The sequence below is a fragment of the Coregonus lavaretus genome (assembly GCF_964263955.1).
Source record: "Coregonus lavaretus genome assembly, contig: HAP1_SCAFFOLD_1330, whole genome shotgun sequence".
NCBI classification, from domain to species: Eukaryota; Metazoa; Chordata; class Actinopteri; order Salmoniformes; family Salmonidae; genus Coregonus; species Coregonus lavaretus.
In genome coordinates, this window is record NW_028158271.1 from 1 (window position 1) to 134,756 (window position 134,756).

At 43.7% G+C, this 134,756-nt stretch overlaps 7 protein-coding genes, 4 long non-coding RNA genes and 1 pseudogene across 13 annotated transcripts; 8 read left to right on the forward strand and 4 right to left on the reverse strand.

Annotated features, from left to right (window-relative positions):
- Window positions 1-10: 10 nt before the first annotated feature.
- Window positions 11-4,407, forward strand: LOC311124224. The gene is made up of 2 exons (XR_014612734.1): window positions 11-448; window positions 2,133-4,407. It is a non-coding gene; the product is annotated as an uncharacterized lncRNA (long non-coding RNA).
- A 107-nt stretch (window positions 4,408-4,514) lies between these two features.
- Window positions 4,515-6,921, reverse strand: LOC311124223 (uncharacterized protein). Its single transcript, XM_084198408.1, has 4 exons — window positions 6,205-6,921; window positions 5,903-6,032; window positions 5,444-5,518; window positions 4,515-5,141 (listed from the first exon to the last, which is right to left on the reverse strand). Exons 1-4 carry the CDS (start codon window positions 6,765-6,767, stop codon window positions 5,001-5,003), a joined length of 909 nt encoding a protein of 302 aa, XP_084054534.1. The 5' UTR covers window positions 6,768-6,921; the 3' UTR covers window positions 4,515-5,000.
- Window positions 6,922-7,061: 140 nt separating this feature from the next.
- LOC311124218 (beta-galactosidase-like) lies at window positions 7,062-15,446 on the forward strand. The gene is made up of 16 exons (XM_084198405.1): window positions 7,062-7,134; window positions 8,181-8,350; window positions 9,022-9,172; window positions 9,378-9,438; window positions 9,533-9,627; window positions 9,828-10,008; window positions 10,448-10,506; window positions 10,713-10,834; window positions 11,224-11,264; window positions 11,599-11,711; window positions 11,927-12,001; window positions 12,539-12,628; window positions 12,749-12,862; window positions 13,222-13,353; window positions 13,692-13,931; window positions 14,345-15,446. Exons 1-16 carry the CDS (start codon window positions 7,081-7,083, stop codon window positions 14,597-14,599), a joined length of 1,953 nt encoding a protein of 650 aa, XP_084054531.1. The 5' UTR covers window positions 7,062-7,080; the 3' UTR covers window positions 14,600-15,446.
- An 83-nt stretch (window positions 15,447-15,529) lies between these two features.
- LOC311124217 (E3 ISG15--protein ligase HERC5-like) lies at window positions 15,530-24,999 on the reverse strand (the record flags this gene model as incomplete). Its single annotated transcript, XM_084198404.1, has 23 exons — window positions 15,530-15,811; window positions 15,926-16,028; window positions 17,725-17,908; window positions 18,175-18,245; window positions 18,716-18,779; window positions 19,056-19,222; window positions 19,546-19,686; window positions 19,790-19,957; window positions 20,326-20,424; window positions 20,734-20,856; window positions 21,114-21,268; window positions 21,570-21,762; window positions 21,926-22,031; window positions 22,152-22,211; window positions 22,403-22,530; window positions 22,639-22,715; window positions 22,814-22,938; window positions 23,101-23,231; window positions 23,443-23,534; window positions 23,928-24,149; window positions 24,283-24,359; window positions 24,577-24,688; window positions 24,768-24,999. The coding sequence occupies 23 exons, from the start codon at window positions 24,997-24,999 to the stop codon at window positions 15,600-15,602; spliced, it is 3,042 nt and encodes a 1,013-aa protein (XP_084054530.1). The 3' UTR covers window positions 15,530-15,599.
- A 1,279-nt stretch (window positions 25,000-26,278) lies between these two features.
- LOC311124215 lies at window positions 26,279-30,220 on the forward strand. Its single transcript, XR_014612731.1, has 3 exons — window positions 26,279-26,343; window positions 28,407-28,773; window positions 29,082-30,220. It is a non-coding gene; the product is annotated as an uncharacterized lncRNA (long non-coding RNA).
- Window positions 30,221-30,929: 709 nt separating this feature from the next.
- Window positions 30,930-41,384, forward strand: LOC311124216 (T-cell ecto-ADP-ribosyltransferase 2-like). Its single transcript, XM_084198403.1, has 4 exons — window positions 30,930-30,939; window positions 31,790-31,872; window positions 37,157-37,866; window positions 38,015-41,384. Exons 2-4 carry the CDS (start codon window positions 31,813-31,815, stop codon window positions 38,145-38,147), a joined length of 903 nt encoding a protein of 300 aa, XP_084054529.1. The 5' UTR covers window positions 30,930-30,939; window positions 31,790-31,812; the 3' UTR covers window positions 38,148-41,384.
- Window positions 41,385-43,945: 2,561 nt separating this feature from the next.
- On the forward strand, window positions 43,946-45,229 carry LOC311124219. The gene is made up of 4 exons (XR_014612732.1): window positions 43,946-44,046; window positions 44,262-44,336; window positions 44,968-45,057; window positions 45,178-45,229. It is a non-coding gene; the product is annotated as an uncharacterized lncRNA (long non-coding RNA).
- Window positions 45,230-50,951: 5,722 nt separating this feature from the next.
- LOC311124221 (putative E3 ubiquitin-protein ligase HERC3) lies at window positions 50,952-66,894 on the reverse strand (annotated as a pseudogene). The gene is made up of 19 exons: window positions 66,663-66,894; window positions 66,472-66,583; window positions 66,190-66,266; window positions 65,844-66,056; window positions 65,371-65,462; window positions 65,029-65,159; window positions 64,742-64,866; window positions 64,567-64,643; window positions 64,331-64,458; window positions 64,080-64,139; window positions 63,854-63,959; window positions 63,498-63,690; window positions 63,042-63,196; window positions 54,529-54,651; window positions 54,128-54,226; window positions 53,590-53,757; window positions 53,343-53,486; window positions 51,305-51,471; window positions 50,952-51,048 (listed from the first exon to the last, which is right to left on the reverse strand). The product of its transcript is annotated as a putative E3 ubiquitin-protein ligase HERC3 (transcript).
- Window positions 66,895-83,535: 16,641 nt separating this feature from the next.
- On the forward strand, window positions 83,536-104,478 carry LOC311124213 (beta-galactosidase-like; the record flags this gene model as incomplete). The annotated part of the gene is made up of 19 exons (XM_084198401.1): window positions 83,536-84,054; window positions 90,635-90,805; window positions 91,757-91,838; window positions 95,376-95,470; window positions 96,666-96,835; window positions 97,506-97,656; window positions 97,862-97,922; window positions 98,018-98,112; window positions 98,321-98,501; window positions 98,941-98,999; window positions 99,171-99,292; window positions 99,719-99,759; window positions 100,094-100,206; window positions 100,422-100,496; window positions 101,122-101,211; window positions 101,332-101,445; window positions 101,805-101,936; window positions 102,727-102,966; window positions 103,378-104,478. The coding sequence occupies 19 exons, from the start codon at window positions 83,536-83,538 to the stop codon at window positions 103,630-103,632; spliced, it is 2,766 nt and encodes a 921-aa protein (XP_084054527.1). The 3' UTR covers window positions 103,633-104,478.
- Window positions 104,473-112,785, reverse strand: LOC311124214 (putative E3 ubiquitin-protein ligase HERC3; the record flags this gene model as incomplete). The annotated part of the gene is made up of 18 exons (XM_084198402.1): window positions 104,473-104,843; window positions 104,958-105,060; window positions 105,363-105,546; window positions 105,813-105,883; window positions 106,359-106,422; window positions 106,687-106,856; window positions 107,180-107,320; window positions 107,424-107,591; window positions 107,962-108,060; window positions 108,362-108,484; window positions 108,742-108,896; window positions 109,144-109,336; window positions 109,500-109,605; window positions 109,726-109,785; window positions 109,977-110,104; window positions 110,213-110,289; window positions 110,388-110,512; window positions 112,706-112,785. 18 exons carry the CDS (start codon window positions 112,783-112,785, stop codon window positions 104,632-104,634), a joined length of 2,259 nt encoding a protein of 752 aa, XP_084054528.1. The 3' UTR covers window positions 104,473-104,631.
- A 4,000-nt stretch (window positions 112,786-116,785) lies between these two features.
- LOC311124220 lies at window positions 116,786-119,424 on the forward strand. Its single transcript, XR_014612733.1, has 3 exons — window positions 116,786-116,866; window positions 117,607-117,975; window positions 118,284-119,424. It is a non-coding gene; the product is annotated as an uncharacterized lncRNA (long non-coding RNA).
- Window positions 119,425-120,035: 611 nt separating this feature from the next.
- LOC311124222 (T-cell ecto-ADP-ribosyltransferase 2-like) lies at window positions 120,036-122,238 on the forward strand. Of its 2 annotated transcripts, none has more exons than XM_084198406.1 (4): window positions 120,036-120,099; window positions 120,517-120,604; window positions 120,967-121,676; window positions 121,825-122,238. In XM_084198406.1, exons 2-4 carry the CDS (start codon window positions 120,545-120,547, stop codon window positions 121,955-121,957), a joined length of 903 nt encoding a protein of 300 aa, XP_084054532.1. In that variant the 5' UTR covers window positions 120,036-120,099; window positions 120,517-120,544; the 3' UTR covers window positions 121,958-122,238. The 2 variants fall into 2 exon arrangements, with proteins under 2 accessions (XP_084054532.1, XP_084054533.1); XM_084198407.1 differs by having other exon boundaries at window positions 120,090-120,099; window positions 120,522-120,604.
- The last annotated feature ends 12,518 nt before the right edge of the window (window positions 122,239-134,756 follow it).

Here is a 134,756-nt window from a genome sequence, read left to right on the forward strand (position 1 = left end):
GGCACTGAGTTTGAAGGTAGGCCTTGAAATACATTCACAGGTACACCTCCAATTGACGTCAATTAGCCTATCAGAAGATTCTAAAGCCATGACATCATTTTCTGGAATTTTCCAAGCTGTTTAAAGGCACAGTCAACTTAGTGTATGTACATTTCTGACCCACTGGAAATGTGATACAGTGAAATAATCTGTCTGTAAACAATTGTTGGAAAAAGTACTTGTGTTATGCACAGAGTTAGATGTCTTAACCGACTTGCCAAAACTATAGTTTGTTAACAAGAAATGTGTGGAGTGGTTGAAAAACGTTTTAATGACTCCAACCTAAGTGTATGTAAACTTCTGACTTCAACTGTATATGTCTGTCTGTCTGTCTTTCACACGTTTGTCTGTCTCTCTGTCCCCCAAGCTGTCATTGAGGACTCTTTCATCACTGACTCGCCTTTGAAAAGCAAGTACTCCTCTCTTCCTCGTCTTTTCTCCCTATTGTCTCACTCTACCTTTACTCTCTCTCTCACACAAACGATCCAATCCACTTTTCACAAGGTAGGTGTATTTAATACCTCTGACTATCCATCACCTCATCTCATAATTTCCCGCTTTCTTTGTTCATCCATCCTTGGTTTGTGCTGTGTTCAGCCGATGCAGTGGAGATTGGTACGGAAGCGAGCCATGCTTCAGATGAAAGCAAGTACCACTAACTCCCCCCTTTCCTCTGTCCATCTTCCTCGCTTTCTCCACCGTTTCGCTCTCTTATTCCCTCCCTTTCTGACACTTGATCCGTCTATCACTTTCCGTTTAGATTGTGTGTGTGTGTGTGTGTGTGTGTGTATATAGACAAAGGTAGTTAGACAAATACTAGCTAGCTAGCTTTCTTGTGATGCAAATATGCTAGTCAATCAAAACCAGGGTCGTATTCATTAGTGCACACTGTAGCAAAATGTTTAGCAACAAAAACAAGAGTTTCTTATTGGACAAGTTCAGGAAGTCCCCTCCCTGTTTCGGGACGTTTTTCTACCTACGCTGTCTATTGAATACAACCCAGATTTCCAGGCTATGCCTAGAAACGACTTGTTCTTGTGCTGTGAAATGCACATTTGAATTCTAATACTCAATAGAGGAATGTTTAAAGTATGTTTTGAAAACTATTTTTGATATGCAGCAATGTCCAGTGGTGGCAAACAGCTCAGTAGCGTAGTAAAAGTAGGCTAGCTTTTAATTTTGCACATCACACCAGTAAGTATCATCGTATATTAAATACATTTATTTGGTTAGGTTGTAGGTTCTTTTTTTATGGACAGTCTTCTTTCCCCTCTTCTTTTCATAATTTTATTCCTTTCTTGTCCATTTTTCATGTTCCTCTCTCCCCCTTCAGCGGACCCAGATGATTCTCCACCTCACACTCCAAGCAAGTAGCCCTCTACTCTCTTCCTCTCTATACCACTGTCTATTTCTATCCACACACTCACATACTCATCTGTCAGTCTTCCCTTTTGCAGCCCCACGTGGTCCGCCCCTCTCAGAGTATCAAAGCAAGTATTAATAGTTTGGGACACACACACATGATTTCATTCTCACACCTATTTAGATGCATTTTCCACATCAACCATCATATCTTTACATCTTGTTCCCCCCCCCCAGTGGATGACATGGAAGGTCATTATGGAGCTGCGGTCAAAAGCAAGTAACGCCAGTGTTGTTCTTTCTCTCAGTCTCCTCCTCTGTTGTTATTTGTCTGTAGTTTGTGTCTCCTTCCTATTAGAAGCTCTAGTAGTTGCAGTATCACTTGTTTGAGAAATACTAGTTCCCAAAGTCTCACGGCGTTCGTATGTGTGAAATCTTGTAGCACTAGAAATGAACTCTGGGAACTATTGTAGCTAGACACCACCATACTGCAGCAATGTTGTCCTTGTCACCGTATTGTTCTAATGTTCCGGTTCTCCAGGATCATACCAAAGAGGGATGAGCCAATACTGTCATAATCATTGCTCAAGCAGTGACAGAAAACTCCTGATCTCATCCTTCTTTTATATGGTCTTGATGCAGAAGTTCCTTTCCCAAAGCTTCCATGGCTGGTCCTCAACATCTATTCTTTCAATAGATTAACTCATTCTTTTTCTTGTTATTTCCGTCAGGCGTCCACCAGGACAACTATGAGGCGATGTGGTTCGAGCGGACCGAGGACGCCGTCACGGGAGAGTCCATGCACGTCTACAAGGGGGGCTACTGGGAGGCGAAGGACCTCGGCAACTGGGACATGTGCCCCGATATATATTGATCCCCCCCCATCAGCAAATTGTACTAACCCAGGCATTTGGAACATGGAAGGCCAAGCCACCCTTTTTCCCCAATTGAAGAAGGGGCAAACTGGGTATCGACACTGTTTAACCCCAACCCTCCCTCTTTCAGGATAGATTTTGGGTTGTAATGGTACCTCTCCCCTATCACTCTCTGTGAGGATGGTGTGCATAGGGGCTGTGAGACCCTGCAGGACAGTAGGAAAGTGCAACCGGACAGGGGGACAGACCTGCCTTCATCTTCCGTGTAGGGTCAAGTTGCCCCTAGATGCTGATCTGGGATCAGTTTTGCATTTCCCCCACTAATGTTTAAGGTTAGGATTGGAGGAGCCAAAGCTGATCCTAGATCTGTAGCTAGGGAAAGCTTCATCTTCACTTCGATGATTTGATATCTCCCTTTAGAGCCACTGGCTAGACCTTTGTCTTTCTGTTTCTTCCTTTGCCCCTCTCTTTCTCTCACCCTCTCTTTATCTCACCCTTGCTATGTTAGCCGTAGAAAAGACTGGGGGCAGAAAGGTGTAGTCTGGTTGTTAGATTCTAGCGATTTAACACTAACAGAGACCCTTCAAATGTCAAACACTAACTCTACCTTGCTCCTCTTCCAAAGGATATGGACTAAATGCATATGAACATGGCATAAACGCATATCGACATGAACAGTTTGTGTGAGAGAATATGTCTGTGTGGGGGGGGGTTATTATAACAATGGGTTGGTGCTTATGTCCGCTTTGGGTCTGCCAGATTTTCAAAGCTTCACAAATGCTGTTTAAGAGGTGTGTTTGAGAGAAAGGGGGTGAGCAACAAATGCATGAGCCCGCGTGTGTGCGCTTGCATGTGAGAGTGAGAAAATGAATGCGTGTGTTTGAGAATGAGTGTCCTTCTCTAGAACTTGGTGACATCACATTAGCTTCTCTGCTGTGGCTGTTTTGCACAAGGATAGTTTGGGCTTGGAGCCTGTTATCCCTCTCGAAGCAGCGGAATCGGCTAAATGAAGGATGTATCGTCATAAAATACTATTTAAACAGTTCCTACAACGCCCTACATCCCAAAGATGGCTTCCACCACCTCTTCAACAGCAAAACAATCTAGCGTAGCCTTATAGTTTTTATTAGGGTCAAGTTTGTGAGGCAGACTCGACCAAAACATATTGGAATAGTGGCCTAGTAATTTAGTGGGTGTGTGGATGCTTCCTAAATGGCACACTATTCCCTATATAGTACACTTCTTTTGACCAGACCCCTATTGGCCCTGGTCAAAAGTAGTGCACTATAAAATAATAGGGATGCAGGGGAGATTACTCTTAATCTACATGAACTAAAGTGTGTGTGTGCACTTGTACAGAATGTGAGCTTGAGTGCGAGGTTTGTGAGTTCCAAAAATAAGATAAATCCCATTTTATTTTCAAGTGTACTTAAATGTGTTTGAGATCGAGGAAAAAAGGAATACAAAGCGAAACAGAACATTGCTAATATTTGTGTATATATCAAATGAAGTAATAATTAGTGCTATTAATAATATTGATAATTATAGTTAGATCTAAGTATGGTGATTGTGTTAAGGTCAGAGAGAACTCCCAGTTTTTCTGAAATAGAACATTACTGTTTTTCTCCTAGAACTGGATTGTCCATTAATTGTAAGTCAACTGTAACTTGTTTGATCACTTCTGCATTGTCTCCTACTCCCTGGCCCTGTACAACTGATGTACAATACATTTGACTGAACAGTTGTGATCCAACAGTTTGTTTGCACAACAAAAGTTACTGCTGTGAAGACGCCACACAATTGTTGTGCTTTTTTTCTTCAAATACAAACGGTTGCTTCACAATATCAGTACATCAGTTGTCAAACCAGAGTTTGTACCCGTCTAAGAGTTGAATGTTCATCATTATTGTACTGCCATATTGTTTATATGGTCTGTGAGTTTAGTTTCTTTCACTCTTTTTTATTAATCTGTTTTTATTCATTTTTTCAATAATTACATCTTGTTTCTCCATTCGTCGTAGTGTCCTATCTTTTTATGCCCATTCATTCTCTGTTATGGATCTTGGTCAGTGCGCTGAGTATAACAGCTTTGCAGGGTGATGTAATAAAGCCTGACTGGAGAAGAAGTGCACACTTGCTGTATAACGTCATCATTCCTCTAATGCAACACACTAAAGGGGGCAAAAAGCTTGCAATGGTGATGTAGTGGACCACAAAGAAAAAGGTTGGGAGACCCACTTGTATAAATGTATAGAACAATTGTTTGTTTAATGGAATATTGCATTACGCTCCAGTAAAACATAGTTCAAGTAAAGATAAGAATTCTTCCAGCCCACGTTTGGATTTCCGCAGAATAGAGGTAGGAGGCACTTTTTGCATCTGCAATGCGCCACAGGTGGTAATTTGTTTTGAAAGGGTTTGCTGCCCATGCGCTCCAGTTCCAACAGCCTCACAGTGAGCATCGATAGCCATATCGGCCCTCCCTAGGCACTGTGTAGATCTGAAAGGATTGGATAGATTTGAAGCAATGGTGAAAATTCCACCTAGCCTATCGATGGAAAGCTCAATCGCCTTTTTATCCCGGGGGAACTGCAATACCGGGTCAATGCGTGGAGCAAGCTCCTTTTCTGACTGGTTCTTTCATATCTACATGAAGTGCCTAGGGGGTGCTTCTCAACAGGGCTCTAGATCTGAACGTCACATCAGTCAACCTGTGCACTCCCTCTACTTGTCCCCTTTGCCACCTTTCCGTGCAGCTTTTGGGTTCCTGGGCTGTGATTTCTGCAGCATGGCGAGTGTGTCCCTCTTCTCGATCTTCCTCAGCTGTTTCTTCTTCATCCTCTTGATCTTCGTTGTGTTCCGGATCTGGGATGGAAAATTCAGACAGGGAAAGATACAAAATTATGTAGTGCTTAGCCTGGGACCATATGTATCAAGCGTCAGAGTAGGAGAGCTGATTTAGTATCAGTATTGCCTTTTAGATCACAAATGAACAAGATAACATGGACATGGGGGAACCTGATAGAACAGCACTTCTACTCTGAGACAATTGATACATACGGCCCCTGAAGTCAGCAATAGAGATCTGCCTGGCTCATGTAGGTTACAGTGAGAAACAAAGACTCCATCTCATTTGGGATCACGTGGGGCTGTGTGTGTTGCCTTACCACTTGCACAACCTCCGCCTTCCTCTCGTTCTCAGCTCGCCTTTTTAAGTTCTCCTCATGCCGCTTCCTCTTTTCCTGTAAGGGATGAAAGATACCCGCAAACAATTACATCATGAGGGGACGCCTAAACAATCACAGTTGCACTGCCAACCTCTAATGATGTGTGTTCAATAACACTGGGAACTCTGAAAAATACGAGGTCAAATCACGACGTTAGTGAGCTTCAGGTCGGAGCTCTAAAAAGAGGCCTGAGTTCAAAACGATTTCCCCCAGTCAGAGCTCGTTTTTTTCCGCCAGAGTTCCCAGTTGTTTTGAACGCACTGGTCTGAGATTTCCGAGTTTCCAGTTGTTTTGAACGCACTGGTCTGAGATTTCCGAGTTTCCAGTTGTTTTGAACGCAGTCTAAGCACTACTTTTTAAGATGTTAGAGCACTAATGTGAACAGGTGACGACACAGACCTCTTTCTCCCTGGCCTTGTCCTCCTTCAGTTGCACTGAATATTTCTTCACCAGCTCCTTCTCTCGCTTGGCCTCCATCTTCTTCTCCCAGGAGGAGCACAGTGGCTTATCTCTTACAAGAGCCGAGAACCTGAAAAACAAAGTCATTCTATAGAGGTACATTTCATATACAATTTCTGGACACCATAGGCACAGTGTTTGCATGGGCTGGGCTTACTATTAATAGTTTGCATATGCATGCAGTTAATACATTGTAGGCTATTGCAACTTGCCCCTATATGACCCATTATGCCACTACTGACCTTTGCTTGTTGCGGTCTTTCCATACCCGTCCGGATTTCGGTTTCCCCAAAGGTATCAGGCCAAGTTTCTCATTTGACTCTGAACGAGTCCTCTTTTTGGCCGATTTATTTGGGCGGTCCGGAAAGGTCTCCATTGGTACGGGACCAGCCTTGTTTTTCTTCTCGTTACAATGATGTGACACGGCTGGAATAACTGTACCTAATGATTTCTCTACATGCGTGTCTGATTTTACTGGTTCTGGACATGCCTCAGCTGTTGCCAATGCATTTGATTTGGACTCGCTGCTTGGAAGTTTTTTCTCACGAGCCTTGTCGGCAACGGGTCCCACGACTACAACCTCTGGTTCGGGTTCCGTCTGGTTCTCTGCATTCTCATTCGGTAACTCTTGAATTACAGATTTCCTTGTTCGGCGTGTTGGAGTCTTCGGTACTTCAGAGTCAAGATAGACAGCTGGGGTCCGTACTCTGCGCCCGCTACGAGTCCGAGTCACAACGGGAGGAGGCAACTCGTCCTCTTCGGCCTCCAGTCCTTCGTTTGGTGTTATTTTCTCACTTGTCGACATGTTGTCACAATTATATAAAGTTGTGACCACCAATAATCAATACATATGTTGTTATTTACAGACCTTTAGAAGCGACAAACTGAGCAGAGATCAGAAGCCCACGTGTGTGTTTATGTTGCGAACCACCACCGAGGGAGAAGAGATGACAGGAAGTACGAGAATACACTTTGTGCCTTGGGCATTCCGTGAGACTGCCGCCTACCGGTATGGCGTCGGTACTTCCATAACAGACATCGTCACATGACAATATCCAACTTCCGCATCTCATCTGTTGACGTTCAGTCATTCAGTCAGTGCATCACGAGATTCAAACATGGCTTGCTCAAGGGTTGGAGTTGTGCTACTGTGTTCCCTCTTTGCAAGTACAGTAAGTACTCTTACATAGATCATTTCGTAATAGCTTAGACTGAATTAGTGGGGAAAGAAAACAGACAGATGGCAAGCTACCTAGTCAGAATTCAAGCCTCCTTTTGGAATGCATTTAACATTTGAATGACGTTTAGATTAGCCTATCATTTCAACTAATCGCAGGTTCCTTGAACCATTTACCCGTTAGTGCACTGACTTTGCATATCTGGGTTGATTGCTTTCAAAGTAGCTAGCAAGCAACATTTCAAACTCTGCTTAGCTGACATTAACTATCACAGTTGATCTACTGCATGCCATAGAAATTAAAAACGTAAATGTACATTAGAATGACCTCTTTTCCCCTGTGTATTCATTTTAATCGAGAAGTAGACCTTTTCAACTTTGGCAAAGCGTCAAATCAATGCACTGTATTCGTAACATATTCTAGTTTTGTGAACAGAAAAAGATAAGTTGAATGTCGGCACAGTTTCACATAGTTTCATCCCCTTACGCTACCCCAGACTGGACTTCCTCTCACTACCATATATTTTGTGGTGAGAACGTTCTAAACGGATGCTTCAGCGTTATAGCCCCTGTGAAGTGTCAGGGTTACCCCTTCTGTCTGTGGTTGATCTAGCCATATAAATTAATAAATTAAGTCATATAAATTATATAAATTAAGCCATATAAATTAATAACGTAAATGTGCATTAGAATGTCCTCTTCTGCTCTCTGTATTCATTTTCATCGCGATGTAGGCCTTTTCATTTTATACACCCAGCAACATCACTTGACTAGAGGACAAAGATTGGCAGTCACGTTGTTGCCAACCTTGTGCCATCACCTGATAAATCACCCCTTCACCATAAAAAGCTGAAACTGTAACAGAACAGTTACATGACTGCAATGAAATTATACCAATTGCTCTCAAGATGCGTTCCCTTAGACAACTATTACTCTAAAGTCACTTTGATGTAGCCATAAAAAAACAGCACATTGACTGCATGGCTCCCCCGGATTTAAAACTACTATATGTGACCCTTACTTTGTTTAAATCTCTGTCAGCTTGGAGTGCCGCAGACCTTCAGTGTGGACTACAAGAACGACTGCTTCCGTAAGGATGGGGAAGAGTTCCGCTACATCTCCGGTAGCATCCACTACAACAGGATCCCCAGGGCCTACTGGAAAGACAGGCTACTCAAGATGTATATGGCCGGACTGAACGCCATTCAGACGTATGTAGACTTAGCCTGACGACTCACACTAAGTTATTTCGCTGCTCTGTCGTTCGCTACATACTTTAGTCTGAGACTGTCATCATTGAAGTTGTTTGTGGTGAAGAGGGGCGTTGTACAAAACAATGTCATCAGCGATTGGATCGTCTCTAACCAATCAGAGTATCAATTCGCCTCTTTACTCACGTGTGTTCTGGTTCTGGCCCAACCCATTGGTTTCTGGACCAATCAGACGGCCCAGAATGTGTTCTCATTCGGTGAACGGTCGGGAGGTATACTCAGATCCAGACTCATTGTGGAGAAGAAACTTACGTCCGTAGGCTTGGAGTAGCGTTTAGCCGGAGCAAGGAGTCTGGGTAGCCAGACAAATGTAGACTGGCCACTATGTCATAAATACACTGAATGCCAACCAGTTAGATGAGTGTCTTAAATGTTCCTTCTAGTTTTCAGTTAGTCATTTCAGTGGCCAATTGGTACATAGAATTGATGTTGATCAAGTAATTCAAAGACAGAGCTATTTAGTCACATCACCTCCAAATGTTGATAACCCAACAGAATTCCTTTGTTGGGTCGTAAACCTCAGACAGAGCTATGATTTACCATCCGGTGGTATGGACTTAAATAGTACTTAATTATCCATTTTGGTTGAAAAATGACATTTGACATTCCAGGTACGTCCCCTGGAATTTCCACGAGCCCTCCTCGGATCAGTACAACTTCAGTGGGGACAGGGATCTAGAACACTTCCTGCAGTTGGCCCAAGACATTGGTCTGCTGGTTGTACTGAGGCCTGGGCCCTACATCTGTGGAGAGTGGGATATGGTGAGAGAATGACTGTAAACAATTGTTTTATGATAAATATACAAGTTGATGATATGATGTGTAATAATGTTGGCAAATTGTGCCTGTATTTCAAGTTGTTTACGGAAGACGATCAGTCACAATGTAGTAACGGCACTTCTACATCAGCCGTGTATTTCTTGACGGACTGTGTGATAATTTGCCAATTTCATGACCTGGTCTTTAGGGGGGCTTGCCTGCCTGGCTGCTCCACAAGAAAGACATTGTCCTACGTTCCTCAGATACAGGTGTGTATTGACCGTCAGATGAGAATGCAATGCATTCTATTAGTATACAATATAAGAATTGTGTTTTTATGACACCTAAATCCGTTTGTTTCAGATTACATTGCGGCTGTTGATAAGTGGATGGCCAAGCTACTGCCAATGATAAAACCGTTCCTTTATCAGAACGGTGGACCCATCATCACTGTTCAGGTGAGTCATGTTGATATTCAATGATTAATCCAAAATTAATTGGGGAATCAATAGCAAAAGTTCAGATAACTTCATATAGTGCCTTAAATCTCTACAATTCAATAGAAGACTGTTTGTCAAACATTGCCTCTCATCTCCTCAACAAGAGCCCATCTCTCTCTCTCTCCTCTCCCTCCCCCTCCTCCCCTTCTCTCTCTCAGGTGGAGAATGAGTACGGCAGCTACTTTGCCTGTGACTACAACTACCTGCGTCACCTGACCAGTCTGTTCCGCTCCCATTTGGGGAATGACGTGGTGCTGTTCACCACAGATGGGGCTGGGGTCGGGTACCTCAAGTGTGGCTCTCTGCAGGGCCTCTACGCCACTGTGGATTTTGGCCCAGGTAGGCTTCTGAGGCAAATATCTAGGATCAGATTATATTTCCCAAATCACTACCATACTGATAATAGGGGAAATGGCAAGACTTACCTTAGATCAGTGTCAAGGGGGAACTGATTCAAGTCAAAATATACACAACAAAGGTCAATGGTGATAATTTTTCAGTGAAATGCCTGGGATACTTGGTTAATGGAACAGGTATGATTTGAAGAAGCATAGGGGTGTTCAGTTGGTATGGTATCTATCTGTCTTAGATCTGACCGTGCTGTTGGGTGGTTGTTGATCATGTGACGTCTAACCTAGCCTATTTCCTTTGTTTGCCAAAACAGACGTGTTGACTCATTGCGCCTTAGAAATCTATGACTCATGTGTTATACCATCTCATCCAGCATTGTTCAATAACTGTCTCTGTCTGTCTGTATACGTCTGTATTTGTTTAACAGGTGGGAATGTGTCTGCTGCATTTGATGCCCAGAGACAGGCAGAGCCCCATGGACCCTTGGTAAGCGTCTCTGTCATTAGATGTTTATTTTTTATATTATTTTGTATAATTTTTTTCTCCACTCCAGATACAAACTTATACGAACAACAACTTACAGACGCACACAAACAATAACTACATGTCGTTAGATGTTAGTGGTTAAAGTCCATCACATTTCTGTCCTCTCTAGCATGGCCAGATAGTGCTGACTGTATCCTGTGTTGCAGGTGAACTCTGAGTTCTACACCGGCTGGCTGGACCACTGGGGAGAGCATCACTCTACAGTGTCCACCGCCATCGTGGCCAAGTCCCTCAACGAGATCCTCGCCATCGGAGCCAGCGTTAATCTGTGAGTCATGGGTATAGACAGCGAGATGGATTGATTGATTTGATAGATTCGAATGACAGACCTTTAAATTGACATTTTAGTCATTTAGCAGACGCTCTTATCCAGAGCGACTTACAGGAGCAATTAGGGTTAAGTGCCTTGCTTAAGGGCACATCGACAGATTTTTCACCTAGTCGGCTCGGGGATTAGAACCAGCAACCTTTCGGTTACTGGCACTAAGCTACCTGCCGCCCCGCCTAAATGGTAGATAAAGTAATAATTAGATCACCAACCAACAATGATTGATAGGAATATGTGTTGACATCATCACACATGAAACATTTAACATCAAAAAGGCACAGATGATTTTTCAGCTGTTGACAACTAGTTATAAACCTCTCTCTCTGCAGATACATGTTTATTGGAGGAACCAATTTTGGATACTGGAATGGTGAGTCAAATTGTTCAATGATCGCATATTCTCTAGCGCTCTATTGCAGAACCCAATCTATTTCACTTTATTTGTGTTTGGCCATGATGTGAAGATTAGTTTATTTAAGTGAAATTGCCCAAGAAGCCGGTGTTTGGAGGATATATTGGCACGGGTGTTGTTAGGCCCGAGACGTTAGTCCAGTCAGATGGAACAGAGTAAATAGGCATTTTAACGTCATAGATTTAGCCGGTGGTAACTTGTGGAATAGACACCTGCTGGAATGCGGTTTTAACTAATTCAGGATTAGACCCACCCGTTGTATAAAATCACGTTTGTCTCTTCATACTCTCAGGTGCCAATAGCCCCTATGCCCCCCAGCCTAGTAGTTATGACTATGACGCTCCGCTCACTGAGGCAGGAGACCTCACTGACAAATATTTTGCCATCCAGGATGTCATCAAAATGGTTGGTGACAGAGATATCACACTACATGTCATACATACAATATGTTTGATTAGATTATGCTTTCTCGTGACTTTTATAGCAAAAGTTTCTATGGTCAGCATTTTAGTACCCTGACTTCTTATAAGCTTGAAATGGGTAGTAATTAAAGGTAAATCGGTCAGTTTTACAAATGATTACCTAATGATGTCATATCCACCTGTATTTTCCCTCAACAGTATCGGAAGATACCAGAGGGACCCGTGCCTCCATCAACACCTAAATATGCCTACGGAGCTGTGCCAATGAAGAAGGTAGATCATCTTCAGACATTAAACATTTGAGTTAACATTTTTATCAACGTTTATTTGTCATATGCACGGATTAAAGAGAAGTGTACACAGTACAATGAAATGCAAGAAAAGGCACTGCTGAGATTCGAACTCAGGATCTCCTGTTTACTAGACAGGCGCTTTAACCAACTAAGACACAGCACCGGATAGAAATGTCTTTACCTTTACCTGACTTTGTTGACACATTGCACACAGTGTGGAGAAGTGTTGCAATATTTACATTTACATTTTTTTGTCATTTAGCAGACACTCTTATCCAGAGCAACTTACAGTTAGTGCATTCATCTTAAGACAGCTAGGTGGGACAACCACATATCAAAGGCATAGAAAGTAATTGTATTATTAAAAAATACATTGTATCATAGGCATATCATAATACTCTAAAAGCAAATGGATCTTTTCTCTTTTTCCTCTTGTGTTGATTGAGCATGGAGTGTACACCGTGTAGAATATAATCCAGTATATTCCAACAGAATGTGTTTCTTTCTGCCTCCTCAGCTTCACACAGTAGTCGATGCTCTAGACATACTCTCCTTCTCCGGTCCGGTGAAAAGCCTCTACCCGTTGACCTTCATTGAGATGAACCAAGTACGTCCACAAGCTCAATGTCGGTCTGTCCTTTTCTACACTAAGTGTAAGCAGCTATGGTTGTTATGATCCAAAATGGCTGAGAGGCTTTGCTCGCTTTATTTGTTTTCTCTCCAAAAGCCGTTTGGGTTCGTCCTCTATCGGACCAAGCTGCCTGTGGACTGCAGTAAGCCCACCCCTCTCTCCTCACCACTGAATGGAGTCCATGATCGGGCATATGTATCAGTCGACGGGGTGAGTTAGTCATCAAAACTTCCCCTGCAATTCATTTGGTTTGCTGCAAGTTAACATGTTGGTGCTCAATAATGGTCAATGGTCACAAATTCTTGTCCAAGGAGGACGGGTTCTTGTCCCGGGCTCAGCACTAGAACACCCAATTTAGACCTTGATTAGTGAAATCTGTGTTGTAGTGCTGGACTGGAACCAAGACCTGCACAGCATGTAGGTCTCAAGAACCAGTTGGTGATCACTGTCATTCATACGATGTCAGACTGAGGCACTGATTATTATCTCAAAAGAGGAAGAGAGAAAAGTCTTCAGGTTCTTCAAAAAAAGGAAAATGTCTGTCGTAATTCAATATGGTCTGTCATCAGGTTGCTGCTGGGATCCTAGAGAGGGACAAGGCCCTGACCATTAATGTGACTGGGAAGGCTGGGAGTCAGGTGGACATACTGGTGGAGAATATGGGCCGAGTCAACTATGGGAAAGACATCAATGACTTTAAGGCAAGATGTTCTTTTCAACAGTTATTTAAAGCTGGCTCTCCTGAGTAACCACCATTAATACAGCACCCTTCCATTAGCTACTTAATTCTACAGAACCTTATTCGGTCCCACTGAACATTATGAGCTGGTTGCTTGGAAATAGATTAAGCAAAGTTCTGGACTAAGAAGCACTTTGTAGAATTTGAATTGAACCTGCTTTTTAGCCCACCATTAGTATTATTTTGAGTCTGGGAATCCAACCCTAAGTGTCCTATGCACACATACATGACTATGATGTTTTGACTCCCTCCTTCCCTCTCTCTGTCTCTCTCTCTCTCTTTCTCTTTCTCTCTCTACAGGGCCTGGTGTCTAACCTGACATTGGGGGCCGACATCCTCACCGGCTGGGCCGTCTACAGCCTCAGCATCGACCAGGCTGTTAGCCAGGGTCTTCTCTGGGAGATGGGCTCTAGGGAGGCTGGTCCTCCACCACCCTCACCCCTCTCCGTCCCCTCCTTCTATGGGGGCACTTTCGTCATCCCCGGTGGCATCCCAGATCTGCCCCAGGACACCTACATCCAGTTCCCTGACTGGAGAAAGGTGGGGTTTTACCTTTTTAAGTAGATTTTAATTGTTTGTTGAATGGCTCTATTGTATGTTGTTCCTGAGCAGGGACCACAACTGCAAATGACCTTATAGATAATGTGACTGACTAGTCAACTGCAAATGGCCTTATAGCTAATGTAACTGACCTGTGTCATCTGTGCGCTGACAAGACTGTTGTGTTAGCCCTCTGAGCTAAAGCCTAGGCATTAGCCTTAGACACACCTCTTCATATCTCAGGCAAGGTTACTCATCACGTAAGCGTGGTTTGCTGAACCACGTTAGTTTCACATACCCTGGTGCAATATACAACTTGTTCATGGTCCCTGACACTACTGAATCCCGAACACGTACATTATTTCTAGTATTTTTTTTTATGCTATTCCTTTATGTTTTGTTTTTATCACTAGGGCCAGGTGTGGATCAACGGTTTCAACCTGGGCCGCTACTGGCCCGCTCGCGGCCCACAAATCACCTTGTACGTGCCCGCTAGCATCCTGAGCACGGCCGCGCCCAACAACGTGACCGTCCTGGAGCTGGAGGGGGACCCATGCACCCCCGGGCCCTGTACCGTGGAGTTCGCCAACACCCCGGTCCTGAACGCCACCGTTAAGTCTGACCACAAACACCAGAGGGCGCTGTTCCATAAAGAGGATCTCTTATGATGAGCACTGATCAAAAATGCACTTACTGTATGTATCTGGAAGTGATCTATTTTGCACTGATCATTTTAAATGTTTGTAATTTAATCACGGGTGGCTGTACCTCTAATATTACCTCTATTTGACAATTCAGTGTCTTAAAACCCTACATGACTTTGTTTACACTAGCATCTGTATTCAAAGGGAATTAAGTATGCCTCATTTGAACAGTATGTTTGTCTGGAAATGTACTCAAGTTCACTAAGGAAAATGAGTCATTTAGAAGTGCTATGAACTTGAGTAGTACTCTAAATGTAAGTTGAGATCAGTGGTGCTCAAATCATGAGCCTGGAGGTCCCTAGTACTGCTGGTTTTCTTTTTATGTCAGTGCACTATGCAGCTGACAATACGCCTTTTAAAGGCATGTTCACAGAGATCACATTCATGGTAAACGCTGGCATGTCTGCTCAAGTGTAAATTACCTTTAAAAGTCTCTTATAGTGCACTGTGCTATAGCGCACCTTGAATTAAATCCTGCCCTATGTTGTGAATTGGGGAATCATGGTTGGGAAGGACGTGTGCCAAATGATCTGTGCCTTATTGTGTGCCACCTAACTGCAGGGATATTATGTTTTCATTGATTTCTGTAATGAACCATTGGGTGCGTCTTGTAAATGAAGTTATTGTGTTCAGCTGGAACCCTGGTATGCTTCTTTTGCACAATTTGATGATTTCAAATACTTTGGGATTTCCTTGTATTTTGGTTGTTATCATTTTTGTTAATTTGAATGTGTTTAATGTCCAGGCACAAACCATGCTGTACTTTTTGATTTATAAATGTTTTAATAAAATGTGGTGAATGCAATAATGATTACACACAAATGGCATAGTACCGCACAGATCTCAAGTTAGGATTTGAAATACAACCCTATATTAAAACAATCCAAATCTTAAACCCAACTATAGAACAATGAAAAGATGAACACAGGAGAGGAGTATATACAGCAGCAACACTATACACTCATTATTCATTCCAGAAGCCTCTGTTGTGGCCGACTGCTTCTATAAGCCTGCTCTGTAGTGTTTCTTTTGAGGGGTATATGGGCAGCTGCAACAGAGAGTGACATGTCAGCGCCTCTGGGAAATGCTTTTCGGAGGAGTTGAGAAGGATTTGGACCCTCATCCTGATCTGGTTCATACCCAGGATGGGCACACGGTCACAGCCAGTCAGGAACACTGAAGGGGCAAAGGTGGGAGGGGAGGGAGGGCAGTGAATGACAGAATATAACTTTATTCTCAGTAGCCTACGTTATTTGTTCATCTGTTACAATGAAAACGTTCCATACTTACGCAGGAAAGCTTTCTTTTGATCCTCTGTCAGTTCCTCAAACACCTCCCAGAATGTGACGATGTTGGGATGTCCAGTATGGTACTCTCCTTCATACACAGTGTTCTAGTTTGGGGGACAATGTCCTCAATGAATATGGTGAGGCAATAGAGACTTGACACCATTCAAACCATTTGTCAAATCAATGTATCAAAACAACATTTTAGCTAGGTTCCAGAACATGTTACATACAGTGGGGAAAAAAAGTATTTAGTCAGCCACCAATTGTGCAAGTTCTCCCACTTAAAAAGATGAGAGAGGCCTGTAATTTTCATCATAGGTACATGTCAACTATGACAGACAAAATGAGATTTTTTCTCTCCAGAAAATCACATTGTAGGATTTTTTATGAATTTATTTGCAAATTATGGTGGAAAATAAGTATTTGGTCAATAACAAAAGTTTCTCAATACTTTGTTATATACCCTTTGTTGGCAATGACACAGGTCAAACGTTTTCTGTAAGTCTTCACAAGGTTTTCACACACTGTTGCTGGTATTTTGGCCCATTCCTCCATGCAGATCTCCTCTAGAGCAGTGATGTTTTGGGGCTGTCGCTGGGCAACACGGACTTTCAACTCCCTCCAAAGATTTTCTATGGGGTTGAGATCTGGAGACTGGCTAGGCCACTCCAGGACCTTGAAATGCTTCTTACGAAGCCACTCCTTCGTTGCCCGGGCGGTGTGTTTGGGATCATTGTCATGCTGAAAGACCCAGCCACGTTTCATCTTCAATGCCCTTGCTGATGGAAGGAGGTTTTCAGTCAAAATCTCACGATACATGGCCCCATTCATTCTTTCCTTTACACGGATCAGTCGTCCTGGTCCCTTTGCAGAAAAACAGCCCCAAAGCATGATGTTTCCACCCCCATGCTTCACAGTAGGTATGGTGTTCTTTGGATGCAACTCAGCATTCTTTGTCCTCCAAACACGACGAGTTGAGTTTTTACCAAAAAGTTATATTTTGGTTTCATCTGACCATATGACATTCTCCCAATTCTCTTCTGGATCATCCAAATGCACTCTAGCAAACTTCAGACGGGCCTGGACATGTACTGGCTTAAGCAGGGGGACACGTCTGGCACTGCAGGATTTGAGTCCCTGGCGGCGTAGTGTGTTACTGATGGTAGGCTTTGTTACTTTGGTCCCAGCTCTCTGCAGGTCATTCACTAGGTCCCCCCGTGTAGTTCTGGGATTTTTGCTCACCGTTCATAGCCATAGTGGAGTTTGGAGTGTGACTGTTGGAGGTTGTGGACAGGTGTCTTTTATACTGATAACAAGTTCAAACAGGTGCCATTAATACAGGTAACGAGTGGAGGACAGAGGAGCCTCTTAAAGAAGAAGTTACAGGTCTGTGAGAGCCAGAAATCTTGCTTGTTTGTAGGTGACCAAATACTTATTTTCCACCATAATTTGCAAATAAATTCATTAACAATCCTACAATGTGATTTTCTGGAATTTTTTTCCTCAATTTGTCTGTCATAGTTGACGTGTACCTATGATGAAAATTACAGGCCTCTCTCATCTTTTTAAGTGGGAGAACTTGCACAATTGGTGGCTGACTAAATACTTTTTTCCCCCACTGTACCATCAATCCCAAATCAACCCCTAGAACACTTGTTTTTTGCCCTCTGATAGGCTAGGTGAAATCTTCGTCATATATTATATGTTTTTACTTGTCTAATGCTCTCAGATGTAGACAATTAGCTAGGGGTAGATTTAGGATTGAGCTTCAGTCATGTAGTAACAAAACATGGTTCTGACCTGTTTCAGCGTTTCCCAGTCGAAGTTCTCCTTCCCCACCATCACCCCCCTCAGTTCCTCTGGCTGGAAGAACTCCACCACGTCCATGTCACACACCTTGAAGAAGCCTTTCCTGAACTCTTCAAACACCTTCTGTACTGACTGGTTGAAGATGTAGTTCACATAGGTGTCAACAAACTCCTTCCTGTCAAAAGAATGACATACAGAGTCAGATATCCATTGAGTTGAAGCTAGTATAGGTTGGTGTCGATTCCAGTTGGTGTCAATTCAAGGAATGAGAAGCGCCATTTACTTTCAATTATGATTTTTCCATTCATACAATTACATTTCAGTATGAGATGATATTGCCGAAATGGAATTGACCCCAACCCTGGTAGCTGTAGCAATGGGAAAATGTGTCATACTGTACACCTTGTATTTTGTCAGTTGTAAATATTGCAATAATCTTACTTGTTAGCACTTGTGACGAGTTTTCCAATTTCTTTGGGATCAAGTTCCACCGCTACGTCATCCCATACCACCTATTATAGTGAGTAATGAAAATAGTGAGGTAAATGAACAATGACAACACTGCAGACTGAGGGTATAGACAAATAGATGGGAGTGATCTGGGAGAGACATACACACTGATATAATATAATGTATCTTATGTTAAGTCATTCATACAGCTTCACTTCAATTAACTAGTAGGATCTTAATTTGAGCCAATTTAATACAGCAGGAAATGTGAATTATTATGTGTATTACAATTATTGGACATTTTTTGTAGGGGTTGATACATTTTTCGTAAGGGCAAATCAAATCTGTCATTTTAAAGTGGAAATTACTAACTTTAGAAGCTTTTTAAAACCTTGAATACACTACAACTTTGCATTTCCTGCTGTGCGGGAAAATTGTCAGCAACAAAAGAGTGATAAAATTAAGATCCTACATCTGTATTAGGTTACATTTGATTTGTTCATCGATCAAACTGTTTGAAAGCAATACATACTGAGAAAGTAATGTCCATGTTTTCGACATCATCATCAGGGTAATCCAAGATGTACTGCAAACTCCTTCAAAAGCATTGAAAATAATATGTGACAATAGATGTGACAATTATAAATTGGCAATCAATAAATCATGATGCATTAATCAATAAATAACTATTTATCCAAATAATTCATAATTGCTTATCCACACAGAGCAAGTGCCCTGCTCCGGAGATGCAATTAAATGCCTTGAGATGCAATTTCTTAATATGTCCTTGGTGTCCTTATAACAAACACAACAGCCTGTACCATAATACATTACTGACAAAGGGATAACAATATATTACGGTATGAATTTACCCTGCTTCAATGGGGCTAAACTCTCTCAGGTCCTCTAAAGAGGGATTGATGTTCACCAGCTTCTTGAAGAAGGCCATGGGGAAGGGGAGGTGCACCATGTTGTTGTTGTACAGGGCCATCCCACACAGAACCCCAAACAGGAAATAACGCTTCTCCTCCACTCTAGGCTGTTAGTGAGGATGGGTTGGACAAGAGACAAGAAATACACCGTGAGTGAAAGTATAGGACATGCTGTTGATAACCTGTGAAAAATGATAGATTAATATACAGTAAAGGGAAGGTACTGCGGTTTCTAGAATACAGTAGTAGGCTAGTAATATAGTAGTAATACTGTAGTAGTTCCTCTCTAGGAACATATCATTAGTGTTTCACTACCAGCACATTTGAAGCCATTTGAAAATATAATGATTATCGATGTAGAAATAAAGAAATATGGTGAGGTGGTGGAAAACCTCATAATCCATGTGTGATTTCCCTAAACGTACCTTACCTTTGCAGGGAACCAGGCTAGCGTCTTGTTGTCGTTGTACATGAACATCCCAGACTCGGGTACAAACAGCTTATCAAACAAATGGATGAAGAAGTCCCTTTTGTAGACGTCTGTTAGCTTCGCATCCTCGTCGAAATACACCTGAGAGAGGTAAGCACTACATTTTGGCATAGCCCTTCTCTGTTCAAAACATTGTCTCGTCATTGGAAAGCTATCATTCCTAAATGTAAAAATATGGATTTACCACAAGGGGCCTCTTGAAGGTACTGGGTCTTTCTACACTCAGTTGTTGGAAAGTGTCTTCGATGAGTGATGCTCGCTTCAGCCTCAGCTCAAAGAACACAGCAGGGGCCGCCACGGGTAACATGTTAAAAGGCCACATGCCAGTCCTTTGGCGATTGTTAGGGGGATTCTGCAATGCATACAGTACAATATTAAGTCTTCAGTTAGTGCTTTTCTAGTACAAAACAAGTATTTATTTCAACCAGTTTTTCCCATCAAAAAGGTTCATAAATATGGTTGGTTTCTTCAGTAGTGATGGTCAACATTCTAGAGCTACTTGGAATGCAGGCTTTTGCTCCAGCCCTGTTCTAACACACCTGATTTAGCTAATCAAGGTCCTGGTGAGCAGCTGATTAGTAGAACCAGGTGTGTTAGAGCAGGGCAAGAGCAAAATATTGCATACACAGTCAGTTAGTCTAGTAGGGAGTTTACCCACCCCTGATTTATAGTATCTGCTGTATATTATAATACTATATATTGAGACGAAAGTGTCATTACCTGTGTGAGTGCGGCGTTGATGTTAAAAACAATTATCTTGCTCTGCAGATTCATCAAGAATGGGTAATGACAAAAGATGGCAGGTGTCTGATCCACATCCTGAAAGTGGTGTAAAAATAAAAATATTTACAATGCATCTCAATTAAGGAGCTCCTTTGTCTAATTATGTTATTCTGCACTGATAAGAATTAACTTAAGAAGGTGAGAAAGATTCTCTAGTAGGAAAACAAAATGTTTCCTTTACTCTCTCTTTCCAGATAATTTCAGGTAGAGGAAATCTAAAGCCTCTATTGAGATGCAGCCTATGACACTATCTAAGACCCAAACAACAAACATCAAAACACCTCAAGACTGACAGCAACTAGCATGTTTAGCAATCAGTGACTGAGACAAAATAACGTTTCTTACCTGCTTTGACCATAAACGCCAAAGCTTTACATCCTCCGCTAGAAATATGGGATTGAAGTGAACCTCCTCCATACAAAAGGTACTGTCTGGAACTGTCTGGGTCTCTCCAGATTTTTGGTTTGCCTTTGAAATAATATAGAAAAGTAAAATACATTTTGACAATATTTATTTATTAGCAAGTATTAGCTAAATATTTTCCATGTGTGTCAGAAAAATATTATTTAATCAAATCTCAGTTATGGTCTCATCGATTCTAAATAGGTTGCATTGAAATAACTGGCACCCTGGCACCAGATTGGTCCCAGAAGATGACTGGTCAAAATGGGAAAACAGCTTTATAAATGGATTGACAGTACAAGCAGAGAAGCATGGACACTGACTCTGTGGAGATGGCCGAGGACATGGAGCAGGTGTTTGACCCCATGGTCACGGGTGCGTAGAATATGTTCACTTGTCAGAATCACCGATAGGGCCTTCTTCCACATCCCAATGTGCTTGGTCATGACAGAGGGCTTCAATGAGGACCAGCAGTCACCTACAGGACATGATAACACAAAGATTACATGATCAAACCATTTTGTGGGGGCATAGAATTTGCTCTACTTCACAATCATTCCAGGGGTACCCCCAAAGTGCACACATTTTGTTTTAGCCCAGCACTACCACACTCGATTCAAATAATCACTGGTTTTGTACATTTTTCCTAGTCTAAATCTGCCAGACAGCGAATGAACAAGGACAAAATAAGTTGGTTACAGCACAAACAGATTTACGACCATGTTATTGTTGATTAGTTTAATTTGGGGTGAAACATTTTAAATGGACGGCAACATTACCAAGGACCTGCAGCTTGTCGGGGTGCAGTCTGAGGATAGCAGCAGCAAGGGCTTCAGTGAGATCTGTCCTTCTGTGCCGTTTGTGAAGGACCCTCAGGAGCTCAGGGAGAACCAGGTAGACCCTCAAGCTCTCCACTCCAATCGGCTCCTCATACAGGGAGGGAAGTAGTGTGTGCTGGACAACAGCTTCAACCTAGTGCAATGAAAGAGGTGTGTGAATCGCCCCTCATTCAAATGATAATAACAACAATTTAGAAGTATTTCAGCAATTCAATGTGCAATCAAAGACACATGTCAGAATACATAGGAATAGGAATACGATTACATATCAATTCATAAATGTATTCACAAAATACCTCAGTCAAAACTTTGTCCTTTTTTGCCAGCTTCCGGAATGCGCCTTGGACGAGTGACAAATCCAGGCCAGACTGTTTTGGTGAGGTTTGGTAATGTTTGTCACAACTAATAAAACCAATAAATAATTGTCAATATCTATGCCATATTTAAACCAGTATTCTTCGATAATGTAATATTTCAAACATAAGTCAATCATGTATTTGAACCAATATTAAAAACTGTTACCTTTTATCAAGAAAGCTCCCATTTAAACATGACGCAGAAGAAAACGTTTTTGTGATTTCCCTGCAAATACAAGTTTGAGTAATTATTCAGTTCAGTATGTGACCGTACATAAACAAAATAAGGAAACAGCAACAACGGTAAATGATAGTTACTTATATCAAATGAAAAATGTATGCACTCACTAACTGTAAGTCGCTCTGGATAAGAGCGTCAGCTAAATGACTAAAATGTCAAAATGTCATCATACTTACTTCTGTACTTTTTTCCATGATTTTGAATCACATTCTGAGATCCATTTGTCAATGATTTCTTCATCTAATGCTTGTTGTGTCACTTTGCCCACACTTGACCTGAGATTGTTTGACCTTTCTTCAGACTCCTGTGAAGATGACAATGTGATACAATGTATCACAGCAATGTTAAGTACAAAGGACAAACTATGTTCTGTTTTGCTAACTAAATGTTTCAAACCGAATTGTGTCCATACCTGACCAAGAGTGCACAATGCAAAGGAATGGTTTCCTCCAGCAAAAATGTGTTCAATTTTCTGGTCATCAATCTGGTCTGAAATGTTGACAAAAATAGTTCATGATCGAGTTAATGTTATTTCATGTTTACTTCATGTTATTTTAGTTGAGTATTGAAATAAATGAATGTTTTACCTGGCAGTTGTACTGGGAGGGGCACAGACTGATCAATCTTTACTCCATTTCCCAGCTGCCCTTGCTCTCCGCGCCCAAATGAGTAGATCTCATTAGATGGCCCCACAAATGCTAATGTGTGGTGTCTAATGTGGCAAACGGACAGAGAAAACATTTCTCAAATCAACAATGAATTCTAAAAAGGTATTATGCTAAGATGAACATAACCAAACAGATCCTACATCACAATTTGTGTACTGTCAAAATATTTGGTCAAATCCAGATCATGTCTAGTAAGTGTAGCCTACCTTCCACAGGCTATCTGGGTCACCTTTAACCCCCAGAGTTGCCCCACCACTCTAGGTCGTAGTTCATCTCGGAGAGAGTTGTGTCCAAGCTGTCCATAGCGGCCTGAGCCAAATGTGAACACCACACCTCCCTAGAACAAAATCCACCCAGACAGTTATCATACAGTGTTTTCCTCTCGTTAATGAGGACGTTTCAATACGAATTTCCAGGGAACTAAAAACTACAACATTGAGACATCCATATAAATAAATATACATAACATGTAGACATATTGTATGGTCCAAACAACATTTAGTTCAAATAATAGGGAAAAGTGTTATTGTGTCAGACAGATATACAACCTTTGTCAGAACGGCAGTATGTTCTCCTCCACATGAAATTAAAACAGTCTTCTTCAGATTCAGGCAATCAACAGGAGCTGGAGCATGTCTGTCTACAGAAAATTGGGTTCATTTTATTGTTATTATTATATATTATTTTTTACAGTCATTTATTTACAACACAACACATACAACATATCACCCTCAAACACGATGCAATATTGTTCCATCTCATCCTGGTCAAAATAGTTTTTAGACAGATAAAGGCACATTTCTATACTTTTCTTTATTTTTTCAACATAATTTCAACCACAACAAAATGTGGTTCATATTAGATATATCAGGGGTCTCCAGCTACAGCCTGAGAGAGCTACTGGGTGTGCAGGCTTTTGTTTAAGCCCAACACTAACACCTGCTTCAAATAATGTACTGCTCATGGACCTTGATTATTTAAATATATTTAACAACAGACAACATACACATATATTGTGTAATGTATACTGTACTTGTTGTGTCCCCTAGTCCCAGTTGCCCGGCGGTGTTCTTGCCCCAGCCGAACACAGCTCCAGAAAGGGACAGAGCGAAGCTGTGGTCTCCCCCCGCAGTGATCTGAACCAGGGGGATCCCTGATAGAGACTTCAGGGGCTTGGGGGACATGGCGCTTGGCTCGCCCCATCCTAAACCCAGCTGACCGCTGGTGTTCTGACCCCACGTGAACACCTGACCGTCTGAACAGAAATCATAAGTTAGCAACCATACGATGAGAACATTGTACAGGATTACAGTTTTGAAAGTTTAGACTGTTTTGGTTAAGATGTATTGTGAAACTGTGCTATTAGTGGTGTGTTAATGGTCATTTACCCTGTGTTAGTGAAATTGAATGCTGGTCTCCACATGCAACCTGAGTTACCTGTCGGTTACATAGGTTATCCAATGGTCTGATAGAAAAATAAAAAAACAAACAGATGAATAAGATTAGAGTTGGCTCATTTGAATTAAATGACAAACAACAAATTGTTTTTATACTTTAGCTATTTGAATGTGGGGGTGACTAAAACGTCAATCAAAACACTGACACTGAATTACTATAAGGCATTGCTTACATTTTTTGAGGGTAAGCTACATATACATTTATCATTATGGAATGGAACCCACCTGGGAATATTGTCTTTGTCCAAGCAGAGAACCCGGCCCTCTTCAGACAGTAAAACCGCATGAGAATCTCCACAACTCACAGCCCGAATATTCTCCTTACAGTTCACAATCTCTAAAGCACATAAAACATATGATTCCGCAACTCAGGAATATATATTATAAATATTGATTCGAAAAAAGATTAGACCTACTCAGTTTCCCTGTGATTCTTCTCCCATCTTGGTCCTCTTGAATCCGTGCGACTGACACTTGTCTCACATTATTTCTGATAAAGGCGACCACACTGTTACCTGCGGACAGGTCCTGAATTTTAGATTTCAGGTGTATAAAATTAACGCAATTTATATCCGTTTTTGTCGTATCTAAACCATTCGCCTTCACTAAACCAAAGCCATTACGACTATCCTCTCCCCATGAAAACATTGTTGTGTTATATTCCTGAACTAGTCCATACAGAGAACACTTGAAGGAGAGCACCTGCCGATGCTCCGACTCAATGATGGGTTTATATGACCGCAACCGACCCTATGACATACAGAAAGCCTCATCATCAACAAAGCATGAAACGAAAATGAATCTTGAATGAGTCGCCCGAACAGAAACTTAGGCCATCGTATGGATGTTTATAAAGTAGCCCTGTGGGCCCAATACATAATCTGCATGGGTATTTCTTGAGGGCATAAAAGAAAACACGCCTACAAACAAACATAATTTATAGTTTGGATTAGGCTACTTGTTGACTCAAGGCCGAAAACGAAAGTGAACATCTACTGACAATAGCAGCCCAGCTTTCTGGGAAGTAGCCTACAATATACTGACGCATTTTAACACACATGATAATTCTTTAAACGTTACCACCCAGTCGACACCTACGTAGACGCATTTCAGTGGAACTGGCTGCTACGTCTACTTTATGCTGTGTCATCCATGACAGCTAACGTTAAATGCTGAAGTGAAAATTGTTTCAGAGTTTGAAAAGACCCATGCTTCAGTCGCATCCCTCAGATTTGCCCTGTTTTTTTTTAGATGTGCTAAACTCCTAAGGCATAAAAGTTATTAAAGAATCAATGTGCATCATTAATTAAAATGACAATTGAACAGGTAAAGAGGTGCAGTTGAAGTCAGAAGTTTACATACACTTAGGTTGGAGTCACTAAAACTAGTTCAAGCACTCCACAAATTTCTATTTAACAAACTGTACTTTTGGCAAGTCGGTTAAAACATACTGGGTGATCTGAAAAGTCATAGTCAATCTATCAATAACATAATAATACTATTAGCAAAAATGTTTATTTTCAATTCACAATCTGTAGAAACAATGAGAATAGAAAGGTTCAGAACATCACAGTACAGTTGAAATATATATGGCAAATAGAAATCCTATATGGATGGTGTTAAAAGATAGATGGGAGGTGTTGAATGGAATTGAAGGATGGGACTAATAACAACTAACAACAAACAATAACAAGATAACTAATAATGTAGGCACGCTGTGTCCATAATAAGTGTATGGGTTGTAGGTCGGATATTCAAATAACCAAGCACATCCCTAACAGAAAAATGTATACATTTTTTACATAGAATTAGGCATAATGATTAAGGCTCTAGATTGCAGGAAAAGGTGTGTGTGTGCGCGTGTGTGAGCGCGTGTGTGTGTGTGTGAGAGATTACAGTATATAATAACGAGTAAGAGGAAGTGTTTACTCTGAAGCTACAGACCTCTGAGGGATTGAAACAATTCAACGGACTGTTAAACAAGTTCAGAAGGTGAGATTGAAAATCTAACAAATAATTATTTGGATATTCAATTTGTTATGGTTATTTCCAAATCGATGCAATAGTGCAAAGTTCTCTGTATCGAGCATAGCAACAGCTATCTCAAACATGGAAATGAAAAAGGCTAGTGGAAACTTAAGTAACAATACTCATGTCATGCAATCAAGGTATGCACTTAAGGAAATATACCTCTAAAGTATCTGCTGACAAATTAACAATATGTTTGCAGTGTAAATTATTATAGCATAATTAATCGCACAGCAACATGATCATTAAGAAACCTTTGACCAGAAATAAGAAGCAGGAAGTCAACCTCTAGATGGGGGGAGACTACAGTAAAGACGAACTATAATGTTTCAGGAACTTGGGTGGTTTTCATAACCTGATTTGAGTTGATTCTAGTGACTTCCTGCTTCTTATACCTTCCCAAGTTCTCTCACGTCACCCCGCTCCTCCGCACTCTCCACTGGCTTCCAGTTAAAAACTAACAAAAAGAAATACAAAAAAGAAATAAATAAAAAAGAAATAAAATAAACAAAACAAATTAATATTTGTAAAGTGGTTAGCCCACTGGCTATAGGGTGATGGCACCAATTTGTAAGTCACTCTTTTTTTATTTTTTTTATTTCACCTTTATTTAACCAGGTAAGCCAGTTGAGAACAGGTTCTCATTTACAACTGCGACCTGGCCAAGATAAAGCAAAGTAGTGCAATAAAAACAACACAGAGTTACATATGGGGTAAAAAAAAAAACATAAAGTCAGAAATACAACAGAAAATATATATACAGTGTGTGCAAATGTAGCAAGTTATGGAGGTAAGGCAATAAATAGGCTATAGTGCAGAATAATTACAATAGTATTAACACTGGAATGCTAGATGTGCAAGAGATTATGTGCAAATAGAGATACTGGGGTGCAAAATAGCAAATTAAATAACAATATAGGGATGAGGTAGTTGGGTGGGCTAATTTCAGATGGGCTGTGTACAGGTGCAGTGATCGGTAAGGTGCTCTGACAACTGATGCTTAAAGTTATTGAGGGAGATAAGAGTCTCCAGCTTCAGAGATTTGTGCAATTCGTTCCAGTCATTGGCAGCAGAGAACTGGAAGGAATGGCGGCCAAAGGAGGTGTTGGCTTTGGGAATGACCAGTGAGATATACCTGCTGGAGCGCAGACTACGGGTGGGTGCTGCTATGGTGACCAATGAGCTAAGATAAGGCGTGGATTTGCCTAGCAGTGATTTATAGATGGCCTGGAGCCAGTGGGTTTGACGACGAACATGTAGTGAGGACCAGCCAACAAGAGCGTACAGGTCACAGTGGTGGGTAGTGTATGGGGCTTTGGAGACAAAACGGATGGCACTGTGATAGACTACATCCAATTTGCTGAGTAGAGTGTTGGAGGCTATTTTGTGAATGACATCGCCGAAGTCAAGGATCGGTAGGATAGTCAGTTTTACGAGGGCATGTTTGGCAGCATGAGTGAAGGAGGCTTTGTTGCGAAATAGGAAGCCGATTCTAGATTTAACTTTGGATTGGAGATTCTTTATGTGAGTCTGGAAGTTGAGTTTACAGTCTAACCAGACACCTAGATATTTGTAGTTGTCCACATACTCTAGGTCAGACCCGTCGAGAGTGGTGATTCTAGTCGGGTGGGCGGGTGCTAGCAGCGTTCGATTGAAAAGCATGCATTTAGTTTTACTAGTGTTTAAGAGCAGTTGAAGGCTACTGAAGGATTGTTGTATGGCATTGAAGCTCGTTTGGAGGTTTGTTAACACAGTGTCCAATGAAGGGCCAGATGTATACAAAATGGTGTCGTCTGCGTAGAGGTGGATCTGAGAGTCACCAGCAGCAAGAGCGACATCATTGATATACACGGAGAAAAGTGTCGGCCCAAAAATTGAACCCTGTGGCACCCCATAGCAGACGCTCTGGATAAGAGCGTCTGCTAAATGACGTAAATGTAAATGTAAATGTAAATTATTACCTTATACAGTCATAATGTAAAGGTATCATTGCAATATATGTTCATCTGTGATGTTTTTCTCCACAGGGGCACATCATGGTGACTGTCCCTCTTGTCCCTCTCTCTGCTCTCCTTGTTGGGCGTCAGAGGGGAAGTGGCTTCAAATTTCGACAACTGCAAAGGTTCTTTCTTCAAAAATACACCAGTGTCGGGTCTGAATATAGCTCTCCCCACTCCGCTCGAACCAAACACACAGGGGTTAGAGAATCCTGCGCAATGTCTCTCTGCTTACAATGCTGCCTCTCCTGCATACATCTGTCAGAGAAACGGTAACCACTATTACTTTGCCACTCTGTATGACCGAGCCAGGAGGATCCCTCTGTACTCTGCCTATGAAATGGATATCAATGGGGTCCCCAAAAGAGAGGGGTCCATAGTTTATTATGAACCACAGGTTTGCATTTTAAATATGTATTATCACCATTTCAATGTCCTGTAAATTCAGTGCAGAAGCCATTTCATGTGATTTGCACAACTACAGAATGATGCAACACCTCAGTGTAATATTTGCAGTAGAACAGGACATTAGCTGTAGAGCAGGTTTGAAAACGATTGTATTTATGCAATAAGCACTAGAAGGTACAATTTCGTACATTGTAATTTCAGACTAACTACCAGTAGCCTAGAATAAAAGTAATATAATAATGAGTTGTATAAAGCTTGAAGTGGAGTGGCTAATTTATAAATATTTGTATTTTTCAGCTTGTGCATCCTGACCTAATATCGCAGCAAATGGATAAGAAAGGATCCTTGAGTGAGATCAAGAAATACAACCAAAACAATGGCTGCAATGAACGCTCTCCACAATACCGACAGAACTACAAGCTGGGCTGGAGTCAGGCTCTCGATGACAACTTTGGCTCGTACGACCGCGGGCACCTCAACCCCGCAGGACACCATGGTAATCAAGATGCCGCCAAAGCCACCATGACCCATACCAACGTAGCTCCGCAAGACAGGACGATGAACAACGGGCCATGGAACCAGTACGAGACGAAGCTGAAGAATGTTTTGAGTGAAGGCTGTAGTAAGATGTATGTGGTGACAGGGGTGGTCCCAAGCGGCACGTGGGTAGACCAGAACCAGCGAGTCAATGTTCCGAGTCACTACTGGAATGCCTACTGCTGCACCAACAACAACGGCAACCCTCTCAAGTCTGGAGGTGCCTTGGGTCCTAACACAGCTCAGGATGTTGTTACAGAGTATAACTCTGTTACAAACCTTGAGACTGTGCTTAGAGGGCTACTGAGTGTTGGCAACAATTTCAACATTTTTAATGGCTGTTAGTCTAACAGATGTGGAAGTGTCTAATATATCTGGTATGATTGTTTTTGGATTTAGAATTCATGCTTAGGCTATTACGTTTGTTGTTACTATTTAGTATAGGCCAACTGTATAATGATTATATAATTATGTTTGTGAACCTATAAATGATATTGATGTAGGCCAGTGGCTCTCAAACCTCTCCTTGGGGACCCCCAGATGTTTCACCATTTTGCTCACCTGATTCACCCATTCAAGGGCTTGATTATTAGTTGAATCAGGTGTGCTAACTGTGGAATAGTTCAAATACAAGAAATGGATGGGGGTCCCTGAGGAGAGGTTTGAAAACCCCTGATTTAGGCTACATCAATATTCTAAACAAATCCCTGACCATAAATATTATCCTATTGATTAAATATGTGGATAATATGTATTACAATTTCAAAATGTATCCTTTGTAGTAATTATTCATAAAGCGTATGTTTGCTTGTTTGGTCACACACAGAGTTGTGCAATCACCTCTTTGTCAATGCTTGTTGCAATGAATCTGTAACCCAATAAAGCTTGTTTTGCTAAGTAAATTGTGTAAGGAGGAAATGTATCCATCGACATGAATACAGAACTATTTTTCACATACTGTTCGTGAACCTGTTGGTACTTCATGTCAAAAAACATCGGATGAAGGCTGCATTACTGTGGGTGGAGATTTGGTCACTGTACCCTCTAGTGGTCGATAAAGTGCAAAACTGGGAAGGAGTATAACAGGGTTTCCTATACTCGGTCCTGGGGCCACCCCTAGGACTACCCAGCACTACCCAGCTGATTAAAAACATCAAAGCTTAATGATTCATTGGTTATTTGAACCAGCTGTGTTGTGCTAGGGCAAAACCAAAATGTGCACCCAGGGGGGACCCCAGGTCCGAGTTTTGGAAACCCTGGAGTATAAAAGTGCTAAATACTATATATATTATTATTATTATTATTATAAATACCACTCAAAACACTAAAACCACAAATCAACCATTGCACGGCTTGGTAAAACTGCACTTGGCCCATTGCCAACCCAAACTATGGTATGAGGGGAAAAAAGGATGCGAAAAAATATGTTATTTCCTCCTATGGTCAGGAGGAAGGAAAAGGAGTTGCTCTGAAAAGATAAGTGCCTCGGTTTCTTTCCATTTTTGGTAATCAGGGAGTGAGTGGAAAATATGTGCAAACGCCCCGGAAGAGAGGCACACTGATATTATCTCATTCTGTGATTTATCCTACCCAAGGAGAGCACCCCACTACTCTGAAGGTATATTTCCAATTCTTATCGTTCATGTATTCTTTTGATTGTCCCATGTTATGCTTAGGTTTTAGGGCCTTTTATAAAAGTGAATTGTAGGCCTATAGTTTGAGTGATTAATAGTAGAACTTACTTAATTAAAACAGCTGTAGGCTACTTACACTTGTCACGGTTTCGGCCGAGGCTGCTCCTCCTCCTTGCTCGGGCAGGCTTCGGCGGTCGTCGTCCCCAGAGTACTAGCTGCCACCGTTGTATGTTTCATGTTCGTTTGGTTTTGTCTTGATGTTGTACACCTGTTTCCAGTTAGTGTTCATTAGTGTCCTATTTAGTTCTCGTTGTGTGTGTCAGGTGTTGTGTGTGATTGCGCTTCTGTTTGGTGTTCTGTGCTACGTGTTTCCCTCCGTTGTTTTGGAGAGGGTTTTTCGCACATGTTAGTGCGCCTTTTGTTTGACGCCTTTGTGCGCCTTTATTTCGCCTCCGGGCTTGTTGAGCTCGTGTACTACGTGAATATTTCACTAAAGTCTTTTGGACTTAGTTTCTGCGTCCTGCGCTTGATTCCTGCACCACACCCACCTTCAGCACCCTTGACAACACTTGAGTCTACGAACATACCACACTGAAAATATCTGTGTAGTAGATACTTAAACTTTCAGAATAATACCTGTGAGCAGGGGCAGTAGTTGTGTAGTTAAACATTACTTGGACATTTTCTGATGAAAGACAAACAGTAAATGTGTGTCTGTGTGTATGTTTAAGATTATTTTCTATTCTATGTAATTTACTCTTGATTGCATTTCATTTCTCATCTCTGATCTGTCTGATCTCCTCTCAATCCCTCATTCATTGACCACCAGAACAGACGAGGGAGCCATTGCTGGGAAAATGCAGGGCCAGAGAGAGAAGATATTCATATTGATCCTCGTTGCTGCGCTCTCTCACATGGTAAGAGTTTTGACCAAACACATTAAAAGATGTATACATTTGCCATAATATTTAATTGATTGAACAATCATACTGTGTAGATAGACTTCTGGGCCAGTTTCCCAGAACTAGAGCGAGCCTTTTCCTGGACTCTCCATTGAGCATGTTTTTAGTGAAGGAGTAAGCTTACTCTGGGTCTGGGAAACTGGCCTTAATGTCCTAAATTTGGGTCAGAGTTGGCTAATTTGGCCAATGCTTGAATTTGAACTTGGCTAATTGGAATGTTACTGTCATAACTTGTTGAGTGCCTATACAGTGGGGGAAAAAAGTATTTATTCAGCCACCAATTGTGCAAGTTCTCCCACTTAAAAAGATGAGAGAGGCCTGTAATTTTCATCATAGGTACACGTCAACTATGACAGACAAATTGAGAAAAATAAATCCAGAAAATGACATTGTAGGATGTTTTATGAATTTATTTGCAAATTATGGTGGAAAATAAGTATTTGGTCACCTACAAACAAGCAAGATTTCTGGCTCTCACAGACCTGTAACTTTTTCTTTAAGAGGCTCCTCTGTCCTCCACTCGTTACCTGTATTAATGGCACCTGTTTGAACTTGTTATCAGCATAAAAGACACCTGTCCACAACCTCAAACAGTCACACTCCAAACTCCACTATGGCCAAGACCAAAGAGCTGTCAAAGGACACCAGAAACAAAATTGTAGACCTGCACCAGGCTGGGAAGACTGAATCTGCAATAGGTAAGCAGCTTGGTTTGAAGAAATCAACTGTGGGAGCAATTATTAGGAAATGGAAGACATACAAGATCACTGATAATCTCCCTCGATCTGGGGCTCCACGCAAGATCTCACCCCGTGGGGTCAAAATGATCACAAGAACGGTGAGCAAAAATCCCAGAACCACACGGGGGGACCTAGTGAATGACCTGCAGAGAGCTGGGACCAAAGTAACAAAGCCTACCATCAGTAACACACTACGCCGCCAGGGACTCAAATCCTGCAGTGCCAGACGTGTCCCCCCTGCTTAAGCCAGTACATGTACAGGCCCGTCTGAAGTTTGCTAGAGTGCATTTGGATGATCCAGAAGAGGATTGGGAGAATGTCATATGGTCAGATGAAACCAAAATATAACTTTTTGGTAAAAACTCAACTCGTCGTGTTTGGAGGACAAAGAATGCTGAGTTGCATCTAAAGAACACCATACCTACTGTGAAGCATGGGGGTGGAAACATCATGCTTTGGGGCTGTTTTTCTGCAAAGGGACCAGGACGACTGATCCGTGTAAAGGAAAGAATGAATGGGGCCATGTATCGTGAGATTTTGAGTGAAAACCTCCTTCCATCAGCAAGGGCATTGTATATGAAACGTGGCTGGGTCTTTCAGCATGACAATGATCCCAAACACACCGCCCGGGCAACCAAGGAGTGGCTTCGTAAGAAGCATTTCAAGGTCCTGGAGTGGCCTAGCCAGTCTCCAGATCTCAACCCCATAGAAAATCTTTGGAGGGAGTTGAAAGTCTGTGTTGCCCAGCGACAGCCCCAAAACATCACTGCTCTAGAGGAGATCTGCATGGAGGAATGGGCCAAAATACCAGCAACAGTGTGTGAAAACCTTGTGAATACTTACAGAAAACGTTTGACCTGTGTCATTGCCAACAAAGGGTATATAACAAAGTATTGAGAAACTTTTGTTATTGACCAAATACTTATTTTCCACCATTATTTGCAAATAAATTCATTTAAAAATCCTACAATGTGATTTTCTGGAGAAAAAAATTCTCATTTTGTCTGTCATAGTTGACGTTTACCTATGATGAAAATTACAGGCCTCTCTCATATTTTTAAGTGGGAGAACTTGCACAATTGGTACCCTTATGTAAACAGCGCCGGAGAAGATGGCTGCCATTTTACAGCCCTCTAACCATTTGTACTATTATGTGTGTTTTTCCGCGTTATTTGTAATTTATTTTGTACATAATGTTTCTGCCATCGTCTCTTATAACCAAAAAGAGCTTCTGGATATCAGGACAGCGATTACTCACCTCGTATTGGACAAAGATTTTTTCTTCAACGAGGCGGCCGCGAAGGATATCATGCAGACACCCGACAAGGCCCAAATCCCCGTCATTCGCGTGAGGAAGAGACGGAGATATCGTGGACGTAGATCGGGGTGCCTTGTAAGGCGAGCGAGTAAACTGCCTCTTCCATCAATCCTATTAGCCAATCTTCAATCACTGGATAACAAATTGGATGACCTAAGATTATGGTTATCCTACCAACGGGACATTAAAAACTGTAATATCCTATGTTTCACCAAGTCGTGGCTGAACGACGACAATGATAACATACAGCTAGCGGGCTATACCTTACATCGGCAGGATAGAACGGCTGACTCCGGTAAGACAAGGGGTGGCGGTCTGTGTATATTTGTAAACAACAGCTGGTGCACAAAATCAAATACTAAGGAAGTCTCGAGGTTTTGCTCGCCTGAGGTAGAGTATCTTATGATAAGCTGTAGACCACACTATTTACCAAGAGAGTTTATCTATATTTTTCATAGCTGTCTATTTACCACCACAAACCAATGCTGGCATTAAGATTGCACTGAATGAGTTGTACAAGGCCATAAATCAACAGGAAAAAGCTCATCCAGATGCAGCGCTCCTAGTGGCCGGGGACTTTAATACAGGGAAACTTAAATCCGTTCTACCTAATTTCTACCAGCATGTTAAATGTGCAACCAGAGGAAAAAAAACTCTAGACCACCTTTACTCCACACACAGAGACGCATACAAAGCTCTCCCTCACCCTCCATTTGGCAAATCTGACCATAACTCTATCCTCCTGATTCCTGCTTATAAGCAAAAACTAAAGCAGGAAGCACCAGTGACTCGGTTAATAAAAAAGTGGTCAGATGACGCAGATGCTAAGCTACAGGACTGTTTTGCTAGCACAGACTGGAACATGTTCCGGGATTCTTCAGACAGCATTGAGGAGTACACCACATCAGTCACTGGCTTCATCAATAAGTGCATCGATGATGTCGTCCCCACAGTGACCGTACGTACATACCCCAACCAGAAGCCATGGATTACAGGAAACATCCGCACTGAGCTAAAGGGTAGAGCTGCCGCCTTCAAGGAACGGTACTCTAACCCGGACGCTTATAAGAAATCCCGCTATGCCCTCCGACGAACCATCAAACAGGCAAAGAGTCAATACAGGGCTAAGATTGAATCGTACTACACTGGCACTGACGCTCGTCGGATGTGGCAGGGCTTGAAAACTATTACAGACTACAAAGGGAAGCACAGCCGCGAGCTGCCCAGTGACACAAGCCTACCAGATGAGCTAAACCACTTCTATGCTCGCTTCGAGGCAAGCAACACTGAAGCATGCATGAGAGCACCAGCTGTTCCGGATGACTATGTGATCACGCTCTCCGTAGCCGATGTGAGTAAGACTTTTAAGCAGGTCAACATTCACAAGGCCGCAGGGCCAGACGGATTACCAGGACGGGTACTCCGAGCATGTGCTGACCAACTGGCAAGTGTCTTCACTGACATTTTCAACATGTCCCTGACTGAGTCTGTAATACCAACATGTTTCAAGCAGACCACCATAGTCCCCGTGCCCAAGGACTCTAAGATAACCTGCCTAAATGACTACCGACCCGTAGCACTGACGTCTGTAGCCATGAAGTGCTTTGAAAGCGTGGTCATGTCTCACATCAACAGCATTATCCCAGAAACCCTAGACCCACTCCAATTTGCATACCGCCCCAACAGATTCACAGATGATGCAATCTCTATTGCACTCCACACTGCCCTTTCCCACCTGGACAAGAGGAACACCTATGTGAGAATGCTATTCATTGACTACAGCTCAGCATTCAACACCATAGTGCCCTCTAGCTCATCACTAAGCTAAGGATCCTGGGACTAAACACCTCCCTCTGCAACTGGATCCTGGACTTCCTGACGGGCCGCCCCCAGGTGGTAAGGGTAGGTAACAACACATCTGCCACACTGATCCTCAACACGGGGGCCCCTCAGGGGTGCGTGCTCAGTCCCCTCCTGTACTCTCTGTTCACCCATGACTGCATGGCCAGGCACGACTCCAACACCATCATTAAGTTTGCAGACGACACAACAGTGGTAGGCCTGATCACCGACAACGATGAGACAGCCTATAGGGAGGAGGTCAGAGACCTGGCCGTGTGGTGCCAGGACAACAACCTCTCCCTCAACGTGACCAAGACAAAGGAGATGATTGTGGACTACAGGAAAAAAAAGAGGACTGAGCACGCCCCAATTCTCATCGACGGGGCTGTAGTGGAACAGGTTGAGAGCTTCAAGTTCCTTGGTGTCCACATCACCAACGAACTATCATGGTCCAAACACACCAAGACAGTCGTGAAGAGGGCACGACAAAGCCTATTCCCCCTCAGGAGATTGAAAAGATTTGGCATGGGTCCTCAGATCCTCAAAAAATTCTACAGCTGCACCATTGAGAGCATCCTGACTGGTTGCATCACCGCCTGGTATGGCAACTGCTTGGCCTCCGACCGCAAGGCACTACAGAGGGTAGTGCGTACGGCCCAGTACATCACTGGGGCCAAGCTTCCTGCCATCCAGGACCTCTATACCAGGCGGTGTCAGAGGAAGGCCCTCAACATTGTCAAAGACTCCAGCCACCCTAGTCATAGACTGTTCTCCCTGCTACCGCACGGCAAGCGGTACCGGAGTGCCAAGTCTAGGTCCAAAAGACTTCTCAACAGCTTTTACCCCCAAGCCATAAGACTCCTGAACAGCTAATCATCGCTACCCGGACTATTTGCACTGCCCCCCCACCCCATCCTTTTTACGCTGCTGCTACTCTGTTAATTATTTATGCATAGTCACTTTAACTCTACCCACATGTACATATTACTTCAACTACCTCAACTAGCCGGTGCCCCCGCACATTGACTCTGCACCGGTACCCCCCTGTATATATAGCCTCCCTACTGTTATTTTATTTTACTTCTGCTCTTTTTTTCTCAACACTTTTTTTGTTGTTGTTTTATTTTTACTTTTTTGTTAAAATAAATGCACTGTTGGTTAAGGGCTGTAAGTAAGCATTTCGCTGTAATGTCTGCACCTGTTGTATTCGGCGCATGTGACCAATAAAATTTGATTTGATTTGACTAAATAATTTTTTTCCCCACTGTATGTAAGATACATTGTTACACTGTGATATTACCTGTATTGCAAAAGGTAACAATTCTCTGTACTATTACAGGTGACTCCTCTGCCAAAGCAATTGGACATGGCTCCTAATGCCGTGGATGAGCAGTACACTCACTGTCGGGAGCAGATGCTGGAGAAGGTTTTGGAAGGGGGTCTGCTGAAAGAAGAACTGAACAGCAGTCCAGAGTATAGTGCTGCCTGGGGGGTAAAGCAGTGTACAAAGTTAATCCCGGGAGGCGTCAAGGAACACACGACTGCATTGGTGGCTTACGGACATGGGGGAAATGCGTTCAGAAAGAATTTCAACAATGCAGTGGAGAATCAAGGTGGGAATGTCAATGTCTATAATGGCAACTTCCAGTTCAAATCCCTTCACTTCCTGCTGATGGATGCCATGAGGCTTTTGAAGCCAAATAACTGCCAAACTGTGTTTCGTGGCTCAAGCAAAATGTATGAGGCACAAGTAGGGTCAGAAGTGCGATTTGGGAGGTTTACCTCAACCAAGGCCAAACGTTCCGACTCGGAGGAAGTTGCTACAGACAATGGGAGCCTTTTCAACATCACTTCTTGCACTGTAGTCAACGTGGAGGACTACACTTGCTTCTCAGAAAGCATTGATCAGCTGATATCCCCAGCAGAGGTCTTTAGGGTGGCTGAAGTAAAGAATGTAATCAATAAAGATCACGAGTACAGAGAGATCGTTTTGACAAGTTCAAGGACTCACAGCATTGACAGCGTCCGCGACTGTTACCTCTTCCCCAGGTGAGGCCAGGCTATGTAACCGTTCGAAAAGATATAACAACATTAGACTACCAAATAGGTGTAGACGACACAAGAGTCAAGTGGTTTTAAAATGTCTACCTTATTCTTTGGAGAATTAAAGTCTGTCTTTGTCTGTTTGTCTCACCAGATCTCCTACAAGTATGAGTCCTCCATCAATCATCCCCACAGGCTCCTCTACTCAATGGCTTGGCAGTAGTCTGTCTGTTCTTGTGGCTGTATCTCTCTCTATCTCCCTGATCACCAGGACTGATCATCTCTGATACACAAGTTTTGAATGCTAATAGATGCGGTAAAGAAGTCAATGGAACGGAGACCGTGGGGGATAGAAGAAGGACGGCAGATTAGCGCACATTGAACAAATCGGATTTAACAAAATAGATATTTGTCAAATTGTAATTTGTTATTTATTATAACATGCCCACAATGTGGTTACTAAGTCTGATTTGGATATATTTTTCTGTTTTCGCTGCATAACATTTAGAAGTAGTCCCTTTTCAGGTTTAGAAGAAGTGACTGCTAAAGGCTAACTCACATTCGTATGAACTGGTACCATAGATAGCATAGAGAAATCGATGGTGGTAGTCAAAGTCGTTTTTAACTGTAATGCAGTTTCTTGGTGATGACGACATGAACATGTATTGGGGTTGACATCAATACTAGCATTATACTCTGATTTTTACCTCAACATAGTGTGATATAAACAATAACCTAAATGTAGGCTGATTTTGCTGGTGGGCAATGAGGAGATTCTGGATCTTTCCCCAACAGCATCTTTCCCCCCATGCGTTTCGATGGCATTTCCATTGTTTTGGTCGAGTTTCATTGACCTCTTTACCACGTCTATTGAAAAGGACAAACACACTCACACACACCAACATGTACACTACCAGTCAAAAGTTTGGACACACCTACTCATTCAAGGGTTTTTCTTCATTTTAACAATTTTTTACAGTGTAGAATAATAGTGAAGACATCAAAACTATGAAATACAGACACATATGGAATGTGTCATGTAGTAACCAAAAAAGTGTTAAACACATATTTTATATTTGAGCATCTTCAAATATCCACCCTTTGCCTTGATGACAGCTTTGCACACTCTTGGCATTCTCTCAACCAGCTTCATGAGGTAGTCACCTGGAATGCATTTCAATTAACAGGTGTGCCTTCTTAAAAGTTAATTTGTGGAATTTTTTTCCTTCTTAATGTGTTTGAGCCAATCAGTTGTGTCGTGACAAGGTATACAGAAGAAAGCCCTATTTGGTAAAAGACCAAGTCCATATTATGGCAAGAACAGCTCAAATAAGCAAAGGGAAATGACAGTCCATGAAGGTCAGTCAATACGGAAAATGTCCAGAACTTTGAAAATTTCTTCAAGCGCAGTTGCAAAAACCATCAAGCGCTATGATGAAACGGGCTCTCACGAGGACCGCCACAGGAATGGAAGACCCAGGTTTACCTCTGCTGCAGAGGATAAGTTCATTAGAGTTACAAGCGTCAGAAATTGCAGCCCAAAAAAATGCTTCACAGAGTTCAAGTCACAGACACATCTCAACATCAACTGTTCAGAGGAGACAGTGTGAATCAGGCCTTCATGGTCGAATTGCTGCAAATAAACCACTACTAAAGGACACCAATAATAAGAAGAGACATGCTTGGGCCAAGAAACACGAGCAATGGACATTAGACCGGTGGGAATCTGTCCTTTGGTCTGGAGTCCAAATTTGAGATTTTTCCAACCGCCGTGTCTTTGTGAGACGCGGTGTGGGTTAAAGGATGATCTCCACATGTGTAGTTCCCACCGTAAAGCATGGAGGAGGAGGTGTTATGGTGTGGGGGTGCTTTGCTGGTGACACTGTGATTTATTTAGAATTCAAGGCACACTTAACCAGCATGGCTACCACAGCATTCTGCAGCGATACGCCATCCCATCTGGTTTGGGCTTAGTGGGACTATCATTTGTTTTTCAACAGGACAATGACCCAACACACCTCCAGGCTATTTTACCAAGAAGGAGAGTGATGGAGTGCTGCATCAGATGACCTGGTCTCCACAATCCACCGACCTCAACCCAATTGAGATGGTTTGGGATGAGTCGGACCGCAGAGTGAAGGAAAAGCAGCCAACAAGTGCTCAGCATATGTGGGAACTCCTTCAAGACTGTTGAAAAAGCATTCAAGGTGAAGCTGGTTGAGAGAATGTCAAGAGTGTGCAAAGCTGTCATCAAGGCAAAGGGTGGCTATTTGAAGAATCTCAAATATAAAATATATGTTGTTTTGTTGAACACTTTTTTGGTTACTACATGATTCCATATGTGTTATTTCATAGTTTTGATATCTTCACTATTATTGTACAATGTAGAAAATAGTAAAAATAAAGAAAAATCCTTGAACGAGTAGTTGTGTCCAAACTTTTGACTGGCAATGTATGCAATATCATTGCACACAGACACATAGATATTCATCAAAGGTGACAAAGCACAAACTTGTCAAACCCCTCTTAGCATAATGATATTCTCTTTTATTGTTCTTGTAAAAAAAGATCATGGTGATTAGATAAGACCTTTAAAACAATGTCGTATACGTTTGCCAACAATTTGGGTATCACAACAATTGAGTGTGAGTGGTGTCCAGTTTTCATAGATGTCATTTATCTTTAAAATGACCATTTGCCTCTTGTTTTTATATCAAATAAAGCAATACATTTAGTATTTTTGAGTGTTGGACAGGCCACCTTTGGCATATATGCATTGAGATGGGGTGGGAAGGATTGTTTGATTGATTGATTAAATGTATTAGATAATTCTAAGTAGTAAGCTTCTCCAGCTGGAGACAACTTTACATACATTGGGGTGATAAGCATTTACATTTAATGAATGATGTAAGGCTCATAACCTGAATGTCCAGACATACAGTATGTATGACCTCTTTAATATTTGGCTTGTGTAATATGTGTGAGGGGAAATTACTGTCATCCCTATGAGGGATGTGGACAGAGAGTGCCCTTTCTCCAAGCTCAAGCCATCCTCAAAATCCCAGTAGCACTAGCCTGTAGGTCTTAGATACAACGTTTTTGCACTGACTCAATCACAGCTGGAGCCACACATGTTTTGGCTAATATTTCATCCTTATCCCGGAAACATGCATGGTGTTTAGGCTTTTGTTCCAGCCCAACACTGGGCTCACTGGATACAACTAATCAACCGATCATTAAGCCCTTGATTAGTTTAATCAGATGTTTTAGGACTACTGGACTGGAACTAAAACCTGCACACACTGTGTGTCCCCTGGACCAGAATTGAAGAACAAAGACTTTTGAGTGTTGCCTCATTGAAGCACATGGGGGTTTCTGTAATGAGGAGTTGAGGTCAAGCTTGCCTTACAACTGTGGTGCTAATATCAATATGCACAGGTCCTGGTATAACTGACGTGGTTTAAACTTGTTCACTTATTTTTTCTAATAAATATGCCAGCCACTTGCTGGTTGTAACTATGCTACTCTGTATTATCTGTCATCAATACTCTCCTCTATGCCACACCCTGCTGCCTGCTACATAAGATTAACACAGAATGATCTACAAGCCATATTACTATATACTGAGTGTACACAATATTAGGAACACCTTCCTAATAATATTGAGTTGCACCCCCCTTTGCCCTCAGAACAGCCTCAATTCATCAGGGCCTGGACTACATGGTGTCGAAAGCGTTCTACAGGGATGCTGGCCCACAGTTGTGTCAAGTTGGATGTCCTTTGGGTAGTGGACCATTATTGATATACATGGGAAACTGCTGAGCGTGAAAAAACAAGCACCATTGCAGTTCTTGACACACTCAAACTGGTGTGCCTGGCACCTACTACCATACCCCGTTCAAAGGCACTTCAATCTTTTGTCTTGCCCATTCACCTTCTGAATGGCACACATACACAATCCATCTTTCATCAGTAAAATGTCTGGATTCTGTATTGTGTCAGGTGGACTGTTGTGTCCTCACCTTTGTTCTGACCATTTCCTCATCATCTCCAAAGTGTTCCCTTTCAGTTTTACCATGGTCATGCATAGGCGTCTCATATTTGTTCAGTTACAAACATTTCAATTTGGCCCTGTCCATATAGGCCAATTCCCTTGAGTGTAAAGGGTCAAATTCATTGAGAGAAAAAATGTGATACGAGGCTAAGAAGTGATATTTTCCCAAAATCAAAGGGTCGTGGAAAATATTGATAAAAGGTCAGATGGCACAAAATTGCGAAATTAGAACGTTGTCATGAAAAGTTGAGTCCCACATGAGTAGTTTGCCAATTTCTCTGGGTTTAAATAATATTTTTAACTGCTCTCTATTCTTTAGGTTACTGCTATGGTAAAGCAAGTGGATATGGCTACTAATGCAGTGGATGACCAATATATTCAATGTCGAGAGCAGATTCTAAAGAAGGGGGTCTATTGAAAGTGTAGCTGAATGCCTGTATGGAATATCATGCTGCATGGGAGGCAAAGCATTGTACAAAGTTAATCCCAGGAAGTTTCAAGGAATTTACGGCTGCATTGGTGGTTTACGGGCATGGGGGAAAGGATTTCCGAAAGCCTTCAACAATGTAGTGGAGACTCAGGGTGGGAATGTCAATGTCTGTAACGGTGACTTCCGTTTCAAATCCCTCCACTTCCTGCTGATGGATGCTATGAGGCTTTTGAAGGCAAATAACTGCCAAACTGTGTTTTGTGGGTCAAGCAAAAAGTATAAGGCACAAGTAGGGTCAGAAGTGCGATTTGGGAGGTTCACCTCAACGAAGGCGAATCGTGCCGACTCGGAGGATGCTGCTTTAGACGATGGGACCCTTTTCAACATCACTTCCTGCACTGTAGTCAATGTAGATGCCCACACTTGTGACTCAGAAAGCATTTAGCAGCTGTTATCTCCAACAGGGGTCTTTAGAGTGGCTGAAGTATATGAAGTAGTGAACAATGATGATGAGGAGAAGTACAGAGAGATTGTTCTGACAACCTCAAGGACTCACAGCAATCACGACTGTTACCTCTTTTCCAGATAAGGCCCGGCTTAGATTCTAGTGTGTGAAATGTTCAGACTCAACTCTGTTCAGCATGAACAGCAATCTTGCTGATTGGAAATTAATTAAACCCCTTCCACCCCCTGCTCTCTCTCTCTCTCTCTCTCTCTCTCTCTCTCTCTCTCTCTCTCTCTCTCTCTCTCTCTCTCTCTCTTTTTATCTCTCACACCAGGTCTTCTTTAACCTCTGAAGGCTCCTCTAATAGGTTGCTGAGCAAAGGCTGCATTTCTCTGTTTTCCTGACCATCGGGACTGATCTCTAACAAAATGAAGGTGTACATGCACACACACACACACACACACACACACACACACACACACACACACACACACACACACACACACACACACACACACACACACACACACACACACACACACACACACACACACACACACACACACACACTCACACAATTGCATGTATGTAGCTTAGCTACTAATGCACAGACATTTGCATTTGTAGTTATTCCGGATCCCCATTTGTTGTTGCCAAGGCAGCAGCTACTCTTCCTGGGGTCCAATCACAATAACATACAATAAAACTATATTACACGCTACTCTACCATAACATATCTATAGTACAAAATCAATAATACAGCAAAATAAAAATATTAAAATGTATGTGTGTACAGTGTTCAGTCATCATCATACAAAGACACACAGGCTTTACTCAGAGCCAGTGGCAGGTGTGTTAGCATGTGTTTGAGAATGCTGTATGTGTGCCTATGTGTGTTTCATCACACTCCGCGCTGTTCGATAAATTGTTGTTTTATCTGTTTTTTAAAATCTGATTTTACTGCTTGACTGAGTTACATGATGTGGAATAGAGTTCCATGTAGTCATGGCTCTTTGTAGTACTGTGTGTTTCCCATAGTCTGTTCTGGATTTGGGGACTGTGAAGAGACCTCTGGTGGCATGTCTTGTGGGGCATGTATTGGAGTCTGAGCTGTGCTCTAGTCGCTTAAACGGACAGCTCGAGCATTTCAATAGCCCCTATGCCCCCCAGCCTACTAGTTATGACTATGACGCTCCGCTCACTGAGGCAGGAGACCTCACTGACAAATATTTTGCCATCCAGGATGTCATCAAAATGGTTGGTAACAGAGATATCACACTACATGTCATACATACAATATGTTTGATTAGAGTATGCTTTCTCGTGACTTTTATAGCAAAAGTTTCTATGGTCAGCATTTTAGTACCCTGACTTCTTATAAGCTTGAAATGGGTAGTAATTAAAGGTAAATCGGTCAGTTTTACAAATGATTACCTAATGATGTCATATCCACCTGTATTTTCCCTCAACAGTATCGGAAGATACCAGAGGGACCCGTGCCTCCATCAACACCTAAATATGCCTACGGAGCTGTGCCAATGAAGAAGGTAGATCATCTTCAGACATTAAACATTTGAGTTAACATTTTTATCAACGTTTATTTGTCATATGCACGGATTAAAGAGAAGTGTACACAGTACAATGAAATGCAAGAAAAGGCACTGTTGAGATTCAAACTCAGGATCTCATGTTTACTAGACAGGCGCTTTAACCAACTAAGCCACAGCACCAGATAGAAATGTCTTTACCATTACCTTTACCTGACTTTGTTGACACATTGCACACAGTGTGGAGAAGTGTTGCAATATTTACATTTACATTTTTTTGTCATTTAGCAGACACTCTTATCCAGAGCAACTTACAGTTAGTGCATTGATATTAAGACAGCTAGGTGGGACAACCACATATCAAAGGCATAGAAAGTACATTTTCCCTCAATAACGAAGCTATCAGTAGAGTCAGAGCTAGAAGGGTGGGGGGTGGGGAGGGTTAAGTGCAAGTTCTGGTTAAGTAATTTTATTATAAAAAAATACATTGTATCATAGGCATATCATAATACTCTAAAAGCAAATGGATCTTTTCTCTTTTTCCTCTTGTGTTGATTGAGCATGGAGTGTAGACAATGTAGAATAGAATCCAGTAGATTCCAACAGAATGTGTTTCTTTCTGCCTCCTCAGCTTCACACAGTAGTCGATGCTCTAGACATACTGTCCTTCTCCGGTCCGGTGAAAAGCCTCTACCCGTTGACCTTCATTGAGATGAACCAAGTACGTCCACAAGCTCAATGTCGGTCTGTCCTTTTCTACACTAAGTGTAAGCAGCTATGGTTGTTATGATCCAAAATGGCTGAGAGGCTTTGCTCGCTTTATTTGTTTTCTCTCCAAAAGCCGTTTGGGTTCGTCCTCTATCGGACCAAGCTGCCTGTGGACTGCAGTAAGCACACCCCTCTCTCCTCACCACTGAATGGAGTCCATGATCGGGCATATGTATCAGTCGACGGGGTGAGTTAGTCATCAAAACTTCCCCTGCAATTCATTTGGTTTGCTGCAAGTTAACATGTTGGTGCTCAATAATGGTCAATGGTCACAAATTCTTGTCCAAGGAGGACAGGTTCTTGTCCCGGGCTCAGCACTAGAACACCCAATTTAGACCTTGATTAGTGAAATCTGTGTTGTAGTGCTGGACTGGAACCAAGACCTGCACAGCATGTAGGTCTCAAGACCCAGTTGGTGATCACTGTCATTCATACGATGTCAGACTGAGGCACTGATTATTATCTCAAAAGAGGAAGAGAGAAAAGTCTTCAGGTTCTTCAAAAAAAGGAAAATGTCTGTTGTAATTCAATATGGTCTGTCATCAGGTTGCTGCTGGGATCCTAGCGAGGGACAAGGCCCTGACCATTAATGTGACTGGGAAGGCTGGGAGTCAGGTGGACCTACTGGTGGAGAACAGTGGCGGCTCCTGAAAAAATTCTCAGGGGGGGCAATTTTTCTGATGATTTAGGTGACCTACACACATTTTTAAAAAGATATGTCCAGCAACAACATGAAGACAGGGGCAGCATATAAGTCAATACCAGAAGCATTTATTGACTGATCTCAAAAGTGTTGGCTTACAAAATCAAAATAAGTTATCACAGTAAAAATAATCAAGGGTGTTCTTTCACATTCCTCAACACTGCATAAACAATATGCATTTCCATAAACAAATGAAATATCAGCTGAAAATACAGCATCTTGGTATTTGTTCAGATTGCAGGATCAACAAGAGCTTTTACCACATTTTTTGCCTCATGGTTGAATTGGAAATATGTGCACCTGAGCATAATTCACAACAAGCAAGCAGGAGCTTTTGATAGAGGCTACTGAAAACATTGATGCAAGTTATTGGTAATAAGACATTTTTATAGACTTCCATATTCTGCCCTCTTGTATAGATTTGTGAAAATGAACAGTGATAGACATTTTGCCTGAAAACTGAATTTGAAAGTAATTTCTAGAAAAGGTAAACACAGCTATCTGTATGGCTTTGTAAAAATGAACAACCATATTCTGGCCAATTGTATAGATTTGTAAATATGAACAACCATATTCTGGCCAATTGTATAGATTTGTAAAAATGAACATGAACAGATTATTTTTTTTAAAAACTTTTTTTTAAATGAAAAATAACTATTTTAAACAACATCAACTGTGAACTGATTTGGGCGTGTGTGTGTTAAAGAGACAGACAGGGAGGGACAAAGAGAGAGAGAGGCTACATTACTTGTACTGAAACTGTTCTCTTCTCTGTTTCAATACAGCAAAGCGTTCAATGACTTTCTCATTGAAATCAGGCATGCTGAGGACTAGTTCCCTCTCCATGGAAAGCATGGCCAGTGCATTCAGACGTTCCTGGCCCATTGAATTTCGCAGGAATGTCTTAACTCGTGTCAAAGTTGAGAAACATCTCTCAGCTTCAGCTGTTGTCATGGGAGTAGTTATGAGGATGTTCAACAGAGTCACAGTCTCAGAGAACGTCTCCTGGAGGTTGTAGCTCATGAGAACCTGGTACAGTGCCAGTGCACCACAGAGCCCTTGAATTCAGGATTCTCATAGATCAGAGATAGTTCTGTCTTGAGCTTTGCCTTGCTCAGCATGGGGTATGCATTCACAGTGGCATTCAGAGCCTCATCAGGAAATGAATGGCAGTACCTTTCAAACATGTCTGCTTGCAGTAAGGTAGCACTCACAAGGTGGCCAGAGAAAGAGAACCTTTCTTTGGTGTGATCCAGGATGGTGTTGCAGACCTCTTCAGACAGCCTCTGCTTCTCCTCTTCTCTCAAAGCTGTTCTGGGTCTTTTGGCTCCTGTTGCTTCTTGCAGCTGCTGTTGAGAGGAGTCCCTGAAGGCAAACAGACCAATGTGTTTGTTGGCTTTGTACAGTATTGTTGTCTATGTGATGCACAGGTATGTGCAATGTATCCATGTATAGTACAAATACTTCAGTTCCACTTAAAATGGGCAGGGATGCATAAAGTCTTTAGTGTTTAAGTTAGCCTTTGTGTCTCACATAGCCTGGATGTTCAGCACAGTATACAGTGGTGCTCATAAGTTTATGATCCCATGCTAAAGTTGACTAAAAAGAGGAATAAAAAAGAAAAGAAAATTGGTGTCCTTAAAGGTTGGTGTCACGCTCTGGCTCCGGGACTCTGTTTATTGAGCCAGGGTGTGTTCATTCATTGGGTATATTTCTATGTTGGTATTTCTGTTGGGTTCATTTCTATGTTTGAGATAATGACTCCCAATCAGGGGCAACGAGTGTCAGCTGTGGGCTGGTTGTCTCTGATTGGGAGCCATATTTAATCTGTATGTTTTCCTTTGGGTGTTGTGGGTTTTTGTTCCGTGTTCGGTCAGTGTAACCGTTTGGACTTCACGAGTCGTGTTTTGTTTTGTTCGTTACTTTAATTAAAATAAAGTCATGTTTGTATCACACGCTGCGCCTTGGTCCGCTTCCTGTAACGACGTTCGTGACAGAAAAACCCACCATACAACGACCAAGCAGCGTGTCCAGGAACACACGCAGGAGGTGACTCTGGTGGATGTCCTCCTCGGTTGGGGGCAGATTACCGAGGAGGAGGCCGTCCGGTACCGGAGGGCTATGAAGGGGGAGACCCAGGCAGGAGAGGAGCAGCGGCGTCAGCAGTGCCATCGTCGGAAGGACGAGAGGCACCCCCAATAATTTTTTAGGGGGGGGCACACGGCATGGGCGACTGGGCAGCAGGAGGCTGCCACAGGGCGAAATAGGAGAAGAGGAGAGAAGGCCACCGGGTTTTGGGGGCCAGAAGGCAGGTTGGCGGAGCCTGGATGGAGAGCAGAGCCAACTCCCCGTACTCAGGCATGGCAGCATGAGACTGGGCAGGTTCCGCGGAGTGCGGAGCTGCGCACTGTGCCACGAGTGGTCCGGCATAGTCCGGTACGTCCTGTGCGAGCACCCCGCACGTGTTGTGCGAAGGTGGGCATGCAGCCAGGACGGAGTGTGCCGGCTCAGCGCTCGGGGCCTCCAGTGCCTCTCCTCGGTCCCGGATATCCTGCGCCAGTGTCACGTGCTGTTATGCCAGTACGGGTACACAGCCCTGTACGTCCTGTGCTGATGCCTCACACAGAGTGTGTGAAGGTAGGCATTCAGCCAGGACAGGTTGTGGCAGCTCTTCACTCCAGGTCTCCTATCCGTCTCCATAGCCCGGTCCGGCCTGTCCCTGCTCCACGCACAAAGTCTACGGTGTGCGTCGCCAGCCCAGCCCGGCCTGTCCCTGCTCCACGCACAAAGCCTACGGTGTGCGTCGCCAGCCCAGCCCGGCCTGTTCCTGCTCCACGCACAAAGCCTACGGTGTGCGTCGCCAGCCCAGCCCGGCCTGTTCCTGCTCCACGCACAAAGCCTAAGATGTGCGTCGCCAGCCCAGCCCGGCCTGTTCCTGCTCCACGCACAAAGCCTACGGTGTGCGTCGCCAGCCCAGCCCGGCCTGTTCCTGCTCCACGCACCAAGTCTACGGTGTGCGTCGACAGCCCTGCCCGGCCTGTTCCTGCTCCACGCACCAAGGTGCCTGTCCCTGCTCCACGCACCAAGCCTACGGGGTGCGTCGCCAGCCCAGCCCGGCCTGTCCCTGCTCCACGCACAAAGCCTACGGTGTGCGTCGCCAGCCCGACCCGGCCTGTTCCTGCCACTCGCACCAAACCAGGGGTGCGAGTCGCCAGCCTGGTCCAACCCGTTCCTGCTACTCGCACCAAGCCAGGGAATGGAGTCGTCAGTCCGGTGAGGCCCGTTCCTGTTCCACGCACCAAGCCAGGGGCGCGTGTCGTCAGTCCGGCTCCGACCAGCGGGGCTAGACAGGACCAGGGGTACTTTGGGGGGTTGGAGAGGAGGTGGGGATCAAGGCCGGAGCCAGAACCACCGCCGAGGAGGTATGCCCACCCAGCCCTCCCTTGTTTAGCCCTTATTGAGGCGCGGTCGCAGTCCGCGCCTTTAGGGGGGGGTACTGTCACGCTCTGGCTCCGGGACTCTGTTTATTGAGCCAGGGTGTGTTCATTCATTGGGTGTATTTCTATGTTGGTATTTCTGTTGGGTTCATTTCTATGTTTGAGATAATGACTCCCAATCAGGGGCAACGAGTGTCAGCTGTGGGCTGGTTGTCTCTGATTGGGAGCCATATTTAATCTGTATGTTTTCCTTTGGGTGTTGTGGGTTTTTGTTCTGTGTTCGGTCAGTGTAACCGTTTGGACTTCACGAGTCGTGTTTTGTTTTGTTCGTTACTTTAATTAAAATAAAGTCATGTTTGTATCACACGCTGCGCCTTGGTCCGCTTCCTGTAACGACGTTCGTGACAGTTGGATTTTCCAACTTTTTTAATTAAGTCATTAAGATCAATTTCCAAAAGATGATTTTTTTATTTTTTTATTCCTCTTTTTAGTCAACTTTAGAATGTGTTCATACACTTATGAGCACCACTGTACAGTACACATAGTATATAAAATAAGCTAGATTACACCACTGGCCATATATAATGAACACAAATGCAGTCTCCTTTCATGCATACATTTTCAAATTAAGCTCTGCTTTGAGAAAGATCGAATGATATTGTTTAATCTTACCTTATGGCCTGCACACTGCTTGTGAAGCTGTCGAGGGCACGTTTGATAAAGACAGCATCGATGTCCTTCTTCTGTAGCTTCTGGTACAGAATGTCGACGTGGGGCATGATTTTGTGAAAAAGCCGCAGGAAAAAAATAAAATCTTCATCATGTAGCATCCTCACGTAGCCAGATGCCTCTCTCACGGTGGGCTGGTCAAATGAACCCAATGAACCCGTTCGAATGGCTTCAAAACATTCTATGAGGTCGTCTCGATTCTCGTAGACAGTGTTCACGACTCTGCTTAGTAGAAACCTGTTGAATTATTAAATTTGGTCTGGGAGGTCCTAATTGTTTCGTTGCCAATTTATCTTGATTTGTTCGCCGACAAAAAGGAACTTCTTTCAAAGAGACAATCGAGTTGCACTGAAGGCTAGCCATTTTGACAGTAGTAGTGAATTGATTGATGAGGCTACCCGCTCTTTTCTTAGTTACGTTCATGGTTATGTTACGTATGACGAAAGCGCGTAAGTGCAAGCCCTCAGAAACCCATAGAGATTGTATTGAAAGCTCTGATATTTGAAAAAAATTGATTTTACATTAGAGGCTATGAGAGACTTCTGGGCGATTTTCAACCTGACTGAAATCGCCCCAAAACGGGCGGGGACATTTGAAGCACGACTTTAGCCTGATTGGACATTTAGTGGCAGATCAGACATCTAGATTAGAACACTGATAACTACTGTTGCCGTGATATAATTGATTAGAAAAAAAATCCCTTCCTTTTCCCATTTGGCAGTGCGTCGCCCATATCGCCCTAATGAACACACCGCCCCTGGTATTATCATTAATGGACATTTTTTGTAGGGGTTGATAAATTTTTCGTAAGGGCAAATCAATTTTGTCATTTTAAAGTGGAAATTACTAACTTTAGAAGCCTTTTAAAACCTTGAATACACTACAACTTTGCATTTCCTGCTGTGCGGGAAAATTGTCAGCAACAAAAGAGTGATCAAATTAAGATCCTACATCTGTATTATGTTACATTTTATTTGTTCATCGATCAAACTGTTTGAAAGCAATACATACTGAGAAAGTAATGTCCATGTTTTCGACATCATCATCAGGGTAATCCAAGATGTACTGCAAACTCCTTCAAAAGCATTGAAAATAATATGTGACAATAGATGTGACAATTATAAATCGGCAATCAATAAATCATGATGCATTAATCAATAAAAAACAATTTATCCAAATAATTAATAATTGCTTATCCACACAGAGCAAGTGCCCTGCCCCTGAGATGCAATTTCTTAGTCTGTCCTTGGTGTCCTTATAACAAACACAACTGCCTGTACCGTAATACATTACTGACAAAGGGATAACAATATATTATGGTATGAACTTACCCTGCTTCAATGGGGCTAAACTCTCTCAGGTCCTCTAAAGAGGGCTTGATGTTCACCAGCTTCTTGAAGAAGGCCATGGGGAAGGGGAGGTGCACCATGTTGTTGTTGTACAGGGCCATCCCACACAGAACCCCAAACAGGAAATAACGCTTCTCCTCTACTCTAGGCTGTTAGTGAGGATGGGTTGGACAAGAGACAAGAAATACAGTGGGGGAAAAAAGTATTTAGTCAGCCACCAATTGTGCAAGTTCTCCCACTTAAAAAGATGAGAGAGGCCTGTAATTTTCATCATAGGTACACGTCAACTATGACAGACAAAATGAGAATTATTTTCCAGAAAATCACATTGTAGGATTTCTTATGAATTTATTTGCAAATTATGGTGGAAAATAAGTATTTGGTCAATAACAAAAGTTTCTCAATACTTTGTTATATACCCTTTGTTGGCAATGACACAGGTCAAACGTTTTCTGTAAGTCTTCAGAAGGTTTTCACACATTCCTCCATGCAGATCTCCTCTAGAGCAGTGATGTTTTGGGGCTGTCGCTGGGCAACACAGACTTTCAACTCCCTCCAAAGATTTTCTATGGGGTTGAGATCTGGAGACTGGCTAGGCCACTCCAGGACCTTGAAATGCTTCTTACGAAGCCACTCCTTTGTTGCCCGGGCGGTGTGTTTGGGATCATTGTCATGCTGAAAGATCCAGCCACGTTTCATCTTCAATGCCCTTGCTGATGGAAGGAGGTTTTCACTCAAAATCTCACGATACATGGCCCCATTCATTCTTTCCTTTACACGGATCAGTCGTCCTGGTCCCTTTGCAGAAAAACAGCCCCAAAGCATGATGTTTCCACCCCCATGCTTCACAGTAGGTATGGTGTTCTTTGGATGCAACTCAGCATTCTTTGTCCTCCAAACACGACGAGTTGAGTTTTTACCAAAAAGTTCTATTTTGGTTTCATCTGACCATATGACATTCTCCCAATCCTCTTCTGGATCATCCAAATGCACTCTACCAAACTTCAGACGGGCCTGGAAATGTACTGGCTTAAGCAGGGGGACACGTCTGGAACTGCAGGATTTGAGTCCCTGGCAGCGTAGTGTGTTACTGATGGTAGGCTTTGTTACTTTGGTCCCAGCTCTCTGCAGGTCATTCACTAGGTCCCCCCGTGTGGTTCTGGGATTTTTGCTCACCGTTCTTGTGATCATTTTGACCCCACGGGGTGAGATCTTGCGTGGAGCCCCAGATCGAGGGAGATTATCAGTGGTCTTGTATGTCTTCCATTTCCTAATAATTGCTCCCACAGTTGATTTCTTCAAACCAAGCTGTTTACCTATTGCAGATTCAGTCTTCCCAGCCTGGTGCAGGTCTACAATTTTGTTTCTGGTGTCCTTTGACAGCGCTTTGGTCTTGGCCATAGTGGAGTTTGGAGTGTGACTGTTTGAGGTTGTGGAGAGGTGTCTTTTATACTGATAACAAGTTCAAACAGGTGCCATTAATACAGGTAACGAGTGGAGGACAGAGGAGCCTCTTAAAGAAGAAGTTACAGGTCTGTGAGAGCCAGAAATCTTGCTTGTTTGTAGGTGACCAAATACTTATTTTCCACCATAATTTGCAAATAAATTCATTAAAAATCCTACAATATGATTTTCTGGAATTTTTTTCCTCAATTTGTCTGTCATAGTTGACGTGTACCTATGATGAAAATTACAGGCCTCTCTCATCTTTTTAAGTGGGAGAACTTGCACAATTGGTGGCTGACTAAATACTTTTTTCCCCCACTGCACGCCATTGATAACCTGATAGCTTAAAATACATTAAAGAGAAGGTACTGTGGTTTCTAGAATACAGTAGTAGGCTAGTAATACAGTAGTAATACTGTAGTAGTTCCTCTCTAGGAACATATCATTAGTGTTTCACTACCAGCACATTTGAAGCTATTTGAAAATACAATGATTATCGATGTAGAAATAAAATAATGTGGTGAGGTGCGGAAAACCTCATAATCCATGTGTGATTTCCCTAAACGTACCTTACCTTTGCAAGGAACCAGGCTAGCGTCTTGTTGTCGTTGTACATGAACATCCCAGACATCCCAGGTACCAACAGCTTTTTAAACAAATGGAGGAAGAAGTCCCTTTTGTAGACGTCTGTTAACTTCGCATCCTCGTCGAAATACACCTGAGAGAGGTAAGCACTACATTTTGGCATAGCCCTTCTCTGTTCAAAACATTGTCTCGTCATTGGAAAGCTATCATTCCTAAATGTAACAATATGGATTTACCACAAGGGGCCTCTTGAAGGTACTGGGACATGCTACACTTAGTTGTTGGAAAGTGTCTTCGATGAGTGATGCTCGCTTCAGCCTCAGCTCAAAGGACGCAGCAGGGGCCGCCACGGGGAACATGTTAAAAGGCCACATGCCAGTCCTTTGGCGATTGTTAGGGGGACTCTGCAATGCATACAGTACAATATTAAGTCTTCAGTTAGTGCTTTTCTAGTACAAAAAAGGTATTCATTTCAACCAGTTTCTCCCATCAAAAAGGTTCAGAAATATGGTTGGTTTCTTCAGTAGTGATGGTCAACATTCTAGAGCTACTTGGAATGCAGGCTTTTGCCCCAGCCCTGTTCTAACACACCTGATTCAGCTAATCAAGGTCCTGGTGAGCAGCTGATTAGTAGAACCAGGTGTGTTAGAGCAGGGCAAGAGCAAAATATTGCATACACAGTCAGTTAGTCTCTAGTAGGGAGTTTACCCACCCCTGATTTATAGTATCTGCTGTATATTATAATACTATATATTGAGACGCAAGTGTCATTACCTGTGTGAGTACGGCTTTGATGTTAAAAACGTTTATCTTGCTCTGCAGATTCATCAACAATGGGTAATGACAAAAGATGGCAGGTGTCTGATCCACATCCTGAAAGTGGTGTAAAAATATAAATATTTACAATGCATCTCAATTAAGGAGCTCCTGTGTCTAATTGTGTTAATCTGCACTGCAACTTAAGAAGGTGAGAAAGATTCTCTAGTAGGAAAACAAAATGTTTCCTTTACTCTCTCTTTCCAGATCATTTCAGGTAGAGGAAATCTTAAAGCCTCTATTGAGATGCAGCCTATGACACTTTCTAAGACCCAAACAACAAACATCAAAACACCTCAAGACTGACAGCAACTAGCATGTTTAGCAATCAGTGACTGAGACAAAATAACTTTTCTTACCTGCTTTGACCATAAACGCCAAAGCTTTACATCCTCCGCTAGAAATATGGGATTGAAGTGAACCTCCTCCATACAAAAGGTACTGTCTGGAACTGTCTGGGTCTCTCCAGATTTTTGGTTTGCCTTTGAAATAATATAGAAAAGTAAAATACATTTTGTTAGAGCCGATTTGGGCATATTTTGTATAAAAGACTGAACATACTGAGCTCCATGTACATTTGTGTAAATATATTAAATATTAATGTATATGATGAAATATTAGGTACGTACCTTTATGATTTATTTACCGGATTGAGATATATTCATTTGTTATTAGTGTAACTCAGTTTTTGGCCCCCCCTCTTGCCCATTCATTGTACTGTGTTAATTGTGTTAGTATAAAGGCAGGAAGTTGGGCCTTCGGGGGGAGGAGTCCTTGCTAGATGCGGGAGCGGTATAGTTTTTTGACCATATAGACATACAGAAATACAGACAGACAGGTCATATTATATTATGTATTTGCATTTCAAGTAATCTCTGCTTTAAGTTGATTGGAGAATACCTTTTTGTTAGATAAGAAGAATAAACATTTTCTGTTGCACTATATCCCTGGATCTCATTGAATGTTTGGCCGTTTGGAAACGTTGAGTGTGGACTGTATGCGTCCGAAACAACCCCGCTTCAGGCTAGGGCAGTGGCTATGGTAAAGAGGAAAGGAAGCCACTACATTCAAGTCAAAAAACTCCGTGAAGGATTACTACCGGAAGGAAATCTCCGGTTCGGACACACGCTGGATTTTGTTCTATTTGTAATTGCATTCGGACCATAAGGACAGCTCGCTTGGAAGGATTTGAACTCCTAGATTTCGCCAGCCGTGAGTAACCACTGCGAATGAATGAGCTGCCCTGTTCAAGGCGATCGTTTGATCATGCATATTATGGAAGCGCAAATGTGCTTATAATTGGAATGTTTGATAAACTTGGGAATGGAATTCAAAATACAGCGCTGTGAAAACAATTAAGAAGTTTAAGTTTGGGAAACACAGATCCTATGCACAATGTAGCCTAATCATATATCTAATATTTGGCCTAACGTGGAAATGCAATCCATCAACGCAACGAATGCAACTTAAGGATCTAAAGATACTGCGTGTTAAAACTTCATTAAAGGGACAAAACCTCAACGGGATGAAATGTTTAAAACGCATCTAAAATGCCAAACTTGCACATGTGCAATTCAAAATGGGTCAATATGCTGAAATGGATGACTGTGTTTTTAAAGATTAAAGGAGGTCTAAAGGGGCATTACGTTTAACAATCAAACCAACAACCGTGTCATTGTAAATTGAGTGAACTAAAAGTGAATGATGGAGGAGGAAATCCCAAATAAGACTCCACTGGAGAGGGCAGAGGAGCATCTAAATTCACTCTATGCAGCCCGGAGAGGCAAACTTGGAGTGTGTACACGCAAAATGAATGAAATAAAAGTCCTTCTTGTTGATGGAGGAAACATTGCAACTGTGAATGAGAGTCTTGAAGCATTTGATGCTGTGCTCAATGACTTTAAGAAGGCTCATGAATCTGTGCTAGAGCTGGTCACAGATGAGGAACAGGAACAGGAGAGCATTAACTACTATCAACCAAGAATGAGAACTTATGAACATTTCCTGAAAGAGGTGGAAATATGGAAAAAGGCTGAAGTTGAGCCACAAATGCTCATTGAACCACATGACAGCATTTCCAATGTGTCAAAAATATCAAGTAAAACTAAGTATTCTAAGACTGCTTCCTCAGTGTCCTCTGAACGCCTTAAAGCCGAGGCAGAACGAGCAGCTCTACTAGCTCGCCAAGCATCATTACAAGACAAGCATGCATTGGAACTGGAGAAAGCTCAACTGAATGTTAGGATGGAAAAAATGGCACTGGAAACGGACATAGCAGCATATAATGCCAAACTGAAGGTCCTGGAGAGTACCGAGTCAACTTCTCAATCCCATTCTGTGGCAGCCCATTTACTAAGCCAAGAAGATGGAATGAACTCTTATTTTGAGAAACAGGAACCAGAGGTCTATGTGGAACCTGAACCATCACCTGTTGAGTTTGCTGCATTAGGTGCAGTTCCAAAGACCCCACTACAAAGAGTTTTACAACAACCGACCACAAAGCCATCAAACCCTATTCCGAAAACAGTCGTAAACCACACTCTTCAGCAGCCAACAGCAAGGTCTAGCAATCGACACAGAATCAACACTGCGGGTATCAGCCATGATACCAGCCATGATAACCTCTCTACTGTCATGCAAAGGCAGAATGAAATTGCTGACCTCCTTGTACTACAGCACAAACAAGCCACACTCCCTGTTAGGGAGATACCTATGTTTGACGGTGATCCTCTAAACTTTAGGCCATTCATGCGTGCATTTGAGCATGGTATAGAAGATAAGACAAGCAGTCACCAGGATAGGCTCTATTACCTGGAACAATACACCTCTGGTCAGCCCAAGGATCTGGTCCGTAGTTGTCTGCATATGGAAGCCAGAAGAGGCTATGCAGTAGCTAAGAGGTTGTTAAAGGAACACTTTGGCAATGAAATCAAAGTCACCACTGCTTACATGGAAAAGGCTTGGAACTGGACAAACATCAAACCCGATGATGGAAAGGGACTGGGTGGTTATGCACTCTATCTAAGAGGTTGCTGTAACGCTATGCAAGACCTACAGAACATGGAAGAGCTTAATCTTCCCTCCAACATAAAGCTGATCATGTCAAAACTTCCCTATAAACTAAGGGAAAAATGGAGGTCTATGGCATGTGATATTTTAGAGAGAAGTCACCTGAGGGCCCAGTTCAGTGACCTGGTAACGTTCATGGAAAAACAGGCCAAAATACTGCAGGATCCGTTGTATGGAGATATTCAAGATCCCCTGTACAACAAAAGGTTTTTAAAACCCAAAACAGAAGCTGACTTTAAACAGCAGTTCAAGTCCAAGAGTAGGGGAAGCAGCTTTGCCACTACAGTAGCTGTAGTGGCAGATTGTGACTCTGAAAAACCTTTAAAAGAACAAACATTCAAAGTAAAAAGACCAGGCACCTACCCTTCTGATGCTCCCAGTATCTCATGTATATTTTGTGCTGGTGCGCATTTATTGGTCGACTGCCAACAGGTGAAGGCACAGCCACATGAATTCAAGGTTGAGTTTCTGAGATCAAAAGGCCTTTGTTTTGGCTGTTTGATGAGAGGACACTTAAGCAGAGAATGTAAAAGAAGGATGACCTGTCAGAGCTGTCAAAGAAAGCACCCCACTATCCTGCACATTGAAGGAAGAGAGAGATTTAGATCTCAAAAGGCAGATATGAGTGATGTAGCAGTAAAGCGGGAGGAGACTGTCAGCAGTGCTCTTGTTTCACTGGAAGCTGGTGAAGATACCGGGGCCGGTACAGATTGTGCACTTGCAATTGTGCCAGTTCAAGTAAAGGTGGCAAATGGAAGCAAGTCTGTGTTAACCTATGCGTTTCTCGATTCTGGTAGCTCAGCAACATTTTGTACGGAGAGACTCATGAGGCAGTTGCAAGCTAAAGGCAGTGCGACTGAAATTCTGCTACGCACAATGGGGCAGGAGAGTCCTACCAAGAGCTTTGAGATATCTGGATTAGAGATTGGCAATGTGGAAGGCGACACATTTCTTGCATTACCAAAGGTCTACACCCAACATAAGATCCCAGTGACAAGAGAGAACATTCCCACTCAGAAAGAGCTCAAAAGGTGGCCATACCTGAAAGAGGTTCAGTTGAAGGAGATTGATGCTGACGTCGAACTTCTGATTGGCGTAAATGCTCCAAAGGCAATGGAACCCTGGCAAATCATAAATAGCCAAGGCAACGGACCGTATGCAGTGAAAACCCTCTTTGGATGGGTGATGAATGGTCCTCTCAACAGTTGTACCATGGCAGAAGAATCCGGGCGTCCTACGGTGATGGCCAATCGTATCTCAATGGCCGACCTGGGGGTTCTTCTTGTAAATCAGTACAACCATGACTTCCCTGAGAGAGAGTATGAAGAGAAAAGTGAGATGTCAGCTGAGGATCGTAGGTTTATGGAGATAGTATCAAGCTCCATAACCCTCAAAGACCATCACTACTACTTACCGTTGCCCTTTCGCAACAAAGATGTAGTCCTGCCAAACAACCGCGACATGGCAAAGCAGCGGGCTCTAAATATTATCAGGAAGTTCAAGAAGGACAAAGGTTACGCTGCAGAGTACAAAGGCTTCATGGAAGAGATGATAACAAAAGGTTACGCCGAGAAGGTACCACAAGAACAGCTCCTCAGAGAGAAAGGCAAGGTATGGTACATACCACACCATGGCGTTCACCATAAGCGCAAAGGAACGATACGAGTGGTGTTTGACTGTTCATCATCCTATAAAGGTACATCTCTTAACAGTGAACTCCTTCAAGGCCCTGACCTGGCAAACACGCTTATAGGAGTCTTGCTAAGATTTCGGCAAGAGCACATTGCCATGATGGCAGACATCGAAGGAATGTTCCATCAAGTACGTGTCCATGAAGATGACTTAGACTTCCTGCGATTCCTATGGTGGCCGGATGGTGATACTAACAAAAGATTGGAGGAGTACAGAATGACAGTACATCTTTTCGGTGCTATATCCTCTCCAAGTTGTGCAAACTTTGCACTGCGAAAGACTGCAGAAGACAACTGTGAGGGGTACGATGAAGAGGTAATTCAAACAGTCAAGTCCAACTTCTATGTTGATGACTGCCTCAAGTCAGTGGCCACAGAAGAACAAGCCATAGCTCTCACAAGAAACCTCAGGGATGTGTGCTCTCAAGGTGGGTTCAAATTGACCAAGTGGGTCAGCAACAGCCGCACTGTACTAGCTTCTATCCCTGATGAACACAAAGCCAAGCAGATAAAAGAACTGGACCTGGACAGAGAAAAGCTGCCTGTTGAAAGAGCACTTGGAATCCGATGGAACATTGAAAGGGATGTGTTTACCTTCCAGGTCACTGTCAAGAACAGACCCCTTACAAGAAGAGGTATTCTCTCAACTGTCAGCTCTATTTAGGATCCATTAGGTTTCCTCGCCCCATTCGTATTAAAGGCAAAGCAAATTCTTCAAGTGCTCTGCAAGCTAAAGTGTGGATGGGACGAAGTCATCCCTGAAGAACACTCTATTTCATGGAAGAGATGGCTCTCAGAGCTGGACCAGCTCTCCAGATTCCAGATCAACAGGTGTATGATGCCGGAGAACTTTGGTCAAATCATGACCGCACAGCTGCATCACTTCGGTGATGCAAGTGAACAAGGTTATGGCACGGCAAGCTACCTTAGGTTCACAAACGTTATGGAAAAGGTCCACATCGCATTCATACTGGGGAAATCAAGGGTGACTCCACTCAAGCAGATGACGATCCCCAGACTGGAACTTGCTGCGGCAACATTGGCAGTGCGAGTGGACAGGATGTTAAGGTTGGAGCTCCAGATTGAACTTGAGGAGTCAACTTTCTGGACGGACAGCCAGTCGGTGCTAAAATACATCCGCAACGATACCAAGAGATTCCATACTTTTGTGGCTAATAGGGTTGCTATGATCCGTGACCTATCGAAAGCAAAACAGTGGAGGTATTTGAACTCCAAACACAACCCAGCCGATGATGCCTCAAGAGGATTACATGTTGAAACTTTCCTGAACTCAAAGAGATGGCGCAAAGGACCAGAATTCCTGGAGAAAACAGAAACACAATGGCCGAAAGTCCCCGAGGAGCTTGGCTCCATCCCTCCAGATGATCCAGAGGTGAGAAAAGACGTCATCGTAAACAGTACATGTGTGGAAGAAAAGAGTCCGACCAGCAAACTGATTGAGTACTATTCAACATGGAACAGCTTGAAGAAAGCAGTTGCCTGGATGCTGAAACTGAAGAGACTTCTACTACAGTTAAGCCAGAAAAGGAAAGTTCTCACCCAAACTGATCCAGGATCAGATCAGAGTCTGACAAACTCACTGAAGGAACAAATTGACAAGCTCAAACTGACGTTTGGAAAAGAAAGTCTGTCTGTAGATGACCTAGATGAAGCAGAAAAGGTCATCATTCTATTTGAGCAACGACAGCACTTTAAACAAGAAATTGCACTAGTTGTAAAAGGAAAACAATGTGCCAAGAGAAGCGGCTCAATCTGTAAGCTTGATCCAGTAGTTGACAATGGCATTCTGAGAGTAGGAGGAAAGTTAAGCAAAGCTGCTATGCCTACGGAACTAAAGAATCCTATGATCCTGCCCAAAGACTCCTACATCTCCAGACTGATCTTACTCCACATCCATGAGCAGGTTGGCCACTCTGGGAGAGGTCACATGCTTTCTAGACTTCGCCAGCGATATTGGATACCCTGTGCCAACTCCTTAGCAAGGAAGATCCTTAAGAGCTGTGTCTTCTGCAGGCGGATGCAAGCTAGAGCTGGGGAACAGAAGATGGCTGACCTTCCACAAGATCGGGTAGCACCTGATTTGCCGCCTTTCACCCACGTGGGCATAGATTACTTTGGCCCCATAGAGGTGAAGCGAGGCCGCGTTCATGTGAAGCGGTATGGTGTGATCTTTACTTGCCTTGTGAGTCGAGCTGTCCATCTAGAAGTTGCTAGTTATCTGGATACTGATTCCTGCATCAATGCCCTGCGCAGGTTCATCTGTCGAAGGGGCCCAGTAACAAGTATCAGAACAGACAATGGCACCAACTTTGTCGGAACACACAGAGAGCTAGGAGAAGCTCTGAAAGAGCTGGATCACAACAATATTCAAAATAAATTACTGAAGGAAGGAGTGACATGGTCATTCAACCCTCCCTCTGGAGCCCACCATGGGGGGGTATGGGAGAGGTTGATCCGACTGGTGAAAAAGATCCTCTATTCAGTCCTTAAAGAGCAAGTACTGGATGATGAGGCTTTGCAGACAGCCTTGTGTGAAGTTGAGGCGATTATGAACGACAGACCAATCACTACTGTAACAAATGACCCTAACGATCTAGAACCCCTGACTCCGAACCATCTGCTTCATCTGAAAGCAAAGCCAGTCCTGCCACCAGGACTATTCCAGAGAAGTGACCTATACTCACGAAGGAGATGGAAGCAAGTACAATATATCACTGACCTCTTCTGGAAGAGATGGATCAGGGAGTATCTTCCACTTATGCAGGAGCGGAACAAGTGGAACAAAACTAAGAGAAACTTCAGTCCTGGTGACCTTGTGGTCATCGTCGATGACACCGCCCCAAGGAACTCTTGGCTAATGGGGCGTGTGGTGAAGGCTTTGCCAGGGGCCAAAGGTCTTGTCCGGAGCGTCATGGTTAAGACTAAGACCAATATCCTACAGAGACCTATCAATAAACTCTGTCTGCTCCTTGAGGCGACGAAGTGAGACACACACACACACACACACACACACACAGTGCTCCATCTTTGAATCACGTGCACCTCTGATTCGTTGATGTCGTACTCTTACATTCTTTGATGTCATACATTTTGTGGACGTCAAACTCTTGACATTTTTTGGAAGTTGAACACCTTTACACTTCAACTCAGACTGAGATCTATGGACTATTTTCCTATATGGCACCTTGTATATTTGTATATAGCTATGAACTGTAATGGTGCTCTGGTATAGAATGTTTTTGTATTGGCTCTACGTTTGAATATTAAGTAATTGTTGTGCATTCAGTGCAGTCAACAATTAGGGGCCGGTATGTTAGAGCCGATTTGGGCATATTTTGTATAAAAGACTGAACATACTGAGCTCCATGTACATTTGTGTAAATATATTAAATATTAATGTATATGATGAAATATTAGGTACGTACCTTTATGATTTATTTACCGGATTGAGATATATTCATTTGTTATTAGTGTAACTCAGTTTTTGGCCCCCCCTCTTGCCCATTCATTGTACTGTGTTAATTGTGTTAGTATAAAGGCAGGAAGTTGGGCCTTCGGGGGGAGGAGTCCTTGCTAGATGCGGGAGCGGTATAGTTTTTTGACTATATAGACATACAGAAATACAGACAGACAGGTCATATTATATTATGTATTTGCATTTCAAGTAATCTCTGCTTTAAGTTGATTGGAGAATACCTTTTTGTTAGATAAGAAGAATAAACATTTTCTGTTGCACTATATCCCTGGATCTCATTGAATGTTTGGCCGTTTGGAAACGTTGAGTGTGGACTGTATGCGTCCGAAACAACCCCGCTTCAGGCTAGGGCAGTGGCTATGGTAAAGAGGAAAGGAAGCCACTACACATTTTGACAATATTTATTTATTAGCAAGTATTAGCTAAATATTTTCCATATGTGTCAGCAAAATATTATTTAATCAAATCTCAGTTATGGTCTCATCGATTCTAAATAGGTTGCATTGAAATAACTGGCACCCTGGCACCAGATTGGTCCCAGAAGATGACTGGTCAAAATGGGAAAACAGCTTTATAAATGGATTGACAGTACGAGCAGAGAAGCATGGACACTGACTCTGTGGAGATGGCCGAGGACATGGAGCAGGTGTTTGACCCCATGGTCACGGGTGTGTAGAATATGTTCACTTGTCAGAATCACCGACAGGGCCTTCTTCCACATCCCAATGTGCTTGGTCATGACAGAGGGCTTCAATGAGGACCAGCAGTCACCTACAGGACATGATAACACACAGATTACATGATCAAACCATTTTGTGGGGGCATAGAATTTGCTCTACTTCACAATCATTCCAGGGGTACCCCCAAAGTGCACACATTTTGTTTTAGCCCAGCACTACCACACTCGATTCAAATAATCACTGGTTTTGTAAATTTTGCCTAGTCTAAATCTGCCAGACAGCGAATGAACAAGGACAAAATAAGTTGGTTACAGCACAAACAGATTTACGACCATGTTATTGTTGATTAGTTTAATTTGGGGTGAAACATTTTAAATGGACGGCAACATTACCAAGGACCTGCAGCTTGTCGGGGTGCAGTCTGAGGATAGCAGCAGCAAGGGCTTCAGTGAGATCTGTCCTTCTGTGCCGTTTGTGAAGGACCCTCAGGAGCTCAGGGAGAACCAGGTAGACCCTCAAGCTCTCCACTCCAATCGGCTCCTCATACAGGGAGGGAAGTAGTGCGTGCTGGACAACAGCTTCAACCTAGTGCAATGAAAGAGGTGTGTGAATCGCCCCTCATTCAAATGATAATAACAACAATTTAGAAGTATTTCAGCAATTCAATGTGCAATCAAAGACACATGTCAGAATACATAGGAATAGGAATACGATTACATATCAATTCATAAATGTATTCACAAAATACCTCAGTCAAAACTTTGTCCTTTTTTGCCAGCTTCCGGAATGCGCCTTGGACGAGTGACAAATCCAGGCCAGACTGTTTTGGTGAGGTTTGGTAATGTTTGTCACAACTAATAAAACCAATAAATAATTGTCAATATCTATGCCATATTTAAACCAGTATTCTTTGATAATGTAATATTTCAAACATAAGTCAATCATGTATTTGAACCAATATTAAAAACTGTTACCTTTTATCAAGAAAGCTCCCATTTAAACATGACGCAGAAGAAAACATTTTTTTGATTTCCCTGCAAATACAAGTTTGAGTAATTATTCAGTTCAGTATGTGACCGTACATAAACAAAACAAGGAAACAGCAACAACAATAAATGATAGTTACTTATATCAAATGAAAAATGTATGCACTCACTAACTGTAAGTCGCTCTGGATAAGAGCGTCAGCTAAATGACTAAAATGTAAAAATGTAATCATACTTACTTCTGTACTTTTTTCCATGATTTTGAATCACATTCTGAGATCCATTTGTCAATGATTTCTTCATCTAATGCTTGTTGTGTCACTTTGCCCACACTTGACCTGAGATTGTTTGACCTATCTTCAGACTCCTGTGAAGATGACAATGTGATGCAATGTATCACAGCAATGTTAAGTACAAAGGACAAACTATGTTCTGTTTTGTTAACTAAATGTTTCAAACCAAATTGTGTCCATACCTGACCAAGAGTGCACAATGCAAAGGAATGGTTTCCTCCAGCAAAAATGTGTTACATTTTCTGGTCATCAATCTGGTCTGAAATGTTGACAAAAATAGTTAATGATCGAGTTAATGTTATTTCATGTTTACTTCATGTTATTTTAGTTGAGTATTGAAATAAATGAATGTTTTACCTGGCAGTTGTACTGGGAGGGGCACAGACTGATCAATCTTTACTCCATCTCCCAGCTGCCCTTGCTCTCCGCGCCCAAATGAGTAGATCTCATTAGATGGCCCCACAAATTCTAATGTGTGGTGTCTAATGTGGCAAACGGACAGAGAAAACATTTCTCAAATCAACAATGAATTCTAAAAAGGTCTTATGCTAAGATGAACATAACCAAACAGATCCTACATCACAATTTGTGTACTGTCAAAATATTTGGTCAAATCCAGATCATGTCTAGTAAGTGTAGCCTACCTTCCACAGGCTATCTGGGTCACCTTTAACCCCCAGAGTTGCCCCACCACTCTAGGTCGTAGTTCATCTCGGAGAGAGTTGTGTCCAAGCTGTCCATAGCGGCCTGAGCCAAATGTGAACACCACACCTCCCTAGAACAAAATCCACCCAGACAGTTATCATACAGTGTTTTCCTCTCGTTAATGAGGACGTTTCAATACGAATTTCCAGGGAACTAAAAACTACAACATTGAGACATCCATATAAATAAATACACATAACATGTAGACATATTGTATGGTCCAAACAACATTTAGTTCAAATAATAGGGAAAAGTGTTATTGTGTCAGACAGATATACAACCTTTGTCAGAACGGCAGTATGTTCTCCTCCACATAAAATTAAATCAGTCTTCTTCAGATTCAGGCAATCAACAGGAGCTGGAGCATGTCTGCCTACAGAAAATTGGGTTCATTTTATTGTTATTATTATATATTATTTTTTACAATCATTTATTTACAACACAACACATACAACATATCAACCTCAAACATGACACAACATCTCATCCTGGTCAAAATAGTTTTTAGACAGATAAAGGCACATTTCTATACTTTTGTTTATTTTTTCAACATAATTTCAACCACAACAAAAGTGGTTCATATTAGATATATCAGTGGTCTCCAGCTACAGCCTGAGAGAGCTACTGGGTGTGCAGGCTTTTGTTTAAGCCCAACACTAACACCTGCTTCAAATAATGTACTGCTGGACCTTGATTATTTAAATATATTTAACAACAGACAACATACACATATATTGTGTAATGTATACTGTACTTTTTGTGTCCCCTAGTCCCAGTTGCCCGGCGGTGTTCTTGCCCCAGCCGACAGAAAGGGACAGAGCGAAGCTGTGGTCTCCCCCCGCAGTGATCTGAACCAGGGGGATCCCTGATAGAGACTTCAGGGGCTTGGGGGACATGGCGCTTGGCTCGCCCCATCCTAAACCCAGCTGACCGCTGGTGTTCTGACCCCACGTGAACACCTGACCGTCTGAACAGAAATCATAAGTTAGCAACCATACAGTGAGAACATTGTACAGGATTACAGTTTTGAACTTTTAGACTGTTTTGGTTAAGATGTATTGTGAAACTGTGCTATTAGTGGTGTGTTAATGGTCATTTACCCTGTGTTAGTGAAATTGAATGCTGGTCTCCTCATGCAACCTGAGTTACCTGTCGGTTACATAGGTTATCCAATGGTCTGATAGAAAAATTAAAAAACAAACAGATGAATAAGATTAGAGTTGGCTCATTTGAATTAAATGACAAACAACAAATAGTTTTTATACTTTAGCTATTTGAATGTGGGGGTGACTAAAACGTCAATCAAAACACTGACACTGAGGCATTGCTTACATTTTTTGAGGGTAAGCTACATGAATGTATCATTATGGAATGGAACCCACCTGGGAATATTGTCTTTGTCCAAGCAGAGAACCCGGCCCTCTTCAGACAGTAAAACCGCATGAGAATCTCCACAACTCAGAGCCCGAATCTTCTCCTTACAGTTCACAATCTCTAAAGCACATAAAACATATGATTCCGCAACTCAGGAAAATATATTATAAATATTGATTCGAAAAAAGATTAGACCTACTCAGTTTCCCTGTGATTCTTCTCCCATCTTGGTCCACTTGAATCCGTGCGACTGACACTTGTCTCACATTATTTCTGATAAAGGCGACCACACTGTTACCTGCGGACAGGTCCTGAATTTTAGATTTCAGGTGTATAAAATTAACGCAATTTATATCAGTTCTTGTCGTATCTAAAACATTCGCCTTCACTAAACCAAAGCCATTACGACTATCCTCTCCCCATGAAAACATTGTTGTGTTATATTCCTAAACTAGTCCATACAGATTCTAACACTTAAAGGAGAGCACCTGCCGATGCTCCGACTCAATGATGGGTTTATATGACCGCAACCGACCCTATGACATACAGAAAGCCTCATCATCAACAAAGCACGAAACGAAAATTAATCTTGAATGAATCGCCCGAACAGAAACTTAGGCCATCGTATGGATATTTATAAAGTAGCCCTGTGGGCCCAATACAAAATCTGCATGGGTATTTATTGAGGGCATAAAAGAATACATGCCTTCAAACAAACATAATGTAGCGACCCGCACAGACAGCTGTGTGTTATGTGTTAGGCTAGTAGATGGTTGTGTTGTACCTACCAGTACCCAGTGTTCGCGGGGTCCGACATGTCAATCAACCTGCTATCTGCCAATCACGGGAATGCCTGGAATGTTCTGATGCCGGGCATCCTGGCGGTTGGCGGAGTGGCGTGGAGGGGGGTTGGGCAGGGGGATGGAGCATTGGAAGTTAAGACCAGGTTTAGCCTTTGTTCTCTCTCTTTTACGTCTGGGCTTCACAAGAGAAGGTCACGATTGGCTTGTGGGTTATCTTTCATTTATTTGGCGTGGGCTACGGCCAAACAGTAGCCTGTGTAAAGTTGGTTTAATAAACCGTCCATTCGTAAACTCAATCCTCTGTCTGGACAGTTGTTCTTTTATGATCTAGTCAGGTCATTACATTGGTGTCAGAAGTAAAAACGTTGATAAAAGTTAGCCAGCTAGCTAGCTGACTTCTGTGGCTAGCTACCGTAGGTGAGAACGGGGGTTGAAGATGCTTCGAGGGAATCCGAAAGTGAAGGTGGAGGTAGGGGACGATTATGGCCAAGGAGGTGCGTGTGCATGGACGTCGGGGGTTCTGGCTGAGGAGATCGCCAGGGCCTCGGAGCCCAGAGGCCGCTTGAGGGAGGACGTTAGAGTGATGGCGGCTGAAGCGGGCATGAGTGCTTCGTCGACTGTGTTTCGCGCGGATTCTGGTGGGCGGACCGAAGGGGTGACGTCGACGCGGCGGGACGAGGAATCTGGGGCTCAGGATGTAAACAAACATGGCGGCGCCCAGTTCCCGGCTGCATCCGTATCCGTTAAGACCCCGAAGTACTCCGGTAAGGCGGATTGGGAAGCTTTTCATGCTCAGTTTGAACTGTTAGCTCATTTTAGGGGGTGGTCAGATGAAGATAGGGCACTGCAGTTGGCTTTATGCCTCACGGATGAAGCTCTGGCCTGTTTGATATTGATTAGCCCCGAGGACAGACGTGATTATGGTGCTTTAGTGGGAGCACTGAGGAGGCGCTATGGACAGTGTGTACAGCCCGGGCTACTGCGCTCCGAACTGAGTAATAGACGCAGGCAGCCTGGAGAGCCTCTACGGGTGCTAGCTAATGACATTGAGAGCCTCTCTCGGTGGGCATATGCTCACATGCCCCCCTCCGTGCAGAGCGAGCTAGCACGGGACCAGTTCATACAGGCGCTCTCTCCTACGGAGCTGCGCATACAGACCCAGCTGGCTCATCCTGAGTCATTGCAGGTAGCCTTGGAGATGGCTTTGGAGAGGGAGCTGGTGTGGGCTGGGGCTTCAGCTGGGGCTTTGGTGGGGGTGCAGGGAGACAGACCCTCTGTGCGAGCTGGGGGGCAGAGCAGCCCGGAGCCGGAAAAGCCTGCATGGGTGGCTGAAATGACAGAACTAATTTGTGCTGTGTTGCTACAGGCGGCACGAAACACACGTCCTGGTCCCAGGGTCTGCTGGGGTTGTGGCCAGCCAGGCCATCTGCGCCGAGATTGCCCCATGTCCCCCAGAGCTCAGGGAAACGGCTCGGGGTCCGCATAGACCGGGTAGTGCGGACCCCTGGCTTTCTATCCCAACCACCATCTTCTTCAGGAGGAGCCCACCGGCACAGACGGGGAAGCAAGGCTCCACTTCCCCCAGAAGCAGACGAGGGCAAGCGGATGGAGCCTGTTGTTGTGGTGGGCCGGACCTGTGTTGGGGACATTTGTCATGTCCCTGTCACTGTGGAGGGGGTGCCCTGCTCCGCCCTGGTGGACACTGGGTCCACAGTAACCCTGGTGAGGCCAGATATTGTGCCAGGTTGGACTCAGTGTGAGCCTACAACTGTGCAGCTCCGCACAGTCACAGGTGAGCTGGCACCCATGAAAGGGAAGGGAATAATGACTCTGACAGTAGGGGGCAGGACTGTGCGTCATCCTGTGTGGGTGGTGGCTGTGCAGGACCCTTGTATCCTGGGGTTGGACTTTCTTAGGAGCACAGGCTGCCAGTTAGACCTAAATAGGGGCACACTGAGCTTCCAGGGAGGGCCGGAGGTCACCATGGCCCCTAATGTCACATTCACTCAACCCAACAAACCCTTTACTCCAACAGTTAAAGCAGCAGAGACTCATGGCTGCCCCCCCTCCCCCACATCTGGGTGTGACTTTTCCCCAGCTCCCCTGTCACCTACGGCGTTGTGTTACATTCCCCCAGCTACCTCCACGACACAGCCCTCTGTGAGCCCGGGCCGCGCCCCCCCAGCCCAGCTACCCCAGATGGGAGGGGAGAGGACACTGTCTGCAGTGAGGGAGATATGGGGGAGGAACTGTGTTGGTCTTGACCCCGAGCAGCAGGAACGGTTGAGGCAGTTGCTGTTTGAATTCAGAGACAGCTTTGCGCTGAGTGAGGAAGAGGTGGGTCAGACTCATCTGGTGCAGCATGAGATCGACACAGGTGATGCTCGACCTATCAAGATGCGTCCCCGCCGTATCCCGCTGGCACGCCAGGAGGCGGCAGACAAGGCTGTGTTGGAGATGCAGCGGGCAGACTTCATTGAGCCCTCAGACAGCCCCTGGGCGGCGCCAGTCGTCATGGTTCTGAAGAAGGGGGGCAAGCTGAGGTTCTGTGCGGACTACAGGTGGCTGAATGAGGTAACCAGGAAGGACTCATACCCCATACCACGTATCGATGAGTCGCTGGACCTGGTTAGGGGGTCCTCCTGGTTCTCCTCACTAGACCTCCGCAGTGGCTACTGGCAGGTGCCCCTCTCCCCAGAGGCCAGAGCCAAAACTGCGTTCTCCACTAACAGAGGACACTGGCAGTTCAAGGTCCTGTGCTTTGGCCTGTGCAACGCTCCGGCTACTTTTGAGCGTTTGATGGACAGGGTGCTGGATGGCATCCCCCGACAGCAGTGTCTGGTATACCTCGATGACATCCTGGCCCATGGCAGCTCCTTCCAGTCAGCCCTGGGGGCGCTACGGTGTGTGCTGGAGAGGGTGGCTGCCGCAGGTCTGAAGCTCCACCCCGAGAAGTGCCACTTCATGAGGAGAGAGGTGTCCTTCTTGGGCCACCGAGTGGGGAAGGAGGGGATCAGCACCATGGAGGACAAGGTAGCGGCTGTCAGAGACTGGCCCACCCCCACCGACCAGCGTCAGCTGAAGAGCTTCCTGGGCCTGGCCTCGTACTACAGGAGGTTTGTACGGGGCTTCTCAAGCGTTGCTGCTCCACTGAACCGCCTGCTGCCAAAGGACAAGGCTTTCACTTGGACAGTGGAGTGTGAGGAGGCGTTCAACACCCTCAAACGTGCACTGATCGAGGCCCCCGTGCTCGCCCCCCCTGACCTCACATTGCCCTTTATCCTGGACACAGACGCGAGCAATGTGGGCATGGGTGGGGTGCTGGCCCAGGTGGGGCCAGAGGGGGAGAGAGCGGTGGCGTACTTCAGCAAAACATTTGACAAACATGAGCGCCGCTACTGTGTCACCCGGCGGGAGCTCTTGGCTGTTGTGGCTTCCGTCAAACACTTCAAGTACTACCTGGGTGGTCTGCCCTTTACTGTAAGGACTGACCACTCTGCTCTCCAGTGGCTCATGTCTTTCAGAGAGCCAGAGGGGCAGGTGGCACGCTGGTTGGAGGAGCTTCAGCCGTATGACTTCACGGTGGTGCACAGGGCAGGGGCACGCCACTCCAACGCCGACGCCATGTCCCGTCGGCCCTGTACTGCAGACGGCTGCCGCCACTGTGAACGGAGAGAGGGACGGGAGAGAGAGCTGTGTGCAGAGGAGGGGGTCTGTGCCACAGTGTGTCGGGCGAGCGGGCCTGTCTGCTGTGATCTGCAGACTGTCGACGTGGCTGAATGGGGGCAGCAGCAGGGACGGGACACAGACCTACAGCCAGTGCTACAGTGGGTAGAGGCGCAGGTGAGGCCACCATGGGAAGAGGTGACAGCGCTCTCACTCGCGACCAAAGGGTTGTGGTCAAAGTTTGAGCGACTGCGGCTGGCTGATGGCGTGTTACAGCGGGCATGGAAGGAGTCAGCTACGGGGGAGGAGAGGTGGCAGGTGGTGGTCCCAAAAGCATTGCGGGAGGCTGTGCTCCAGAGTACTCATGGGGGGTGGGGACTGGACACTTTGGGGTCACAAAAACACTGCGCCGCCTCCGTCAGGGCTTTTACTGGGGGCAGCACAAGAGGGATGTGGAAGACTTTTGCCGCCGCTGTGACAACTGCACAGCGAGAAAGGGCCCCCCAGGCCGCTCTCATGCTCAGCTCCAACAGTTCCCAGTGGGGGCTCCCATGGAGAGGGTGGGAGTGGATGTAGTTGGGCCGTTCCCCACCACAGACAGTGGAAACCGCTGGGTGCTCACGGCCATGGACTATTTCACAAAATGGCCCGAGGCCTATGCTCTGCCTGACCAGGAGGCAGAGACCATCGTCGACGCCCTGACAGCGGGGATGTTCAGCAGGTTTGGAGCTGCAGAGTCCATCCACAGCGACCAAGGCAGAAACTTTGAGTCCCGTGTGTTCGCCACCATGTGTGAGAGGCTGGGTATGCACAAGACCCGCACTACTCCTCTCCATCCTCAAAGTGATGGCCTTGTGGAGCGCTTCAACAAAACGCTTGGACAGCAGCTGGCCATCGTCTCTTCCAAACACCAGCGTGACTGGGACAAGCACCTGCCTATGGTCCTCATGGCATGCCGCTCCGCTGTCCAAGACTCCACCTCCTGCACGCCTGCCCTCCTCATGCTGGGGAGAGAGATCCGTACCCCTGCGGAGATGGCGTTTGGTCGGCCCCTGGATAGCCCTCATGTTTCCCCGGGGCCGGAGTATGCCCGGAGACTCCAGGACCGCCTGGAGACAGCCCACACCTTCGCCAGAGAGCAGCTGCTGAATGCAGGTGTGAGGCAGAAGAGGAACTATGACGTGCACACCCGGGGAATGCACTTTGTGGCTGGGGAGCTGGTCTGGGTCTACAGCCCGCTAAGGAAAAAAGGCAGATGCCCCAAGTTGGACAGCCACTGGGTGGGACCCTGCAGTGTCCTGGAGAGGGTAGGGGAGGTTGTTTACCGGGTGCAGCTTCCTCCCAGGGGGAGAAAGGTGACACTGCACCGGGACAGGTTAGCCCCATATAGAGGGGCCTCTTCTCCCCAAACCCCAGGAACCCCCACAATTCCCCTCTCTGGCAATTACATTCTCCAGGCACCCACCCCCAGGTGCCGCAGACAAGGCTCCAGACAGCCCACTCCCCCTGTGTCACCGCGTGGTTCCCCAGAGCCACGGACTGTATTACCCGTTCCCGCTTCCTTGTCCCCCATGCCCTTGCCTTCATCCCCTGGTTCCCAGAGGGGCACTCTGCGGCCATCACAGCCATGCAGGCAAAGGAGACCTCCGGTTCGCTTCAGAGACTTTGTTTGTTCCCTCGGGGACGAGGGACTTTGTGGTGGGGGGGCTGTGTAGCGACCCGCACAGACAGCTGTGTGTTATGTGTTAGGCTAGTAGATGGTTGTGTTGTACCTACCAGTACCCAGTGTTCGCGGGGTCCGACATGTCAATCAACCTGCTATCTGCCAATCACGGGAATGCCTGGAATGTTCTGATGCCGGGCATCCTGGCGGTTGGCGGAGTGGCGTGGAGGGGGGTTGGGCAGGGGGATGGAGCATTGGAAGTTAAGACCAGGTTTAGCCTTTGTTCTCTCTCTTTTACGTCTGGGCTTCACAAGAGAAGGTCACGATTGGCTTGTGGGTTATCTTTCATTTATTTGGCGTGGGCTACGGCCAAACAGTAGCCTGTGTAAAGTTGGTTTAATAAACCGTCCATTCGTAAACTCAATCCTCTGTCCCGACAGTTGTTCTTTTATGATCTAGTCAGGTCATTACAATAATTTATAGTTTGGATTAGGCTACTTGTTGACTCAAGGCCGAAAACGAAAGTGAACATCTACTGACAATAGCAGCCCAGCTTTCTGGGAAGTAGCCTACAATATACTGACGCATTTTAACACACATGAAAATTCTTTAAACGTTACCACCCAGTCGACACCTACCTAGACGCATTTCAGTGGAACTGGCTGCTACGTCTACTTTATGCTGTGTCACGCTCGACAGCTAACGTTAAATGCTGAAGTGAAAATTGTTTCGGAGTTTGAAAAGACCCATGCTTCAGTCGCATCCCTCAGATTTGCCCTGTTTCTTTTTTTTTTTTTTTTTTTGATGTGCTAAACTCCTAAGGCATAAAAGTTATTAAAGAATCAATGTGCCTCATTAATTAAAATGACAATTGAACAGGTAAAGAGGTGCAGTTGAAGTCAGAAGTTTACATACTGTCACGCTCTGGCTCCGGGACTTTGTATGTTGAGCCAGGGTGTGTTCGTTTCGTTGTGTTCTGTTTGGTTGGGTTGTTCTATGTGGTTGTATTTCTTTGTTTGGATGAGTGACTCCCAATCAGAGGTAACGAGTGTCAGCTGTTTGGCTCGTTGTCTCTGATTGGGAGCCATATTTATACTGTCTGTTTTCACCTTGTGTTGGTGGGTTTTTGTTCCTTGTCAGTCATTGTCTGAGGATGTTACGTATCGTTTATTGTTTTGTATTCGTGTGTGCACTTTACTATTAAAGTATGTTCGCTCAACACGTTGCGCCTTGGTCCTCTCTAACCAACGATCGAGACAGAAAAACCCACCTTAACCAGATCAAGCAGCGTGACGAGGAGAGAGGATGGACGTGGGAGGAGATGATTGCGAGTCTGGCAAGAGGGAGAGAGGCCTGGGCCACGGGGAGGAGAGACCCCCAGGAATTTTTTTTGGGGGGGCTCACGACGTCGGGGCAGCAGGTGTACGGGTTAGAGCGGTGCAAAGCGTTGGCAGAGAAGGCCGCCAGGTTAGGGGGGCCACTGGGCACAGAGGAGAGGGAAAGTGTGGAGGCACGGCGAGAGGTACTGGGGTGTGTTACCAGTCCGGTCCGGCCCGTTCCTGATCCCTGCGTGGGGCCAGTGGTGTGTGTCCCCAGTACGGTCCGGCCTGTTCCTGCCATTCCCACCAAGGCAGTGGTGCGCGTCGTCAGCCCAGCCCGGCCTGTTCCTGCCATTCCCACCAAGTCTGTGGTGTGCGTCGACAGCCCGGCCCGGCCTGTTCCTGCCATTCCCACCAAGTCAGTGGTGCGCGTCGTCAGCCCAGCCCGGCCTGTTCCTGCCATTCCCACCAAGTCAGTGGTGCACGTCGTCAGCCCAGCCCGGCCGGTTCCTGCCATTCCCACCAAGTCAGTGGAGTGCGTCGACAGCCCAGCCCGGCCTGTCCCTGCTCCACGCACCAAGCCTACGAGGTGCGTCGCCAGTCCAGCCCGGCCTGTCCCTGCTCCACGCACAAAGCCTACGGTGTGCGTTGCCAGTCCAGCCCGGCCTGTTCCTGCTCCACGCACAAAGCCTACGGTGTGCGTCGCCAGCCCAGCCCGGCCTGTTCCTGCTCCACGCACAAAGCCTACGGTGTGCGTCGCCAGCCCAGCCCGGCCTGTCCCTGCTCCACGCACAAAGCCTACGGTGTGCGTCGCCAGCCCGACCCGGCCTGTTCCTGCCACTCGCACCAAACCAGGGGTGCGAGTCGCCAGCCTGGTCCAACCCGTTCCTGCTACTCGCACCAAACCAGGGAATGGAGTCGTCAGTCCGGTGAGGCCCGTTCCTGTTCCACGCACCAAGCCAGGGGCGCGTGTCGTCAGTCCGGCTCCGACCAGCGGGGCTAGACAGGACCAGGGGTACTTTGGGGGGTTGGAGAGGAGGTGGGGATCAGGGCCGGAGCCAGAACCGCCGCGGAGGAGGTATGCCCACCCAGCCCTCCCTTGTTTAGCCCTTATTGAGGCGCGGTCGCAGTCCGCGCCTTTAGGGGGGGGTACTGTCACGCTCTGGCTCCGGGACTTTGTATGTTGAGCCAGGGTGTGTTCGTGTCGTGTTGTTGCGCTACCCGTGTCGGTACGCTATTTTCATAGCTTCCTCCTTGTGTTTAGGAGAGTATTTTCGCACCTGTGTGTGCGCTCGCTTATTTACGCCTGTGTGCGTCCTTTTGCCTCCGGGCTGTTTGGATTATTTTTGTGTGCTCTAGTAAAGTCTATTTGGACTTATCCTCTGCTTCCTGCGCCTGATTCTACACCACACCAATCCACAGCAACGTGACACATACACTTAGGTTGGAGTCATTAAAACTAGTTTTTCAACCACTCCACAAATTTCTATTCAACAAACTGTACTTTTGGCAAGTCGGTTAAAACATACTGGGTGATCTGAAAAGTCATAGTCAATATATCAATAACATAATAATACTATTAGCAAAAATGTTTATTTTCAATTCACAATCTGTAGAAACAATGAGAATAGAAAGGTTCAGAACATCACAGTACAGTTGAAATATATATGGCAAATAGAAATCCTATATGGATGGTGTTAAAAGATAGATGGAAGGTGTTGAATGGAATTGAAGGATGGGACTAATAACAACTAACAACAAACAATAACAAGATAACTAATAATGTAGGCACGCTGTGTCCATAATAAGTGTATGGGTTGTAGGTCGGATATTCAAATAACCATGCACATCCCTAACAGGAACATTTATACATTTTTTACATAGAATTAGGCATAATGATTATGGCTCTAGATTGCAGGAAAAGGTGTGTGTGTGTGTGTGTGTGAGAGAGAGAGAGTACAGTATATAATAGAGAGTAAGAGGAAGTGTTTACTCTCAAGCTACAGACCTCTGAGGGATTGAAACAAATCAACGGACTGTTAAACAAGTTCAGAAGGTGAGATTGAAAATCTAACAAATAATTATTTGGATATTCAATTTGTTATGGTTATTTCCAAATCGATGCAATAGTGCAAAGTTCTCTGTATCGAGCACAGCAACAGCTATCTCAAACATGGAAATGAAAAAGGCTAGTGGAAACTTAAGTAACAATACTCATGTCATGCAATCAATGTCACGATCGTCGTTACAGGAAGCGGACCAAGGCGCAGCGTGTGAAACAAACATGACTTTATTAAATTAAAGTTTCTAAATACAAACAAAACACGATTCGTGAAGTCCACGGTTAAACATACCGACAAGGAACAACTTAGAATACCCAACATAGAAAATGAACACATAGAATGCACACACCCTGGCTCAACATATAGAGTCCCAGAGCCAGGGTGTGACAGTACCCCCCCCTAAAGGCGCGGACTGCGACCGCGTCTTAACAAAACCCCAAACAGGGGAGGGCTGGGTGGGCATTCCTCCTAGGAGGCGGCTCCGGCTCCGGCCTTGACCACCACCCTTCCATAATACCCCCGTAGCGCCCCTGGTCCGGTCTGACCCCGCTGGCTGGATCTGGACTGGACATTGACGGAGCGGATTGCTTACACTCCGTTGTGGAGCAGCTGACCGGTCTTACCTGGCTGAATACTCGCACCCCGGGCTTGGTGCGAGTAGCAGGAACGGGCTGAACCAGGCTGACGACTCGCACCCCTGGCTTGGTGCGAGTGGCAGGAACGGGCTGGACCAGGCTGACGACTCGCACCCCTGGCTTGGTGCGAGTGGCAGGAACAGGCTGGACCAGGCTGACGACTCGCACCCCTTGCTTGGTGCGAGTGGCAGGAACAGGCCGGGCCGGGCTGGCGACTCGCACCGTAGGTTTGGTGCGAGTGGCAGGAACAGGCCGGGCTGGGCTGGCGACGCACACCGTAGGCTTTGTGCGTGGAGTAGGGACAGGCCGGGCTGGGCTGGCGACGCACACCGTAGGCTTTGTGCGTGGAGCAGGGACAGGCCGGGCTGGGCTGGCGACGCACCCCGTAGGTTTGGTGCGTGGAGCAGGAACAGGCCGGACAGGGCTGGCGACGCACACCGTAGGTTTGGTGCGTGGAGCAGGGACAGGCCGGGCTGGGCTGGCGACGCACACCGTAGGTTTAGTGCGAGGAGCAGGGACAGGCCGGGCAGGGCTGGCGACGCACACCGTAGGCTTGGTGCGTGGAGCAGGAACAGGCCGGGCTGGGCTGGCGACGCACCCCGTAGGCTTGGTGCGTGGAGCAGGGACAGGCCGGGCTGGGCTGGCGACGCACACCGTAGGCTTAGTGCGAGGAGCAGGAACAGGCCGGGCAGGGCTGGCGACGCACACCGTAGGTTTGGTGCGTGGAGCAGGAACAGGCCGGGCTGGGCTGGCAATGCGCACTGTACACTTAGTGCGGGAAGCAGGAACGAGCCGGGCCGGGCTGGCGACGTGCACCATACACTTAGTGCGGGAAGCAGGAACGGGCCGGACCGGACTGGTGACGCACACCACTTGCTTGGTGTGAGAAGCGGGACTGGGTTTCATCATAACCCTCCGCTCCCTCAGCTGCCTACCGAGTTCCTCTCGCCGTGCCTCATTTCTCACCCTTTCCCTAATCGCCTCTAATAGCTCCATCCTCTGCAACATTAACTCCTGCTCCCTCTTCGCCAGTAGCCCCCTTAACCTGGTGGCCTCCTCTCCAAATCGCCCAATACGCCCTGTGGCAGCCTCCTGCTGCCCAGTCGCCCATGACGTGTGCCCCCCCCTAAAAAATTATTGGGGGTGCCTCTCGTCCGTCCGACGATGGCACTGCTGACGCCGCTGCTCCTCTGTTGTCCAGTCTGCCTGCTCCTGGACACGCTGCTTGGTCCTTTTACGGTGGGTTTTTCTGTCACGATCGTCGTTACAGGAAGCGGACCAAGGCGCAGCGTGTGAAACAAACATGACTTTATTAAATTAAAGTTTCTAAATACAAACAAAACACGATTCGTGAAGTCCACGGTTAAACATACCGACAAGGAACAACTTAGAATACCCAACATAGAAAATGAACACATAGAATGCACACACCCTGGCTCAACATATAGAGTCCCAGAGCCAGGGTGTGACAATCAAGGTATGCACTTAAGGAAATATACCTCTAAAGTATCTGCTGACAAATTAACAATATGTTTGCAGTGTACGTTATTATAGCATAATTAATCGCACAGCAACATGATCATTAAGAAACCTTTGACCAGAAATAAGAAGCAAGAAGTCAACCTCTAGATGGGGGGAGACTACAGTAAAGACGAACTATAATGTTTCAGGAACTTGGGTGGTTTTCATAACCTGATTTGAGTTGATTCTAGTGACAAATTATTACCTTATACAGTCATAATGTAAAGGTATCATTGCAATATATTCCAAGATGGCGTAGCAGTGCGGTCGCTTTATTTCATCGTCCTGTGTAAATATCCCGTTTCCTTTTTTTCTTTTTCTTTTTTTGTCTATTTTGTATATATCTCTTAATTTTTACTTTTCATTCTTTAGCTAAATATACTTTCCTGCAACCCGCCTCACCCAACGTGGAAAGGATTCTATTATTTCTTTATAACTTTCATCAAGAACCGTAAGCTGATAGCTACTAGTGTAGCCGCAACTAAATGGCTACCTGTTATTAGTCACCGTTAGCGTCTTCCCCACTGTCCGTGGCCTACACTATCCACCAGCCAGCTCTAGCTCTAGCCTGGACAATTCGTCGGCCAGTCTGCACAGCGTGCTATCGACCCAGCGTGCTATCGACCCAGAGCTTATTGGACTTTCTGCCGGAATCACTGGACCCTAGTGCCGGATCATCACAACCAGCTAGCTAGCTGCAACCTGTTGTGGCTGATTTACCATTGCCCTATAGCAAGCACCAGTTAGCCCTGAGCTAGCCTCAGGCCCATCTCCTGGCAATCTACCTCTCTGTCAACCGGACGGGACCTCCTAGTGTTAACACTGAGCCCCGCCGATCCAACACGACTGGTTTGCCGACGAAATAGTCTGATGTGGTTTCATCAGGCTTCCAGTTGCGACGACCACGAAGATCCATCTGCCAGCCCCGACCCGCTAGCACACGCAAACTACAACTGTGCTCCCTGCTAGCTGTGCTGAAGCACCAATTTGAACTGCTCTCGGACTCACATATTGCTGTTCACTGGACCTTACGATCACTCAGCTGCACAGCTGATGCCTGCTGGACTGTTCCTTTACACGGTACCCTGTCCTGTTTATTCTGTTTAGTCTTAGCCCAAACGTTATCGCTATTTCCAGTTGTTGTCTTAGCTCTCTCTAATAACACCTGTGACTGCTTTATGCCTCTCTCCCATGTCAATTATGCCTTGCCTATTGCTGTTTGGGTTAGTTCTTATTATACAATTTCACTGTAGAACCCCTAGTCCCTCTCAAACTGCCTCATATAGTTCCTTTGTTCCACCCCCTATACACGCCGAGACCGGCTCAATCGGTGCCTCCAATGACGCTATCTCTTTCATTGTTACCCAACGCTTAGGGTTACCTGAACTGTACTCATATCCTTCCATATCCTTTTCTGTACATAATGCCCTGAATCTTTTCTACAACGCCCGGAGACCTGCCCCCTTTATTCTATGTACCCAACGCACTAGAAGACCAGTTCTTAAAGCCTTTAGTCGTATCCTTATTCTAGTCCTCCTCTGTTCCTCTGGTGATGTAGAGACTAACCCAGGCCCTGCAGCCCCCAGTATCACTCCTACTCCCCAGGAGCTATCATTTGTTGACTTCTGTAACCGTAAAAGTCTTGGTTTTCTGCACATAAATATCAGAAGCCTCCTTCCTAAGTTTGAGTTATTCACTGCGTTAGCACACTCCGCCAACCCTGATGTTCTAGCAGTGTCTGAATCCTGGCTTAGGAAGGCCACCAAAAATTCTGAAATTTCCATCCCCAACTATAACATTTTCCGTCTAGATAGAACTGCCAAAGGGGGTGGAGTTGCAATCTACTGTAGAGATAGCCTGCAGAGCTCTATCATACTATCCAGGTCTGTGCCCAAACAGTTTGAGCTTCTACTTCTAAAAATCCACCTTTCCAGAAATAAATCTCTCACTGTTGCCGCTTGCTACAGACCCCCCTCAGCCCCCAGCTGTGCCCTGGACACCATATGTGAATTGATTGCCCCCCATCTATCCTCAGAGTTCGTACTGCTTGGTGACCTAAATTGGGATATGCTTAACACCCCGGCCATCCTACAATCTAAACTAGATGCCCTCAATCTCACACAAATTATCAACGAACCTACCAGGTACAACCCTAAATCCGTAAACATGGGTACCCTCATAGATATCATCCTGACTAACTTACCCTCTAAATACACCTCCGCTGTCTTCAACCAGGATCTCAGCGATCACTGCCTTATTGCCTGCATCCGTAACGGGTCCGCGGTCAAACGACCACCCCTCATCACTGTCAAACGCTCCCAAAAACACTTCAGCGAGCAGGCCTTCCTAATTGACCTGGCCCAGGTATCCTGGATGGATATAGATCTCATTCCGTCAGTAGAGGATGCCTGGTTGTTCTTTAAAAGTAATTTCCTCTCAATCTTAAATAGACATGCCCCATTCAAAAAATACAGAACTAAGAACAGATATAGCCCCTGGTTCTCCTCAGACTTGACTGCCCTTGACCAGCACAAAAACATCCTGTGGCGTACTGCATTAGCATCAAATAGCCCCCGCGATATGCAACTTTTCAGGGAAGTTAGGAACCAATATACACAAGCAGTTAGGAAAGCAAAGGCTAACTTTTTCAAACAGAAATTTGCATCCTGTAGCACTAACTCCAAAAAGTTTTGGGACACTGTAAAGTCCATGGAAAATAAGAGTACTTCCTCCCAGCTGCCCACTGCACTGAGGCTAGGAAACACTATCACCACCGATAAATCTACAATAATCGAGAATTTCAACAAGCATTTTGCTACGGCTGGCCATGCTTTCCACCTGGCTACCACTACCCCGGCCACCAGCTCTGCACCCTCCGCTGCAACTTGCCCATGCCCCCCCCCGCTTCTCCTTCACACAAATCCAGACAGCTGATGTTCTGAAAGAGCTGCAAAATCTGGACCCCTACAAATCATCTGGGCTAGACAATCTGGACCCTTTCTTTCTAAAACTAGCCGCCGAAATTGTCGCAACCCCTATTACTAGCCTGTTCAACCTCTCTTTCGTAACGTCTGAGATCCCCAGAGATTGGAAAGCTGCCGCGGTCATCCCCCTCTTCAAAGGGGGTGACAGTCTAGATCCAAACTGTTACAGACCCATATCCATCCTGCCCTGCCTTTCAAAAGTTTTTGAAAGCCAAGTCAACAAACAGATCACCGACCATTTCGAATCCCACCGTACCTTCTCCGCTATGCAATCCGGTTTCCGAGCTGGTCATGGGTGCACTTCAGCCACGCTCAAGGTCCTAAACGATATTATAACCGCGATCGATAATAGACAGTACTGTGCAGCCGTTTTCATTGACCTGGCCAAGGCTTTCGACTCTGTCAACCACCGCATTCTTATTGGCAGACTAAATAGCCTTGGTTTCTCAAATGACTGCCTCTCCTGGTTCACCAACTACTTCTCAGATAGAGTTCAATGTGTCAAATCGGAGGGCCTGTTGTCTGGACCTATGGCAGACTCTATGGGGGTGCCACAGGGTTCAATTCTTGGGCCGACTCTTTTCTCTGTGTATATCAATGACGTCGCTCTTTGCACCCGCCCACCCGACTAGAATCACTACACTCGACGGGTCTGACCTAGAGTATGTGGACAACTACAAATATCTAGGTGTCTGGTTAGACTGTAAACTCTCCTTCCAGACTCACATTAAGAATCTCCAATCCAAAGTTAAATCTAGAATCGGTTTCCTATTTCGCAACAAAGCCTCCTTCACTCATGCTGCCAAACATGCCCTCGTAAAACTGACTATCCTACCGATCCTTGACTTCGGCGATGTCATTTACAAAATAGCCTCCAACACTCTACTCAGCAAATTGGATGTAGTCTATCACAGTGCCATCCGTTTTGTCTCCAAAGCCCCATATAATACCCACCACTGTGACCTGTACGCTCTTGTTGGCTGGTCCTCACTACATATTCGTCGCCAAACCCACTGGCTCCAGGCCATCTATAAATCACTGCTAGGCAAATCCCCGCCTTATCTTAGCTCATTGGTCACCATAGCAACACCCACCCGTAGTCTGCGCTCCAGAGGTTATATCTCACTGGTCATCCCCAAAGCCAACACCTCCTTTGGCCGCAATTCCTTCCAGTTCTCTGCTGCCAATGACTGGAACAAATTGCAAAAATCTCTGAAGCTGGGTACACTTATCTCCCTCACTAACTTTAAGCATCAGTTGTCAGAGCACCTTACCGATCACTGCACCTGTACAACAGCCCATCTGAAATTAGCCCGCCCAACTACCTCATCCCTATATTGTTATTTATTTTGCTAATTTGTACCCCAGTATATCTATTTGCACATCATCTCTTGCACATCTATCATTCCAGTGTTAATACTAATTGTAATTATTTTGCACTATAGCCTATTTTATTGCCTTACCTCCATAACTTGCTAAATTTGCACACACTGTATATATATGTATTTCTGTTGTATTTTTTTGACTTTGTTTTGTTTTACCCCATATGTAACTCTGTGTTGTTGTTTTTATCGCACTGCTTTGCTTTATCTTGGCCAGGTCGCAGTTGTAAATGAGAACTTGTTCTCAACTGGTTTACCTGGTTAAATAAAGGTGAAATAAAAATAAAAATAAATAAAAATATGTTCATCTGTGATGTTTTTCTCCACAGGGGCACAGCATGGTGACTCTGTCCCTCTTATCCCTCTCTCTGCTCTCCTTGTTGGGGGTCAGAGGGGAAGTGGCTTCAAATTTCGACAACTGCAAAGGTTCTTTCTTCAAAAATACACCAGTGTCGGGTCTGAATATAGCTCTCCCCACTCCGCTCGAACCAAACACACAGACGTTAGAGAATCCTGCGCAATGTCTCTCTGCTTACAATGCTGCCTCTCCTGCATACATCTGTCAGAGAAACGGTAACCACTATTACTTTGCCACTCTGTATGACCGAGCCAGGAGGATCCCTCTGTACTCTGCCTATGAAATGGATATCAATGGGGTCCCCAAAAGAGAGGGGTCCATAGTTTATTATGAACCACAGGTTTGCATTTTAAATATGTATTATCACCATTTCAATGTCCTGTAAATTCAGTGCAGAAGCCATTTAATGTGACTTGCACAACTACAGAATGATGCAACACCTTAGTGTAATATTTGCAGTAGAACAGGACATTAGCTGTAGAGCAGGTTTGTAAACGATTGTATTTATGCAATAAGCACTAGAAGGTACAATTTCGTACATTGTAATTTCAGACTAACTACCAGTAGCCTAGAATACCAGTAATATAATAATGAGTTGTATAAAGCTTGAAGTGGAGTGGCTAATTTATAAATATTTGTATTTTTCAGCTTGTGCATCCTGACCTAATATCGCAGCAAATGGATAAGAAAAGATCCTTGAGTGAGATCAAGAAATACAACCAAAACAATGGCTGCAATGAACGCTCTCCACAATACCGACAGAACTACAAGCTGGGCTGGAGTCAGGCTCTCGATGACAACTTTGGCTCGTACGACCGCGGGCACGTCAACCCCGCAGGACACCATGCTAATCAAGATGCCGCCAAAGCCACCATGACCCATACCAACGTAGCTCCGCAAGACGGGACGATGAACAAGGGGCCATGGAACCAGTACGAGACGAAGCTGAAGGATGTTTTGAGTGTAGGCTGTAGTAAGATGTATGTGGTGACAGGGGTGGTCCCAAGCGGCACGTGGGTAGACCAGAACCAGCGAGTCAATGTTCCGAGTCACTACTGGAATGCCTACTGCTGCACCGACATCAACGGCAACCCTCTCAAGTCTGGAGGTGCCTTGGGTCCTAACACAGCTCAGGATGTTATTACAGAGTATAACTCTGTTACAGACCTTGAGAATGATCTTAGAGGGCCACTGAGAGTTGACAACAATTTCAACATTTTTAATGGCTGTTAGTCCATTATAATCTGGTATGATTTTGTTTGGGATTTAGAATTCATGCTTAGTTAAAATACATGGAATGTTTGCTTGTTTGGTCACACACAGAGTTGTGCAACCACCTCTTTGTGAATGCTTGTTGCTATGAATCTATAACTCAATAAAACTTGTTTTGCAAAGCAACTTGTGGAAGTAGGAAATGTGTACAACGACATATTACATAACTATTTTTTACATATAGTTGGTGAACCTGTTGGTATTTTATGTGAAAAGAGATCGAATGAAGGCAGCAATACTGTCGGTGGAGATTTCTTTGGTCGCGTTACCCTCTAGTGGTCTATAAAGTTCATAAACTGGGAAGGAGATAAAAGGGCTAAATACCAGGCCACGATCAGTTGCAGACAGAAATGTCATAGATAGAGAGTGATTCATGACTCAGTCGAACAACTCAGTCGATTCTTTTTAATTCCCATCTACTCTGATAAAAACCGAAACTGATTAGTAAAATGTGTTTTGAATATTGTAGCCCTATGCAGTGCCATTGTTACACAACTCTTATCTTTCCAACTTCCAGAGTCTGGCTGTGTCTTTGTTCATTACATTTAGGTTTATTGTACCATGGTAAAACCCCAAAACCATTGCAAGGCTTGGTAAATCTGCACTAGGCCCAATGCCAACCCAAACTTTTATTGTATTCGTATTTTATTTTTGTACCTTTATTTTAACAGGGAATACATATTGAGACCTAGGTATCTTTTACAAATGTGTCCTCTATATACACACAACATAAATATATACATTATACCCAATAATATATATACAGTTATTCGGAAAGTATTCAGACCCCTTGACATTTTTCACATTTTGTTACGTTACACCCTTATTCTAAAATTGATTTAACATTTTTTTATTTCCCCTCATCAATCTACACACAATACCCCATAATGACAAAGCATGAACAGGTTTTTAGAAATGTGTGCAAATACAGTGGGGAAAAAAAGTATTTAGTCAGCCACCAATTGTGCAAGTTCTCCCACTTAAAAAGATGAGAGAGGCCTGTAATTTTCATCATAGGTACACGTCAACTATGACAGACAAAATGAGATTTTTTTTTCCAGAAAATCACATTGTAGGATTTTTAATGCATTTATTTGCAAATTATGGTGGAAAATAAGTATTTGGTCAATAACAAAAGTTTCTCAATACTTTGTTATATACCCTTTGTTGGCAATGACACAGGTCAAACGTTTTCTGTAAGTCTTCACAAGGTTTTCACACACTGTTGCTGGTATTTTGGCCCATTCCTCCATGCAGATCTCCTCTAGAGCAGTGATGTTTTGGGGCTGTCGCTGGGCAACACGGACTTTCAACTCCCTCCAAAGATTTTCTATGGGGTTGAGATCTGGAGACTGGCTAGGCCACTCCAGGACCTTGAAATGCTTCTTACGAAGCCACTCCTTCCTTGCCCGGGCGGTGTGTTTGGGATCATTGTCATGCTGAAAGACCCAGCCACGTTTCATCTTCAATGCCCTTGCTGATGGAAGGAGGTTTTCACTCAAAATCTCACGATACATGGCCCCATTCATTCTTTCCTTTACACGGATCAGTCATCCTGGTCCCTTTGCAGAAAAACAGCCCCAAAGCATGATGTTTCCACCCCCATGCTTCACAGTAGGTATGGTGTTCTTTGGATGCAACTTTGTCCTCCAAACACGACGAGTTGAGTTTTTACCAAAAAGTTATATTTTGGTTTCATCTGACCATATGACATTCTCCCAATCCTCTTCTGGATCATCCAAATGCACTCTAGCAAACTTCAGACGGGCCTGGACATGTACTGGCTTAAGCAGGGGGACACGTCTGCCACTGCAGGATTTGAGTCCCTGGCGGCGTAGTGTGTTACTGATGGTAGGCTTTGTTACTTTGGTCCCAGCTCTCTGCAGGTCATTCACTAGGTCCCCCCGTGTGGTTCTGGGATTTTTGCTCACCGTTCTTGTGATCATTTTGACCCCACGGGGTGAGATCTTGCGTGGAGCCCCAGATCGAGGGAGATTATCAGTGGTCTTGTATGTCTTCCATTTCCTAATAATTGCTCCCACAGTTGATTTCTTCAAACCAAGCTGCTTACCTATTGCAGATTCAGTCTTCCCAGCCTGGTGCAGGTCTACAATTTTGTTTCTGGTGTCCTTTGACAGCTCTTTGGTCTTGGCCATAGTGGAGTTTGGAGTGTGACTGTTTGAGGTTGTGGACAGGTGTCTTTTATACTGATAACAAGTTCAAACAGGTGCCATTAATACAGGTAACGAGTGGAGGACAGAGGAGACTCTAAAAGAAGAAGTTACAGGTCTATGAGAGCCAGAAATCTTGCTTGTTTGTAGGTGACCAAATACTTATTTTCCACCATAATTTGCAAATAAATTCATTAAAAATCCTACAATGTGATTTTCTGGATTTTTCTTTTCTCAATTTGTCTGTCATAGTTGACGTGTACCTATGATGAAAATTACAGGCCTCTCTCATCTTTTTAAGTGGGAGAACTTGCACAGTTGGTGGCTGACTAAATACTTTTTTTCCCCACTGTATATTACCATTTTTTTTGGGAAATATTACATTTGCATAAGTATTCAGACCCTTTACTCAGTACTTTGTTGAAGCACCTTTGGCAGCGACTACAGCATCGAGTCTTCTTGGGTATGACGCTACAAGCTTGGCACACCTGTATTTGGGGAGTTTCTCCCATTCTTCTCAGCAGGTCCTCTCAAGCTCTGTCAGGTTGGACAGAGAGTTTTGCTGCACAGCTATTTTCAGGTCTCTCCAGAGATGTTCGATCGGGTTCAAGTCCGGGCTCTGGCTGGGCCACTCAAGCACATTCAGAGACTTGTCCCGAAGCCACTCCTGCGTTGTCTTGGCTGTGTACTTAGGGTCGTTGTCCTGTTGGAAGGTGAACCTTCGCCCCAGTCTGAGGTCCTGAGCGCTCTGGAGCAGGTTTTCATCAAGGATCTCTCTGTACTTTGGTCCGTTCATCTTTCCCTCGATCCTGACTGTTCTCCCAGTCCCTGCCGCTGAAAAACATCCCCACAGCATGGTGTTGCCACCACCATGCTTCACCGTAGGGATGGTGCCAGGTTTCCTCCAGATGTGACTCTTGGCATTCAGGCCAAAGAGTTCAATCTTGGTTTCATCAGACCAGAGAATCTTGTTTCTCATGGTCTGAGAGTCTTTAGGTGCCTTTTGGCAAGCTCCAAACAGGCTGTCATGTGCCTTTTACTGAGGAATGGCTTCTATCTGGCCACTCTACCATAAAGGCCTGATTGATGGAGTGCTACAGAGATGGTTGTCCTTCTGGAGGAACTCTGTCAGAGTTACCATCAGGTTCTTGGTCACCTCCCTGACCAAGGCCCTTCTCCCCCGATTGCTCAGTTTGGCCGGGCGGCCAGCTCTAGGAAGAGTCTTGGTGGTTCTAAACTTATTCCATTTAATGATGGAGGCCACTGTGTTCTTTGGGATCTTCAATCCTGCAGACACTTTTTGGTACCCTTCCCCAGATCTGTGCCTCGACACAATCCTGTCTCGAAGCTCTAGAGACAATTCTTGGTTTTTCCTCTGACATGCACTGTCAACTGTGTGCCTTACCAAATAATGTCCAATCAATTGAATTTACCACCGGTGGACTCCAATCAAGTTGTAGAAACATCTCAAGGATGATCAATGGAAACAGCATGCACCTGAGCTCAATTTCGAGTCTCATAGCAAAGTGTCTGAATACTTACACTACCAGTCAAAAGTTTGGACACACCTACTTATTCAAGGGTTTTTCTTTATTTTTACTATTTTTTACATTGTAGAATAATAGTGAAGACATAACTATGAAATAACACATAAGGAATCATGTGGTAACCAAAAAGGTGTTAAACAAATCAAAATATATTTTATATAAGACCTTCATGTCTTAAAGTAATGATGGACTGTTGTTTCTCATTGCTTATTTGAGCTGTTCTTGCCATAATGTGGACTTGTTCTTTTACCAAATAGGGCTATCTTCTGTATACCCCCCTATCATATCAAGAAGGATTGAAATTCCACAAATTAACTTTTAAGAAGGCACACCTGTTAATTGAAATGCATTCCAGGTGACTACCTCATGAAGCTGGTTGAGAGAATGCCAAGAATGTGCAAAGCTGTCATCAAGGCAAATGGTGGCTATTTGAAGAATCTGTTTACATTTACATTTTAGCAGACGCTCTTATCCAGAGCGACTTACAGTTAGTGAATACATATTTTTTTTATACTGGCCCCCCGTGGGAATCAAACCCACAACCCTGGCGTTGCAAATGCCATGCTCTATCAACTGAGCTACATCCCTGCTGGCCATTCCCTCCCCTACCCTGGACGACGCTGGGCCAATTGTGCGCCACCCCATGGGTCTCCCGTTCGCGGCCGGCTGCGACAGAGCCTGGATTCGAACCAGGATCTCTAATGGCACAGTTAGCACTGTGATGCAGTGCCTTAGACCACTGCGCCACTCAGGAGTCTAATTTGTTTAACACTTTTTTGGTTACTACATGATTCCATATGTGTTATTTAATAGTTTTGATATCTTCACTATTATTCTACAATGTAGAAAATAGTAAGAAATAAAGAAAAACCCTTGAATGAGTAGGTGTGTCCAAACTTTTGACTGGTACTGTATGTAAATAAGGTATTTCTGATTTGTATTATTAATAAATGTGTAAAAATGTCTTACAACCTTGTTTTCGCTTTGTCTTCATGGGGAATTGTGTGTAGATTGCTGAGGATTTTTATTTATTTAATCCATTTTAGAATAAGGCTGTAACGTAACAAAATGTGGAAAAAGTCAAGGGGCCTGAATACTTTCCGAAGGCACTGTGTATATATACACATTAATAACCTTTTGATACAGGATGTAGTGATGAGTATCAAAACTGTCATCTGTAACAAACCGAAGGGCACTATGGTAGATGGCATCCAAAGGTTTAAGAGTCATAGCAGCTGATAAATATCACCATAATCAAGAACAGATAAAAAGGTTGACTGAATAATCTGCTTCCTACTGCTTAGAGAAAGGCCCGAACTGTTTCTGTAGAAAAACCCAAGTTTAAATCTTAGCTTCTTAACCAGCTCATCTATTACTGAAAACAAATATTTATGCAACATGCAAAGTGTTGGTCCCATGTTTCATGAGCTGAAATAAAATATCCCAGAAATGTTCCATAAGCACAAAAAGCTTATTTCTCTCAGATTTTGTGCACAAAGTTAGTGAGCATTTCGCCTTTGCCAAGAATCCATCCACCTGACAGGTGTGGCATATCAAGAAGCTTATTAAACAGCATGATCATTACACAGCTGCACACACCTGTGCTGGGGACAATAAAAGGTCACTCTAAAATATGCAGTTTTGTCACACAACACAATGCCACAGATGTCTCAAATTTTGAGGGAGCGTGCAATTGGCATGCTGACTGCAGGAATGTCCACCAGAGCTGTTGCCAGATAATTGAATGTTAATTTCTCTACCATAAGCCGCCTCCAACGTCGTTTTAGAGAATTTGGCAGTATGTCCAACCTGCCTCACAACTGCAGATCACATGAATGGCATCGTGTGGGCGAGCGGTTTGCTGATGTTAAAGTTGTGTTCAGAGTGCCCCATGGTGGCGCTGGGTTATAGAATGGGCAGGCATAAGCTACGGACAACGAACACAATAGCATTTTATCAATGCCAATTTGAATGCGCAGAGATATTGTGACGAGATCCTGAGGCCCATTGACGCTCCATTCATCCACTGCCATCACCTCATGTTTCACCTTGATAATGCACAGCCCCATATCGCAAGGATCTGTACACAATTCCTTGAAGGTTAAAATGTCCGAGTTATTCCATGGCCTGCATACTCACCAGACATCTCACCCATTGAGCATGTTTGGGATACTCTTGATCGACGTGTACGACAACTTGTTCCAGTTCCCGCCAATATCCAGCAACTTCGCACAGTCATTGAAAAGGAGTGAGACAACATTCCACAGGCCACAATCAACAGCCTGATCAACTCTATGCGAAGGATATGTCTCACACTGCATGAGGCAAATGGTGGTCACACCAGACACTGACTGATTTTCTGATCCACGCCCATACTCTGTGTCTGTGACCAACAGATGCATACCCGTATTCCCAGTCATGTGAAATCCATAGATTAGGGCCTAATTAATTTAATTCAATTAACTGATTTACTTATATGAACTGTATCTCAGTAAAATCGAAATTGTTGCATTTATCGTTTTGGTCAGTATAACCGACCTGTGTCTTCTGTGCAATGACAATATTGGTGTGTTAGCCCTCTGAGCTAAAGACTAGGCATTAGCCTTAGACACACCTCTTCAGATCTCAGGCAAGGTTACTAATCACATAAGTGTGGTTTACTGAACCACGTTAGTTACATATACCCTGTTGCAACATACTTGTTCATGGTCCCTGACACTACTGAATCACGAACACGTACATTATTTATATTTTTCCCAATGCTTTTCCTTTATTTTGTTTTTATAGCTAGGGCCAGGTGTGGATCAACGGTTTCAACCTGGGCCGCTACTGGCCCACTTCGGCCCACAGTTCACCTTGTACGTGCCCGTTAGCATCCTGAGCACGACCGCACCCAACAACGTGACCGTCCTGAAGCTGGAGGGGGACCCATGCACCCCCTGGCCTTGTACGGTCACGGTCACCTTTTGGAATGCACTTAACATTTGAATGACGTTTAGATTAGCCTATAATTTCAACTAATCGCAGGTTCCTTGAACCATTTACCCGCTAGTGCACTGACTTTGCATATCTGGGTTGATTGCTTTCAAAGTAGCTGGCAAGCAACATTTCAAACTCTGCTTAGCTGACATTAACTATCACAGTTGATCTACTGCATGCCATAGAAATTAAAAACGTAAATGTATATTAGAATGACCTCTTTTCCCCTGTGTATTCATTTTAATCGAGAAGTAGACCTTTTCAACTTTGGCAAAGCGTCAAATCAATGCACTGTGTTCGTAACATATTCTAGTTTTGTGAACAGAAAAAGAAAAGCTGAATGTCGGCACAGTTTCACATAGTTTCATCCCCTTACGCTACCCCAGACTGGACTTCCTCTCACTACCATATATTTTGTGGTGAGAACATTCTAAAGGGATGCTTCAGCGTTATAGCCCCTGTGAAGTGTCAGGGTTACCCCTTCTGTCTGTGGTTGATCTAGCCATATAAATTAATCAATTAAGCCATATAAATTATGCAAATTAAGCCATATAAATGAATAACATAAATGTGCATTAGAATGTCCTCTTATGCTCTCTGTATTCATTTTCATCGCGATGTAGGCCTTTTCATTTTATACACCCAGCAACATCACTTGACTAGAGGACAAAGATTGGCAGTCACGTTGTTGCCAACCTTGTGCCATCACCTGATAAATCACCCCTTCACCATAAAAAGCTGAAACTGTAACAGAACAGTTACATGACTGCAATGAAATTATACCAATTGCTCTCAAGATGCGTTCCCTCAGACAACTATCTCTCTAAAGTCACTTTGATGTAGCCATAAAAAAACAGCACACTGACTGCATGGCTCCCCCGGATTTAAAACTACTATATGTGACCCTTACTTTGTTTAAATCTCTGTCAGCTTGGAGTGCCGCAGACCTTCAGTGTGGACTACAAGAACGACTGCTTCCGTAAGGATGGGGAAGAGCTCCGCTACATCTCCGGTAGCATCCACTACAACAGGATCCCCAGGGCCTACTGGAAAGACAGGCTACTCAAGATGTATATGGCCGGACTGAACGCCATTCAGACGTATGTAGACTTAGCCTGACGACTCACACTAAGTTATTTAGCTGCTCTGTCGTTCGCTACATACTTTAGTCTGAGACTGCCATCATTGAAGTTGTTTGTGGTGAAGAGGGGCGTTGTACAAAACAATGTCATCAGCGATTGGATCGTCTCTAACCAATCAGAGTATCAATCTGCCTCTTTACCCACGTGTTCTGGCTCTGGCCCAACCCATTGGTTTCTGGACCAATCAAACGGCCCAGAATGTGTTCACATTCGGTGAACGGTTGGGAGGTATACTCAGATCCAGACTCATTGTGGAGAAGAAACTTACGTCCGTAGGCTTGGAGTAGCGTTTAGCCGGAGCAAGGAGTCTGGGTAGCCAGGCAGACTGGCCACTATGTCATAAATACACTGAATGCCAACCAGTTAGATCAGTGTCTTAAATGTTCCTTCTAGTTTTCAGTTAGTCATTTCAGTGGCCAATTGGTACATAGAATTGATGTTGATCAAGTAATTCAAAGATAGAGCCATTTAGTCACATCACCTCCAAATGTTGATAACCCAACAGAATTCCTTTGTTGGGCCGTAAACCTCAGACAGAGCTATGATTTACCATCCGGTGGTATGGACTTAAATAGTACTTCATTTTCCATTTTGGTTGAAAAATGACATTTGACATTCCAGGTACGTCCCCTGGAATTTCCACGAGCCCTCCTCGGATCAGTACAACTTCAGTGGGGACAGGGATCTGTAAACAATTGTTTTATGATTAATATACAAGTTGATGATATGATGTGTAATAATGTTGGCAAATTGTGCCTGTATTTCAAGTTGTTTACGGAAGACGATCAGTCAGAATGTAGTAACGGCACTTCTACATCAGCCGTGTATTTCTTGACGGACTGTGTGATAATTTGCCAATTTCATGACCTGGTCTTTAGGGGGGCTTGCCTGCCTGGCTGCTCCACAAGAAAGACATTGTCCTGCGTTCCTCAGACTCATGTCACGTTCGTCGACTGAAGACACGGACCAAGGCGCAGCGTGGTAAGCGTACATTCTTTATTTCGTACACAACACACGAACAAAATAACAAAAGGAACGATACGTGAAGTCCTAGGTTAACACCAAAACAAACCTATACGGATCAAGATCCCACAATGACTAGTGAAAACAGGCTGCCTAAGTATGTCCCCAATCAGAGACAACGAGCTACAGCTGCCTCTGATTGGGAACCACCCTGGCCAACATAGATCTAACCGATCTAGAACGAAAACATAGAAAAACTAAACATAGAAAAATCCACACCCTGGCTCAACATTTAAGAGTCCCCAGAGCCAGGGCGTGACAGTACCCCCCCCAAAGGCGCGGACTGCGACCGCGCCACACAAACACAAGAGGGTAGGGGCCGGGTGGGCATTCCGCCTCGGAGGCGGATCCGGCTCCGGGCGTGACCACCACCTTTTCTCCACCTCCCCGTTGCGCCCCTGGTCTGGTCCCGCTGACTGGAGCTGGACTGGACACCGGTGGAGCGGATTGCTCTGGCTCCGGAGTGGAGCAGCTGACCGGTGCCGGACCAGGCATCGGTGGAACAGGCACGGGCCGTGCTGGACTGGACACAAACACCACTGGCTTGGTGCGGGGATCAGGAACGGGCTGACGACGCGCATCACTGGCTTGGTGCGGGGAGCAGGAACGGGCCGGACAGGGCTGACGACGCGCACCACTGGCTTGGTGCGGGGAGCAGGAACGGGCCGGACTGGGCTGACGACGCGCACCACTGGCTTGGTGCGGGGAGCAGGAACAGGCCGGACCGGGCTGACGACGCGCACCACTGGCTTGGTGCGGGGAGCAGGAACAGGCCGGACCGGGCTGACGACGCGCACCACTGGCTTGGTGTGGGGAGCAGGAACGGGCCAGACCGGGCTGGCGATGTGCACCACTGGCTTGGTGCGAGGGGCAGGAACGGGCCGACGACGCGCACCACTGGCTTGGTGCGGGGAGCAGGAACGGGCCGGACCGGGCTGGCGACGCGCACCACTGGCTTGGTGCGAGGGACAGGAACAGGCCAGACCGGGCTGGCGAGGCGCACCACTGGCTTGGTGCGAGGAACAGGAACAGGCCGGACCGGGCTGGCGACGCGCACCACTGCCTTGCTGTGAGGGACAGGAACAGGCCGGACCGGGTTTGGCGACGCGCACCACTGGCTTGGTGTGGGGAGCAGGAACGGGCCGAACCGGGCTGGCGACGCGCACCACTGGCTTGGTGCGAGGGGAAGGAACGGGCCGGACTGGGCTGGCGAGGCGCACCACTGGCTTGGTGCGAGGGGAAGGAACGGGCCGGACCGGGCTGGCGAGGTGCACCACTGGATTGGTGCGGGGAGCAGGAACAGGCCGGACCGGGCTGGCGACGCGCACCACTGGCTTGGTGCGAGGGACAGGAACAGGCCGGACCGGGCTGGCGACACGCACCACAGGCTGGGTGCGAGGGACAGGAACAGGTCGGGCCGTACTGGGAACATGCAACACTAACTTAGTGCGGGGAGCCGGAACGGGCCGGACCGTACTGGGAACACACACCACTGGCCTTGTGCGGGAATCAGTAACGGGCCGGACAGGACTGGTGACACACACCACTTGCTTGGTGCGAGGAGCGGGACTGGGTTTCCTTATAAACCTCCGCTCCCTCTGCTGCCTAACCAGTTCCTCTTGCCTTGACTCTACACTCTCCTTCTCCCTCATGACCAATAGCCCCCGTAACCTGGTCGCCTCCTCTCCTAGTCCGCAGATTCGCCCTGTAGCAGCCTCCTGCTGCCCCGCCGTCCATGCCGTGTGCCCCCCAATTTTTTTTTATTGGGGTTGCCTCTCGTCGGCGCGGTTTCTCCTCTCCTGCCTGGACATTTACCTTTGCCCATGGCCCTCTGCCCGCGAATATCTCCTCCCAAGACCACCATTTGCCCAATTGGGACATCGCCATCTTCTCCTCCTGGGCACGCTGCTTGGTCCTCTGATGGTGGGATCTTCTGTCTCGGTCGTTACAGGATGAAGACACGGACCAAGGCGCAGCGTGGTAAGCGTACATTCTTTATTTCGTACACAACACACGAACAAAATAACAAAAGGAACGATACGTGAAGTCCTAGGTTAACACCAAAACAAACCTATACGGATCAAGATCCCACAATGACTAGTGAAAACAGGCTGCCTAAGTATGTCCCCAATCAGAGACAACGAGCTACAGCTGCCTCTGATTGGGAACCACCCTGGCCAACATAAATCTAACCAATCTAGAACGAAAACATCGAAAAATTAAACGTAGAAAAATCCACACCCTGGTTCAACATTTAAGAGTCCCCAGAGCCAGGGCGTGACAACCCAGGTGTGTATTGACCGTCAGATGAGAATGCAATGCATTCTATTAGTATTACAATATAAGAATTGTGTTTTTATGACACCTAAATCCATTTGTTTCAGATTACATTGCGGCTGTTAATAAGTGGATGGGCAAGCTCCTGCCAATGATAAAACCCTTCCTTTATCAGAACGGTGGACCCATCATCACTGTTCAGGTGAGTCATGTTGATATTCAATGATTAATACAAAATTAATTGGGGAATCAATAGCAAAAGTTCAGATAACTTCATATTGTGCCTTAAAGCTCTACAATTCAATAGAAGACTGTTTGTCAAACATTGCCTCTCATCTCCTCAACAAGAGCCCATCTCTCTCTCTCTCCTCTCCCTCCCCCTCCTCCCCTTCTCTCTCTCAGGTGGAGAATGAGTTCGGCAGCTACTTTGCCTGTGACTACAACTACCTTAATTTTGGAATGAACTTAACATTTGAATGACGTTTAGATTAGCCTATAATTTCAACTAATCGCAGGTTCCTTTAACCATTTACCCGCTAGTGCACTGACTTTGCATATCTGGGTTGATTGCTTTCAAAGTAGCTGGCAAGCATCATTTCAAACTCTGCTTAGCTGACATTAACTATCACAGTTGATCTACTGCATGCCATAGAAATTAAAAACGTAAATGTACATTAGAATGACCTCTTTTCCCCTGTGTATTCATTTTAATCGAGAAGTAGACCTTTTCAACTTTGGCAAAGCGTCAAATCAATGCACTGTGTTCGTAACATATTCTAGTTTTGTGAACAGAAAAAGAAAAGCTGAATGTCGGCCCAGTTTCACCTAGTTTCATCCTCTCACACTACCCCAGACTGGACTTCCTCTCACTACCATATATTTTGTGGTGAGAACGTTCTAAAGGGATGCTTCAGCGTTATAGCCCCTGTGAAGTGTCAGGGTTACCCCTTCTGTCTGTGGTTGATCTAGCCATATAAATTAATCAATTAAGCCATATAAATTATACAAATTAAGCCATTTAAATTAATAACGTAAATGTGCATTAGAATGTCCTCTTCTGCTCTCTGTATTCATTTTCATCGCGATGTAGGCCTTTTCATTTTATACACCCAGCAACATCACTTGACTAGAGGACAAAGATTGGCAGTCACGTTGTTGCCAACCTTGTGCCATCACCTGATAAATCACCCCTTCACCATAAAAAGCTGAAACTGTAACAGAACAGTTACATGACTGCAATGAAATTATACCAATTGCTCTCAAGATGCGTTCCCTCAGACAACTATCTCTCTAAAGTCACTTTGATGTAGCCATAAAAAAACAGCACATTGACTGCATGGCTCCCCGGGATTTAAAACTACTATATGTGACCCTTACTTTGTTTAAATCTCTGTCAGCTTGGAGTGCCGCAGACCTTCAGTGTGGACTACAAGAACGACTGCTTCCTTAAGGATGGGGAAGAGTTCCGCTACATCTCCGGGAGCATCCACTACAACAGGATCCCCAGGGCCTACTGGAAAGACAGGCTACTCAAGATGTATATGGCCGGACTGAACGCCATTCAGACGTATGTAGACTTAGCCTGACGACTCACACTAAGTTATTTCGCTGCTCTGTCGTTCGCTACATACTTTAGTCTGAGACTGTCATCATTGAAGTTGTTTGTGGTGAAGAGGGGCGTTGTACAAAACAATGTCATCAGCGATTGGATCGTCTCTAACCAATCAGAGTATCAATCCGCCTCTTTACTCACGTGTGTTCTGGCTCTGGCCCAACCCATTGGTTTCTGGACCAATCAGACGGCCCAGAATGTGTTCTCATTCGGTGAACGGTCGGGAGGTATACTCAGATCCAGACTCATTGTGGAGAAGAAACTTACGTCCGTAGGCTTGGAGTAGCGTTTAGCCGGAGCAAGGAGTCTGGGTAGCCAGACAAATGTAGACTGGCCACTATGTCATAAATACACTGAATGCCAACCAGTTAGATGAGTGTCTTAAATGTTCCTTCTAGTTTTCAGTTAGTCATTTCAGTGGCCAATTGGTACATAGAATTGATGTTGATCAAGTAATTCAAAGACAGAGCCATTTAGTCACATCACCTCCAAATGTTGATAACCCAACAGAATTCCTTTGTTGGCCGTAAACCTCAGACAGAGCTATGATTTACCATCCGGTGGTATGGACTTAAATAGTACTTCATTATCCATTTTGGTTGAAAAATGACATTTGACATTCCAGGTACGTCCCCTGGAATTTCCACGAGCCCTCCTCGGATCAGTACAACTTCAGTGGGGACAGGGATCTAGAACACTTCCTGCAGTTGGCCCAAGACATTGGTCTGCTGGTTGTACTGAGGCCTGGGCCCTACATCTGTGGAGAGTGGGATATGGTGAGAGAATGACTGTAAACAATTGTTTTATGATTAATATACAAGTTGATGATATGATGTGTAATAATGTTGGCAAATTGTGCCTGTATTTCAAGTTGTTTACGGAAGATGATCAGTCACAATGTAGTAACGGCACTTCTACATCAGCCGTGTATTTCTTGACGGACTGTGTGATAATTTGCCAATTTCATGACCTGGTCTTTAGGGGGGCTTGCCTGCCTGGCTGCTCCACAAGAAAGACATTGTCCTACGTTCCTCAGACCCAGGTGTGTATTGACCGTCAGATGAGAATGCAATGCATTCTATTAGTATTACAATATAAGAATTGTGTTTTTATGTAATTTAAATCCGTTTGTTTCAGATTACATTGCGGCTGTTGATAAGTGGTTGGGCAAGCTACTGCCAATGATAAAACCGTTCCTTTATCAGAACGGTGGACCCATCATCACTGTTCAGGTGAGTCATGTTGATATTCAATGATTAATACAAAATTAATTGGGGAATCAATAGCAAAAGTTCAGATAACTTCATATTGTGCCTTAAAGCTGTACAATTCAATAGAAGACTGTTTGTCAAACATTGCCTCTCATCTCCTCAACAAGAGCCCATCTCTCTCTCTCCCTCTTTCTCCTCTCCCTCCCCCTCCTCCCCTTCTCTCTCTCAGGTGGAGAATGAGTACGGCAGCTACTTTGCCTGTGACTACAACTACCTGCGTCACCTGACCAGTCTGTTCCGCTCCCATTTGGGGAATGACGTGGTGCTGTTCACCACAGATGGGGCTGGGGTCGGGTACCTCAAGTGTGGCTCTCTGCAGGGCCTCTACGCCACTGTGGATTTTGGCCCAGGTAGGCTTCTGAGGCAAATATCTAGGATCAGATTATATTTCCCAAATCACTACCATACTGATAATAGGGGAAATGGCAAGACAGACCTTAGATCAGTGTCGAGGGGGAACTGATGCAAGTCAAAATATACACAACAAAGATCAATGGTGATAATTTTTCTGTGAAATGCCTGGGATACTTGGTTAATGGAACAGGTATGATTTGAAGAAGCATAGGGGTGTTCAGTTGGTATGGTATCTATCTGTCTTAGATCTGACCGTGCTGTTGGGTGGTTGTTGATCATGTGACGTCTAACCTAGCCTATTTCCTTTGTTTGCCAAAACAGACGTGTTGACTCATTGCGCCTTAGAAATCTATGACTCATGTGTTATACCATCTCATCCAGCATTATTCAATAACTGTCTCTGTCTGTCTGTATACGTCTGTATTTGTTTAACAGGTGGGAATGTGTCTGCTGCATTTGATGCCCAGAGACAGGCAGAGCCCCATGGACCCTTGGTAAGCGTCTCTGTCATTATTTTCTTTTGTATAATTTTTTCCTCCACTCCAGATACAAACAACAACTTACAGACGCACACAAACAATAACTAGATGTTAGTGGTAAAAGTCCAACACACTTCTGTCCTCTCTAGCATGGCCAGATAGTGCTGACTGAATCCTGTGTTGCAGGTGAACTCTGAGTTCTACACCGGCTGGCTGGACCACTGGGGAGAGCATCACTCGACAGTGTCCACCGCCATCGTGGCCAAGTCCCTCAACGAGATCCTCGCCATCGGAGCCAGCGTTAATCTGTGAGTCATGGGTATAGACAGCGAGATGGATTGATTGATTTGAATGACAGACCTTTAAATTTAAAGTTTAGTCATTTAGCAGACGCTACATTTACATTTTAGTCATTTAGCAGACACTCTTATCCAGAGCGACTTACAGGAGCAATTAGGGTTAAGTGCCTTGCTTAAGGGCACATCGACAGATTTTTCACCTAGTCAGCTCGGGGATTAGAACCAGCAACCTTTCGGTTACTGGCACAACGCTCTTACCCACTAAGCTACCTGCCGCCCCGCCTAAATGGTAGATAAAGTAATAATTAGATCACCAACCAACAATGATTGATAGGAATATGTGTTGACATCATCACACATGAAACATTTAACATCAAAAAGGCACAGAGGATTTTTCAGCTGTTGACAACTAGTTATAAACCTCTCTCTCTGCAGATACATGTTTATTGGAGGAACCAATTTTGGATACTGGAATGGTGAGTCAAATTGTTCAATGATCCCATATTCTCTAGCGCTCTATTGCAGAACCCAATCTATTTCACTTTATTTGTGTTTGGCCATGATGTGAAGATTAGTTTATTTAAGTGAAATTGCCCAAGAAGCCGGTGTTTGGAGGATATATTGGCACGGGTGTTGTTAGGCCCGAGACGTTAGTCCAGTCAGATGGAACAGAGTAAATAGGCATTTTAACGTCATAGATTTAGCCGGTGGTAACTTGTGGAATAGACACCGGCTGGAATGCGGTTTTAACTAATTCAGGATTAGACCCACCCGTTGTATAAAATCACGTTTGTCTCTTCATACTCTCAGGTGCCAATAGCCCCTATGCCCCCCAGCCTACTAGTTATGACTATGACGCTCCGCTCACTGAGGCAGGAGACCTCACTGACAAATATTTTGCCATCCAGGATGTCATCAAAATGGTTGGTAACAGAGATATCACACTACATGTCATACATACAATATGTTTGATTAGATTATGCTTTCTCGTGATTTTTATAGCAAAAGTTTCTATGGTCAGCATTTTAGTACCCTGACTTCTTATAAGCTTGACATGGGTAGTAATTAAAGGTAAATCGGTCAGTTTTACAAATGATTACCTAATGATGTCATATCCATCTGTATTTTCCCTCAACAGTATCGGAAGATACCAGAGGGACCCGTGCCTCCATCAACACCTAAATATGCCTACGGAGCTGTGCCAATGAAGAAGGTAGATCATCTTCAGACATTAAACATTTGAGTTAACATTTTTATCAACGTTTATTTGTCATATGCACGGATTAAAGAGAAGTGTACACAGTACAATGGAATGCAAGAAAAGGCACTGCTGAGATTTGAACTCAGGATCTCCTGTTTACTAGACAGGCGCTTTAACCAACTAAGCCACAGCACCGGATAGAAATGTCTTGACTTTGACCTTACTTTGTTGACACATTGCACACAGTGTGGAGAAGTGTTGCAATATTTACATTTTAACATTTTAGTCATTTAGCAGACACTCTTATCCAGAGCAACTTACAGTTAGTGCATTCATCTTAAGACAGCTAGGTGGGACAACCACATATCAAAGGCATAGAAAGTACATTTTCCCTCAATAACGAAGCTATCAGTAGAGTCAGAGCTAGAAGGGTGGGGGGTGGGGAGGGTTAAGTGCAAGTTCTGGTTAAGTAATTGTATTATTAAAAAATACATTGTATCATAGGCATATCATAATACACTAAAAGAAAATTTATATTTTCTCTTTTTCCTCTTGTGTTGATTGAGCATGGAGTGTACACCGTGTAGAATATAATCCAGTATATTCCAACAGAATGTGTTTCTTTCTGCCTCCTCAGCTTCACACAGTAGTCGATGCTCTAGACATACTTTCCTTCTCCGGTCCGGTGAAAAGCCTCTACCCGTTGACCTTCATTGAGATGAACCAAGTACGTCCACAAGCTCAATGTCGGTCTGTCCTTTTCTACACTAAGTGTAAGCAGCTATGGTTGTTATGATCCAAAATGGCTGAGAGGCTTTGCTCGCTTGATTTGTTTTCTCTCCAAAAGCCGTTTGGGTTCGTCCTCTATCGGACCAAGCTGCCTGTGGACTGCAGTAAGCCCACCCCTCTCTCCTCACCACTGAATGGAGTCCATGATCGGGCATATGTATCAGTCGACGGGGTGAGTTAGTCATCAAAACTTCCCCTGCAATTCATTTGGTTTGCTGCAAGTTAACATGTTGGTGCTCAATAATGGTCAATGGTCACAAATTCTTGTCCAAGGAGGACGGGTTCTTGTCCCGGGCTCAGCACTAGAACACCCAATTTAGACCTTGATTAGTGAAATCTGTGTTGTAGTGCTGGACTGGAACCAAGACCTGCACAGCATGTAGGTCTCAAGACCCAGTTGGTGATCACTGTCATTCATACGATGTCAGACTGAGGCACTGATTATTATCTCAAAAGAGGAAGAGAGAAAAGTCTTCAGGTTCTTCAAAAAAAGGAAAATGTCTGTCGTAATTCAATATGGTCTGTCATCAGGTTGCTGCTGGGATCCTAGCGAGGGACAAGGCCCTGACCATTAATGTGACTGGGAAGGCTGGGAGTCAGGTGGACATACTGGTGGAGAATATGGGCCGAGTCAACTATGGGAAAGACATCAATGACTTTAAGGCAAGATGTTCTTTTCAACAGTTATTTAAAGCTGGCTCTCCTGAGTAACCACCATTAATACAGCACCCTTCCATTAGCTACTTAATTCTACAGAACCTTATTCGGTCCCACTGAACATTATGGGCTGGTTGCCTGGAAATAGATTAAGCAAAGTTCTGGACTAAGAAGCACTTTGTAGAATTTGAATTGAACCTGCTTTTTAGCCCACCATTAGTATTATTTTGAGTCTGGGAATCCAACCCTAAGTGTCCTATGCACACATACATGACTATGATGTTTTGACTCCCTCCTTCCCTCTCGCTCTCTCTCTCTCTGTCTCTCTCTCTGTCTCTCTCTCTCTCTCTCTCTCTCTCTCTCTCTCTCTCTCTCTCTGTCTCTCTCTCTGTCTGTCTCTCTCTCTCTCTCTCTCTCTCTCTCTCTGTCTCTCTCTCTGTCTCTCTCTCTCTCTTTCTCTCTCTCTGTCTCTCTCTCTGTCTCTCTCTCTGTCTCTGTCTCTCTGTCTCTCTCTCTGTCTCTCTCTCTCTCTCTCTGTCTCTCTCTCTCTCTCTCTCTCTCTCTCTCTCTCTCTCTCTCTCTCTCTCTCTCTCTCTCTCTCTCTCTCTCTCTCTGTCTCTGTCTCTGTCTCTGTCTCTCTCTCTCCCTGTCTCTGTCTCTGTCTCTCTCTCTCTCTGTCTCTCTCTCTCTCTCTCTCTCTCTCTCTCTCTCTCTCTCTCTCTCTCTCTCTCTCTCTCTCTCTCTCTCTCTCTGTCTCTCTCTCTGTCTCTCTCTCTCTCTCTCTCTCTCTCTACAGGGCCTGGTGTCTAACCTGACATTGGGGGCCGACATCCTCACCGGCTGGGCCGTCTACAGCCTTAGCATCGACCAGGCTGTTAGCCAGGGTCTTCTCTGGGAGATGGCCTCTAGGGAGGCTGGTCCTCCACCACCCTCATCCCTCTCCGTCCCCTCCTTCTATGGGGGTACCTTCGTCATCCCCGGTGGCATCCCAGATCTGCCCCAGGACACCTACATCCAGTTCCCAGACTGGAGAAAGGTGGGGTTTTACCTTTTAAGTAGATTTTAATTGTTTGTTGAATGGCTCTATTGTATGTTGTTCCCGAGCAGGGACCACAACTGCAAATGACCTTATAGATAATGTGACTGACTAGTCAACTGCAAATGGCCTTATAGCTAATGTAACTGACCTGTGTCATCTGTGCGCTGACAAGACTGTTGTGTTAGCCCTCTGAGCTAAAGCCTAGGCATTAGCCTTAGACACACCTCTTCATATCTCAGGCAAGGTTACTCATCACGTAAGCGTGGTTTGCTGAACTCGTTAGTTTCACATACCCTGGTGCAACATACAACTTGTTCATGGTCCCTGACACTACTGAATCCCGAACACGTACATTATTTCTAGTCTTTTTTTAAATGCTTTTCCTTTATGTTTTGTTTTTATCACTAGGGCCAGGTGTGGATCAACGGTTTCAACCTGGGCCGCTACTGGCCCGCTCGCGGCCCACAAATCACCTTGTACGTGCCCGCTAGCATCCTGAGCACGGCCGCGCCCAACAACGTGACCGTCCTGGAGCTGGAGGGGGACCCATGCACCCCCGGGCCCTGTACCGTGGAGTTCGCCAACACCCCGGTCCTGAACGCCACCGTTAAGTCTGACCACAAACACCAGAGGGCGCTGTTCCATAAAGAGGATCTCTTATGATGAGCACTGATCAAAAATGCACTTTACTGTATGTATCTGGAAGTGATCTATTTTGCACTGATCATTTTAAATGTTTGTAATTTAATCACGGGTGGCTGTACCTCTAATATTACCTCTGACTATTCAGTGTCTTAAAACCCTACATGACTTTGTTTACACTAGCATCTGTATTCAAAGGGAATTAAGTATGCCTCATTTGAACAGTATGTTTGTCTGGAAATGTACTCAAGTTCACTAAGGAAAATGAGTCATTTAGAAGTGCTATGAACTTGAGTAGTACTCTAAATGTAAGTTGAGGTCAGTGGTGCTCAAATCATGAGCCTGGAGGTCCCTAGTACTGCTGGTTTTCTTTTTATGTCAGGGCACTATGCAGCCGACAATACGCCTTTTAAAGGCATGTTCACAGAGATCACATTCATGGTAAACGCTGGCATGTCTGCTCAAGTGTAAATTACCTTTAAAAGTCTCTTATAGTGCACTGTGCTATAGCGCACCTTGAATTAAATCCTGCCCTATGTTGTGAATTGGGGAATCATGGTTGGGAAGGACGTGTGCCAAATGATCTGTGCCTTATTGTGTGCCACCTAACTGCAGGGATATTATGTTTTCATTGATTTCTGTAATGAACCATTGGGTGCGTCTTGTAAATGAATAGTTATTGTGTTCAGCTGGAACCCTGATATGCTTCTTTTGTACAATTTGATGATTTCAAATACTTTGGGATTTCCTTGTATTTTGGTTGTTATCATTTTTGTTAATTTGAATGTGTTTAATGTCCAGGCACAAACCATGCTGTACTTTTTGATTTATAAATGTTTTAATAAAATGTGGTGAATGCAATAATGATTACACACAAATGTCATAGTACCGCACAGATCTCAAGTTAGGATTTGAAATACAACCCTATATTAAAACAATCCAAATCTTAAACCCAACTATAGAACAATGAAAAGATGAACACAGGAGAGGAGTATATACAGCAGCAACACTATACACCCATTATTCATTCCATAAGCCTCTGTTGGGGCCGACAGCTTCTATAAGCCTGCTCTGTAGTGTTTCTTTGGAGAGGTATATGGGCAGCTGCAACAGAGAGTGACAGGTCAGCGCCTCTGGGAAATGCTTTTCGGAGGAGTTGAGAAGGATTTGGACCCTCATCCTGATCTGGTTCATACCCAGGATAGGCACACGGCCACAGCCAGTCAGGAACACTGAAGGGGCAAAGGTGGGAGGGGAGGGAGGGCAGTGAATGACAGAATATAACTTTATTCTCAGTAGCCTACGTTATTTGTTCATCTGTTACAATGAAAACGTTCCATACTTACGCAGGAAAGCTTTCTTTTGATCCTCTATCAGTTCCTCAAACACCTCCCAGAATGTGACGATGTTGGGATGTCCAGCATGGTACTCTCCTTCATACACAGTGTTCTAGTTTGGGGGACAATGCCCTCAATTAATATGGTGAAGAAATAGACACTTGACACCATTCAAACCATTTGGCAAATCAATGTATCAAAACAACATTTTAGCTAGGTTCCAGAACATGTTACATACCATGAATCCCAAATCAACCCCTAGAACACTTGTTTTTTGCCCTCTGATAGGCTAGGTGAAATCTTCGTCATATATTATATGTTTTTACTTGTCTAATGCTCTCAGATGTAGACAATTGGCTAGGGGTAGATTTGGGATTTAGCTTCAGTCATGTAGTAACAAAACATGGTTCTGACCTGTTTCAGCGTTTCCCAGTCGAAGTTCTCCTTCCCCACCATCACCCCCCTCAGTTCCTCTGGCTGGAAGAACTCCACCACGTCCATGTCACACACCTTGAAGAAGCCTTTCCTGAACTCTTCAAACACCTTCTCTACTGACTGGTTGAAGATGTAGTTCACATAGGTGTCAACAAACTCCTTCCTGTCAAAAGAATGACATACAGAGTCAGATATCCATTGAGTTGAAGCTAGTATAGGTTGGTGTCAATTCCAGTTGGTGTCAATTCAAGGAATGAGAAGCGCCATTTACTTTCAATGATGATTTTTCCATTCATACAATTACATTTCAGTGTGAGATGATATTGCCGAAATGGAATTGACCCCAACCCTGGTAGCTGTAGCAATGGGAAAATGTGTCATACGGTAAACCTTGTATTTTGTCAGTTGTAAATATTGCTATAATCTTACTTGTTAGCACTTGTGACGAGTTTTCCAGTTTCTTTGGGATCAAGTTCCACCGCTACGTTATCCCATACCACCTATTATAGTGAGTAATGAAAATAGTGAGGTAAATGAACAATGACAACACTGCAGACTGAGGGTATAGACAAATAGATGGGAGTGATCTGGGAGAGACATACACACTGATATAATATAATTTATCTTATGTTAAGTAATTCATACAGCTTCACTTCAATTAACTACAGATGTAGGATCTTAATTTGAGCCAATTTGATACAGCAGGAAATGTGAATTATTCTGTGTATTATCATTAATGGAATTTTTTTGTAGGGGTTGATACATTTTTCGTAAGGGCAAATCAATTCTGTCATTTTAAAGTGGAAATTACTAACTTTAGAAGCCTTTTAAAAACTTGAATACACTACAACTTTGCATTTCCTGCTGTGCGGGAAAATTGTCAGCAAAAAAAGAGTGATCAAATTAAGATCCTACATCTGTATTATGTTACATTTTACTTGTTCATCGATCAAACTGTTTGAAAGCAATACATACTGAGAAAGTAATGTCCATGTTTTCGACATCATCATCAGGGTAATCCAAGATGTACTGCAAACTCCTTCAAAAGCATTGAAAAAAAGATGTGACAATTATAAATCGGCAATCAATAAATCATGATGCATTAATCAATAAAAAACGATTTATCCAAATAATTAATAATTGCTTATCCACACAGAGCAAGTGCCCTGCCCCTGAGATGCAATAATATGCCTTGAGATGCAATTTCTTAGTCTGTCCTTGGTGTCCTTATAACAAACACAACTGCTTGTACCATAATATATTACTGACAAAGGGATAACAATATATTATGGTATGAACTTACCCTGCTTCAATGGGGCTAAACTCTCTCAGGTCCTCTAAAGAAGGCTTGATGTTCACCAGCTTCTTGAAGAAGGCCATGGGGAAGGGGAGGTGCACCATGTTGTTGTTGTTGTACAGGGCCAACCCACACAGAACCCCAAACAGGAAATAACGCTTCTCCTCCACTCTAGGCTGTTAGTGAGGATGGGTTGGACAAGAGACAAGAAATATACCATGAGTGAAAGTATAGGACATGCTGTTAATAACCTGTGAAAAATGATAGCTTAATATACAGTAAAGGGAAGGTACTGTGGTTTCTAGAATACAGTAGTAGGCTAGTAATACAGTAGTAATACTGTAGTAGTTCCTCTCTAGGAACATATCATTAGTGTTTCACTACCAGCACATTTGAAGCTATTTGAAAATACAATGATTATCGATGTAGAAATAGAATAATGTGGTGAGGTGGTGGAAAACCTCATAATCCATGTGTGATTTCCCTAAACGTACCTTACCTTTGCAGGGAACCAGGCTAGCGTCTTGTTGTCGTTGTACATGAACATCCCAGACTCGGGTACCAACAGCTTATCAAACAAATGGAGGAAGAAGTCCCTTTTGTAGACGTCTGTTAGCTTCGCATCCTCGTCGAAATACACCTGAGAGAGGTAAGCACTATATTTTGGCATATCCCTTCTCTGTTCAAAACATTGTCTCGTCATTGGAAAGCTATCATTCCTAAATGTAAAAATATGGACTTACCACAAGGGGCCTCTTGAAGGTACTGGGTCTTGCTACATTCAGTTGTTGGAAAGTGTCTTCGATGAGTGATGCTCGCTTCAGCCTCAGCTCAAAGAAAGCAGCAGGGGCCGCCACGGGGAACATGTTAAAAGGCCACATGCCAGTCCTTTGGTGATTGTTAGGGGGATTCTGCAATGCATACAGTACAATATTAAGTCTTCAGTTAGTGCTTTTCTAGTACAAAACAGGTATACATTTCAACCAGTTTCTCCCATCAAAAAGGTTCAGAAATATGGTTGGTTTCTTCAGTAGTGATGGTCAACATTCTAGAGCTACTTGGAATGCAGGCTTTTGCTCCAGCCCTGTTCTAACACACCTGATTCAGCTAATCAAGGTCCTGGTGAGCAGCTGATTAGTAGAACCAGGTGTGTTAGAGCAGGGCAAGAGCAAAAGATTGCATACACAGTCAGTTAGTCTCTAGTAGGGAGTTTACCCACCCCTGATTTATAGTATCTGCTGTATATTATAATACTATATATTGAGACGCAAGTGTCATTACCTGTGTGAGTACGGCGTTGATGTTAAAAACGTTTATCTTGCTCTGCAGATTCATCAAGAATGGGTAATGACAAAAGATGGCAGGTGTCTGATCCACATCCTGAAAGTGGTGTAAAAAAATACATATTTACAATGCATCTCAATTACGGAGCTCCTGTGTCTAATTATGTTAATCTGCACTGCAACTTAAGAAGGTGAGAAAGATTCTCTAGTAGGAAAACAAAATGTTTCCTTTACTCTCTCTTTCCAGATAATTTCAGGTAGAGGAAATCTAAAGCCTCTATTGAGATGCAGCCTATGACACTTTCTAAGACCCAAACAACAAACATCAAAACACCTCAAGACTGACAGCAACTAGCATGTTTAGCAATCAGTGACTGAGACAAAATAACTTTTCTTACCTGCTTTGACCATAAACGCCAAAGCTTTACATCCTCCGCTAGAAATATGGGATAGAAGTGAACCTCCTCCATACAAAAGGTACTGTATGGAACTGTCTGGGTCTCTCCAGATTTTTGGTTTGCCTTTGAAATAATATAGAAAAGTAAAATACATTTTGACAATATTTATTTATTAGCAAGTATTAGCTAAATATTTTCCATGTGTGTCAGCAAAATATTATTTAATCAAATCTCAGTTATTGTCTCATCGATTCTAAATAGGTTGCATTGAAATAACTGGCACCCTGGCACCAGATTGGTCCCAGAAGATGACTGGTCAAAATGGGAAAACAGCTTTATAAATGGATTGACAGTACGAGCAGAGAAGCATGGACACTGACTCTGTGGAGATGGCCGAGGACATGGAGCAGGTGTTTGACCCCATGGTCACGGGTGGGTAGAATATGTTCACTTGTCAGAATCACCGACAGGGCCTTCTTCCACATCCCAATGTGCTTGGTCATGACAGAGGGCTTCAATGAGGACCAGCAGTCACCTACAGGACATGATAACACACAGATTACATTATTAAACCATTTTGTGGGGGCATAGAATTTGCTCTACTTCACAATCATTCCAGGGGTACCCCCAAAGTGCACACATTTTGTTTTAGCCCAGCACTACCACACTCGATTCAAATAATCACTGGTTTTGTAAATGTTGCCTAGTCTAAATCTGCCAGACAGCGAATTGTTGATTAGTTTAATTTTGGGTGAAACATTTTAAATGGACGGCAACATTACCAAGGACCTGCAGCTTGTCGGGGTGCAGTCTGAGGATAGCAGCAGCAAGGGCTTCAGTGAGATCTGTCCTTCTGTGCCGTTTGTGAAGGACCCTCAGGAGCTCAGGGAGAACCAGGTAGACCCTCAAGCTCTCCACTCCAATCGGCTCCTCATACAGGGAGGGAAGTAGTGTGTGCTGGACAACAGCTTCAACCTAGTGCAATGAAAGAGGTGTGTGAATCGCCCCTCATTCAAATGATAATAACAACAATTTAGAAGTATTTCAGCAATTCAATGTGCAATCAAAGACACATGTCAGAATACATAGGAATAGGAATACGATTACATATCAATTCATAAATGTATTCACAAAATACCTCAGTCAAAACTTTGTCCTTTTTTGCCAGCTTCCGGAATGCGCCTTGGACGAGTGACAAATCCAGGCCAGACTGTTTTGGTGAGGTTTGGTAATCTTTGTCACAACTAATAAAACCAATAAATAATTGTCAATATCTATGCCATATTTAAACCAGCATTCTTCGATAATGCAATATTTCAAACATAAGTCAGTCATGTATTTGAACCAATATTAAAAACTGTTACCTTTTATCAAGAAAGCTCCCATTTAAACATGACGCAGAGGAAAACATTTTTTTGATTTCCCTGCAAATACAAGTTTGAGTAATTATTCAGTTCAGTATGTGACCGTACATAAACAAAACAAGGAAACAGCAACAACAGTAAATGATAGTTACTTATATCAAAAGAAAAATGTATGCACTCACTAACTGTAAGTCGCTCTGGATAAGAGCATCAGCTAAATGACTAAAATGTAAAAATGTAATCATACTTACTTCTGTACTTTTTTCCATGATTTTGAATCACATTCTGAGATCCATTTGTCAATGATTTCTTCATCTAATGCTTGTTGTGTCACTTTGCCCACACTTGACCTGAGATTGTTTGACCTTTCTTCAGACTCCTGTGAAGATGACAATGTGATGCAATGTATCACAGCAATGTTAAGTACAAAGGACAAACTATGTTCTGTTTTGTTAACTAAATGTTCCAAACCGAATTGTGTCCATACCTGACCAAGAGTGCACAATGCAAAGGAATGGTTTCCTCCAGCAAAAATGTGTTCAATTTTCTTGTCATCAATCTGGTCTGAAATGTTGACAAAAATAGTTCATGATCGAGTTAATGTTATTTCATGTTTACTTCATGTTATTTTAGTTGCGTATTGAAATAAATGAATGTTTTACCTGGCAGTTGTACTGGGAGGGGCACAGACTGATCAATCTTTACTCCATTTCCCAGCTGCCCTTGCTCTCCGCGCCCAAATGAGTAGATCTCATTAGATGGCCCCACACATGCTAATGTGTGGTGTCTAATGTGGCAAACGGACAGAGAAAACATTTCTCAAATCAACAATGAATTCTAAGATGAACATAACCAAACAGATCCTATATCACAATTTGTGTACTGTCAAAATATTTGGTCAAATCCAGATCATGTCTAGCAGTGGCGGTTTTACACGGAGGCCGGGGGAGGCCCGTGCCTCCCTGGAAATGTCCCTGGCCACCCCTGTGGCCCCCGTGCTGACCAAAAAAAAAATTATGAATTTATAACTATTTTACACGCGAGCGCCAAAAGCGGAACTAATGCAACGCTCTACACGGCAACGTTCTACACGGGTAAATTAGAGTGGCGCACCCAAAAACTATCCTGCCATCTGCCTGCCTGCCACGTGTGGTGCTGCTTCGGTGAATGAAAGCTCAGCAACTACTATTTGCAGGAGTCGAAGGTAAGCAAAACGATTTAATATCATAAGTGACTTGTTGTTCTTGCACATAGCCTACATGTTCCTTTTGTTCCTCACACATAAATCAAATCAAGTTTTTAAATGTCTGGTCTCGATTTGTTTAGAAATGTAATCATATCTAAGCAAACTCATCGAAGCAGAAGCAAATATCCAAATGTTAGTAGGCTATCCTTGCTAGGTCTACACAATGTTGTGATGTTAACCACGTAACTTCATCCGTCTTGGCTGTTGCATCGCGATAACAAATACATTTTTAGTAAAGTAATCAACAGGTTATCTGCCAGTGTTAAGTAGGGAGGGATGGTTAGGTAACAAAATGTAATGCATGCCCCTACGTTTTTTCTTCTTCTAATAGTTATCATGAAACGAGGAAGGGACATAAAGTCATTTTTTGCCCCAGCAAACAAAAAAGTGAGAGAAACAAATCAAGGTTTTGAGAAAGTTGAGGAAGAGGGAGATTACAGGATGCATGTGATGAAAGTGAGGGGTCTGACAAAGAGAGGGAAATTCCAGAGGGTGAGGAGGATGAAGAAGAGGGTGAGGAGGATGAAGAAGAGGGTGAGGAGGATGAAGAAGAGGGTGAGGAGAATGAAGAAGAGGGTGAGAAGCATGAAGAAGAAAGCATACAGGGACAGAGAGATGAACAGCCAGAGGGACAGCAAGTGGATCCATGTGGATCAAGTACTGCACCATCAGGTTTGTGATGAGGAAGGTTCTTACTATTTGCAAAGCAATGCAATTACAATGTAATGGTAGGCCTGCTGGGTGTCCTTAAAATGCTGCTTTCTGCTGTTAATTCTTTTTTGTGTCAATATGGCTCTGTTTTTTTAAAAAAGTAAATACTTTGCCTACATTTTGAAATACATGCAGATATACAGTAAATAAATGTTGTAGTTGTGCCCTATGTTTACTGTCCATCTTCTTCAGATATCAGCAAGTCTAAGTATGACGTACCAGTACAGCCGAACTTGAAGATATTCCCAACCACACTGATGGGGGACAGAAGACGAAGCTTCAGACCAAACTGGTACACTACTCATCCATGGCTTGAGTATTCTGTAATGACGGACTCTACATGTTGCTATGCATGTAGACATTTTAGCACACCAAATGCCCCAGACACCGTTTTTGTTTCAACACCTGGTTTTACAAACTGGAAAAAGGCAACTATGAGAAATGCAGGGTTTTCACTACATGGAAAGTCTGAACGACACAAGTGTGCAATGATCGCATGGAGGGATTATCAAAGAGCTGTTAGAACTGATGCAACACTAACAGATCTCCTTGACAAAGAACACACTAAACAAGTACAAGAAAATCAGGCATACATTAAAACAGTTGGGGAAGTGCTGTTGCTTACAGCTACACAAAACATAGCACAAAGAGGACATGATGAATCTGAAGGGTCCACTAACAAAGGAAACTTTAGGGAAATTCTTAACACAGTTGCTAACCACGACCAACTTGTTAAGAGAAGATTAACTTCCATTCACAATGCAAAGTACACAAGCAAGATCATCCAGAATGAGGTTTTGGGTTGTTTGGCAGAAATGGTTCGGTCTGAAATCATAGAAGAAGTGAAGAAAAGTGAGGTTTTTAGCGTCATGGCAGATGAAACAAAGGATATTTCAAAAAAAGAACAGATGTCCTTCACACTCAGGTACTATTACAATGGGGCCATTAAGGAGAGTTTTCTCCATTTTGAATCTGCAGAGAGGTTAGATGCAGCAGGGCTTACTGGAAAAATAGTACACTTACTGGAACGTTATGGCCTGGACTACAAAAATAACCTCGTAGGCCAAGCGTACGATGGCGCTGCCGTTATGAGCGGTAAGCATTCAGGGGTTCAGGCAAGGATCAAAGAACAGGCTAAATTTGCCTTCTACGTCCATTGTAGTGCTCATTGTCTGAATTTAGTGTTAGTTGATGTAGTCAAAAGTGTCCCAGAAACGGAGGAGTTTTTTTATTTGTTACAGAGTCTTTATATGTTTACTTCTTCCTCATATGTGCACCCAAAATAGCTGTCTCTCCAAAGAGAAATGTATGGCAGAACCAGAGAGCTGCAACGTTTAAGCGACACACGTTGGTCATGCCGATTTCTAGCCCTACGTAATATCATGGACACTCTACCTGCCCTTAAACGACTACTGCAAGAGATTGCTCAAGAACGTCATGGTGAAAGAACTGTTGAGGCCCGAGGTCTTCTTGCTCAAATTGACCTAGAATTTGTTGTGCATCTTGTTACTCTGCGTAAGTTGTTTGGGGAGACAAAGCTATTGTCTGACATGTTACAGTAACAAACTGTTGATCTGTCAAGTGCTGTTGACTTAGTAAATGCTTTAGTCCTGACATTGAAAGACCACAGGCAGGAGTCTTTCTTTGATGAGTTGTGGGATGAAGCATTGAATATTTGTGAGCAGTGTGATTCTGCAACAAGGTCAGTGGCGAAACGTCAGAAAATGCTGAGCTCTAGACTCAGTGGCTACTGCACGCTAAGCACTGTTGGTCAGAGGGAGGTAGAACGTGACAAAGATATGTTTCTCACATCATTTTTCTATCCTGTAATTGACAGCATGCTCAATGAGTTGAACAGACGTTTCTCCAATACAAACTGTGAGCTCATGAGAAGCATACAGTCTCTCAGTCCCCAGAGTGATACCTTTTTAAAGGAGAGCAATGTTTTTTCATTTGGCCGTTTGTATAATGCAGACATTGATGATTTAGGGCATGAGCTCCATCAATTTAAGAGAGTTTTGGACAGAAAAATACAGAGTGGTGAAGTCAAAAAGCCATGCAGTACAGTTGAGCTGGTTTGATTTATTGAGCCATACAGGGAAGTTTTCTTTGAGCTCTTTAGACTGTGCAAGATTGCTGTAACCCTTCCTGTAAGCTCAGCCTCTTGCGAACGCAGTTTCTCCACACTGAAACTGATAAAAACCTTCCTGCGGTCCACCACTAGTGATGAGAGACTCAGTGATCTTGGTGTCCTGAGCATAGAGTCCAGAAGGGCCAAGGCTCTGGATCTTGATGTATTTGTGGACCGTTTTGCCAGACAGCACAACCGCCGTATCCTGTTGCTGTAGTGTATCTATATGATATATACGCTAGTAGCGTATGAGTGCCGCTGTGAGGAAAAAGAGATATAATGAACAATAAAACAACAAGCTTGAGCTTCTTAAGACACGGTGGCTTTATCTGTTCTCAATACCACCGGTAAAATGAATGTGTTGTATGTTGTAAAGCCTTTTTTTGTACACCTGCTCATCAACTGACAGTGAAGTACACAAAGACACAGACACACACACACACACACACAGACACCTGTAATATTCTTGTTTTCATGTTGTTGCTGATATCCATCAGTGTTGTTCATATTGCTACATTGTGTTGACATGATTGTTGCTTTTAAACGAATGTTAACTTAATGTTTATTGTCTGCATCCTATTGGACTACTGGATGTTAATGTGTAACACGTTTCCCTGTTTATGTGCTTTAGCAATACTGTATGTCAATATGGTCATGCTAGTAAAGCCTCTTTGAATTGAATTTCTTTTCTGATTTGGTTTATTTTACCTAAATGGATACAGGGTAGTGTGTTTTGTTTATAAATCACTCAGAAAGTTTTCTTTCTTAAAACAAAATGTGGAATCAACTGTCCACAGTAGTGAGGCTTCCATAAATAGGAAATGGCACATTGTTGTACCCTTTGTTGTATCCTGGAGTTTTGTTCACATTGAATATGAACCCTGTACCCTGTACTTTTTTTTTTTTGTTGTTTTTTTTTTTCCATTTTTATGGCACTATCTCTCTTGCATCTGCACTCTTGTACAAAATACGTGTTATAATAAATGTCATATGATTTTAAAGTAAAATAAAGTTTATAATCTTTGAATATCATGTGTTGCCAGTTTTTTTATGTGTGCCCCCCTGATTAAACACTGGCCCCTCCTTGGCCCCCCTAGTAAAATGTGTCTAGAACCGCCACTGGTTTAAGGGCAGGTAGAGTGTCCATGATATTACGTAGGGCTAGAAATCGGCATGACCAACGTGTGTCGCTTAAACGTTGCAGCTCTCTGGTTCTGCCATACATTTCTCTTTGGAGAGACAGCCATTTTGGGTGCACATATGAGGAAGAAGTAAACATATAAAGACTCTGTAACAAAGAAAAAAACTCCTCCGTTTCTGGGACACTTTTGACTACATCATCTAACACTCAATTCAGACAATGAGCACTACAATGGACGTAGAAGGCAAATTTGGCCTGTTCTTTGATCCTTGCCTGAACCCCTGAATGCTTACCGCTCATAACGGCAGCGCCATCATACGCTTGGCCTACAAGGTTATTTTTGTAGTCCAGGCCATAACGTTCCAGTAAGTGTACTATTTTTCCAGTAAGCCCTGCTGCATCTAACCTCTCTGCAGATTCAAAATGGAGAAAACTCTCCTTAATGGCCCCATTGTAATAGTACCTGAGTGTGAAGGACATCTGTTCTTTTTTTGAAATATCCTTTGTTTCATCTGCCATGACGCTAAAAACCACACCGTTTTTGGGTGCGCCACTCTAATTTACCCGTGTAGAACGTTGCCGTGTAGAGCGTTGCATTAGTTCCGCTTTTGGCGCTCGCGTGTAAAATAGTTATAAATTCATAATTTTTGTTAAACATTGTTGTACCCTTTGTTGTATCCTGGAGTTTTGTTCACATTGAATATGAACCCTGTATTTGTACCCTGTACTTTTTAATTTTCTTTTATTTATTTATTTTTTCATTTTTATGGCACTATCTCTCTTGCATCTGCACTCTTGTACAAAATACGTGTTATAATAAATGTCATATGATTTTAAAGTAAAATAAAGTTTATAATCTTTGAATATCATGTGTTGCCAGTTTTTTTATGTGTGCCCCCCTGATTAAACACTGGCCCCTCCTTGGCCCCCCTAGTAAAATGTGTCTAGAACCGCCACTGCACCCAGTCGACACCTACCTAGACGCATTTCAGTGGAGCTGGCTTCTACGTCTACTTTATGCTGTGTCATGCCTGACAGCTAACGTTAAATGCTGAAGTGAAAATTGTTTCGGAGTTTGAAAAGACCCATGCTTCAGTCGCATCCCTCAGATTTGCCCTGTTTTTTGTTTTGTTTTTTTCAGATGTGCTAAACTCCTAAGGCATAAAAGTTATTAAAGAATCAATGTGCATCATTAATTAAAATGACAATTGAACAGGTAAAGAGGTGCAGTTGAAGTCAGAAGTTTACATACACTTAGGTTGGAGTCATTAAAAGTAGTTTTTCAAGCACTCCACAAATTTCTATTTAACAAATTTCTATTTTACAAATTTCTATTTAACAAATAACTTTTGGCAAGTCGGTTAAAACATACTGGGTGATCTGAAAAGTCATAGTCAATCTATCAATAACATAATAATACTATTAGCAAAAATGTTTATTTTCAATTCACAATCTGTAGAAACAATGAGAATAGAAAGGTTCAGAACATCACAGTACTGTTGAAATATATGGCAAATAGAAATCCTATATGGATGGTGTTAAAAGATAGATGGGAGGTGTTGAATGGAATTGAAGGATGGGACTAATAACAACTAACAACAACAATAACAAGATAACTAATAATGTAGGCACGCTGTGTCCATAATAAGTGTATGGGTTGTAGGTCGGATATTCAAATAACCATGCACATCCCTAACAGAAAAATGTATAAATTTTTTACATAGAATTAGGCATAATGATTAAGGCTCTAGATTGCAGGAAAAGGTGTGTGTGTGCGCGTGTGTGAGCACGTGTGTGTGTGTGTGTGAGAGAGTACAGTATATAATAACGAGTAAGAGGAAGTGTTTACTCTGAAGCTACAGACCTCTGAGGGATTGAAACAATTCAACGGACTGTTAAACAAGTTCAGAAGGTGAGATTGAAAATCTAACAAATAATTATTTGGATATTCAATTTGTTATGGTTATTTCCAAATCGATGCAATAGTGCAAAGTTCTCTGTATCGAGCACAGCAACAGCTATCTCAAACATGGAAATGAAAAAGGCTAGTGAAAACTTAAGTAACAATACTCATGTCATGCAATCAAGGTATGCACTTAAGGAAATATACCTCTAAAGTATCTGCTGACAAATTAACAATATGTTTGCAGTGTAAATTATTATAGCATAATTAATCGCACAGCAACATGATCATTAAGAAACCTTTGACCAGAAATAAGAAGCAGGAAGTCAACCTCTAGATGGGGGGAGACTACAGTAAAGACGAACTATAATGTTTCAGGAACTCGGGTGGTTTTCATATAACCTGATTTGAGTTGATTCTAGTGACTTCCTGCTTCTTATACCTTCCCAAGTTCTCTCACGTCACCCCGCTCCTGCGCACACTCCACTGGCTTCCAGTTAAAAACTAACAAAAAGAAATACAAAAAAGAAATAAATAAAAAAGAAATAAAATAAACAAAAAAAAATAATATTTGTAAAGTGGTTAGCCCACTGGCTATAGGGTGATGGCACCAATCTGTAAGTCGCTCTGGATAAGAGCTTCTGCTAAATGACGTAAATGTAAATGTAAATGTAAATTATTACCTTATACAGTCATAATGTAAAGGTATCATTGCAATATATGTTCATCTGTAATGTTTTTCTCCACAGGGGCACAGCATGGTGACTCTGTCCCTCTTGTCCCTCTCTCTGCTCTCCTTGTTGGGGGTCAAAGGGGAAGTGGCTCCAAATTTCGACAACTGCAAAGGTTCTTTCTTCAAAAATACACCAGTGTCGGGTCTGAATATAGCTCTCCCCACTCCGGTCGAGCCCAACACACAGGGGTTAAAGAATCCTGCGCAATGTCTCTCTGCTTACAATGCTACCTCTCCTGCATACATCTGTCAGAGAAACGGTAACCACTATTACTTTGCCACTCTGTATGACCGAGCCAGGAGGATCCCTCTGTACTCTGCCTATGAAATGGATATCAAAGGGGACCCCAACAGACCGGGGGAAATAGTTTATTATGAACCGCAGGTTTGCATTTTAAATGTTTATTATCACCTTTTCAATGTCATATAAATGCAGTGCAGAAGCCATTTAATGTGACTTGCACAACTACAGAATGACGCAACACCTTAGTGTACTATTTGCAGTAGAACAGGACATTAGCTGTAGAGCAGATTCGAAAACGATTGTGTTTATGCAATAAGCACTAGAATGTACTATTTCATACATTGTAATTTCAGACTAACTACCAGTGGCCTAGAATGCCAGTAATATAATATTGGGTTGTATAAAGCTTGAAGTGGAGTGGCTAATTTATAAATATTTGTATTTTTCAGCTTGTGCATCCTGGCCTAACACCAAATCAAATGAATATTAAAGGATCCAAAAGTGAGATCAAGAAATACAACCAAAACAATGGCTGCAATGAAAGCTCTACACAATACCAACAGAAATACAAGCTGGGCTGGAGTCAGGCTCTCGATGACAACTTTGGCAAGTACGACCGCGGGCACCTCAACGCCGCAGGACACCATGGTAATCGAGATGCTGCCGAAGCCACTATGACCCATACCAACGTAGCTCCGCAAGACAGGAAGATGAACACCGGGCCATGGCAAGAGTACGAGAAGAAGCTGAAGAATGTTTTGAGTGTAGGCTGTAGTAAGATGTATGTGGTGACAGGGGTGGTCCCAAGCGGCACGTGGGTAGACCAGAACCAGCGAGTCAATGTTCCGAGTCACTACTGGAATGCCTACTGCTGCACCGACAACAACGGCAAACCTCTCAAGTCTGGAGGTGCCTTGGGTCCTAACACAGCTCAGGATGGTGTTACAGAGTATAATACGTCTGTTACAGCCCTTGAGACTGTGCTTAGAGGGCTACTGAGTGTTGGCAACAATTTCAACATTTTTAATGGCTGTTAGTCTAACAGATGTGGAAGTGTCTAATATATCTGGTATGATGGTTTTTGGATTTAGAATTCATGCTTAGGCTATTACGTTTGTTGTTACTATTTAGTATAGGCCAACTGTATAATGATTATATAATTATGTTTGTGAACCTATAAATGATATTGATGTAGGCCAGTGGCTCTCAAACCTCTCCTTGGGGACCCCCAGATGTTTCACAATTTGCTCACCTGATTCACCCATTCAAGGGCTTGATTATTAGTTGAATCAGGTGTGCTATCTGTGGAATAGTTAAAATACAAGGAATGGATGGGGGTCCCTGAGGAGAGGTTTGAAAACCCCTGATTTAGGCTACATCAATATTTTAAACAAATCCCTGACCATAAATATGATCCTATTGATTAAATATGTGGATAATATGTATTACAATTTCAAAGCGTATCCTTTGTAGTAATTCTTCGTAAAGCGTATGTTTGCTTGTTTGGTCACACACAGAGTTGTGCAATCACCTCTTTGTCAATGCTTGTTGCAATGAATCTGTAACCCAATAAAGCTTGTTTTGCTAAGTAAATTGTGTAAGGAGGAAATGTATCCATCGACATGAATACAGAACTATTTTTCACATACTGTTCGTGAACCTGTTGGTACTTCATGTCAAAAAACATCGGATGAAGGCTGCATTACTGTGGGTGGAGATTTGGTCACTGTACCCTCTAGTGGTCGATAAAGTGCAAAACTGGGAAGGAGTATAACAGGGTTTCCTATACTCGGTCCTGGGGCCACCCCTAGGACTACCCAGCACTACCCAGCTGATTAAAAACATCAAAGCTTAATGATTCATTGGTTATTTGAACCAGCTGTGTTGTGCTAGGGCAAAAACCAAAATGTGCACCCAGGGGGGACCCCAGGTCTGAGTTTTGGAAACCCTGGAGTACAAAAGTGCTAAATACCACTCAAAACACTAAAACCACAAATCAACCATTGCACGGCTTGGTAAAACTGCACTTGGCCCATTGCCAAACCAAACTATGGTATGAGGGAAAAAAAGGATGCGAAAAAATCCTATGGTCAGGAGGAAGGAAAAGGAGTTGCTCTGAAAAGATAAGTGCCTCGGTTTCCTTCCATTTTTGGTAATCAGGGAGTGAGTGGAAAATATGTGCAAACGCCCCTGAAGAGAGGCACACTGATATTCTCTCATTCTGTGATTTATCCTACCCAAGGAGAGCACCCCACTACTCTGAAGGTATATTTCCAATTCTTATCGTTCATGTATTCTTTTGGTTGTCCCATGTTATGCTTGTTAGGTTTTAGGGCCTTTTATAAAAGTGAATTGTAGGCCTATAGTTTTAGTGATTAATAGTAGAATTTACTTAATTAAAACAGCTGTAGGCTACTTACACTTGAGTCTACGAACATACCACACTGAAAATATCTGTGTAGTAGATACTTAAACTTTCAGAATAATACATGTGAGCAGGGGCAGTAGTTGTGTAGTTAAACATTACTTGGACATTTTCTGATGAAAGACAAACAGTAAATGTGTGTCTGTGTGTATGTTTAAGATTATTTTCTATTCTATGTAATTTACTCTTGATTGCATTTCATTTCTCATCTCTGATCTGTCTGATCTCCTCTCAATCCCTCATTCATTGACCACCAGAACAGACGAGGGAGCCATTGCTGGGAAAATGCAGGGCCAGAGAGAGAAGATATTCATATTGATCCTCGTTGCTGCGCTCTCTCACATGGTAAGAGTTTTGACCAAACACATTAAAAGATGTATACATTTGCCATAACATTTAATTGATTGAACCATCATACTGTGTAAATAGACTTCTGGGCCAGTTTCCCAGATCTAGAGCGAGCCTTTTCCTGGACTCTCCATTGAGCATGTTTTTAGTGAAGGAGTAAGCTTACTCTGGGTCTGGGAAACTGGCCTTGATGTCCTAAATTTGGGTCAGAGTTGGCTAATTTGGCCAATGCTTGAATTTGAACTTGGCTAATTGGAATGTTACTGTCATAACTTGTTGAGTGCCTATATGTAAGATATATTGTTACACTGTGATACTACCTGTATTACAAGAGGTAACAATTCTCTGTACTATTACAGGTGACTCCTCTGCCAAAGCAAATGGACATGGCTCCTAATGCCGTGGATGAGCAGTACACTCACTGTCGGCAGCAGATGCTGGAGAAGGTTTTGGAAGGGGGTCTGCTGAAAGAAGAACTGAATAGCAGTCCAGAGTATAGTGCTGCCTGGGGGGTAAAGCAGTGTACAAAGTTAATCCCGGGAGGCGTCAAGGAACACACGACTGCATTGGTGGCTTACGACCATGGGGGAAATGCGTTCAGAAAGAATTTCAACAATGCAGTGGAGAATCAAGGTGGGAATGTCAATGTCTATAATGGCAACTTCCAGTTCAAATCCCTTCACTTCCTGCTGATGGATGCCATGAGGCTTTTGAAGCCAAATAACTGCCAAACTGTGTTTCGTGGCTCAAGCAAAATGTATGAGGCACAAGTAGGGTCAGAAGTGCGATTTGGGAGGTTTACCTCAACCAAGGCCAAACGTTCCGACTCGGAGGAAGTTGCTACAGACAATGGGAGCCTTTTCAACATCACTTCTTGCACTGTAGTCAACGTGGAGGACTACACTTGCTTCTCAGAAAGCATTGATCAGCTGATATCCCCAGCAGAGGTCTTCAGGGTGGCTGAAGTAAAGAGTGTAAGCAATAAAGATCACGAGTACAGAGAGATCGTTTTGACAAGTTCAAGGACTCACAGCATTGACAGCGTCCGCGACTGTTACCTCTTCCCCAGGTGAGGCCAGGCTATGTAACCGTTCGAAAAGAGAAAACAACATTAGACTACCAAATAGGTGTAGACGACACAAGAGTCAAGTGGTTTTAAAATGTCTACCTTATTCTTTGGAGAATTAAAGTCTGTCTTTGTCTGTTTGTCTCACCAGATCTCCTACAAGTATGAGTCCTCCATCAATCATCCCCACAGGCTCCTCTACTCAATGGCTTGGCAGTAGTCTGTCTGTTCTTGTGGCTGTATCTCTCTCTATCTCCCTGATCACCAGGACTGATCATCTCTGATAAACAAGTTTTGAATGCTAATAGATGCGGTAAAGAAGTCAATGGAACGGAGACCGTGGGGGATAGAAGAAGGACGGCAGATTAGCGCACATTGAACAAATCGGATTTAACAAAATAGATATTTGTCAAATTGTAATTTGTTATTTATTATAACATGTCCACAATGTGGTTACTAAGTCTGATTTGGATATATTTTTCTGTTTTCGCTGCATAACATTTAGAAGTAGTCCCTTTTCAGGTTTAGAAGAAGTGACTGCTAAAGGCTAACTCACATTCGTATGAACTGGTACCATAGATATTATAGAGAAATCGATGGTGGTAGTCAAAGTCGTTTTTAACTGTAATGCAGTTTCTTGGTGATGATGACATGAACATGTATTGGGGTTGACATCAATACTAGCATTATACTCTGATTTTTACCTCAACATAGTGTGATATAAACAATAGCCTAAATGTGGGCTAATTTTGCTGGTGGGCAATGAGGAGATTCTGGATCTTTCCCCAACAGCATCTTTCCCCCCATGCGTTTCGATGGCATTTCCATTGTTTTGGTCGAGTTTCATTGACCTCTTTACCACGTCTATTGAAAAGGACAAACACACTCACACACACCAACATGTACACTACCAGTCAAAAGTTTGGACACACCTACTCATTCAAGGGTTTTTCTTCATTTAAACATTTTTTTACAGTGTAGAATAATAGTGAAGACATCAAAACTATGAAATAACACATATGGAATCATGTAGTAACCAAAAAATATATTTTATATTTGAGCATCTTCAAATATCCACCCTTTGCCTCGATGACAGCTTTGCACACTCTTGGCATTCTCTCAACCAGCTTCATGAGGTAGTCACCTGGAATGCATTTCAATTAACAGGTGTGCCTTCTTAAAAGTTAATTTGTGGAAATTTTTTCCTTCTTAATGTGTTTGAGCCAATCAGTTGTGTCGTGACAAGGTATACAGAAGAAAGCCCTATTTGGTAAAAGACCAAGTCCATATTATGGCAAGAACAGCTCAAATAAGCAAAGAGAAATGACAGTCCATGAAGGTCAGTCAATACGGAAAATGTTCAGAACTTTGAAAATTTCTTCAAGCGCAGTCGCAAAAACCATCAAGCGCTATGATGAAACGGGCTCTCACGAGGACCGCCACAGGAATGGAAGACCCAGATTTACCTCTGCTGCAGAGGATAAGTTCATTAGAGTTACCAGCGTCAGAAATTGCAGCCCAAATAAATGCTTCACAGAGTTCAAGTCACAGACACATCTCAACATCAACTGTTCAGAGGAGACAGTGTGAATCAGGCCTTCATGGTCGAATTGCTGCAAATAAACCACTACTAAAGGACACCAATAATAAGAAGAGACCTGCTTGGGCCAAGAAACACGAGCAATGGACATTAGACCGGTGGGAATCTGTCCTTTGGTCTGGAGTCCAAATTTGAGATTTTTCCAACCGCCGTGTCTTTGTGAGACGCGTGTGAGTTAACGGATGATCTCCACATGTGTAGTTCCACCGTAAAGCATGGAGGAGGAGGTGTTATGGTGTGGGGGTGCTTTGCTGGTGACACTGTGATTTATTTAGAATTCAAGGCACACTTAACCAGCATGGCTACCACAGCATTCTGCAGCGATACGCCATCCCATCTGGTTTGGGCTTAGTGGGACTATCATTTGTTTTTCAACAGGACAATGACCCAACACACCTCCAGGCTATTTTACCAAGAAGGAGAGTGATGGAGTGCTGCATCAGATGACCTGGTCTACACAATCCACCGACCTCAACCCAATTGAGATGGTTTGGGATGAGTCGGACCGCATAGTGAAGGAAAAGCAGCCAACAAGTGCTCAGCATATGTGGGAACTCCTTCAAGACTGTTGAAAAAGCATTCAAGGTGAAGCTGGTTGAGAGAATGTCAAGAGTGTGCAAAGCTGTCATCAAGGCAAAGGGTGGCTATTTGAAGAATCTCAAATATAAAATATATGTTGTTTTGTTGAACACTTTTTTGGTTACTACATGATTCCATATGTGTTATTTCATAGTTTTGATATCTTCACTATTATTGTACAATGTAGAAAATAGTAAAAATAAAGAAAAATCCTTGAACGAGTAGTTGTGTCCAAACTTTTGACTGGTACTGTATGCAATATCAATGCACACAGACACATAGATATTCATCAAAGGTGACAAAGCACAAACTTGTCAAACCCCTCTTAGCATAATGATATTCTCTTTTATTGTTCTTGTAAAAAAAGATCATGGTGATTAGATAAGACCTTTAAAACAATGTCGTATATGTTTGCCAATAATTTGGGTATCACAACAATTGAGTGTGAGTGGTGTCCAGTTTTCATAGATGTAATTTATCTTTAAAATGACCATTTGCCTCTTGTTTTTATATCAAATAAAGCAATACATTTAGTATTTTTGAGTGTTGGACAGGCCACCTTTGGCATATATGCATTGAGATGGGGTGGGAAGGATTGTTTGATTGATTGATTAAATGTATTAGATAATCCTAAGTAGTAAGCTTCTCCAGCTGGAGACAACTTTACATACATTGGGGTGATAAGCATTTACATTTAATGAATGATGTAAGGCTCATAACCTGAATGTCCAGACATACAGTATGTATGACCTCTTTAATATTTGGCTTGTGTAATATGTGTGAGGGGAAATTACTGTCATCCCTATGAGGGATGTGGACAGAGAGTGCCCTTTCTCCAAGCTCAAGCCATCCTCAAAATCACAGTAGCACTAGCCTGTAGGTCTTAGATACAAAGTTTTTGCACTGACTCAATCACAGCTGGAGCCACACATGTTTTGGCTAATATTTCATCCTTATCCCGGAAACATGCATGGTGTTTAGGCTTTTGTTCCAGCCCAACACTGGGCTCACTGGATACAACTAATCAACCGATCATAAAGCCCTTGATTAGTTGAATCAGATGTTTTAGGACTACTGGACTGGAACTAAAACCTGCACACACTGTGTGTCCCCTGGACCAGAATTGAAGAACAAAGACTTTTGAGTGTTGCCTCATTGAAGCACATGGGGGTTTCTGTAACGAGGAGTTGAGGTCAAGCTTGCCTTACAACTGTGGTGCTAATATCAATATGCACAGGTCCTGGTATAACTGACGTGGTTTAAACTTGTTCACTTATTTTTTCTAATAAATATGCCAGCCACTTGCTGGTTGTAACTATGCTACTCTGTATTATCTGTCATCAATACTCTCCTCTATGCCACACCCTGCTGCCTGCTACATAAGATTAACACAGAATGATCCACAAGCCATATTACTATATACTGAGTGTACACAATATTAGGAACACCTTTCTAATAATATTGAGTTGCACCCCCCTTTGCCCTCAGAACAGCCTCAATTCATCAGGGCCTGGACTACATGGTGTCGAAAGCGTTCTACAGGGATGCTGGCCCACAGTTGTGTCAAGTTGGATGTCCTTTGGGCAGTGGCGGCTCCTGAAAAAATTCTCAGGGGGGGCAATTTTTCTGATGATTTAGGTGACCTACACACATTTTTTAAAAGATATGTCCAGCAACAACATGAAGACAGGGGCAGCATATAAGTCAATACCAGAAGCATTTATTGACTGATCTCAAAAGTGTTGGCTTACAAAATCAAAATAAGTTATCACAGTAAAAATAATCAAGGGTGTTCTTTCACATTCCTCAACACTGCATAAACAATATGCATTTCCATAAACAAATGAAATATCAGCTGAAAATACAGCATCTTGGTATTTGTTCAGATTGCAGGATCAACAAGAGCTTTTACCACATTTTTTGCCTCATGGTTGAATTGGAAATATGTGCACCTGAGCATAATTCACAACAAGCAAGCAGGAGCTTTTGATAGAGGCTACTGAAAACATTGATGCAAGTTATTGGTAATAAGACATTTTTATAGACTTCCATATTCTGCCCTCTTGTATAGATTTGTGAAAATGAACAGTGATAGACATTTTGCCTGAAAACAGAATTTGAAAGTAATTTCTAGAAAAGGTAAACACAGCTATCTGTATGGCTTTGTAAAAATGAACAACCATATTCTGGCCAATTGTATAGATTTGTAAATATGAACAACCATATTCTGGCCAATTGTATAGATTTGTAAAAATGAACATGAACAGATTATTTTTTTTAAATACTTAAAAAAAAATGAAAAATAACTATTTTAAACAACATCAACTGTGAACTGATTTGGGCGTGTGTGTGTTAAAGAGACAGACAGGGAGGGACAAAGAGAGAGAGAGGCTACATTACTTGTACTGAAACTGTTCTCTTCTCTGTTTCAATACAGCAAAGCGTTCAATGACTTTCTCATTGAAATCAGGCATGCTGAGGACTAGTTCCCTCTCCATGGAAAGCATGGCCAGTGCATTCAGACGTTCCTGGCCCATTGAATTTCGCAGGAATGTCTTAACTCGTGTCAAAGTTGAGAAACATCTCTCAGCTTCAGCTGTTGTCATGGGAGTAGTTATGAGGATGTTCAACAGAGTCACAGTCTCAGAGAACGTCTCCTGGAGGTTGTAGCTCATGAGAACCTGGTACAGTGCCAGTGCACCACAGCATCCCTTGAATTCAGGATTCTCATAGATCAGAGATAGTTCTGTCTTGAGCTTTGCCTTGCTCAGCATGGGGTATGCATTCACAGTGGCATTCAGAGCCTCATCAGGAAATGAATGGCAGTACCTTTCAAACATGTCTGCTTGCAGTAAGGTAGCACTCACAAGGTGGCCAGAGAAAGAGAACCTTTCTTTGGTGTGATCCAGGATGGTGTTGCAGACCTCTTCAGACAGCCTCTGCTTCTCCTCTTCTCTCAAAGCTGTTCTGGGTCTTTTGGCTCCTGTTGCTTCTTGCAGCTGCTGTTGAGAGGAGTCCCTGAAGGCAAACAGACCAATGTGTTTGTTGGCTTTGTACAGTATTGTTGTCTATGTGATGCACAGGTATATGCAATGTATCCATGTATAGTACAAATACTTCAGTTCCACTTAAAATGGGCAGGGATGCATAAAGTCTTTAGTGTTTAAGTTAGCCTTTGTGTCTCACATAGCCTGGATGTTCAGCACAGTATACAGTGGTGCTCATAAGCTTTTGATCCCATGCTAAAGTTGACTAAAAAGAGGAATAAAAAAGAAAAGAAAATTGGTGTCCTTAAAGGTTGGATTTTCCAACTTTTTTAATTAAGTCATTAAGATCAATTTCCAAAAGATGATTTTTTTTATTTTTGTATTCCTCTTTTTAGTCAACTTTAGAATGTGTTCATACACTTATGAGCACCACTGTACAGTACACATAGTATATAAAATAAACTAGATTACACCACTTGCCATATATAATGAGAATAATGTAATTTCAAACACAAATGCAGTCTCCTTTCATGCATACATTTTCAAATAAAGCTCTGCTTTGAGAAAGATCGAATGATATTGTTTAATCTTACCTTATGGCCTGCACACTGCTTGTGAAGCTGTCGAGGGCACGTTTGATAAAGACAGCATCGATGTCCTTCTTCTGTAGCTTCTGGTACAGAATGTCGACGTGGGGCATGATTTTGTGAAAAAGCCGCAGGAAAAAAATAAAATCTTCATCATGTAGCATCCTCACGTAGCCAGATGCCTCTCTCACGGTGGGCTGGTCAAATGAACCCAATGAACCCGTCCGAATGGCTTCAAAACATTCTATGAGGTCGTCTCGATTCTCGTAGACAGTGTTCACGACTCTGCTTAGTAGAAACCTGTTGAATTATTAAATTTGGTCTGGGAGGTCCTAATTGTTTCGTTGCCAATTTATCTTGATTTGTTCGCCGACAAAAAGGAACTTCTTTCAAAGAGACAATCGAGTTGCACTGAAGGCTAGCCATTTTGACAGTAGTAGTGAATTGATTGATGAGGCTACCCGCTCTTTTCTTAGTTACGTTCATGGTTATGTTACGTATGACGAAAGCGCGTAAGTGCAAGCCCTCAGAAACCCATAGAGATTGTATTGAAAGCTCTGATATTTGAAAAAAAATGATTTTACATTAGAGGCTATGAGAGACTTCTGGGCGATTTTCAACCTGACTGAAATCGCCCCAAAACGGGCGGGGACATTTGAAGCACGACTTTAGCCTGATTGGACATTTAGTGGCAGATCAGACGTCTAGATTAGAACACTGATAACTACTGTTGCCGTGATATAATTGATTAGAAAAAAAATCCCTTCCTTTTCCCGTTTGGCAGTGCGTCGCCCATATCGCCCTAATGAACACACCGCCCCTGCCTTTGGGTAGTGGACCATTCTTGATATACATGGGAAACTGCTGAGCGTGAAAAACCCAGCAGCATTGCAGTTCTTGACACACTCAAACTGGTGTGCCTGGCACCTACTACCATACCCCGTTTAAAGGCACTTCAATCTTTTGTCTTGCCCATTCACCTTCTGAATGGCACACATACACAATCCATCTTCATCAGTAAATTATCTGGATTCTGTATTGTGTCAGGTGGACTGTTGTGTCCTCACCTTTGTTCTGACCATTTCCTCATCATCTCCAAAGTGTTCCCTTTCAGTTTTACCATGGTCATGCATAGGCGTCTCATATTTGTTCAGTTAGAAACATTTCAATTTGGCCCTGTCCATATAGGCCAATTCCCTTGAGTGTAAAGGGTCAAATTCATTGAGAGAAAAAATGTGATACGAGGCTAAGTAGTGATATTTTCCCAAAATCAAAGGGTCGTGGAAAATATTGATAAAAGGTCAGATGGCACAAAATTGCGAAAATAGAATGTTATGAAAAGTTGAGTCCCACTTGAGTAGTTTGCCAATTTCTCTGGGATTAAATAATTTTTAACTGCTCTCTATTCTTTAGGTTACTGCTATGGTAAAGCAAGTGGATATGGCTACTAATGCAGTGGATGACCAATATATTCAATGTCGAGAGCAGATTCTAAAGAAGGGGGTCTATTGAAAGTGTAGCTGAATGCCTGTATGGAATATCATGCTGCATGGGAGGCAAAGCATTGTACAAAGTTAATCCCAGGAAGTGTCAAGGAATTTACGTCTGCATTGGTGGTTTACGGGCATGGGGGAAAGGATTTCCGAAAGACTTTCAACAATGTAGTGGAGACTCAGGGTGGGAATGTCAATGTCTGTAACGGTGACTTACGTTTCAAATCCCTCCACTTCCTGCTGATGGATGCCATGAGGCTTTTGAAGGCAAATAACTGCCAAACTGTGTTTTGTGGGTAAAGCAAAAAGTATAAGGCACAAGTAGGGTCAGAAGTGCGATTTGGGAGGTTCACCTCAACGAAGGCCAATCGTGCCGACTCGGAGGATGCTGCTTTAGACTGTGGGACCCTTTTCAACATCACTTCCTGCACTGTAGTCAATGTAGATGCCCACACTTGTGACTCAGAAAGCATTTAGCAGCTGTAATCTCCAACAGGGGTCTTTAGGGTGGCTGAAGTATATGAAGTAGTGAACAATGATGATGAGGAGAAGTACAGAGAGATTGTTCTGACAACCTCAAGGACTCACAGCAATCACGACTGTTACCTCTTTTCCAGGTAAGGCCCGGCTTAGATTCTAGTGTGTGAAATGTTCAGACTCAACTCTGTTCAGCATGAACAGCAATCTTGCTGATTGGAAATTAATTAACCCCCTTCCACCCCCTGCTCTCTCCCCCTCTCTCTCTCTCTCTCTCTCTCTCTCTCTCTCTCTCTCTCTCTCTCTCTCTCTCTCTCTCTCTCTCTCTCTCTCTCTCTCTCTCTCTCTCTCACTTTCTCTCTCGTTCTCTCTTTTTATCTCTCACACCAGGTCTTCTTTAACCTCTGAAGGCTCCTCTAATAGGTTGCTGAGCAAAGGCTGCATTTCTCTGTTTTCCTGACCATCGGGACTGATCTCTAACAAAATGAAGGTGTACATGCACACACACACACACACACACACACACACACACACACACACACACACACACACACACACACACACACACACTCACACAATTGCATGTATGTAGCTTAGCTACTAATGCACAGACATTTGCATTTGTAGTTATTCCGGATCCCCATTAGTTGTTGCCAAGGCAGCAGCTACTCTTCCTGGGGTCCAATCACAATAACATACAAGAAAACTATATTACACGCTACTCTACCATAACATATCTACAGTACAAAATCAATAATACAGCAAAATAAAAATATTAAAATGTATGTGTGTACAGTGTTCAGTCATCATCATACAAAGACACACAGGCTTTACTCAGTGCCAGTGGCAGGTGTGTTAGCATGTGTTTGAGAATGCTGTGTGTGTGCCTATGTGTGTTTCATCACACACCGCGCTGTTCGATAAGTTGTTGTTTTATCTGTTTTTTTTAAATCTGATTTTACTGCTTGACTGAGTTACATGATGTGGAATAGAGTTCCATGTAGTCATGGCTCTTTGTAGTACTGTGTGTTTCCCATAGTCTGTTCTGGATTTGGGGACTGTGAAGAGACCTCTGGTGGCATGTCTTGTGGGGCATGTATTGGAGTCTGAGCTGTGCGCTAGTCGCTTAAACGGACAGTTCGAGCATTTCAACATGTCAATACCTCTCACAAAGACAAGCAGTGATGCAGTCAATCTCTCCTCCACCCTGAGCCAGGAGAGATTGACATGCATATTATCAATGCTGGCTCTCCGTGTACATCGAAGGGCCAGCTGTGCTGATCTCTTCTGGGCCAACTGTAATTGTCCTTCTTTGTGGGACTTGACCATATGACTGGACAGTAGTCCTGGTGAGACAAAACTAGGGCCTGTAGTGCTTGTTTTGTTGATAGCGATGTCAAGAAAGCAGAGTAGCTCTTTATTATGGACAGAACTCGCCCATGTTCGCTACAATATGTTTTGACCATGACAGTTTACAATCCAGGGTTAGACCAAGCAGGTTAGTCTCTTCAACTTCCACATTAGTCATTACAAGATTTAGTTGAGGTTTAGGGTTTAGTGAATGATTTGTCCCAAATAAAATTATGTTAGTTTTTGAAATATTTAGGACCAGCTTATTTCTTGCCGCCCATTCTGAAACTGACTGCAGCTCTTTGTTAAGTGTTGCAGTGATTTCACTTGCTGTCGTAGCTGACCTGTACAGTGTTGAGTCATCAGCATATAATGACACAAAGGCTTTACTTAGTGCCAGTGACAGGTCATTAGTAAAGATTTTTAAAAGTAAAGGGCCTAGACAGCTGCGCTGGGTAATGCCTGACTCTACCTGGATAATGTTGGAGAGGCTTCCAGTAGAGAACACCCTCTGTGTTCTGTTAGACAGGTAGCTCTCGATCCACAATATAGCAGGGGATGTAAAGCCATAACACATATGTTTTTTCAGCAGCAAATTATGATTTTAATGTTAAAAGCTGCATTGAAGTCTAACAAAACAGCTGCCACAATCTTTTTATTATCAATTTCTCTCAGCCAATCATCAGTCATTTGTGTAAGTGCCGTACATGATTAATGCCCTTCCCTATAAGCGTGCTGAAAGTCTGTTGTTAATTTGTTTACTGTGAAATAGCATTGTATCTGGTTAAACACCATTTTCTTCAAAAGTTTACTAAGGGTTGGTAACAGGCTGATTGGTCGGCTGTTTGAGCCAGTAAAGGGTGCTTTGCTATTCTTAGATTTCCTTCAAAAGTGATTCACTGTAATAGCATTTTAGCATTTTTCAAATTTTAATTTTTGGACGTTTGTCAAGTTTTTCTTCTCAAAAGAAGGAATGAAAGTATGTGAACGTGTGTTGTTATTGTTGGCAATGCTGACTGCTGAACAACACCAGTCAGCATATAAAATGTAATTCTAAGCAAAACATTAGTTTGTATCCAGGTTTCCAGGAAGTGTCTTGTTCGTGTGTTGAGTTCGTCTGTAGGTATTTATTTGAAAATGACAAGGTAACAATAGGTGCTTTCTGGTACCTCAGAGAACAACTGGTAACTACATGGTTCCAAACAATACCCAGTGGTGCTTATCTAAATTAATTTTAAAAGAGTAATTTATTACTAAATCTGATGTAATAACCACTTCCGAATGTCATTTCTTAGTAAATATCAGGTAAACAGTGGATTGTAAAATAAAGTGTAACTGATGAATCAATGTCCTGCTGGGGTAAAATAAATCACATGCCCAAGCTTTAAGTTGCTGGGACCTCCTAATAAAGTTTGATTCTCTGTGACATCTCGATAACAGCAACGGCTTCACCCTGCCTCTTGTTATTATTGATTGTGTGTGTGCGCGCATGCGTACATGTTGGTTGTGTGTGTGTGAGTGTGTGTGGTATTTTCCGAAGAAGAATTAGTGTGATAACATTTCCTGTTTCCTCAACATCCTTTAAAAAAAAAAACTTGGTACATCAACAAAGCAGTGAGTGAGTCAGGATCACAATGTATTTAAAGTTAAAGGCCCAATGCTGCCGTTTTTATATAAATATTAAATAACAATTAAGTAGCCTATCTTACTGTAACAGTTTTCTACTAAAATGGTCAAAAATGAACAAAAATAGCTTTTTAGCAACAAAACAATTCTCACCAAGAATTTTGCTAGGACTGTCTGGGAGTGTTCTTTGTGGGGACAGAGAGAGCACCTGAAAACTGAAAACTATATGTTATTGGCAGAGAGGTTTGCAACTCTCTTTTGCAACTTCATTTACTTACCACTTGGTGATGTCTCCAGGCAAGCCGAAATTCCACCCTTGCAAAACCTGCTGATTAGAAGTGGCACGTTCGTTCATAAACGGGACGGACCAAGGCGCAGCGTGATATGCCAACATGTTTATTAAACGAATAAACACAACGACAAAACAATAAACTAACGATACGTGACAGAAGATCCCACCAGACCTGGACCAAGCAGTGTGCCGAGGAGGAGCAGAGAGGATGGACTTGGCAGGAGATGAGAGAGGATCTGGCAAGAAAGATGGAGGCCCTAATCAGGGTGGAGAGGCAATCCCAATATTTTTTTTTGGGGGGGGCACACGGTGTGGACGACGAGGCAGCAGGAGGCCGCGACAGGGCGGATCTGCTGGTTAGGAGAGGAGGCCACCAGATTACGGGGGCTATTGGTTCAGAGGGAGCAGAAGGAAGGTGTAGAGGCACGGCGAGAGGAGCTGGTTAGGCAGCAGAAGGAGCGGGGGTTAATAAAGGAACCCAGTCCCGCTCCTCGCACCAAGAAAGTGGTGCGTGTCGCCAGTCCAATCCGGACCGTTCCTGCTCCCCGCACTAAGCCAGTGGTGCGTGTTCCCAGTACGGCCCGGCCAGTTCCTGCCCCTCGCACCAAGCCAGTGGTGCGCGTCGCCAGCCCGGTCCGGCCTGTTCCTGTCCCTCGCACCAAGCCAGTGGTGCGTGTCGTCAGCCCGGCCTGGCCTGTTCCTGCCACTCACACCAAGCCAGTGGTGCACGTCGCCAGCCCGGTCCACCCTGTTCCTGCTCCTCGCACCAAGCCAGTGGTGCGTGTGTCCAGTCCGGCACGGCCCGTGCCTGTTCAGCTGCTCTACTCCGGAGCCAGAGCAATCCGCTTCACCGGGGTTCAGTCCAGCTCCGGTCAGCGGCTCCACTCAGGAGCCAGAGCAGTCCGCTCCACCGGTGCCTGACCCAGCTCCGGTCAGCTGCTCCACTCCGGAGCCAGAGCAGTCCGCTCCACCGGGCTCCAGTCCGGAGCCTGAGCAGTCCGCTCCACCGGTGCCTGGTCCAGCTCCGGTCAGCGGCTCCAGTCCAGACCCAGACGTCAGCCCCTCTCCAGGTTCGGGGTACTGTCACGCCCTGACTCAGAGAACTCGTATATGTTGAGTCAGGGTGTGTATGTTCTATGTTGTGTATTTCTATGTTGGTTTTCTAGTATTTGTATTTCTATATTGGCCGGTGTGGTTCCCAATCAGAGGCAGCTGTCGCTCATTGTCTCTGATTGGGGACCATACTTAGGCAGCCTATGGGCACTATTGAGTTGTGGGATCTTGTTCCGTGTGAGGTATGTTGTTTGTGTACCTTGGACTTCACGTTTCGTTTAGTTTGTTGTTTTGTCGTGGTTTATTCGGTTAAATGAACATGTATGCATATCACGCTGCGCCTTGGTCTGACCCGTTCATCAACGAGCGTGACAAGAAGGTTCACACTTTTACAGTGTTAGTTTAATCAGCTGTTTCACAATATGATACAAAACTGAATTTTGACTGCACTGGGCCTTTAAAGCTGGAATCCTTAATTGGTGAAACAGCCGCACCCGTTTTGGATATTACAAGAAGTTACTGCAAAATGTCCCTTGGACATCATTGCACACGCAATAACAGCAGAATATGTACTGCACATTTTTTTGACCAGCTTCACAGACGCTCCTCTCCACCGTTTATCCTCCCTTTCATTAACAAAACAATAACAAAGGCGGTGGGGCAAACAGTGGCGAATAAAAAAAACTATTATGACATATTTTGGCTTTTATTCCTCTAAATTTACACTTCTCACATTTCCAGTACGTTTGTGACCTGAGTTTTCAACATGGCATTTTAAACTGGTTTTGAATAGAAATGGCGATACCACACTTTTTCTCCAAGACACTAGTTCTCTATTTGTCCATGACCGTTTCTCTGGGGCACTATTTGTACGTGACACTGTTTTTTCTGGGGTACTATTTCTCTGTGACACTGTTTCTCTAGGGCACTATTTCTTCCAGAGGGGTAAAAAAGTAAATTACATTGACACATGAGCCAGATGAGACTCCTCTGTTTTAACAGCTGTCTTTTCCTGTCTGAGGTATGCTCAGCCTGAGAG

What these genes read in the sequence shown, in the direction of transcription:
- LOC311124223 (XM_084198408.1), bottom strand. Translation starts at nt 6,767, where the DNA reads ATGTCGACAAGTGAGAAAATAACACCAAACGAAGGACTGGAGGCCGAA. An exon ending in ACAAGGCCAGGGAGAAAGAG is followed by an intron (nt 5,519 to 5,902) that starts GTCTGTGTCGTC and finishes CATCCCTTACAG; the next exon opens with GAAAAGAGGAAGCGGCATGA. An exon ending in AGGCGGAGGTTGTGCAAGTG is followed by an intron (nt 5,142 to 5,443) that starts GTAAGGCAACAC and finishes TTTCCATCCCAG; the next exon opens with ATCCGGAACACAACGAAGAT.
- LOC311124218 (XM_084198405.1), top strand. Translation starts at nt 7,081, where the DNA reads ATGGCTTGCTCAAGGGTTGGAGTTGTGCTACTGTGTTCCCTCTTTGCA. An exon ending in CACTGTGGATTTTGGCCCAG is followed by an intron (nt 10,009 to 10,447) that starts GTAGGCTTCTGA and finishes TTTGTTTAACAG; the next exon opens with GTGGGAATGTGTCTGCTGCA. An exon ending in CCTTCATTGAGATGAACCAA is followed by an intron (nt 12,629 to 12,748) that starts GTACGTCCACAA and finishes TCTCTCCAAAAG; the next exon opens with CCGTTTGGGTTCGTCCTCTA.
- LOC311124216 (XM_084198403.1), top strand. Translation starts at nt 31,813, where the DNA reads ATGCAGGGCCAGAGAGAGAAGATATTCATATTGATCCTCGTTGCTGCG. An exon ending in TTGCTGCGCTCTCTCACATG is followed by an intron (nt 31,873 to 37,156) that starts GTAAGAGTTTTG and finishes GTACTATTACAG; the next exon opens with GTGACTCCTCTGCCAAAGCA. An exon ending in GACTGTTACCTCTTCCCCAG is followed by an intron (nt 37,867 to 38,014) that starts GTGAGGCCAGGC and finishes TTGTCTCACCAG; the next exon opens with ATCTCCTACAAGTATGAGTC.
- LOC311124222 (XM_084198406.1), top strand. Translation starts at nt 120,545, where the DNA reads ATGCAGGGCCAGAGAGAGAAGATATTCATATTGATCCTCGTTGCTGCG. An exon ending in TTGCTGCGCTCTCTCACATG is followed by an intron (nt 120,605 to 120,966) that starts GTAAGAGTTTTG and finishes GTACTATTACAG; the next exon opens with GTGACTCCTCTGCCAAAGCA. An exon ending in GACTGTTACCTCTTCCCCAG is followed by an intron (nt 121,677 to 121,824) that starts GTGAGGCCAGGC and finishes TTGTCTCACCAG; the next exon opens with ATCTCCTACAAGTATGAGTC.